General features: G+C 43.3%; 2 protein-coding genes across 2 annotated transcripts; both read right to left on the reverse strand.

The window, feature by feature from the left end:
- Positions 1–9,998: 9,998 nt before the first annotated feature.
- Positions 9,999–85,265, reverse strand: LOC147620166 (uncharacterized). Its single transcript, XM_086772361.1, has 15 exons — positions 84,991–85,265; positions 84,863–84,914; positions 84,437–84,588; positions 83,719–84,007; positions 64,333–64,445; positions 64,089–64,170; positions 63,856–63,962; positions 63,568–63,768; positions 57,940–58,046; positions 57,810–57,857; positions 57,336–57,499; positions 56,500–56,861; positions 16,321–16,433; positions 16,061–16,224; positions 9,999–10,766 (listed from the first exon to the last, which is right to left on the reverse strand). The coding sequence occupies exons 1-15, from the start codon at positions 85,148–85,150 to the stop codon at positions 10,514–10,516; spliced, it is 2,367 nt and encodes a 788-aa protein (XP_086628487.1). The 5' UTR covers positions 85,151–85,265; the 3' UTR covers positions 9,999–10,513.
- Positions 85,266–129,198: 43,933 nt separating this feature from the next.
- Positions 129,199–132,291, reverse strand: LOC147620167 (uncharacterized). Its single transcript, XM_086772362.1, has 2 exons — positions 131,254–132,291; positions 129,199–130,862 (listed from the first exon to the last, which is right to left on the reverse strand). Exons 1-2 carry the CDS (start codon positions 131,335–131,337, stop codon positions 129,630–129,632), a joined length of 1,317 nt encoding a protein of 438 aa, XP_086628488.1. The 5' UTR covers positions 131,338–132,291; the 3' UTR covers positions 129,199–129,629.
- Positions 132,292–144,179: the final 11,888 nt, after the last annotated feature.

Raw genomic sequence — 144,179 nt, forward strand, 5'->3', positions numbered from 1 at the left:
TGGAGTGTGCTTTGTCCAGGATGCATAGAGTTTTTTTAGCCAATCTATTCATAAAGTTCCATGTTGGGATATGGTCCACAACTTTGCATAGAAATGTGGTGCATATGGTGGAAACTTTAGAATTATATATAGGGAGACAATTACCATTTTTTGTTGTTTGCGGACAGAAAGAGTTATGTGTATGCTCGTGAGAAAATATTTAGGCCAGAAAAGATGGGTGTGGAGGCCATGTTCAAACCACTCAAAAAGGTTTAGCACCAATGTAAAACACAATGCTATGTAACAAGGACATTCCTCATTGATGATAGTCCATACAAAGAAGGTGTAATCCATTGCAGTATATCAAAAACATGGTATATACTTAAATGAGATAACACAAGACTCCGGGAGTGATACACAAGAACAGGATTGCCTAGATGGTATGTACAATTATAAGAGTGCCTAGTGGTATGCACAATTATAAGAGTGCCTATGGATGCGTGTTTTTCCCTTATGAATAAGAACCCCCAAAAGATTTTATAAGATTGAATTCGTAAAAAAAAAAGGTGTATGCAAAAGAAAGCCTCATAATACATGTACCTCTGTGAACAAGATGCAAATGCCACTGTGAGTTGATGCACTTCTTATTCTCTCTTTCCCTCAAAAGTACAAGATACACACCAAGAAGCCCCTTCAATGATGACTTGATATAGCGAGAAGCCTTTGAATGATGACGTAAGAGAGCTTGGGCAGCAGAGGCTATCTCAGAGCTATGGATGAAGTAGTCAGCAGCATAGGGGCGGTCTTAGAGCCGTTGGAAATTGGCTAAGCAGTGTTCCTTGGACCAAGGTAGAGCGTCGATGGAGGTGGCGTGTGTAGGTGGACACAAGCGCCAGTTGAGGTGGTTCATAGGTGGATAGTGGGCACATGTGGTGTAGTCATTCAGGGGTGGTGGTGCTCGTTATAGTAGCACCGCCCGTCTCTGGCCGCTATTGATGATAGCAGTGGTCGCCGTCCGTCTGGTTGGCATGGGCACAGGCTCTGAACAGTGGCAACACGGTAGCATGACAGGCTCTGGATTGGTGATGCCTGCAGAGGCTCGTTCTGTGCACGTGGAGCCCAATTATTGGTGAGGGGTGCCTAGGGTAAGTGTGCAAGCACATAGGTAGTGGGGGGAGAAGGGAGAGAGAGAGACAGATGATGACCAACAATTCATTATACAAATAGGTCCTTTCTATAGGAGAGACCCCCTTTACAAAGGTGAAGCATATGCTACCACCACATATGCCATATGCCTAATATGACGCTAAGTTTCCCTAATAGGCGTCACTTTGTCACACATCACTACTCTACATTATATCCTTCTAAGAGGATGTTCTCACATAAAAGATCCCTAATAGGCGTCACTTTGTCACACATCACTACTCTACATTATATCCTTCTAAGAGGAAAGCAAGGTGGGAGTTGTGAAAAGAGCTATGCAAGCGAACTACTGATTGTGACAAGAATGCAAGTCTTCATAATACGCATGCAAAGGTTTGAGCATATTGTTTATGCTTGTACATCATATTACTTGAAAAAATATGGTTCCTTTGACATGTAGAGCACCCAAGGCATAGACAAGTCACATTATAGGGAAAATGGAATATACTTCAAGAACACTCGTCGTGGTGGGGGGGTGACACAAACCAATTACCTAATTAAAATATTTGATTGGCTTTTTTAGTACACATTAGGTAGAAGCCTATCAAAGGAGAAAGCTAGGGCATCATAGATTACAAAAGTTGTGCAACTCCATAATAAGGATATAAATAAGGGTAAATGGAACCAAAATAGTGGGCCAACACGCCATGTTACATGGTGTGCCACAATGATTAGAGATGGTAAACGTTGGGTGAAAGAACATTAATTTATAATGGACATTGTACTTTTTTGGTTTCACTATAAAAGGCTATTTTTTTAAAATTTCACTATAACTTAAGTGTCTATAAAAAGTTAATATGGTCTCATTTTTGTCAATTCACTTTCACTCTCCTCACTCTCACACCCACGGCTTGAACTAAGAATACTACACACAAACTACTCCCACCCCATTAATACTAGCACTAGTAGTGTGGGAAGTGGCATTGTGACCTTGACAACACAAGCTCCTTGATCGAGAGCAAGCAAGAGCATGAACAAGAGATTATACATACTACTCCACCATGGATGGGAAATAATATTCCACTTATACCAGGGAAATGTTGAATGAAGGCCTTCACTCGCGATATGGGTCCCCTTCCAACTTTAGAGGAATGCCAATAGGGGATGAGAAGACATGGGGGCTCCGCAGTTTAGGAGAATACACCTCCACCTCCATCTCCACTTCTACTTGTACAATCTCCATCCTTGGCTCAACTTGCACATGTACATGCACATGCACCTCCACCTATACAACCTCTACCACAACATCGTTGTGGTCGTCCCGCTGAAGAAGGGAGTTGAGTGCAGGTAGACACCTCGTCCCCCTAGGCCTTAGAACCCAATGGTGTTGTCTCCACATACACCTCGTCTCCCTAGGCCTTAGAACCCAATGGTGTTGTCTTCACATACACCTCGTTCCCCTAGGCCTTAGAACCCAATGGTGTTGTCTCCACATACACCAAGGGGAGGAGGTACAAAAATGGGATAAAGGCACTCCATGAGATATGTTAATTTCAGAGAAGATGATTAAAGTCGTTATTTCCAAGCCCCTTTCTCATGCGTCAGGGAGATTTTGCTCAGGAGTTGCATCTTTAAAGTCTCGCCTTAGGAGCTCTACAAGAAGCTACGGAGGCCTTCTTAGTATCCTTCTTTGAGGATGCAAATCTCTATGCTATCCATGTAAAGAGGGTTACGATAATGACAAAGGATTTAAAATTAGCATAACTTCTATGTCGTGATGACTTGTAATGATCATAGACAGTGTTTTCGACATGTAAAACTTGCTCTTGATTAATAGAACGATCATATATTTTTGTTGTTTGGTCTATTTACACATGAATAATCATGATGTGAGCCATTTTGAAATGAATATGTTTGAAATATATTTTTTTTAAGAGAGGAAATAATATCTTGTTGGCATCTATGATTTTTTTCTTAGACCTTGGCATGCACTTTAGAGCCTCCCTTGTCCTAAAAGTCTTTCAAGTATTTTTTTGACACTAAAATGTTTAATTAAGAGAAAAATTAGGGAAAAAACTTTTTAGGCCTTCAAGTATTCTTTTGGACATATTGCTGGCCACCAAGCCCTCCCTAAGGCCTTAGGGGGGTTGGATGGGCTTAGAAGAGCCCATGCCAACACAGGGTAACCTAGGCCCAGACAAGAAGCCTTATCTAGGCCTAAGATGCCCTATACTGGCCCGGGCCCTTCTTGTCTAGGCCTAGCTCCCCCCTATGGGTTGGCCTCGGCCCTTCTTGTCTGGGCCTAGGCCCCCCATGTTGGCTTTGGGCCCTTCTGAGCCCATCCACCCCCCTTAGGCCTTAGGGAGGGATTGGAGGCCCAACAACAATATGTCTTTAAAAAATGCTTGAAGGCCTTGAAAGTATTTTCCTCTAATTTTTCTCTGAATTTAATTTTTAGTGCCTAAAAAATAATTGAAGGGCATTTAAGACAAGGGAGGCTCTGAGGTGCTTGCCGGCCAAGGCCCGACATTGATCTCACCATTGCAAGGTTAAGACATTGGAAGATTAATTTAAACAAAAATAGCTGGAATTATCTTTATTTAAAGAACTCAATATAACATCAGTTTGGATTGAAAATTAAACCTACTCTCTACTTTTAAGAGGCCTTTTATGGAACCTTATCAATGTAAATGTTGTTAAGAGAGAAATTGGGCATCACTCATAAGAGGCCTCCTGAGGAACTTCTGGAACTTCATCATTGTAAATGTTGTTAAGAGAGCAATTGGGCACTAAAATATTTAATTAAGAAAAAATCTAGGGATGGATAGATAACAGGCCTTGTGTAGCACTTGATCAATGTATTTGTTATTGAATTTAGAGAGAGATTGGGCACTAAAATGTTTGATTAAGAGAAAAATTAGGTTGAAATAGTTGTGAATACAAACTAGAATATAAAAAAATTTACCCAATTTTTAGGCCTCTTGAATTTTTTTGCACACATTGATCAGCCACCAAGCCCTCCCCAAGGCCTCAGGGGGGGTTGGATGAGCTAAGAAGGGCCAGCGCTAGAATAAGGGAGACCTAGGCCCAGACAAGAAGCATGTTAGGAGGCCTAACAATATACCAAAAAAAATAGGAGGCTTGAAAAATGGTTCTTATTTTTGAAATTAGATTTTGTTCATCATTGCAAGAAAATAAAAAATGGATCAATTTTTTCTTAAAACGTTATTTTTGGAATACATGACAAGATTAAGACACTAGAAGATTATTTTAAGAAAAAACAACTCGTATTATATTTCTATAAAGAAGTGATTACATTGGCTTGGATTGAAAAGTACAACTACACTCTGATGAGTTTTAGCCTTTTAATGATATCTTTTGTAGCCTTGTGCCTTCTCTTATTAAGGAATAGAGTCAACGATGTATGGTGCATCTCTCTCCCCTACACTTTTTGCAAATGGTTGTATATTGACAAGGACCTTGGAAGCATAGCCCATTGGAATGTGGCATAGATTGCTACCTTGCTAATGAGAATTATTCTTTTTTGCATTTTTGGAGGTGCTAGAGAGGCAATTTGGAAGGGCAAGGAGTTGAAATCCTACAAAGGGTCCCTTGAGCCGCCCTTTTGTAGTGTGCCCAAGCATTAAGCTCTATGACATGCTACACATAAAACATATTTTAGTAATCATTTATGCCATTAATAATAATTGGAAAGGAGGGTAAGGATTTATAACTTATCAAGTGTAGTATCAGATGCTATCACATCTGGTTTCTCAATGTTGATGGAGGACTTATGCTCCTCGTCAAGTTCTTGAGGGGGTGTGTGGGCCAATTTGACCATGAGCAAGCTAGCTTGCACTTCTTTAAACTCATCCTCGGGAACATTGACCCGCTCGGCCTCTTCTATCTCACCTTGGATAAATTTCACTCTTTAATATGGTACCTTCAATTGGTACAAGTTGCTATGTCATATGCTAAGAGCCTGTGTTGTCCAAAGGAAAATCTAATCTGATGGCAAGGAGGGATAAGCATTCATCTTGCTTCACTTTGAGCATTCTCTCCAACTCTTGTAATAAGAAGAGAAACTCCTCTCCATCCACCACTACGGAGCTAAGTGTATTGAGTGCACCAACTCAGGTATATCTAGTCATAACCATGCATCCTCGGGCCTCAAGTTCCTCTATAGTGTTTCTTGCCCCCTTAGTCATCACTGATGACCCTTCTCCAACAATCTGTGAGGTTGTTGCCTCAACTTGTTCCCATTCCCCATCTCTTCCTTCTGTTGAAGGAGCACCAAGGACAAAGCTCAGCCACTTGATCAAGAAGCTCGAGCTTGGGATCTACCTCCTTTCCCTTTAACAAAATCAATGAGGGAAGTAATTTCACCAACCTCAACCTCATCACCAAACTCCTGATCATTCAATAAAATGATACGTGTGGAGGTCCATGATAAAAATTGAGTGCCCAATTGTTCCCTTACCAAGGGCATCCATTTCCTTTATGGTGAGCACTTGGAGTGGTCAGCTTGTTGCATTGCTTGCTAGTACCAATGCATCCTCTTGGGATAGTTTAGATCTAGCTTGTTGATATATGGAAGCCTATTAAGTAATGCCTCATCCATGTAACATAGTTAAGAAGAAGTTATGATAGCCTTTTAAGTAATGCCTTGCCATGAAAAATGTTAAAAGAAAGTAGTGAGGAGCTAGAGAAATGTTGAAGAAAGTGGCATGATAGGGTGCATCTAGATCAAAAACAAAATAAAAATGTCAAGGAAAGTAAAAGGACATGGAGAAATGTCAAAGGAAGTAGTTGAGTTGGTGAAAAATGTCAAAGTACATTCCAATCCCACTTTACCAAAATTTGTGCAAAATTTCAACAGTAGGAAATTTCCAAGCCCTCATAGCATGATTTTTTACCAATATTCTTCAACTTCATGCACTCATTTCCAACCCTCTTCTCCGTCTACATTCATATCGTTGTCTAGGCATCATTATATACATATAACTACTAAATCACTATGAGGGAGGGAGAAAGGCTAAAATTTGAAGACCTACCCTAACCTTCAACCCATAAACTAGATTGACCTTCAAAATATATATGTTTGTGTCAAATTTAGAGAAATTTTCAAAATAGTGGCCGTCTTTTGCAACCCTATTTTCTAAGAGGTCTTCTCTAGAAGGTTTGAAGGGCTTTAAAGCCCTCTGAAGGGTTCAAATTTCAGCACTAGGAGGGAGTGTATTACTTGACACTATTTATAAAGTATAAGAAATTAAAAGGAAGTACAAGCTATTACCATGGCTTCCTCAATTAGCCATACAATAGAGGACGAGCAAATGCCCAAGAAGAAGCACAATTATCAATACATGGTACCGTACAAGTTTTAGGCCTAGGTGGACTATAACTTGTATGGTACCATGTATTGATGACTGTGCTAGGTCTAGGTGGCCTAGCATAGATAGAGCCTTGGGGTGTTTCCAATGCATTTAATATGTCAACACTTATAACAAGACTATCAACACACACGGAAGCTCTCTAATGGCCCAGGCCAATAGTGCTACCTCACCTTGGACATTGACAAGGTGAGAAACAACTAAGGTTACCTATCATTAATGACAAGTGGAGTCAGATGAAGACCATCCTTGCCAAGCCCGTAGCTCCTCTGGATTTTAAAAGGAGGGCATCAAAGGGTAGAAAATATTAGATGCTACTTAGACGGGGTTGATTTTTGGAGAGCACCTTGTCCTTCAAAACTGACGTGTTTAATGAAATATAGCAAGTTTTTTTTTTGTATTTTAGCGCTGGAATTGTAAAACTCTACAAGTATTTTATAGCCAAAATGCTCAAAAACATGATGCCTGTTAAAAAGCAACTATGGATGCCAGCTTAGTTACTCCCACCCGTGCATGATGATGGTCACAAAGATGTCTAGGGCTGACAAATACATAAATGCAAATGCTAATTTGATGGCAATGCACAAGAGCCATCATGCATATAATTGGGCAGAGTATTTCTATAAAAAATTCACAAAGTGTGTGGATATCCTCAAAGGAAAATCTACAAACAATGAGTGGATCCTTACCAAAGGTACTCTATTACATGACTGGTTGGACAAAGAGGCCTAAACCCATCATGTACGTGAAAGACACGATCAAAGATATCTATAGCTCGGGCCAAAGTGCTGCACATAGCACTGAAGGAGAGAGCAATGGGGCATGTGCAACTATAGAGGACATACCCACATCCCATGGGGTTCTTTCCCTAAGACTCCTCCATTGATCACCACTCAAGTGCAGACCCCTCGACCACAGCAAAGATGGCTCTAGTAATGCTTCTCTAACCTTGGAGTTAGAGCTCAAGGCTCACGAGTGTGCATTGGTTTAAAGCACAAAGTTGATTTAGAGCATGCCATGCAGAGTTTGAGGCAGTAGATGATGCTATTGCAAAGAAAGAGTAAGAACGGTTGGAAGGCCAGCTCTTGGTGGGGCCACACGTGTTGCATGAGAGCTTTGTGCAAAGCTGCAAGATGCGCAAAAGGAATCAAGCCAACATGTATTAACTGAAGATATGTATGACCATCTACATGATGTATTTTGATGGGATGTCCAGACCATGATTTACAACCTACCTTTGCACTCAAAAGTGTACAATTTTCAGGCATGGGTAAGTCTATTATTATGCATTACAGAGAAGTATAACCCTCAACGAGAACTTCATTCTCCTTGAGAAGTTTTTCAACCTCACCAGCTATGCTAGCAACTATAGAAGAGAGCATGCGGTTGGATGGAGTACAAGGGCTAGTACATGCTGCACTCTTAGAACTCAACTATGAGTTTGATGATAAACATGATAAAGATAAGGGTAGGGTGCAAGAAACCTTATAAATCCACCAAGAACAATAGCAACATGTACCAAGCTCAAAAGAGCCAATAACTTCTCCTGTCTCATTTGTAGAGTTCTTTGTAGATTTGCCGATGAATATGGATGCTTAGGACCTTGTTAACAATGTACATGGAGAAGACTTGGTGATAGAGTGGGATGGAGCTAAGCTTACGGAGCTCCTTACCATCCTAACACTGTGGCTCTAATAAAATTAAAGAAGAAGAAAGAAGGCAAAGCTAGGGCCAACAAAGCGCGTAGGGATGTAAGATCATCATGATGACACCCCACCAGATGAGGAAAGGGGATAGACCCTCTATACAAGGAGTGGATCTTGAAGTGTGGATAGATTGCAAGGAGACAAGCTAAAAAAGCAAGGTCCAAGGTGCAGCCCAATGAAAGTAAGAGCGAGCATACCATAAGCCTAACATTAGAGTTGAGCACCCAACTAAAAGAGCACTATGGTAAGGTATTACTATTAACTCCCCTTATTTTCACAACCCAAAAGAGACCCAAGAACACTAAAAAAGCTTATGCCAGATCCTGTAGTACATGCTACCATAAGGTTCTTTAAGCTTATCCGCATCCTGCTCAACACTATTCCCAACACAGACAAGCTTAGAACTTTGGAGGGACATTGTTTGATCATATTTGAAGACATTTTTGGCTACCAATTCTTTACATACAACGCACACTCTACATCAAGTACTTCAATGTTGGATCTCATTCGATTCCAAGGATGGAAACCAAGTTAGGAAGAGGTGTATTATGAATCGCCATAGTTAACATTACTGTCTTTGGTCATCCGACATTTTTTATTTCAATGTGATGACACGTCGATGGCATGCTTATGTATTCTCTCACTAAATGCTTAATGTTTAAGAGAGAATGGGTGTCCAAGCCTAAAAGCATAAATCTATGAGCGGAACCACCTTGTAAATAGTTTGAATGAATGGCATCCTAGGCACATAACCGTCACCTGTGAAAAGGTGGTTATCTATTCTATATATGAAAAAGGCAAAAGACTCCTTTGACACGTGTCATCAAAGAATGCAAAGTGCGTAGAGGGAGAAAGAGAGAGAGGAGGGAGGGCCAAAAAGAGAGAGAGAGAGAGGTGTCAACCCCATCAAATACAATATGCTTTTGTTAATGAGAAAGGACAATTCTATTATCCAAACTCGAGTGTGTACACCTTTAGTCTCTTGTATGAGTGATGCACCTTTTATCTGTATCTTTGGCCTCGTTATTTGTGTTTTGTGCATTAGTCCTTTGATTAGTAGACAATGGTCATATGATTAATCTTTTTGTCAATGCTTTGCAACTTATATACATCAATTCCTTAGTTGCTATTTCTATCCATGGCTCTTATTAGAAACTGGTAGATTGCTCTTATCTAAAGTACCATTATATCACAAAATGAAGCACATGCCTACAATTTGACGCTCAATTAATTCCTATTGCACATAACCTCAAGAACTCAAGAGCCTCCCAACTACAACCTCTGGCAAACACCACTCTCCACGAGCAAGAGATACAACCACATTGATTCACACCAAATCCCACCATCTTGAGAATGCAGCTAGAGGTTGAAAAGAAGCGACAAAAGAGAATAGAGTATGCGCTGTTTGCTCAACTAATACAAACATCAGATATAAGTATAAGTTTCCATACACTGTGGAAGGGTTTCTTGCCCTAATCTCAGTGTGCATTTGGCTCCAGTTTTCTTTGGAAAAATGTCCACAGTTGCCAGAATATGCATCCAATTCTCAGAGTCTTCTAGTTTTAGGAGTGGGACAAATTCCAATCACGGAGAAAGATTGCAATGCATGAGCAAGACGTCGTAGATCCTACTTCCCTCCTTTCCACACGTTGGGTACTGACAATATTATATCCACTGTCAAAGATCAATAAAAACTTACAAAAAACTAATTTTGCACAAGAACGGACATTCTAACTTTGAATTGCACAACCTTCTTATTTAGAAGTGTACAAAGCACTTCAGCATGCAAACAAACTTCAAGCTTAGATGCAAGAACAAACACAAATTGACAATTGAGTCTCTAGCACTACCCATGCATTGGGCAGTCTCCCCTAGCCAATGGGAAACCTATGGTTCCATTCTTGAAGTCGTTCCGGTTTACACATTCCTGCTTCCGGTATGAGCAATGTACAGGAAATGGATGCTCAGCTTGTGATGTTCAATGACGGCACTGAAGTTACATCATGCTGGGATGTCATATATGAGCATTCCATGTCTATTTTCTCACTTGTTTACTTACGTATATAATTTACATGAAGCTTCAGTTAAGTAGCTACTTCAACTAGAATTTTCTACGCAACTAATTTCAAAAAAAAAAAATCTTGTGAAATGAAAGTTACAAATACCTGCAAAAATCTGAATGTAAGGTTCACATTTTGCCTAACAGAATCACTTATGCATTATCATTGCCACAGCACAAGTTGACTGTTATATACACAGGTCCATCTTTTAAATGAACCTTTGTGTTCAAGGTTTTCACGTAGGCTGGCTGCTAGTTGCTCCAGCAAGAAAAGTAGAGAAATGTCTATCTGTGGACATCTGCAGCTCACACTCATGCAATATTGAAGTGTTGAAGTCATCCATCTCCTCCTCTCTCTCACACAGCATTGCATGATTCGTCTCCTTTAATAAGCACTTCTTATGCATTAACTCTTCCTTGAACACATTTGAAAAACAGAGCGCAGCCTTCAAGATTTCTGGGTAGGCAGCAGTGATATGAAAATGGAGCTGTAACATACTGTTAAGGTTTCTCCCCGTGCAAAACAAGGGTCGTAATTTTAAATACAAGCTATGGGTGGACTGCGAAAAAATAATTTTACCTTTGACAATGACACCATGGAGATAGATACTAGTCCCGACAAACCCAACCCACAGAAATTTGCTATTGATATGAAAATATGAAAGTACAACCTGGAAAGGCTGAAAACTACGCAAATCAATCATGTCTAACAACAAGCAAAGAACCTAGCAACTCCATTGATCTCCTCTCCAAGTCTGCAAGAACTTTGCTGTTTCAGCAGGCTTTGAAGATGCTATTTTTACTGCAGATTTCCGGCTTGTTCAAGACTCTCAACAGCTGCACTAGTGCATCCCTACCTGTCTATACACTTAATACCCTTGTCCTTGTCCTATCAAAGAGCTCTCACAAGAGCGCGCGCACACGCACACACACAAACACAGGGACACATAAAATATGCATACATACTTACATATGCTGCTGTAACCCATTCTGTAGTATAAGTGGCATAGTTGCATGAAACAGAAATGGCTGTCTATGCAATGAAAATGGCCGTCTACAAGCGGCTTTTAACGAGGTCATGCAGGACAGGTGCTCGTCCTGAGAGACTTGCAGAGGCCCTCGTCCATCTGATCCCCAAGAAGAAGGGTTACAAATGTGAGATGCTACAATGGCACCCCATAACCCTCCTTGGTACTACTTATAAAATCCTCACCAAGGCCCTTAGTCTTCAGCTCCAGTCTCACCTCCTCGACCATATCCATGGCACCCAGCCAAGTTTTATCCGGGATAGGAGCACCCTTGACAGTCACTTTTTGGAGGCAACCACCTCGGCACGGATGCAATAGGAGGCTCTAGCAGTTCTCTTTCTTGGAATTGCATCCATAATTTACAACAGCTCATAGCATCTGCTCTTGCCACTGAGCAATTGCATGGCAAAGATCGACAAATGACCTGATTTCTTCAGTAGTCTTGGGAATGTCCCAATCCAGTATGGCTTGCACCTTTTCAAAGTCAAGGCAACCGGAAGCACTAATAACATATCCTAGGTAATGAATTTCTAATTAGCGCTCTTCTTCTTATTGATGCAAAGCTCATTGTTCCTTAAACATCGCAAGACTTTCTCCACATCGTGCACATGCTCTCCAGTGGCAAGAAAAATAAGGATCATCATTCAAAAAGATGAATACGCATTTTTCAATGAGCTCCATGAACACCCGAGACATCATCTTATTGAACGTCGCTAGTGCATTGGTGAGTCCGAATGCGAGCCGTGACCCGTCTTTGGGATGTTAGCCTAAAAGATCCGCACTTGATGGTAGCCACTCTTGAGATCTATCTTGGAAAAATACTTTGCACCATTGAGATGCTCCAGAATGTACTCAATCCTGGACATTGGGAACTTATTTTTATCGTAAGCTTATTAAGTGCCATGTAGTCCACACCATGTAGTCCACATAAACTTGCGGTCTTATCTTTCTTATGGACAACTAATATGGGCGCAAGGACGATGGCTGGATAAATCTAGCCCAGAGTAACACGGACAACTATTGTTCTAACTCTCCCTCCAATGCCTTGGACAGGTGATAGGGGAACTTACTTGGAGGCTCTACACTTGGACTAATTCAATCCGATGATCCTCAGGATGAATGGGTGGGAGTTTGGGTCCCTCAACATGATGTCTTGAAATTGTGGAAGGAGACCTACCATTCGTTGCTCTAAAGGTTTTGTTGTCTGAACAACGGACTGTTGACTACGGACATAGATCAATGCACTCACAGCTCTTTTTTTGATTGCTTGTCAGGCCTAGAGATGAGAAATGAGTGGAATTCCAAGAATGCTCCTATCCCCATGAATTATGGCACACTCATACAAAGGTGTTCCAATTCACCGCAAGGCAGTTGACATCATGCCAATGAGTTCACGCGGGCAGAACGGACATGCCCATGAGTTCACATGAGCAGGATGGAAGGGCCTCTGAGCTCATGTGAGCGAACGGATGAGCCTATGAGTTTGCGTGAGCCTGGACAGAAAGCACCTATTGGAGACCTTTTGCGGGGCATAACTATTTTGAGAGAACACACATGCAGGGCACGTGATCTATTGAAAACCTTCTCCAGGGAAGAGGTATTTGTGACATGGTGCGTGCAGAGAGGAGTTGGTCGGAGAGTCTTTAATTTCTTCAACACTTACTAGATGGCACCACAAAAGGACATGTCAATGGATGTGTCTTCAGCACCACAGGAGTCCATGTTAGTGGATGAGGATTCAGCAGAGCCAGATTTATCAGCAGCTGATTGGACAAAGGACAGAGTGTTTTCTCTAGTGTATCACAGGGTGTACCATTTCGAGTATGTTGCAGGTGTCCATAGGGAAGACCAAGTATTGGCACCCAAACGTTGGTCTAAGCTTACTGTTGGAGAAATCATAGTCAAAGAGTGTGTTCTAGTGTGTACTAGGAACTAGTCTTTGTGTGAGAGTGCCATGTGGCATATTGGGATTTATCCCATATACATTTGGTACTTTGGTGTGTGAATCCACTCTTATATGTGGATAAGATAAAGGTGCCACATGGCAACTTATCTCTGTGTGTGTGTGTGTGATTGTGTGGGTCAAAAGATAAGGCCTTCAAGCCTACAAAAGCATGTACTCGGTGTACAATACATCAATCTAATCGAGCTATCATTGAGTTCGTGCAGCACCGTCTCTCTCCTCTACAGTCGCACTCTCTCTCTCTCTCTTATCTCTCCACGTAACCATGGAGGCCCTGTTCGAGCCCCCCTAGAATCAACAAGATCCATGTTTCCAACATGGTATCAGAGCCTGATGTGCTGATAGAAGACCTGGCTGCCTGCACCTCCATCGTGATTCACCATGCTCAGCTGAGTGCTGCCAACACGCCGTCCAGGAGCCACCTCTCCCTGTGCAACTGCTCGACAACAGCTCAGGCCAGGCAGCCCACCGTGCCCTACGCCTAAGTCCGCCAGAGTCTCTCCTTCTCCACGCTCATCACCATCGACGCTGCTTAACCCTCACCTTCCAACCACCGCTTCCTTTCTTTCCTCACCGCTCACAGGCTTGCCTGCCCGCCAGTGCACCACCTGGGATATTAAGCCTTGTTTAAGGCTTATGAAAGCCTTAATATAAGGATGATCGAGCCTTACTCAAAGGCCCCGTCACAGGTTCCACAATCGAACTCGCGGCCTCTCGCAACCAAAGCGAGAATCGAACTCCTTGTGTCACCATTTGCAGCCCGTGACCGAGACCAGTGACATTATCAACAATCTTCTACAAAGGTCTACATCAACATTCAGTTCAGTATCAAATTTGGGGGTTTTCAAAATCAGGGCAAAAATTGCCTAATTAAGCCCTCCTGCATCCATAATATTTGGGGTTTTTGTAAAATTGAGCCATTAACATTAAATTAAGCCTCTGCAGTCAAGAAAATTTAGGGCTTTTTCATTTTGTGGCCAAAATCAACAAATTAAAGACCCCAGATCTGCAGTTTTGAGAGTCATGGGCTAAACGCCCTGAGTAGCTGGTCCCATGGACTTCACCGACACTATCTTCTTTGGGGCATTCTTGCCATATGCTTCTCTCCAAAGATGCAAGGATGTGCACTATTTTGTGCAGCAGCTATTTGGGAGCATCTCCCAACTTGGGGGGTTTATCTCTTTCCTATATGTTTATGTTTTTTATGTATTTGAGGTGGGTGCTCTGCCCTTGCATTATGCAAGAATGAAATAAAATGTGTTGTGTGATGGTCAATAAGGGTCCTTTGCCCTGGGTTGTCCCCCAAAAATGTGTAATGTTTTTTTACTTTGATATGATGTATTGACACCCAGTTCAAGAGTACGGGGGGTGACGGGTTATGATCAGCCCTTGCCGGTCGCAAGCTGACTGAGTAGTCACTGACACATGGGAGGTGTTGGTCAGTTGGACTGGCTCTTTGCAGTATTGCGGTGGAGGGGGGATCGGTTTACTCCTTGCGTATTGGGTCTCACACTCTTTGCTCTGAGGGGGGATGTTGGAGAAATCATAGTCAAAGAGTGTGTTCTAGTGTGTACTAGGAACTAGTCTTTGTGTGAGAGTGCCATGTGGGATATTGGGATTTATCCCATATACATTTGGTACTTTGGTGTGTGAATCCACTCTTATATGTGGATAAGTGTGCCACATGGCAACTTATCTTATATGTGGATAAGATAAGTGTGCCACATGGCAACTTATCTCTGTGTGTGTGTGATTGTGTGGGTCAAAAGATAAGGCCTTCAAGCCTACAAAAGCATGTACTTGGTGTACTTCAATACATCAATCTAATCGAGCTATCATTGAGTTCGTGCAGCACTGTCTCTCTCCTCTACAGTCCCACTCTCTCCCCCTCTCTCTCTCCCCCTCTCTCTTATCTCTCCACGTAACCATGGAGGCCCTGTTTGAGCCCCCCTGGAATCAACAAGATCCATGTTTCCAACACTTACAAGTTCCAAGAGGTATTCGTGGAGACAAGGTTGATGCAACAGTTCTGAGGAGTCTTGTGTTTCCTTTTGCTTTCTTCTTCGGCAGTCATTTGTGGGGTTTGCAAAGCCAAGGTTGCTCATCCGTAAGCAGAGATTCACATGCAGCTAGGAGTTTTTTTGGGAATGTTCTCAACAAGAGGCAGTTCTGCCAGTGCTTGCTCGTACACGAGGATGCTTTTCAAGGGTCAGCAGCTTGTTAGGAGGAGGGTGCATGATTGGCAGATTCGAACTTCCTTAGGGGGATCTGAAACTGGCGTTTTGGGGCTGAGCCCTAAGGCCAAGTGTTTAGTATTAAATGAATACCTCGGTCCTCTCCCTTGGCTTTCCTGTTTTACACTGACCACTTCAGCGCCTGCCTCAGTGCCCTAGTCCCTATTACACACACTCGCCTATGGGAGATTCCCATGATGCACGACATGTAACCTGTCATATGAAAAACGTGCATTGTTTACATTTGACTAACTCTTGTGATTATTTGATTAGACCTCTAGCCTCCAGCAAACAAATAGAGGACTCTATCGTAGTCTCTCCATTAGACCTTCTCCTTGCTCCTTTATGGAACGTAAAAAGGGCTTAAAGTCACAGATCCCAGTTATTCAAAAAACGGCAAAACCCCTGCTTGAAAGGCTTCTGCTACAACATCATACAACAACACAGTGAAATCGTAAAAAAACACTTGCCACAGCATGTTATTTCTGATGTTACTAGCTAAAGCCCAGAAAGTACACTATAAGAAAAACTAATACAACAGCTGCAGTGAAAAGGATATCATTCTCCAGCTTCATCATCAGACAGGCTTTTAGGGCTGACAAATGTTTGGAATCCTCCGCCCTTAAGATGACCATGGGAGTCTTTCCAACTGAAATGATTGTTGCGTCTGCCCACAACGCACCTTGACTGGCAACCAGCTCATGTACTGCATCATGTTTGAGCTGCCAAAGAGACCAATGTACTGATTCACACTTATATTTTACTGCTTGAGATGGATAATGAAAGGGTTGCCCCAGGGTTCAAAGCCAAGGGCCTACCTTATGCATGTCCACACGGTATTCCATCTTTAGAGTGGCCTTGATTGCATTCAAAACCTCCATATACTGCTCCTTTGAGCTTCCCTGAATCATAAAAGTGTGCTGCGGTGCCACTGCATTTTAGTATAAACATGTCAATATCAAAACTTTTTGAGAGGAAAAATATCATAATATACCATAGGAAATAGAGAAGTTACAACTTAAGGTAAAAGGCTACCATTGCCATGAGTGCATCAAGAAAACACGCAGTCACATTAAACCTTCCATTTTTGTAGGACTTCTCTTCTTACAACCCTTCAGGAAGAAACCATAAAGCAATTCATTTCTTGGAAGATTGCAGATGGCAAGAATCATAGCTTCATCCAAAGCACACCCATTGTCAAAATGAAGCTGGCAATCTATCAACTTGGCAGACACTTCAAACCTACAAGAGCTGGTTTGGAGCCCTTGGAAGCAGGCAACATCTCGCATTCTGAACAGGGCTCAAGAGTGATTTTACTTGGGATTGAGGAGCACATGTCCCATGGTTTGATGCCTTTGGAAGAAGGCTTGGGGTATGGACGAAGCGGATGGTTTGGAAGCACCGTTTGGGGGCTTGCTTGGTGATCCATTGCCTACTTCCAGTGCAGAAGAAGTATGTATGGAATGCGATACTACGGGGGCTCCACATGAGGCTCGTGAGGGGTTCAAGGATTCTGATGTGGAGTCTACAAGCTCTTTGCTCCAGGTCGAGTACCTACATAAGGATCTTGTTCACACATGTTCCTCATCCAGTATGAATTTTTTTTGTTTTTCGAGCCGGGGTCAGAGACGAACACGTTCGTTTCTGAGACTCGAACAGAGAAACCATCCAGTATGAAATCTAGCTATGATAACAAGAAACTGACGAGGACAAGGCAGCTGGTGGGTTGGTGGCACTGGTTGAACACCAATCTCCTCCAGAAGAAGAGGTTGCACCATCAAGAAGACTGACAGCATCGCTAAATAACAGACTGCCAGATCACGCACCATCATTGCCCATCCCATCACTCAACAGAAAAGAAAGCTTCTGGCCCTGCAGCTGAACAGATCCGAACTGTACATCCAAAGGGTCCTAGACATTGCACACCTTTCTAACAGCAGCCAGCTGCCCTCTTTGCAGGCTGCTCTTCCATCTAAGAGATAGAATCCAGGGGCATGATCTTGAGAGAAGGAAGGACAACTTTCTTGCTTTTAAGGAGAGTAATATTCTGTACTCAGGAGGAGATGGATGTATGTCAAAATCAAAACCTTTTTTCTTTTTGAATGAATTATGTTATACATATCTACAAGAAATCAAGAGAAGTCTTCCAAGACTTCACCTTGTTATGATACAGATGACTCCTCTAAAGTTTAATTATGATCAAGGAGCATAACTTCCTTAATCACAATGCCATTGTCAAAATGTGGCATTTTTGCATACTGCTGATCCACCAATTTTGACACAACACATTCTCCAGGATAAGATCACGTTGAAGGAAGAAAGACATGTGTTGGCCTAGCGACCTGTCCTGAAGAGCCCAGAAGCGGCCACCAGCCCAATAAAGCATCTGAAGGATTGATAGCAATAGAATAATCCTGGCCCACATGCCCCTCTACAAGTGAATCAAGGTCAATGACCTTGGCCTCACCCTCCAAGTGAGAACCCTTGGTAGAGGTACCCAATTTTTTCCCTTCCACACCCTCCATCTCAATAGACATTCCATATGACCCGCTGCTACAGTTGTTGGTGCTGACCCCCTTCGAGGTCTGAAACAGCATTCCAATTTCATCCTCTAGCATACATGATTCCTCTGCAACTGCTTGAATTACTGGTGTGCCCATCTCACAAAAAGAGTCAGTGTCTACCACGTCAAAAGGCAAAAGATACTTATCCAGATTCCAATACCTGCACCGCCTCACCAAGCAATACCAATGATGCATCTACTGGCTGATCCAATGGTGGGGTAAACCAAAAACACTCACAACATGCAACACAGCTCAAGCACAATAGAAGACAATGCTGGAGAGAACAACAGTATTTTGCACTAGGCTAAGATACAAGGATGGTTGCATTCCACACCATGCACTTGTGCAAAGGGAGCTTAGATAGCTGTTAGAACTGCTACGCGCGTGCATGTGGCTGTAACGTAAGGGATAAACACAGTCGTGATTGATGAACTGTGTAGAGATGGGCCTTATAGACCTAAAGATGCACGGAAACCATGACTAGAGCACGTAGGCCCATGGTCATAGTCAGTGCCATGTAGACTCCACCCATAAAGAACTATTAAAATTGCTACACAATAACCCCACCTCCCACAATCATCCGGGCTCATCTTGGGCCCCACAATGTCAAGACACGGTGTCCAAGAGTTGACTCTGCTTACCGTGTTGTGTCCCATTTTCTGGCTAATGGTCCACACCTGCTTGCATCCTATCTGGCAATTGCCACACGTACCAATACCATCGGATCAGTAAAGGTGTTTAAACCAAGCTTATGTGTCTAATTGCTGGTGACTCCTCATAATGGAGGCCTTACAAAGCATGAGCTAACTAAACCCATTACAAAATAGAGTGAGGGTAGACGTTCATATCTAACATCCACTACTAACACCTTGAGAGCAGCAGTGTCAATGTCCTCCATCAGAACTACTAACTGCTCAATAATTTTATAACCTACTAGCTCTCTCATCATTCATGCCTACCCCCCCCCCCCCCCCCCCCAAAAAAAAGACCTCTAAACCCAGAAATCCGCCTTGACTATGGATCATCCTGCATCAAGAGCACTTCATGCCATTTCAAACCCTGCAAACTGGGTAGAGCATGTTATGCATAGGTTAGGCCTACAAGCCCATACTGCATCTATGTTCAAAGTTAAGATGTCGAGAAGAGAACAAACAGATAAGCAAGCTTATCAAGCCACTGGGTTAAAATCACACAAATCTGAAATTTCCATTCCTTTGAGGACCTCTTTAGTTCTTAGAAGTTTCTTCAGAAAAAAGGAGAGCATCCAAAATTGCCCGCCACCATGGGTGGACAGAATCTTATAGAGTGATGTTGGCACTTTGGAGGGTGCTAGGGGCAGCTGCATGGAGAGAGAGAAAGAAAGAAAGAAAGAAAGTTATATTAACGTCTATGGAAGACCCCAAGGGCCTATGAGACCAAAAGTAATACAATGGTACCATGGATATACTGAGCCATGGAAAACTGAAAGAAAAAGTAAAATGAAAACATCTGACAGTACATATGATCAGCAGATGATCCTGTGTAGAGTGAGATATTCTGTGATCAGCTAATGACGATACCCGCCTCAATCTAATGGTGGAGTGAATGTCAAGCCTCTATGATGGGATCATGACATGTCGGCGGAGAACCTCACGAATCTGTCTCTGTGTGGTGGAGGGTCCTGATGCTCTGGGTCGCGGACGTCTAGCTCGCAGAATGGATCGAGCTCTCGCACTAAGAACTCCTCTAGGGCGTGGAGCTGGAGCATGGGTACGGGTGGTGGGCTCTGATGTCGTAGTAGAGGAACTGTTGTGGGCAGTGGATTTTGATGTGGATGTATGTACCACAAAGAAATCTGTGAAGGCTCTCTGTGAGGTGTCCTGTCGGAGCCGGGGTTGTCTCTCAGCATGCTGTCTCAACACTACATCCATGTGTCGTCTGAGCTCCATCAAGTACATGCCCAAGCACCTCTGATCCTCAAACTGTATCACGCATGTGAGTGGGCTGAATCCCTCTCAGAAAAGGCAGTGGAATCTCCCCTGTATCTCATAGTAAGCCGAGCAACTGAGCATATAATGGGCCTCATCCTCTACTGCTCATGTGATGCATACTGTGCATGTCCTCTCCTCATGTGGGATATCCTTAGCTCTGCCAGTCTCTACTCTGAGGCGGTGGGAGGATACCCTAAGCTAGCGGTGTATCTGTATGTATCCCGAGATCTCAAAGAATCCATCCTCGGAGAGTCTCAAGAAGTGATCTCTGTAGAACTCACACTTCTTACCAGTCTCTGACGGAGACACCCATGTCTGGTGTATGTGTAGCCCGAGTAGATCTAACTGGATAATCCGGTTGATCTCTTGACGTGAGAGATCAAGGTATGGGGAATCCAAGATATACTGAAACGGGGGGAGACGGTCCATCTGTACGCCATGTGCATGAAACCACTCAACTACCTCAGAGTACCATGCATGTGTCGGTAATGGTGGTGGCCGTGTCACTAAGGAGGAGGGCAATCCAGCTCGTCTCACTCGCACTCTCTCCCTCTCGCCGTATAATTGCACAGAGGACTCTAGTGCTAGCTGTGGGAGGCGATCTTTGTCAAGCGTGTATACATGCTGAATATAAGTGACAGTCTGAAAAAGGGCATCTATAACCAGTGGGACCACCCCAAACTCTGCATGTAGAATGTCATGTGGTACAGATGGGTTATTCTTGATCATGCGTGACAACATCATCACCTATAGCCTCTCTATGCTCCTCCAGTGATCCTTCCCTAGGCCTGGCCCCCAAAGGGCTACACCATACAGAGCTGCTGGTCATACTAGAGTATCAAAGAGCCAGCACTTAGTGCGGGGTTCTTGGAAATGTGCCTAGAAACACTGTCTCTCCATACGGGCTAGCGAGGCGTGCCCCCTCGCAAGTCAGTCAGTGGCAACTATCTCATCAATGTATAGGCCAAAGAGTGTAGGTGAGAGAAGGCAGCCTTGCTTAACCCCAATAGTGCTACATATATCTCCCGAGGTCCCACCGGGTGCACGTACTCAGCTGAGTACTGCCTCATATAGTGCCATCACACCCCATATCATCTATCATCTCATGTGAGAACTAGAGCTCTTGTAAGCACCCTATCAGACGAGATCGAGGGACGGAGTCAAAGGCTTTGCGGAAATCCACAAAGCAGCAATACACATGTCTCTTTGAGGACCTTGCCTCCTCTATGATAGCCCGTAAAGTAAAGATATAGTCCAACGTGGAGAAGTTTCTCTTGAAGCCTGCCTGGCCTAATGCTCAATTTCCCATCCTCTCTACCATAGAGCTCATCATGTCCTCTACTACTGTCTCATAGATTTTGGCCATTGTGTTACCAATCATGATAGTCCTGTAGTTATCTCGGTCCGTGGGATCTCCTGCGTTGTGGATGGGGACAATCGTGTTGGTAGTCCAATAGGGTGGGAAGCCTTCACAGAGTGCTCTGTTAAAAAGACCGGCAAGAATGGGAGCCAATACGTGGTGCCCATGGGCAAAATGTTCCACGCGTAGATCCTCATGATCTTTTGCTCTCCCATTATGCAGCTTTTTAAGAGCCCTAGTGACATTGGGGGAATCAAAGAGATGAGATGATGTAGGCCTAGGGATGTGTGACATTTGTGGTATAGGCTGGTTTGGCACATCAAACATCTGTCGTGCATAGGCTTCCCAAAAGCTAGGATCTGTGATAGGTGTAGGTGCTCTTTTTTCTTTCAGAATGCGCCAAGCTTCTGAGTTGTTCTTGCTCAAAAAGAGCTGGTATAACTCATGTTCTCGTCTGGCGAGAAATGCCCGTTTCTTTCGGCGAGTGAATGTACGGAAGATGCGTTGCATCTTATGTGCTGAAATCAGCCCATGTTCCCTCTCGCCTAAGAGGCGAAGCTTGGTGGTTTTGCACTCTTCATCATACCATCCATTCTAGGGTTGGGATCCCAGTGTGGCAAACTTGTTGTGGAGCATGTGGTGTAGGGGAAGCTGGCGTGGACGGAGTCATGGATGATGGAGGAAAGTTGGGATGTGATGGTGGAGATCGAGAGGGATAAATCGAGAGCTGAAATGTGGCGGGAGAGGTGGTCCTCATAGATGTGGTCAAGATCATGATGGAAATGAATCGGGGTTAAGGTGGTGACAAGGGGTGTGGGTGTGGGCGGTAAGGTGGGGCATGAGATCATGAAAGAAAGTACTGCGTGGTCAGCTAGTATGGGGGGAGAAGGGATGGTGAAGTCTGAGATGTGTGGTATAAGAGCAGGAGATCCCATGAGGTAATCCACTGTACTAGTGCCTCCCCCATGCGGAAAAGATGTAAGGTTGTTCGACTGCGGCCATTTGGACAACCCATTATATATAACTAGCTCTTGCATAGCCCCCATTTCCAAGAAGTGTCTACCATATGATGTTGCATTCCCCATATCTTGCTTGGCCCTCTAGAGGCCCATCTCAGCCAAGTCAATTTCTGACAACATAATGGCATCTCCCTGGAAGTTATATGTCTGCACTTCTTCCCCTTTTCTCAGTGCATTATAGTCCCCTAATAGGAGGACCTCTCCTTGCTGGGAGAACTCTGCAATGTCTGCAAATAATGGCGCATAGGGGGTCTCCCCTTTCTTTGTCAACCTGCATGCATATTCTGATTTCTCTGGTGGGAAGTAGCATACTGCAATATGCATCACTCTCAAGCCGGGCCTGGCTAATCGCATCCACATATAATGAGCCTCCTCATCGTGTCTAACCATTGTGAGCATGCCTCTCACATGAGGGCGAAACAAGCATGCCACTCCTCCCGAGCCACGCACCCCCCCCCCCCAATGGTGCGTGTTCGTCCTCTGAAAGCTGATTCCCATGTATAACCCTCCACTTTGGGTAGCCCTTTCTCAGGACTTTGATGCATTTCTGTGTAGAAGATAATATCCCTATCTGTGTAAGTCTCTGTGAAGCCTCATGTGTCTGACCATAAGAGTTCCATTGCAATTCCATACTCCCATCCTCAATGCATCTATGGTCTCCTAGGCCCCACACCATCATGTGGGGCGTGGAGAGAGAAAATGAAATGAAATGATATATTAACGTCTCTAAGAGGCCATAATGGCCTATGAGACCAAAACTAAGAGTACACCTGAAGTTGGTGTCTCATCAAAGAGAACAACCAAATGAAACTGAAAAGTACAATAAAATGACTACCTTACAGTTATAAGAACTGTAAGTAAGACTCCGAGATGATACCGAGTAGAAAATACTGAAAAATGTATATCAAGTAGATCCATGTATGCTGATCAATTGAAGTGTTGCCCTCTCCTCAGATCAAATATCTCCACCTTGGGGCTGCCTAGAATGGAGAGGTCGTCGAAGCGAGGTAGGCGCCTCTGATGCCGAGTAATAATGGCTCTGATCTGGCGATGTTGAGGATGCCGTGGTCGGGATCCTGGTGGGCGTGGCCGATGAGCACGACATAAGACGACTGCTCTATCAATGGTGATTCTCTGGGAGCGTGGCTGGTATCTTAATGGCCCGATGGAGGAGGTAGCAGGAGGTGTGTGGGCTGGGCTGCTAGTGCTGGTGCTGAAGAAATCTGTCAAGATCCTCTGTCTAGGTACATCATGGCTCGGTCTCCTGACTGCCGAGAGTGCCTCTCTGTGTCTCTTGAGCTCAAGTAGGAACAATACCAGGCATCTCTGATCCTCAAACTCCATGACCCTGCGTAAGGCCCAAAACCCTCTTGGAAGAGGCAGTGATATCTCCCTTGGATCTCATAATAGACCGTACATCGGCAAATGGGTAGCATAGCTCACAAATGCAGTCATCAGAGATCTGATGCACATATCACCCTGTCTCAATCCGCAGCTTGTGTGATGAGGTCCAGATCTACCTGGAATAGGGCCTCGGTCACTACTGGTGTGACATCCAACTCAGCCCGAACAATCTCATGTCGTACCGATGATTTTCTCCAAATCATGCGGACAATCATATCATTAGTGGTCTCTCCATATGCCTCCATCCCTCATCCGTCCCTCTCTGAGATTTGTGATGTATGCTGGCCCCCCAAATTGTAGCTCCGTACAGGAGGGTCGGTGTGAAAAGTATACCAAGTAGCCACAATTTGGTGAGCGGTTCCTGAAACTGGATGTGTGCACACTGCCTCTCAAGTACCCACAAGGCTGCATGCCCTCAAGCTAATCCAGCTGTGCTGCTGCCTCCTTCAATGAGAAATGCGGTCCTGTGAAAGTAACTCCCAAATAGACATATGACCTGACGTACTCAATCGGCTCCCCTCAGAAAGTGAATTGATACTTTGATCTCGTTACCCATGCCTGTGCGGTGTTAAACACCATAACCTTGGTTTTCCCAAGGTTCACTATCATATCTCTATCTGCATAGAATGCCTGTAATGCATCCAAATGTCTCTGTAATCCCTCCAGAGAGTTTGAGATTAGAACAATATCATCTGCATATAACAAAATGGGTATCAACACCCCTGCCAGGCATGCCCCTGGGCCTCCCAATCTATCTACATAATCGGAGACCACATCCATGTACAGCCCAAAGAGGGTGGGTGATAGCGGGCATCCCTACTTCACCCCTATCATGATGGTCACCATATCAGATATCATATAGTCTGCCTAGAGCTCGGACTCTTCCTGTCACAGACTCATACAAAGCATATATGCCCCACTACATATCCTCAGGTACCCCAATGTCCTGCAATCTGTACATAAGCCTAGCACGTGGTACGGTATCGAAGGCTTTGTGTAAGTCCACAAAGCAACAATATATCCTTCTCTTCTGTGCCCTGCCCTCTTCAATAAGTGCCTGAAGTGTAAGTATGTGATCCAAGGTAGTAAATCTCTCCTGAAGCCGGCCAGTCCCTGTGCTCAGTGACCATGCCTCTTTGCCCAGCGGCTCAGCTCATAGAGCCATATAGTTTGGCCAAGTAATGACCAATCATGATCGTCCTATAGTTGCCTGGTACCATAGGGTCCCCACTCTTAAAGAGTGGTACAATGGTATGCTCTATCCAGCTTGCCGGGAAGCCCTCACAAATGGCACGATTAAACACATGTACAATTAGCGGAGCCAGAGTACCACACGCATATGAGAAGTGCTCTCCAACTAGCCCATCATGATCCTATGCCTTTCCATTCTGTAACCTATCTACCGCATCTAGCACCATCTGCATAGTAAAAAAAAGGTGCTGCTAGCCGGTCTAGCTCCTAGTCGAGGGGGGGTGGGGGGCTGTCCTTGTGCATCATACAACTCTCTAGCATAAGCATGCCATGCCTCAGGTGTAGTAATCGGAGTACCAAGCTGTCTCTCCTAAAACATCTTCCATGCCCTCTTGTTGTCCTTCCCCAGGAAGAGTTGGTAGATCTCCTCCTCACTAAGCCAGGTAGGCTTGTTTCTTCCTCCGCACAAGGCGCCGAAAGATCATCCTGGCATGTCTATGTGTGTGAGTCCCAATGGCAATCTCATGCTGTAGCTATGCCCGTGTCTTGCAACACTCATCATCATACCAACTAATCTGTGAGGCAGTGCTGCTGGGGGTGGGGGGGGGGTGGGGGAGCGATCATAGTGCAAGGAAACACATATGAGGCGGATGCATGTAGTACACTTGCCAATCCTCTCATAATCTCATCCAGAGGGCTATGTGGGTCTAAAGCAAACAAGCCATCAGATACTGCATCTCGGTAAACCCCAATTGTCTCACATGTAAACTGATATCTCGGGTACCTAGGTAGATGAGTGGCTGGCCCATCTCTCGGGGATCTACCTACTAGTGTGAAACTCAGGTATGCATGATCGTCTGCTATGCCAATGGGCCAACTAGAAATCGTGAAATCCCGCACGTCACGTATCAATGAAGGAGATCCCATCAAGTAGTCCACTGTGCTCGGTCCCCCTTTAGAATTCCAACATGTGAGAGCATTTGATCCCTGCCATCTCGATAGGCCATTGTATATGACCAACCCATGTGCACTCCCGAGTGTGAGAAAATGCCTGCCATAATCTGTAATCTCCCCCTCATCCTGTCCTGATCTCTGCAACCCTACATCCTCTGCCATGATCTCCCAGTACATAGCCTCATGAGTATCATACAGCTCTGTCTGCTCTGTGCCTGTACGTGCATCAAAGTCTCCCAATAGTAATATGTCTCCCATGCTGGCAAACCTCATGATATCATCATAATATCATAAAGTGGCGTATAGGGCGACTCTCTTTATGGTGCAAACCTGGAGTTGGCTGGGGGAAAGTAGCATACCGCCACATATAGCTCACGGAGCCCTTCTCTGCATACTCGGACCCACATGTACCTCGCATCTGCATATCTATGTACCACATGTATTTTGTCACGAAGCTCCTCCCTGAAAAGTACTGCCACTCCTCCAAATCCTCTGGTACCTCCCACTATGCGTGGCTGAGGGCGGAACACTAATTCCCATCTATAACCCCGCACATCAGGAAGTAATATCACTGATGGGTCTTCATATACATAGCAATATCACTGTGTCTGAGAGTATCCTCAAAGTATCCTGCATCTGTTCTAAGGGCACCATTGCAGTTCCACACCGTGAATCGCAAGGTCTCATAGGCCACGCACCGTCAGGCAGGCCGCCTCTCCATAATGACGACTCGACCATCTCTGTATACCGCCCGTTTCTCCTCTTTCCTTGTCTCAAGCATACGCAGCATGTGTTCCTTCCGGTGTGCTATCTGTGCCGGTGTAAGGTCCTCATCCAAATAAATATTTTCCCCCTTAAGGGCCATCCTTTTGGAGAGGAATGCCTTCTTCTTCTCCAAGTCACCAAACCTAATGATCAATATCTTCACCCTGGTTTCATCTCCGCCTACTCACCATGCTCCAGCAATGGGTACATCAGTGGCTCCAATTTTTGTTGCAAGAGCTTTTGCATCCTCTTGGGGATTCCCCTTATCTTCCCAACCAACTACGCGTACATGTAAGGCACGTGCCCGTCTCTTGGCTTCCTCTTCCAATCTAGCATTCATCACCTCTACTTTATTGACTGGTGTATCCTTATGCTTCTTATACTACTTCAATCCATGGGCTTACTTCCTCAATTTGTTTCTTTGTGGCGTGGCAATTTCAGCCCATGAATGCATTTCCTTCTCACCCGCAGCCACTTTTACCTTACATGATTCCAAAGTGTTTTGCATTTCTATGATGTCTTTTTCACGGTCAGCCATACATGTCTTCAAGGTGCCTTCGTACGACGCAACCGTTGTGCCAATCTCCCGGAGCACGTCATCCTTCCATTTCTGCATCTCTTTTTTCATTTTCACGTACATCAAAGCTTGGGCTAATTCCATCTCAACCCGTACTTGGGCTTGCATTTCTCCCTTCATTTGGGCCTATATCTCTTCCTTCAGCGTTTCGTATATCACTTTCTTTTGGGCATGCATCTGCTCAGTCCATTCCTTTTCAAGCTCCTGTTCCATGGTGCTCATCTATGTCCTTATGTGCAGCTGTATCTCCTCATAAAGGGCCTCATCTCGTCGGGCCATCTTTGCAAGCCTTTGTGAGCCAGGGGACATGATCCCTTCCCTCAGTCTTCTACGGTAGGCATTGGTGCCTTCGTGGGGGTGTGAAAGATGGTTTCACCATCCTGTTCTCCCTCCCGAGATTGAGACATGTTTCCCCCTAGTTGCTGCCTTGGGGGCCTGAGCAAGGAAGGGTGGGTGGGAAAAGGGGGGCGGACTGCCTACGCACAGAACAGGACACATGGCAAGCCGGCACGCTGCGCGCAGATGGGTGCGACAGGCGGGCAGAGGGCACGGGCAGAACAGGACACATGGCAAGCCGGCACGCTGCGCGCAGATGGGTGCGACAGGCGGGCAGAGGGCACGCGCAGAACAGGAAACATGGCAAGCCGGCACGCTGCGCGCAGATGGGTGCGACAGGCGGGCAGAGGGCACGCGCAGGTGCCAGGGCGGAGAGGCATGCTACATCACGAGCAGGGCAAAAAGAGAGACCACCAACGCGTAGCGCGAGCAGGGAGGAGGGGCCTGGAGAGAGAGAGAGAGAGAGAGAGAGAGAGAGAGAGAGAGAGAGAGAGAGAGAGAGAGGGTGGCGCGTAGGTGGGCGCTTTTTCAGGATATGTGTTTGCAGGAGCAACCTTGGGTATTCATGGCTCGTGACTTGATTGAGTTGGAGGGATTGTCACATGGACGGACACGTGTGCAGGCTTCATGGTGGGACATTGTGAATGCGGCTCATCCTGTCCGTATTCGCTCATCTCACATTTTATCGCATATTCTCCTTTCTTGGCATGAAGTTCTACTGTTGGCTCAGTGGGATCCTGGTCATGAAAGACTACTTTTGAACTCTTTGCAGTTCGAAACATTTGTGGAGTCACGTGTCATTGTTTGGCCAGACAGAGATGCTTCACGCATACGACTCAACCGCATGGTCAGGTTAGGCTTGGTTAGAATCCGAGATGCTGTGATACCTGGTCGTGACAGGCCATATTCTTTTCGTCATATTCGGCAGCACTTTAAGGTTCCTCGGACATTTCAGCCACTATGGGTTGACATCATGCATGCAGTTGAGCCTTTTACTCCATTGCCTCGGCCATCTGCAGATCAGCCTTGGCTAGATTGGGCACTATGTAAATCTAGTGACTTGATATCACTTTCAGCTAGCCAGGTCTATCATAAGCTCTAAGCTCGTATCAGAGAAAGATTGGGTTTCAGCCAAGGCCAATAAGGTGTGGGTATTGCACAAGTCTAAATCATGGTGGTAGAAAACTCTTATGCGTGATTGGCAATCTAAACTCCCTTACCAAGGTAACGTTTTCATTTGGAGGATGTTGGTGGGAGGGTTACCTACACGGGATCAACTCAGCCGTCGTAAAATTACATTGGTCTCTTGCTTCTTCTGCACGACATGCACTGAAACAGTTATGCATCTGTTCATGAGTTGTCCAGTGGCCCGTCAGATTTGGTCTTTTGTCTCTTCGCGTTTGGGAGGCAGTAGAGAGATCTACTGTTTCGGCTCATCAGTGGATATTTGGGATTTGTCCTCAAGTCATTACTTCGGACAGTCACCTTGTGATATTCCATTTCCTTAGATGGACAGGACTTTGGCATATTTGGACTACACGGAATGGGTTTATCTTTGATTCCTTGTCTGGAATACATGGGCACATTCTACGTATCCGCGGTTTGCTGCTTTGGCAGTTTTCTTCTCTTCTCTCAGCTCAGCTACTGGATGCAAATGTTATTTCGTTATGGTCTACGGTGGCTCGGCTGGCTCATCTTTGATGCTTTTATCTGGGATGCTTATTTGGCTAGGAGGCTTTCTTATTAGTGTACAGGTTTGCATGGTCATGATCCTTTAGAGGATCTTTTGTGGGGGTTTTTTTGGGGCCATAGGTTCTGTGTGAGCCATGTGGCTGATGTCCATTTTTACATATAATATAAAACACCATTTCACGAAAGAGAGAGAGAGAGAGAGAGAGAGAGAGAGAGAGAGAGCAACGTAGAGAGAAAGCAATAAGGGGAGCAGCGTGGAGAGAGAGCAACGAGAGGGGAGCAATGTGAAGAGAGAAAAGAGCACAGCGTGGAGAGAGAGAGAGAGAGAGAGAGAGGGAGAGTGGCTGCATGGAGAGAGAGAGAGAGAGAGAGAGAGAGAGAGAGGCAGCAGGAAGTCCCTTTGATATGTCCGTGAGTGTGCGGCAGGTGATGGTGAGGAGATCGTCATCTATCCTACCCCCGATTGGACTGTTGTTGGCGAAGGCCTTCACTCCATCGTAGCTCCAACGCAGTCGTCACCCCCAGCAGATAGTCGCCATCAACAGGCCGTTCAGCAGAGATACACTTGCCCTTTGTGTGATCGACATCCTTGCAGAGAAGACAACATACCGCCTTTCGTTATCAGTGGAGCTGCTTGCAACAAGAGGTATTACTGTAAATACAGCAGGTACACTAGGGTTTCTAGCAAGTACTGCAGGTTCAGTAGGGTTTCCAGCAGGTGCTGCAGTACAGTAGGGGTTCCTCGAGGTACAATAGTTTCCGCAAGTACTGCAGGTACAGAAGAGTTTCCAGCTGCCGGTACTGTAGGTACAGTAGGGTTTCTAGCAGGTGACTTGCAGGTACAGTAGGGTTTCAGCAGGTGGTACAGAAGAGTTTCCAGCCAGTACTGCAGGTACAGTAGGGTTTCAGCAGGTACTGCAGGTACAGAAGAGTTTCCAGCCAGCACTGTAGCAGGTGCTGAATTTGGGTTTGAGAGAACGAGTTTTCTTTGCTTTTGTACATGGATTTGGATGATCCGGCTGCTGCTGTTGGCGACATGGCTGCCAATAGCCTTAACATGGATCTTATTGAGGAGATGATCGAGAAGGATGTGGGTTATGCTTCAGATGCCTCAGAGCAACAAAAACGTCAAAGGCTTGATGTTGATGTAAGCTATACTCCGGTGAATGTTGGAAAGAATGCAGAGGAAAGTTCTCAGGCACCTTCTCCGGAGTTTGCACGTTTGCTGCAGATCACTGGTGAGCTTCTGCAAGAATATGTGAAGGCAAATAGCGTGCAAATGGCTGCAGTGGATAATAGTGGTGTGGCTGATGTATGCATGGAGACTCCTTTGTTGCTACAACAGCTAGCAGATTTTCATGATCGTGCTGCTATCTTTTTCTTTACAAGGCGTATTCCATTGTTGCCTCGTCTTAGAGCATGGCTGGGCCGCTTGGTGTCGCCTGAGGCACTTGAGGAGATTTACGATGGTCCGAGAGGCTTTTATGAAATACTTTTTCGCACTTCGGAAGCCCGTAGGGCAGTCTTGGAGCAGGTGCCACTTTTTTTGGATGGGCAGTTGGTTCATGTGGTTCCGTGGAAGCCTATGGCAGAGTACCAAGATATGTTGCGCCAGGCTTGCCCAGTTTGGGTTGAAGTGAAACAATTCCCACCAATATTTTGGCGTGTTTTACCAAGTCTCATGCGAGGTATCGGTGATGTCTTGGTGGTGCCTCGAATGACATCTAGAAACCGAAATCGTCTATGCATGTTGTGGAATACTGGGAGACCTAGGCCGACACATTTGCGTGTCAATATGGCTGGGCTGCAACCTTTAATGTATGAATTGAGGTGGGATACATTTGCTGGCCACTGTTTCAAATGTGGTGAGATGGGCCACTTTGTCTCCGAATGTCCTAAGAAAGAACAAGTTGCTGCTACAAAGGATATCCTTGATGGGCAGTTGCCCGTGGAAGATGAGCATGATGCTCCTTCACATGATGCCCAACACATGGATGTACATGTGGATGTTCAGAATGAGGTTGAGCAGCCATGGGTGGAAGTACGTGGTAAAAAGACACGATTTGTTGCCCCGCGGGGGGATTTCTCAGATGCTGTTTGGCGGGGGCCTTTGCGTGCTCATCAGGGGCCTTTACATACATATGCTCGTCGCCCTTTGGGTTCAGGTGCCCAGCAACAGACCAGGATTGAGAGGCCGGGAGGCCAACTTTCTCAGGGTACAGGGCCTCTTGGGGTGGATAGAGTAGAACGCTATCCTATTAGAAATCGCCTAACAAAAGAAGCACAACAACAATTGCCTCTTGTGTTTGGTTCGAAGGGTGAGGTCATCTCGCCATGGGATGGTCATTACCCTTTGACACGTGCTCGGGAACTCCAAGGGCAATCTGAGATCACAAATACCATGTCTAAAAATGCAATGCTTCAAAAGGTTCGTGATTTGGCAGATTGTCCTGGGCCTAGTACACGGCCTTGTTGATTCCTTTTCTGGGAAGGCTTATGAAAATTGTACAATGGAATGTAAAGGGTATTTCTTCGCGCCAAAAGCAGTTCAGGCTTTGGCGTACAACTTTTTGTCATGGTTGGGATGTTTTGTGTGCAGTTGAACATAAGCAGCATAAGTTGGCTGGCAAAGCCTATGTATATAAGGGATTTCATGTTTTCTACAGCGGACATCCTGCTTCGCAGTCAGGTGTTATGTTTGCTGTTCGTTCGCAGTTTCAGCCTTCTCTTGTGATTCAAGATGTTCATGGAAGATTTCTAGTGATACAGATTGTTTGGGATGATACGCATTTATGGTTGTTAGGGGTGTATGCTCCAAATAATGCTCGTGCACGCCGTTTGCTGTGGAATGACTTGTGTGCTCTTTCAATCTCTCATCCTGGCTTTGTGATGGGGGACTTTAATATGTGTGTCTCCAGGGAGCAAGCCACGTCGCCTCATTCTGTAATGGATGGCCCGGAGAGAAAGGCGTGGGAAGCTTTTGCAGCAAGGTCGCTAAAACAAGACATGTGGTCTTGGTTGCATTCAGATGAAAGGGGTTACACTTATGCCTCACAACAGTTTCGGGGCACTTATGCTAGATTGGATAGGATGTATATTTTACATCAAGATCTCTTTTTGCCAGAGGTTCTTACTATGATGGTTGATCAGCAACAGGTGTTGGCCGCTTGTGTTTGAAATGGTCTATCATCCTGTGGATGCATATAAAGGCTTGTTGGGACGCTTGCCTTTGCGCTTAAATCACACTTTTTTGGAGCATGAAGTTTTTGATGTTTATATGCGTCAGTTGATACGACATTTCTCCACAAGAGTGTCCATGGCTGATTATCATGCTTGGCCAGTGTTCCTTACCAACACTCGGAAATTAGCACGTCATTATGGTCTTGCTAATGCCTCTATACAAAAACAGCATGTGGCCCTCCTTGAGTCGCTTTTAAAGGGCTTGCAGGCATTCATGTTTACTGACTCTATGGATGCTGAAGTTGTGGATGCCATAGAATGGCTGAAAAAGGAGCTATCTAGGGTGCAGGAAGCACAATATGTTCGCTTTAAACTACTTGCACATCTTGATGCTTTGCGGGATGCTAACTGTCAATCTCATCGCTTCTATGATAAGTTGCATCAAAAACATATGTGTGAGAATATTGTTAGGCTGATGGATGCCAAAGGCAACCTTGTTACTCAACCTTCTGAGGTTATTCAGCATTGCATCAGGTTTTATGAAGATTTGCTTGCCCCTCGAGAGGATGTCTCACCGGCTGTCCTGGCTGCAAGGGAGTCATTGTTTGCTGAAGTACGATATCAAGTTGACCCTGATGTGGCGGTTCAGCTTGATGCTCCTGTTACTCAAGGGGAAGTGGAAGCTGTTCTCTCCAAACTTCCCATGGGAAAGAGCCCTGGTTGGGATGGTTTGACAAATGAGTTTTTCCGAAAATATGCTGATCAGCTTGCAGAGCCTTTGACGCTTATTTGTCAAAGGGTTTGGGATGAGGGATATATGCCTGCCGATTGGAAGTTGGGCATACTTCGTTTGTTGCCCAAAGTCCCTTCGCCTACTTCTTTGGCTCAATGGCGCCCGATCTCACTTATGGGTATTATGTATAAAATCTTTACAAAGATTTTTGCCAATCGCTTGCAGAAGGTGCTTCCTACTCTTGTTCATCCGTATCAATATGGATTTGTGCATGGCAAGAATATTTTGCATAATATTCTTAATGTTCAAATTGGAGTGGATTATGCCAAGGCAAAGAAGCAAGAGATTGTGATGGTGTAGCTGGATCTTGAAAAAGCTTTTGATCATGTCAGCTGGTCTTTCCTTTCTCAGTTAATGACAGCCATGGGCTTTGGTCCCAAAATGGCTAATTTGGTGCATTTACTTGGCTCTGGCTCTATCACGCAAATTATGCTCAATGGAGGACTTTCGGATGGTATTTCTCTCACCCGTTCTCTCCGGCAGGGCTGTCCTCTTAGCCCTCTTTTCTTTGCCATTGCCACTCATCCTATGTTATCTCGCCTAGATGCTATGGCATCGCATGGTGAAGTGGTTGGTTTGCATCTCCCTCATGGCAAGCAATTGGTTGCTCAAGCCCTTGCGGATGATACTTTTATGTTTCTCAGGGCCGAAAAAGCCAATATAGATCGAGCAATGGAAGCTTGGAATAATTTTGCATTGGCTTCTGGGCTGAAAATAAATTCATCAAAATCAGCCCTCATTGTATGCACGGAATTTGATCTTGAGGGATTAGGGTGGCAAGGCCGTGTGGTGCATACAGGAGACATTGTTCGTCATCTTGGATATCCGGTGGGTGTGGATGTGGACCCCCAAGCGCTTCTTGCTTGGATTTCTGCTCGGATCTCAGATAAATTTGTGTATTGGAAAGCTCAAGGGTGGCCTATGCATGTGAGGGTTAAGGTAGCTCAGGTTATTATGCTTAGCATGATTTCCTATTTTTTACCTTTGCTACCTTGGACGCACAAATCTCTCATCCGTTTGGTTGCTCCCATTCGGTTTATGCTATGGAAGAGGCAAGGAAATATTATGGGTCAAACATGGATAGCTTGGAATCACATTACGACGCCCAAAAGAATGGGTGGGGCTGCTTTACTGGATGTCCGCTTGCATATGGTGGCGCGTAGGTGGGCGCTTTTTCAGGATATGTGTTTGCAAGAGCAGCCTTGGGTTTTCATGGCTCGTGACTTGATTGAGTTGGAGGGATTGTCACATGGGCGGACACGTGTGCAGGCTTCATGGTGGGACATTGTGAATGCGGCTCATCCTGTCCGTATTCGCTCATCACACATTTTATCGCATATTCTCCTTTCTTGGCATGAAGTTCTACTGTTGGCTCGGTGGGATCCTGGTCATGAAAGACTACTTTTGAACTCTTTGCAGTTCGAAACATTTGTGGAGTCGCGTGTCATTGTTTGGCCAGACAGAGATGCTTCACGCATACGACTCAACCGCATGGTCAGGCTAGGCTTGGTTAGAATCCGAGATGCTGTGATACCTGGTCGTGACAGGCCATATTCATTTCGTCGTATTCGGCAGCACTTTAGGATTCCTCGGACATTTCAGCCACTATGGGCTGACATCATGCATGCAGTTGAGCCTTTTACTCCATTGCCTCGGCCATCTGCAGATCAGCCTTGGCTTGATTGGGCACTATGTAAATCTGGTGACTTGATATCACTCTCAGCTAACCAGGTCTATCATAAGCTTGTATCAGAGAAAGATTGGGTTTCAGCCAAGGCCAATAAAGTGTGGGGATTGCACAAGTCTAAATCATGGTGGCAGAAAACTCTTATGAGTGGTTGGCAGTCTAAACTCCCTTACCAAGGTAAGGTTTTCATTTGGAGGATGTTGGTGGGAGGGTTACCTACACGGGATCAGCTGAGCCGTCGTAAAATTACACTGGCCTCTTGCTTCTTCTGCACGACATGCACTAAAACAGTTATGCATCTGTTCATGAGTTGTCCAGTGGCCCGTCAGATTTGGTCTTTTGTCTCTCACGTTTGGGAGGCAGTAGAGAGGTCTACTGTTTCGGCTCATCAGTGGATATTTGGGATTTGTCCTCAAGTCATTACTTCAGACAGCCACCTTGTGATATTCCATTTCCTTAAATGGACAGGACTTTGGCATATTTGGACTACACGGAATGGGTTCATTTTTGATTCCTTGTCTGGAATACATGGGCACATTCTACGTATCCGCGGTTTGCTGCTTTGGCAGTTTTCTTCTCTTCTCTCAGCTCAGCTACTGGATGCAGATGTTATTTCCTTATGGTCTACGGCGGCTCGGCTGGCTCATTTTTGATGCTTCTATCTGGGATGCTTATTTGGCTAGGAGGCTTTCTTATTAGTGTACAGGTTTGCATGGTCATGATCCTTTAGAGGATCTTTTGTGGGGGTTTTGTTTGGGGCCATAGGTTCTGTGTGAGCCATGTGGCTGATGTACATTTTACATATAATATAAAACACCATTTCACGAAAAAAAAAGAGGCAGCAGGAAACACTTTGCCAACAGTGAAACCCTAAAACCAACAGACTAACTCTAAAATGTGCAACTGGCAGCATGGAAAACCCTAAAACGACCTGCTGTTGTAGGCTTGCTCGTTGCCAATAAGGCAGACAACAGGGTGGTGTGCAGAGAGAGAGAGAAAGCACAACCCTTGGCTTGGAATAGACAACACATGGGCTGCAATATTCCAGATTGTGGCAGGCAAGGAATGCAAGAAGAGCTCAAGCACAGCGGTTCCAAGTCGGCCTTTTTTCTAATCAGCCTCATGGATAATCAGAGTCTTCTTCCAAGTCGACTTTGATGATGAGGATTCAGCCGCTTTGGTACTGGAGGGCAGCCCGTTCTCTCTGGGCCTGAGGAAGATGTTCTTCCAACCTTATTCCAGCTACTTCGATCCCATGGCAAAAGACCGGAACAATGTCCCCATCACTCACAGATTCGCAGGTCTTCCTCGTGCATATTGGCCTGTGCTCGAAAGCGATCGGGTCATCGTTTGGGCATGTCCTTTAGGTGCCACCCTACCCTACCTTACCGACTTCATCAGCCCAGGTGGTCACTGCCTCAGCGGATGCTGTCCCCAGGGTTATGGTACTCGTTGGTTGTGATGAGCCTCTTGATGATTTTGTGTTGCTTCCGGGACCTAGTGTGGTCTCCTGAAGCAACGAATGGAGGTTGCTGACCAGTGCCAGGTTTGTCACCAGCAGGGGCATTTTGCCCGGGATTGCCCTAGAGATAGGGGCCGTAAGAGGCAGCGCAAACATGCATCCCCCTCGACACAACCTATGGCCCCAGCCCGTCCAGTGGTCCGTCAAGTGTGGCGGGTCATGTCACGTGCCCATCCTCCGCATGGGGACGCTGGGACCCCTCCCTCAGGTCATGCTTAACAGGATGGTGATGCTTTGTTGAGTCCTCCCTATTTGAGCAGGGCAGTTTGCAGGATGTACAGGGCTTCCAAGATTATGCAGATAAACAGAATGCACAACACGATGTATCAGGTCATGGTGCCTTGCATGGCAATCACGTATCTCGCACTTATGCAGACACTGTGCAGAGTCCCGGACATGGGAATGATAGTGGACTTTGTCCCAAAGATTACCCCCTCCTTTAGCATTATGAAAGGAGGGCTCCGACCCCGGCCCAACCTTTGCTACGGTCACAAGTCAAAACTCCATCTTGTCCATGACGATTGTCTCATGGAATGTGTAGGGGCCAGGGGGGCTTCCCACCCGTAGTAGGAAGCGCCTTGTGAAGGACCAGCTCCATCAAGCGGTCACAGGTGGAAATATGGATGTACTTTTGATGCAGGAGCACAAATTGGATAGGCTCCAATGCTGCAAAACTGGCAAGTTTCTTTCGGGCTTTACTTTTTGGTCTGGGGCTGTTGGAACCAAAGGAGGCGGTTGCATTTCAATTGCAGCTTCCCTCTTGCTTCATATTGTTGGATCTGGTGTTATTATACCTGCTAGGGCTCAGTGGATTATGATCATGCATGAGGGTCAGAAGTCAGGCATCCTGAATATCTATGCACCTAACTTGAGAGGTGAAAGGGTGGCCTTTTGGGACACCATCACAGGGCTCCTCCCCCAGGTTGATCATTGGATAGTTGGAGGAGATTCCAATATGGTTGAGTTTCCTTCTGACAAAAAGGGTGGCCGCCGTGAGGGCATAATTCACCCCTTGGAGCGTGCCTCGTGGGAGAGATTTACACTTTTCTTATATGGCAGGGATTGTTGGACAGAGAATGACTTCCAGAGGAGGCCTAACTCTCTCTCTTATTCTTGGCATAATCGCAGGAGGGCGAATGATTGCATTTTTGCACGGCTGGATAGATTCTGTGTGGATGATTGGGCCCTCGATAGGGTGGGCACTATCGCTATTATCAGATCACTGCCCAATTGTTCTGTCTCAAGGAGCCTGGGACTCAGAATGCCTCCCCTCGTGTTCGCATCCCTGATTCTCTTTATTTGGATGCAAAAACCTCACATGTGATCAGAGTGATTTGGAGGTCATGTGATGATCCTAACCCTCGCCACAGGATTACCATGGCTCTGGAAAGGACCAGCCAGCACTATCAGTCTGTTGCGTTGGCCAAGAAACACGAGATCTTGGAAAAGGAGAGAACTATCAGACGGAGGATTGCAGCGCTTCAGAGGGAACATGAGAAGCATCCTCATTCTCCTTCGATTTCAGATCTTTTATCTGCAGTCAAAGCTGAGCTGTAGGTGGTCTTGGATAGGTGTTTTGAGTTCTTGTTTCACGCTACCGAGGCATTCTCAGTACAGATGTGTGGCAGATGCAACACACAATTCTTCTCCTCACATAGACCTACCCATAGTAGCAGGGAATCTGTCATGTGTTTGCAGGACTCGGTGGGAGTGATTTAGACTGAACCGGATACGGTGAGGAGTATTGCCTCAGATTTTTGTCGGATTTTGTTGTCTGCAGAGGCACCCTCTCCGCAGAGAGATGTTGCACAGCAGAAAGTTTGGAAGTGCATGCCCAAACTCATTACAGATGATATGTGTTCCTCTCTGGATGCTCCTTTCTCGAAGGATGAGTTGAGGCTGGCTTTGCTGGCTCTCCCAAAAGGAAAATGCCCTTGGAATAATGGTCTCTCCCCATCTTTCTTTATTCAGTTTTGGGATCACATTGGGGATGAGATCACTCTTGCCTTGCAGGAGATGTGGTATACAGGTATGATGCCACCCCATCTTATGGAGGGCCTTATCCACCTTATCCCAAAAGACGGGGATAAGACCAACCTCATGCAATGGAGGCCGATTACGTTATTAGGTTCTGCATATAAAATCCTAGCTAAGGCTTTGAGCATGAGGTTGCAACCGGTCCTCCAAAGGATCATTCATGACACACAGAATGGCTTTCTCCAAGGAAGGAGTATTTTTTATAACATTTTTTTCATTTTGGGAAGCTGTTGAGTGGGCTAAAGCTAGCCACCAACCCCTTGCCATCCCTCTGTTGGATTTTGAAAAAGCATACGACAGACTGGATTGGGGTTTTTTGGAAGGCACAATGGCACATATGGGATTCTCCCAGGATTGGATCAGAGGGGTCTCTTGCCTTTATAGGGAGGCTCATAGAACGGTTTTTGGCCTGTGGAGGACGGGGTGAGCACTTTCAGATTTCTTGCTCGGTGCGGCAGGGTTGTCCCCTTGCTCCCCTACTTTTTTCTCATTCTGGCAGAGGCCATGAGAAGATTTCTTCAAGCCACCCCAGGTGTCACAGGTCTCAAATTTATATACCTAGATAAATCCAAGAACATGCCCAAATTCACCTTATAAGAATGTGCAATTTATAACCTCGTGGTAGTTATCCACAAGACAATAAACCATCAACTCCATCATGCATAGTATGGACTAGATACTACGGCATCCCCACTAACGTCATCAGTGCCCAATAGTAGGTGTAGAACGTGGTATCAATATATGCTCCCACACACACACAGCCCACTCGAGCGCACACTTTTTTTTTGGTAATATCCAGTGCACTATATTTATATGCTCATAAATTTACAAGATGGGAAGTCTTCGAAGCGGAGAATATCCCAAATGTCAGAAACATAAAGAGAAAAGCTCTAAACAAGAAGCATCCATATCACCCTCATGGCAGGCATCATATAAGGATTGCCGCAATGAGGCTCTGAAGGATTCATATGACTGGTGATTCTGCCGACCCAAGTATGCCAAATTATGCTCACTCCAAATTGTCCAAAGAGTCCAATATCTCACCCAAGAGAGAAATAGTGAGTATTGGGACAAAGACCGCATATATCTGCCAAAAAGCCAGAAATGTTTCCCAAATCTGTGACTAGGGAAACGGAGCCGAAGAAAATCTGAAATTCTCCTGAGGAGGATCCTGGAACAAGGGCAGTGCCAAAGCAGATGAAGAACAGTCTCTGAGGGAGCCTGACATCTTAGACATGTGGAAGGTGCAATGTGACGTTTAGCAAGTATGACCCCCACTGACAATGTGCCTGTCAAACATCTCCAAAGAAAAAGTCTTTGTTTCAATGGCATTTTACACTTCCACGACATCCGGAGATTCTTCCGCCACCATGAGAGGGGCTTCCTTATATGCCACAGAGAATTAGCATGTTGATGAATCCATGGGGTAGGCTGAAGAAGCCTATAGGCTTTGATGGAGGTTAAAGGCAGGAGGGGATGGCCTTACACCGGAATTTTATATTTCTTTTTGGGATGATCTGAAAGAGGTCCTTTTGCAAATGATCAATGTGGGCTGGGAAGAAAATCAGTTGCTGCACTCTTGGAAGCATGGTATAGTCAAGCTTGTCCCCAAAAAACATCTGTGTGATCATATATCAGATTGGAGGCCTATTACTTTGATGCCTGTACTTTAAAAACTTATTGCCAAAATGATTGTACATAGGCTTCACAGGATACTGCATGCAGGACTTCATTCATCCACGCGCGCGCACACACACACACACACACATAAGAGCATACATTCATACAAAGGTCTATGTATTGAGTTTCTGTCAGAGCTTCGGAGATACAGGACAGACTCAGCCATAACGAAGGCTAGCACTAAGGATCATAACAAATAGAAGAATTATTACAACAAAACGGTAGTTGATAGGACATATGCACCACTAAAGATAGAAAGAATTAACACAATATCAACTGGCTGCAACTTGGACGAAAACTTCACAATGTGAAATTTGCATGTCTCAGATTGCCTTTATGCACAGAGGATGAGCTTTTGGATTCAAAGTTAGCAGATGACACCGCGATGTTTTTGGAGGCTTCACATGCTTGTCTTTGTGCTTTTCGGACATCCTGGATATGTTTTGTTTGGCTGCAAGTGCCAACATTAATTGACACAAGTCTGTCGGATTTTGGGTCCCCGCAGATAGATTGGGGCTTAGATGTGGGTTTACTTGGATTGAGAGAGGATGTACCTTGGCTGTCAGGTTGGCATTGACATTTCTCCAACACAGCAGTTTGCACCTGTACTCATGAGCATTAAGAGCAAACTTCACAATTGGAGCAGCAGGAAGCTTGATCTGGCATCTAGAGTGTTGGTGGTTAACCAAGTGCTGTTTGCCATGGTGTGGTTCATCACCTTGTGTTGGGTTTTTCATAGAGGATGCATTGGCCAACTTCACCGCCTCATTAGTAACTTTTTGTGGTCAGGGTTGGATGACACTGCACACACTTGGGCTAGAGTTGCCTCTGGGAAACCATTATCATACCTAAGCATGAGGGGGGATTGAATATCATTGACCCAGAGGTGCAGTGTAAGGCGTTGCTTTGCAAGTTGATTGTCCAAGGATTTCTTCCTGGCACTGAGCCTTGGAAGGACTTTCTCATGCAACAAGTTATGAGATGCACTCCAGTCAGGTGTGGCGACTCACTCTACAGCTCACGGTTCATCTTTTCTAAGGCAGATCACCGCCCCCCCTCCTCCCCTTTGGTTAGGTCCCTTCTTCGAGCCTGGGAGTGCATTAGAAGTTTTCTAGTTCATATACCTCCTCGGTCAATTGAGGAGGCTTACAGACAGCCCATTTTGTAGAATGATTTGATCGTGGATGAGCATGGTAGATCCTTGGCACTGCCACACATATCCATTGGGCTGCTTGGGAGATGTTTTTTCCTTCTGTCCTGGAGTGGAAGAGGTTTAAGAGCCTCACGGACAATCAGAGGGTTGGCCTTACTCAGCACTTGAGGGGAGCTAGTCGAAGGATTATGCAAATTGATGCAGCCATACCCAACCATTGGGTTACTGGGGCTTTTCTGGATGGATCTCCTCACTTGTGATTTGGGGTTTTTTCAGGGACCGGCGTTCCTCTACAGATTATGGGTCTCCCCTCGCCAGGGAAGAGTGAGGTACCATTTTTCTTTTCTATTCACGATGGGTGGCAGTTGGAGAAATGTGTGGTGCAAGATATGGTTGAGGGCCCGGTGGTTTGGCCCGTGAGAGTAGTTGTTGGTATTACAGATTCAGGATTTGCTAGATTCAGGATATGCCCCACCCGCACAGAGATTGGACAGTGCATGGGAGATTATTGCTAGTATTACAGCCTGGCACATCTGGAAGGCTAGATGCACAGAGGCCATAGAGGGCACTATTGTCTTGGACACACAATGCCTTTGCAGGATTTGGAGTGGTATTATCCATACCCTTATGGCAACCTGGGCCAGAATCCAAGGATCTTCGAGGGCCGCAGAGAGAAAGCGCGGCCAGTTTATGAGAGAGTGGGATCATGGTCTATTCTTCATTTCCACTCATATGGGACCTTGTTGGCAACACAAGGCACCCGATTGGTTGAGATCTCCACCTAGTTTGGTTTGAAATCTCCCTTTTGTATATTTTTTATACTTAATAGAAGTCTCTTCTCCGGGACAGATGTACATCATTACAACTTGCAAGTGGGTTATATCTGCTGACTTGCACTGGACTTGCACAAAGATTTTAACACTGACTTGACCCTAAACCTAGATGGTGCTTGGCGACATGTCCTTGGACAAGGGCTCACAAAATGCACAATGCCCATCCCAAAATGAGTCCTTAGTGTATTCATTAAACACACTGTCCACGTGGCACCCTGGTATAGAAGGTGTGCACGTGATATCCCCACCGGCTTAACTTGTTGATGGGGCTATAATTGCTTCCAGACAAGCCATCAACAATGCTGGATCTTTCTTGTAAAACTTGTTAAGCAAAGATCCCCTTGTCATCAATATCCATCGGTAGACAATGGAATCCTTCTTCTTCTTGATCCGACTTGGTGGTGCACAAAGCTATATCGCAGTATCCAAATCCTGGACATCCCTATGTTGCTTGTGTCCAGCATTCTTTCTAGCTCATCTTCATCCTATGTTTTTCCTGCTTGTTGCAGACTTTAATGTCTTCAAAACACTCGTTCTCACAGCTAGCGACACGGTTAGCTACATAAAATGAGAACTAGCATTAATAGACACACTATTAGAACTATGAACAAACCATGATTGCAATGGACGATAAAACCTAGCACATGAGACTCTTAAGTGTTTCTTCCCCCTGTATACTAGAAATAAGTGTAACTCGCAGAGTGCCAACTAAGCCTTGGATAAGGACCGGATCCAGAACATTCTTTGTTAAGCTCGATAGATAATTGCACCAATCAGTGTAAGACTGGTACTAAAATCAAGTCTACACCTGTTAAGAGTGTGACAATGAAATTGTGTACAAAATCCACCTTCTCAATTACTCTAGCACTTCGTGCTACTAACTAAACTCTAAGACGCATGCCTAAAATCGAGTCTACACTTTTTAAGAGTGTGACTATGAAATCATGCACGAAATCCACCTTCTCGATTACTCTAGCACTGCGTGCTACTAGCTAACTCTAAGACGCATGCCTATGTCGAAACTGGCCATGGACCTATCTATTGGAATCAACTCTTAGTGAGTTTGTAACTTTGTCGGGCAACTCACTAGGAGATACCACCCTTTGTGCTATTGCACAGTCAAACAAGACTAACACTTGATGGTCATTTATAAGACCATGACACTTAAGTAGCTCAGGTGACTCCTTGTCTTGGAAAGAACTCTGATCTTGTTGAATCACAGAATCTCTAGTGGAGTTCCCTTCTATGTATTTGCAGGCAACCTCCTCATCCGCATCTTCCTCATTAATCTTGTGCTAGTATGCAAGTGTGTACCCTCACTCTTGCAAAGTTTGGGTAAAGAAACATAAACCAAACGCAAGCAAGATCATGGTGGACACTATTCAAGAAGACCAAAGAAGGCAGCACAAGGCCCTCAATGTGAGGGTCACGGGTCTCCCAGTGGGAGCATCAACTCAAGACATGGAAAAACTACGTGGAATGACGGGGCAAAGTGAGGATTCAACATACATAGATGCTTGTAGGGTGCGCAAGGAGACATCCAAAGAAAAGCCTCTTATCGTGAAGTTTAGGGATACATAAAAAAACAGAGATTTCATGCAGAAAAGGAGGGAGCTCAAGAAGGTAAGCGAACACAAGGTGTATCTTGAAGATGACCTTACACCAATCCACGCAACACATTAAAAGATAGGCATGATAGAGATGAAGAAAGCCTGGGATGAAGGTAAACCGTAAATGGACAGCCTACAAAGATGGGAGAGTGAATATCCGAGACCTATGCCCCAAATAGGGGTGCGGGGCCTATGGGACCAAAGGAATCTTGGACATGGCAGTATGAAATTGCAACAGCACCTTATGGTCTGAGATCCAGGAAGCTTCTGAGTCATTTACAGACAGGGATGTCATCTTCTACACACAGACACACCACATCCCAGAGAAGGGACTACCAGATGTAGCAGGGTATGTATGGGAGTCCTCCTGCAAAGGGGAGACACGAACTAGGATCGATACATCAATGAATACAAAAGCAAACTGTAACTCGCGGCGGGTGCCCGGGAGACTAGGGCCTTTGACACACTTGTCGATACCATCAATGCATATTAAAACATTTAAACATTTAAACATGGCCACAGCCTTAACATATATCCATCATCACATAAAAGCTGGACAAAACATCCACAAATGCTGAAAGTGGAGCTTGCACATATGACACCGCATAGAGGCCGGAATGGGCCTACCCCCCCCCCCCCCTTTGGAGTATTTTATTACCCAAGGAGAATAATATCATGTACAAGCTTTGAAGGCCTTACTCTCCCCACGGGAGATGCCGGATTATCCATATACAAATGCCATAACACAGCCCAACACGAGGCAACCAAGCCGGAACATAGGCTGTAGAAATGCCGAGCAAACAACATAATCCATATACCTCCGTGTGGGTACTGATTCTTTCCCAAAAACCACGGGTCTTCATGCAATAGAGCTACTACATCAAGTACAACTCTCCATTCAGCCGGTACAGCAAGTACAATGGTCGGTACAGTGGCTAGTACAACAGGTACAATGGTTGGTACAGTGGCTAGTACAACCGGTACAGCAAGTACAATGGTCGGTACAGTGGCTAGTACAACAGGTACAATGGTTGGTACAACCGATACGGTGGCAAGTATAATAAGTACAAATGCTGGTACAACATGTACAGTGGCTGGTATAGCAAGTACAGTGGCCAGTACAGCAGGTACAGAAGCTGGTACAATCGGTACAATGGGTGGTAGAGCAAGTACAATAAGTACAAGGACTGGTACAGCCAATACAATGGCTGGTACAACATGTACGAAGGCTGGTACAACAAGTACAATGGCTAGAAATCATAATAAATGATTAAATACCCTTGCCTTCAGTATTTCTTCGCGATGGAAGCCTCCAAAACAGTCCCCAACAGCCGGTATTCTTCATGGGCAGCCTTCAAGTGAGAGAGAAAGAGAGTAGCCACCATTAGGGCAGCCTGTAACGGTGGTAGAGGCTAGTGTGTAGCAAGAGAGCCTCTATTAATGAAGAGAGAGGGCTCCAATTTATAGATTTGGGCCTCCCATGAGCTAAAAATGGCAAGAGAAGGCTACAATGACAAGTTGAGAGCCACACAATAGCTGAAGTGACAAGTGTGAGGCCACTTGTCTCACTTTGATCCACTTTCTAACAAGTGTCAGGCCACTTGTCTCACTTTGGTCCACTTTCTTGCCACATGTCCCAATCTAAGAGATGGGTCCTTCCATAAACTTTATCTCTAAAAATATCCCAACTCGTAGACATTCTGTCATAGGCACTTTGCCAACTCTTGGTATCTGCTCAATTCCAGATGTAATGATGCAAACAGAATTTCCATCGGAGTCGGGCCAAAAATAGCAACTCTCCTAAAATTTAGGAGTGTGGTCCTTTGTATTCTAGGATAATCCCCCATTCCCAAAGCTTGTACTTTCCAAATATTTAGACATCCTGGAGTCCACCAGACTCCTTTCATACTGGGAAATGTCCAGGCTGGTGACATCCTCCCCAACTTCTTAAAAGTTGTCCGCAACTTTAAGCTTCAAGCCATATATTCAAGATATAATCATGTCCCATCAAGTGGGTGAGACGAGACACTCTCAAAAATCCAATATATCTGAAGAATCCATGTCCCAAAGAAATGGGTAAGACTAAATAAGTCTCCATAATAGCAATATCATGTCCCAAAATAAACGGGCGAGACAAATCAGTGCCATAAGTCCAGATATCATAATCCAAGCTCAAAGCACACAAACATGTGCCAATCCACATGACCCTTGGCGTACACATAAGTCGCTTGCCAACCAGGTATCATGTCCACTTTATCACTTGCACTCCGTGTTGGTACTCTGACCACACACCTTGGATGAGAGGTGGACTCAAGTAACAAGATAAAACAATCACTCGCAGGCATAGATAGCCTGGTGTTCCATAAGCATTTCTGCTACACATAGTTTATAGGCATTTCGGCCACCAACTCACACTACCCTCTCAAGTGCCCATGTTCCCTTCCATCTGCTCTCTATTGTTCCACCCAGATATGGTAGAAACAATCTTCAAGAGAGCACGTAGGACAAGAGAACACTACACACGGCATGTTGTGCTCGACACTACCCTCTGAAGTGCCCATGTTCCCTTCCATCTGCTCTCTATTGTTCCACCCACACATGGTAGAAACAATCTTCAAGAGAGCACGTAGGACAAGAGAACACTACACAGGGTATGTGAACCATGAGTTTCATAAGTCCAATGCATCCCAAATAAAGGGAGTTATAAAGAAGAATCCATCCTAGTAAAAGGGAGTCATAAACAAAATTCATAAACCTGAGGATGGATCCAAATCCCTAGAAAAGAAGTCCAGGAATCCATAGACCTGTATACCATAATCCTTGTATACCATAACTCTTACCACATACTCTGTGCTAACCACACACCTTGGAGTAGAGGTGGACTTTTATCCATAAAAGTATCATATCCATGAGAGATCCAAATATTTCTTCTCTATAAACTGGGACAGATTCATCCATAGAAATTGCTTGTTAAGCCCAATATCTATATAAATCTCGTCCAAGAAAGAAATCTCCATAGATATAATCCATCCCAATAAAGGAGCCATAAACAATGTTTCCCTGAAACCATGTCAAGGGAAACAACACCACCTTTCTCCTTGCATGGCTATACAAGGGTTAGTGAACATCAAAAATACTTCATAGTAAATAGCCAAAGCACCAACTTTGCAAACTCAAAGTATACTTAGCTTTTCTTTGCCAGGTTGGTCATGAAGGCAAAAGAAATATCTCGTCACCATATCCTTAAGATATCCTGAGATATATCTCCATACAGCTTGCATGTAAGCTTGATAATATAATCCACAATATCCATATGGAAAGAGTGCTAAACATATGCACATAAAGCCAACTCCATACTTCCAAGATAAATTTTGTGAATTCATAAATCCTTAGATCAACAAGCTGTCTACTGCTCATGCTCTTGCTTCATAAGCTATGAATTGGCTGGCCATGCAATGGCAAATCAACAGCCGAGTGATGTATTCACGTATTTGTCTAAGGAAGACAAATTGGACGGCACGAACTACTCCTTGTGGAGTTTTATGCTGAAAAATGTGCTTGTGGCAAAAGGTCTTTGGGATTTTGTTAGTGGTGATGAACCACGTCCAGGTCCATTGGCTCCAGAGACTCCTCCCCAAGGGGGTGCTCGTGGACGAGGACAACAGGTACAGGCTCCAGGGCAGCCATTGCCTGTTCAAAGAACAAATGCTCAGAAGACATGGGATGCGAGGATGCACAAGCTTTGTCACTCATTGCATTGTCAGTACAGAGGTCTATTATACCTCATATTCGTTCAGCTGGCTCTTCACAAAATGCATGGGCGACTTTGGAGCAGATGTATGCCGCTCGTAATGAGGTTCGGATCTCATTTTTGAAAACAGCAATGATGGTAAGTGTGGTCCCCACTTGAGATCTTTTCTCTTCCTTACTGATAGAAGGAAGCCTCCGGTACTCAAAGGCTCTGATACCAATGAAACTCGCGGCGGCGCCCGGGGGACTAGGACCTTTGACACACTTGTTGATATCATCAATGCATATTAAAACATTTAAACATTTAAACATGGCCACAGCCTTAACATATATCCATCATCACTTTGCATGAAACATAAAAGCTGGACAAAACATCCACATGCTGAAAGTGGAGCTTGCACGTATGACACCGCATAGAGGCCGGAATGGGCCGACCCCCCCCCCTCCCCCCCTTGGAGTATTTTATTACCCAAGAAGAATAATATCATGTACAAGGTTTGAGGGCCTTACTCTCCCCACGGGAGATGCCAAATTATCCATATACAAATGCCATAACACAGCCCAACACGAGGCAGCCAAGCCGGAACATATGCCGAGCCAACAACATAATCCATATACCTCCGTGTGGGTACTGATTCTTTCCAAAAACCATGGGTCTTCATGCAATAGAGCTGCTACAGCAAGTACAACTCTCCATTCAGCCAGTACAACAGGTACAATGGCTGATACAGTTGGTACAGTGGCTGATACAACAGGTACAGTGGTTGGTACAGCTGATACGGTGGCAAGTACAGCAAGTACAAATGCTGGTACAACATGTACAGTGACTAGTAGACATTTTGTCATAGGTACTTTGCCAACTCTTGGTATCTGCTCAATTCCAGATGTAATGACGCGAACAAAATTTCCATCGGAGTCGGGCCAAAAATAGCAACTCTCCTAAATTTTAGGAGTGTGGTCCTTTGTATTCTAGGATAATCTCCCATTCCCAAAGCTTGTACTTTCCAAATATTTAGACATCCTGGAGTCCACCAGACTCCTTTCATACTGGGAAATGTCCAAGCTGGTGACATCCAAACAACTATGCCGATGTAGAAATCCAAGTCGAAGTCAACGTCGAGGCACGATATCCTAATGCTGAGCACACCACCAAGATGACCCACAAGAATCTCTCACCGGGCTAGTACCAAATCCAAATCCAAATCCAAGTCCAAATCTGTAATTATTTGGCCGTCCTACCACTATTCACATGATGAAACCCTTGCCTGGACACTGGACAGTTGGAACAAGGCATGGGAACAAGGATCATAAAGTTTGCTCATGGAAAAGCACCAGTTTTGGTCAAAAAGCAGAGAAAAGCAAAAAGTCAAACTATGTTGACCGCGAGCCAAGAGCACCACTGACAAGAGTAGACTGAGCCAGACCAAAAAGCACCTCTAGGGCCAAAAAGCAAGGCCCTAAAGCCAAAAAAGCAAAGCACAAGAACTTTGGGAAAAGCTAGCCATATTTGAATAATATTTATTGAATGAAGTTTTAAAAAAAAAGACAAAAGAAACGTAAAAGAGGAAAGCAAAGCAAAAGCATAGCCTTTTGGTAAAAAACCTCTGCGAGCGCTAGTTGCTGCCAGCACCTCTGCCACCTTTGTCGCCAATATCACCACCAGCTGAACCACTGTTCTAAGCGCCATCTGATTACTACCATACAACTGTCATCTAACGTACTACCGCATGGATTAAACTCCGGTTCATACGCCTATGTGTGCTTCTTTTGTGGGCTGCTGCTTTTCAAATTTAAGGCTACAAACTCTGAGGTGATCCCCATAAGCTTCATCGTCCACACTTATGATGGTATATGGACCTTTTCCAAATTACCAAGAAGCATAGTTGTCTGTGAAACTCGTCCCACTCATGAATACGTACGTATGTCATCGATCGGACTTTCTAGATCATTGGAGAATACATAATAGCTTCCATGTTAGTTTATTGAAACCATATACGGGACCTTACCCAGAAACGCCTGTATTGGAGAAAATGGATACGAAATGGATGCCAAAGGACTATCGAGATATACTTCAAGCTTATGAGCAAGCGGTTGGTCCAAATGTATTTGAAGTACAGGCATAGACGTCTTGCGAACAAGACAAATTCAAGAGGAAGGGATTGTACCTCTAGCCCTCTTCATTGTATATATATTGGAATGGAATTGATCATTATCTTGCTTATACAATGGTTACTTGGACATGCTCTAGTTTGGGTGGCAACGATGCTAGATGACCCAAGGAGCAAGATTTGTATTTGGGTGGCAACGATGCAGATGACCCATTGGACGGTCTTTTGTGCAAGATATCTTGGATTTCATAGTCAGGCGGTCATTGCGACCGGGATGTCCTTGTTGCAAAACCGTGCCAATGGCATGGTTGCCCGCATCGGTAACTTACCTCAAAAGGATCATCCCAAGAGGCTAATTTCAAACAAGGCGCCTTGGTGAGGACCCACTTGAGTTTTTTGGAAGGTCTTTAAGGAAAATGGGGTCATCTGCACCTTCTGCCTTTGGGACTTGACATCTTTCAGTAAGTCCGTAAGGGTTAACAATGTATCGGCGCTCCAAGCCTAGGAGGAGATAAATATGATGATCCTCTGGACACGACGGTGGTAAATGAGGTGGTAAGTTGTCCGCTGGAACTTGGCATAGAATGTCATGTAGCTTTCCGATGTGCTAGCCTTCTCTTCCACCATAACCTGGATCAAAACAACAATACACTCGGCACCATTCCTAATCTCTCGTTTACCATGAATATGGGAAATGAGAGGGAGGTTAGGGATCCTTGGTTCTCCATTCAAAAGAAAAGGAACACACACATTGATTTCATTGGTTGTGGTGTCGATTGAACTGTTAGAAGTAAGGCTTTGAATCCTACTGACATTGATCTACCATGGCACTAAGGTGGTCGTCCTACTCTTGGTGACGCTGCTCTTTGTCCTCCTTGGCGTTCTTGATGGTCCGCTACAAGGCTAGCTCGCAACCTCTCCATCTCTAAGATACACCGACCTTTGGCCTCCTTTGCCTTGGCTGCAAGTGTACCTCGCAAGCGCTCGGCCTTGGCTGCAAGGAATGCTCGCAGGTGCTCCATCTCCATGGCACGTTGGTGCCGTTTGTCCTCTGGATCCACGTGAGGTTTGGTTTGCAATGTTGGAAATACTAACTGAAGTGAGGACAGAAGCATAGATTGCATCATAGCCATGTAGGTATCCATGGCAGCGCAAGGTTTGGATTGCAATGCTGGAAGTACTAACTGAAGTGAGGACTGAAGCATAGATTGCATCATATAGCCATGTAGGTATCCATGGGAGGTGGAACACTCAGAGTAGAATCTTGTTGTAGAGATACATGAGACTTTAGCTGCTTCCTCTCTACCTCTGAACTGTCTTCTTGGTTACTCATAGTGGGAGCGTTTGTGTTCGTGCCCAAACGGAATAAGACCATCCAATAGAGGTGTGGGAGATTCTTTCAGAGGCTTTCTGGAAGGCTAGTAAACCAACCACCTTTTGAGAGATGGGAGCCACTCCGGTACTTGGGGTGTGCTCCTTAGAGCCTAAAACCAACCACACAAATAACCCTTGTGAGAAAAACTTTCTATGCCTCTTGGTCAAGGCAATGGCAAGGGCTTCATCTCTACATGATGAGAAAGGGCAGCGAGAGCCGCAATACCCATAGACTTCCTTGACCAGGTGGAAAAAAAAATACCAACACCTTTTCTTATCAAAGCTTGAAGCTCTGATACCAATGTAGCATACACCTATGATGCGGAAGCATTTCTTAGATAAGATTAACGATGCAATTACACTTGCTGAAAAGTTAAAACTGAAAATGCACAGAGATTAAGATTTAGAAGATACACAAGGGGACAGTATTGTGCCCCAACTAACCTCTCAAGGGCCCCTGCCACTGGCTGCCGGTGGTTGTATTTGCTTTATTTATATCAAGAGAATGAAGAGGTAGAATGATGGAAAGTGCTGTCCATGGGACTGCACTGGATTGGAAACTTCTGGGACTGAATTAAGGCTGATTTAGGTGCCCTGGAGCTGTGTGTTTGGCTGCCTTGTAGCCGCCCTTGTCTGCACCTGCTGGTGGGAATGAAATACCCCTGGAAGGGTGCCTCTTTGATGCGTTATGCTGCTGTCCTGGCGGCCTATGATGCGTTAACCTAGCCCATGGACACATCATCATAAGGGGCTGCGTTTTGATGATGTGTGTTATTGGGCTGAAGCCCCTTCTGCACAAGCTTGACCTAGTTGCCCTCTTGCTACGGTGCGTTTTCCTCCCTTGCTTACCTTTGAATGCCCACAAGATGATGGATATCAAGATGATCTCTTAGGCCTCAGGTCAGCCCTATATATAGGCATCCAAAGGGCTAGGGTAGCCTCAAAAGGTGTGCCCTTAAGTCACTTTAGATAGGTGACCTTATTGCCCCTTCTTTTGGTCCATTGTCCCAATCTCGTCCACCTTGAAGGGTGCCCATGGGCTGTCCAGAACCATGGCCCCAAAAAAAAAAACGTTATTAGTAACCATATAAGTGCATGGCTTTCAAACATGGCCAAACCTAATTGCCCGAGACTTGGGCAAGAACTTGAGACTGGCTTAGCCTTCCCAAACACCCGACCAAGTGGTGTAATAAGTGTCCAATTGGGCTTGTATAACCATTACAGCTTGCAAAGAGGGTAGCAAAAGAACCAAACCTGCCCTCTGTGGCCTGCTGCTGCTGGAGCACCTCCACCGCTTCCCTTCAACCCAGCTGGAGCTGTTCCTCGGCCCCATCCTCTCATTTCAATCCAAGTGCTGCATTTTCAACCTTTTCCTGGCCTACTGATGCGCAGGCCTTGCAGCCTCTCCCAACTCCTCTCTACCCCTTCTCTACCATGCCTCCCCCACGAATGATTGGTTTTCAGCTTGACAAGAGCACCAGCACATAGAAGATGAAGAGAGGGGTCTTCAGACCAGCGAAACCCCCTTGGAAGTCTGGCTGCGGCGCCACTAGAGCGGCCAAATCTTGCGAGCAACGGATGGGGACAAGTATACTGATGGCAATGATGGTCAGCTGGACGGCCTGGTCCAAGATCCGGGCTACCCCGAGGACGCTCTGCCAGAGACCATTATCATACACCAGCCGGTTGGGGTCGGTGCTGCTGTAGATGCTAAAGACCTCGACAACACATAGCAACCTTCCCCTTCGACTAGGGCTCACAACATGCTCAAGACCCATCAGAAACAGGATCATCTATCCTAGATGAAGAAGGAATGTCCACGTAGCACCCTAGGACACATGGTGCATGTGGCGAAAGTCTCCATCTCCATGTCCCTCTGATGTAGTGCCTCCTCCTTGGGGTTTCTCAGGTCTGAAGGTTATGTTACAAGAAAACTTGCATCATCGTCATAAGAGAATCCACGGTAGGGTTATTGGGTATAGCTTGGGGGGAAATATTGCGATCAGAAACTTGGGGAATGCCAAGTTCGCTCTTAATGGTGGAGTGTTCCTCCAAGGAATGTTGCTCTTCCAAGGTATCCATAGCAGGAGGCTCAACGAGTCTACTGGAGCGCAATAAGACCATCCACTAAGCTTCAAGTGGGCTGCTCTTATGGGTTCTTGCCCAGAACACGATAAACTATCCACAAGGGAAAAAAATCAGCACCTCCTTTGTGGCTGCTCCTACTGGGGCAAGGAAAACCATCCACACAGAAAAATTCAGCACCACCTTTTGTCAAAGAATAGGCTATGATACCAATGTAACATAAAGCGTAGCGGAAGCTTTTAATTATGATCAAGGAGTGCATTAGCTTCCTGATTTGGGAAGAGAGAAAAGAAAAGCAAGTGTGCACAGTACAAGGTATTGGGTCCCAATCACCCACCTAAGGGCCCCCATCCCTTGCTGGTGTATTTGTTTATATTGTTGCAAGATAAAGATTACAAGGAATAGGACCAATAACTGTTTAAACACAGAACTGACCTGAATTAAGGTTTTCCTGCAAGGAACATCCTCCTGGTGGATGACGGGGACCAAATGGTAGAACCCTTGGCTGTAGGCAACCACAGATTTCATGAGAATCTTCATTTTCCAAGCCCACACTGTTGGCTGGAAAACCCACTGCACAAACAGACCCCCTTTTTTCCTCCTGTTAAAACTCCCCTTGCTTGCTAGAGGCTGGAATTCAACACACAAAAGCTGAGAATTGATGAATGAGGAATGGGTCCTGTGTGTGTGTCTCCTCTCCCTCTACTTGTTTTTCATCATGGTATCAGAGCCTGGTGCTCTCTATTAGGGTTTATGAGTGGCAAGGGAAACACCCATACATAGGCTCATGAGTGCTGGTTGGCCAGCCCTGCACAGGCCGAGTGTGCCTGTCGACAAATAAATGCAAAACCTCTCCGCCCTTGTTGGCCAACCTTTGCCCCTTTGCTTGGGCACCCAAATGGGTGCGCGTGGGCTGCCTTGCCCAATGACCCTGGCCCCTCTTATGTATACATTTGATCCTCGTTTTACCTTCATAATAACCTTAGACAAACCTGTCAAATCCCCACCGGATCTCCTCGTGATCGTTCGTGGTACGAGACTCGAATCCTGCAAACAAACAAACAAACAACAAGGGGGTGCAGGCCTGACTCACCTCCCAACCATGACAGCCGTGGGCAAGCCCACAGTCTTGGCTGTCCCCACCGAGCCACGAGCTGAGCTAACTAGGTTGACGTACCAACCAATCTCCTCCTCGCGACGTCCCATACCGCCACGAAGCTACCCTTGTGGGCCTCGAGATTGCTACCGGCCTTGGCTGCATAAAACAGGTGCACGTCTCCACTAGATCCAGGCTCCAAGACCATAGAGCTCTCACAAACTCGCGAGATTCTCTATATGACTAATGACTAACCTTGGCCACCCTTTTATAGGCTCTTGGCCGGTCATCATCGGCGGGCGTCCACACTTGGACGCCCGCCCGTCCATACTTGGGTGCCCGCCCGTTAGTCTATCCCTAACTCAGCTTGCCAATCAGCCTGCCTAGCTCCAAGCTTCCCCAAACCTCGAAGCTAGTCTTGTGTGCGTGTAGCACACGGTAGATATACACTATGCACATGACAAAACCCTTTCACACAAGTGGATATTTTACCCTCTACATGACCTGACTACTATTCCAAGCACCTGATGAAAGACCTAATAAATGTCTTGGACAGATTTATATCATTGCAGCTTGCAAGTGGGTTACATATTTTGGGACTTGCATTGAGACTTTGAAACTAAAGTGACCCTAGATCTAGATGGTGCCTGGTGACGTATCAGTCTTTAGTAAACAAAATGTCCACGTGGCACCTTAGTAGCGTACAAATTGGCAAGAATATATATACCTAGACGAATCTAGAAACATGCCCAAATTCACCTTATAAGAAAGTGCAATTTATAACCTCATGGTAGTCATCCACAAGAAAATAAACCATCAACTCTATCATGCATAGTATAGACTAGATACTACGACATCCCCACTAACGTCATCAGTGCCCAATAGTGGGTGTAGAACTTGGTATTAATATATGCTCCCACACACACACACTCCACGTGCACACACACACACACACACACATACAAGAGCATACATTTATACAAAGGTCTGTGTACTAAGTTTTTGTTAGAGCTCCGGAGATACAGGGCAGACTCAACCTTAATTAAGCCTAGCACTAAAGATTATAACAAATAGAAAGAATTATTACAACAAAAAGGTAGTTGATATATGCACCACTAAAGATAGAAAGAATTAACACAATATCAACTAGCTGCAACTTGGACAAAAACTTCACAATGTGAAATTTGCATATCCGCTAATACAACATAAACATATACCTAGATGAATCCAAGAACATGCCCAAATTCACCTTATAAGAAAGTGCAATTTATAACCTCATGGTAGTCATCCACAAGAAAATAAACCATCAACTCCATCATGCATAGTATAGACTAGATACTACGACATCCCCACTAACGTCATCAGTGCCCAATAGTGGGTGTAGAACTTGGTATCAATATATGCTCCCACACACACACACTCCACGTGCGTGCACACACACACAAACATACAAGAGCATACATTTATACAAAGGTTTGTGTACTTCGTTTCTATCAGAGCTCCAGAGATACAGGTCAGACTCAGCCATAATGAAGCCTAGCACTAAGGATCATAACAAATAGAAAGAATTATTACAACAAAAAGGTAGTTGATAGGGCATATGCACCACTAAAGATAGAAAGAATTAACACAATATCAAATTGGCAAGAATGTCCACATGGCCGCAGCCTAGGTCCCTAGTACAGCAAGTGTGCACATGACATTACCAGAGTATGTAGGGGTGAATTCTACATGAAATGAGAAGTACTGCCTTAAATATCTTGTCCTAAGCTATAGTTCTTTTATGATAAGAACATAGCTTTCAAATTGATTATCAGACAACAGCTGTGAAGCTTCTTTTACAGTGGCCCTTTCTCAGCTTCCACCCATCTACACTCTACTGAACAACTCAAAGGCAGTTGAATTTTGCTAGGCTCTAAGTTCACACTTTGAGAACTGCCATGTGTGTGCAACTTTTAACTCAATAAATCCTACAAGGCTAAGGTTGCAAACACCCGAAAAGAAAAAATATGCTACATAAAACATTTGGCAAATGCACTTGGAAAGATAGTCCACATACACTTGAGGAAACAAGCAAGCTCTTAAGCTGGCCACTTTAAAAAGACAAGATAGTGTGTTTGTTGTGATAATGGTTTAGGAAGAAAGGATTCATCACAGTTTGAGAGCTTCTAGTGTCTTATATTTTAGATAACAAAGCTGAAATAAGAAGGTTGAAATTACAGATTGTGCTTGAGAAAAAACAAAAGATAACTCACACCTTCCCTGAACTCAAGTGGAACAGCTGTTGGATCAAGGCACCCAGTATTAAGGATACTGTCCATATTAACTTGCCCAATCCACACTCTGTGCATATAACAGTTTCCTTTGCCATTCTCTAGATTGCCTGCAGCAGGCAGTGTAAGGCGTCCGCAGCAAGCATCACCTATGGATACTGTCACACCTAGCAATATATGTATTTTGGGAAAAGTTGAAGCATCAGGAAGGTCCATTAGAGAAACAGCAGCTACTAAGTGCTTCCCTTTGTCCATTGCACACAGCGACTGTACGACAGAAGAGCTTCCTGATATCAGCCCTCTGATAGTGGTCAATGACAAACTTAGATCATGTAGAACTATATCCCTGAAAAACAAAAGGAGTTTAACCCTATTTCTTCTCTTAACTATATGCAGAATAATGTGAGTTTCTTTCATTCCAAAACTTCATATTCTTGTTATCCTTTATTAATGCTCGATGAATGCCTTTGTGAATATATTTCTATGAAATTTCTGGATAAGCATACTTTTTTATATATGTGTGGTTATGGTCTTTGGCACATGGATATTATATCATTTCCATACAGAGGGTAGGATTCTTGGACATGGATATATACCAACATGTGCATGTGTGTGCATGCGCATGCGCACCTGTGTGTGTGGGAGAGAGAGACTAATATGTGATGTATGCATATGTCATGCATGTATGTATGTGATGTATAGATGCGATGAATGTATGTATGTATCTATCTATCTATATGTAAGTATGTATGTTACAATGTATGTATGTATGTATGTATGGCAACATCACATAAAACTGTTCAAAAAATCTTCTGCTTACTCTTGAGAAAGGTTCTGGATATCCACCAAAAGAAACCATGTCCTTCCACATGTTCCCTGTTGCCTTATTGAAGCTTGCACAACTTTTCCAAGAAAATCAGGCTTGGCAATGCGACCTGAAAATTCTCCCGGTGCTTGAAAATATTCATGTTTTATAGCCATCTCCTGCACACAGAAGCACCATATTGTGTTGCTTTAAGACATAGAACCTCGCTAATGAAGTTAAGCACAGTTTTTTCGCAAAGATCTGGTATTGGTAAATAGCATAGTGCAGAAAACAGCGGACTCTAACCCAAGTGGTTGTGAGTGACGGCAGGTCCCAGGCTTGAACCCGGGCACCAAACTCACAGCAAAAAAGGATTTTGATGGAAAAAGAGTACTTCTGGTAAAAATCTTGTTCCTCTTGATATCAACAGAATCAACAAAGAATCACAACGAAGCAGAATCAGCTATTTAAACCACAAACACAGCTTACTTGTAGCAATTTACAAGAAGATTGCACAAGTTCTGCTTTTGTTGCTCTCTGCAAATCCACAAAACAAACAATAATGAAAGCCCACTGAGTGAATTTTTTTTAGCACTGTTGGAAACTACAGATTTCTAACCTGTTCCTCCAAGTGTTTCATTTGCACCAATCCAGCTTCCACCCGAGACTGCAGGCATTGTGCTATTGCATTGAGACTGTGGATCTTGTGCGCTTCACTTGCCCTGACTAAACAAAACAAAAGATGCCTCCAATAAGGATTAGAAAGAATTAGCCCATAAGGCCAAAATTGACCTTCAATATAGAGCCTTCACTTGAACCAACAGCAAATCAATACTGCAGCAAGCATGCAGGAAGAAAGATTATGAATTTTTTGAATAACTGGTATTTAATATCATAAAGTTGTGTACTCTGACTTTGTTTATCAAAAATTTCCACCATTGAGAAAAGCAAGCGTTATTAAAGATGCAACACAATGAGCCAAGATTGAGTAGCCCCTCAGCCACAACGTCCTGGAGGAGCCTACGACCCATGGTACATGCACACATAGCATCTAAGCTCTTCCTTAGGCCCCTCACCCTCTCAAAGGTCTCGTTACCTCAACTAAGTGAACCGAAGGCCTTGTTGGGGCTACTAAAAAGATTCACAATGCCCTATCGCCTTACCAGGATGCCAACCATTGCTGACATCACCCACATGATCCCACTAGGCCTCCTGTTACATTGTGAATCCCTCCGAAGGCTGCAGCACTGTGTCAAACTACTCACAAGGCAACACCTTCTATAACATCCTTGCCTTTTTAAAACATCTTAAATAACCTGACGGGAGCATCCCATTACTAAGCTACCACACCTGCTCGTAAGTGACTAATGGGTGAATTCCCTTTTTTGAGATCCTTGCGGCAACGTATTCATCGCTTCTCCTTTTTTTTCCGAAGAAAAAGATTCTTCTGTTAGTTAAAAACAGCAGCCATAGGTTAAGTGTGCATGCTCAGAACCCTCATTAAGAGGAAAAAGAAAACAGGGAGGGTGGTTCACTCTATGGCTGGCCACTCTTGGAGGGAAACTACCTCATTAGAAGGGGGGATTTGGTGTGGGGTGGGGGGGCTTAATGGCCTGGCTACAACAGGCCCACCGTATATGCCATGCAGCTATGTTACTGATTATCTCCCATCGTTGACTAGTCCCTGAAGAGCCGGGCTCCGATGAGATCTATCAGGAGTGGGTACTCTATGAATCCTGCAGTAAGAGAGTTAGAGATACCCATGCCAGCTCTGGCACCCTGTGGTCGAATCCAAGAGGTTTGAGCGAGATTCTCACACACAGGGATGTCATTTTCTATACAAAGACTCATCAGAGCCTTGAGAGGGGCTTACCATACATAGCTAGGTATAAGTGGGAGTCAGCTTTCCGAGGCGAGACCCGCACATCACAACGAGTACGTGACTCAGGCGGGGTAGCTGTGCTTTTTAGATCCCATCTCTGACATATTCCAAGCATCGTCCAGAAGCAATGCATGGTATCTTTGAGTGTGGCTACAGCTTAGCCGTGGCAGAGTCATCCACACTGCTGTGTGTTAATTTGCACCGTGCTACTCCCCTTATCCCGCACAGCATGGCCAGTCACCGTACTTACAATTATATGGGGATATTATGGAGTTCTCACAGCTAGGGGAAGTCCTCCTGCTCGAGGACTTCAACGCCAAGACAGGGAGTCTCAAGTTTCAACAAGTCCCACTACTCGATCTGGACGACCCTATCAGACTACAAGAGCTGGACATCACTGACAAAGGGCTGCAAAGATCATCACAGGACTGTGAGGAGGTCACGGTGTATGGGAGATATTTCTTAGAGCAAGGAGCTACACAATTATATGGGGATATTATGGAGTTCTCACAGCTAGGGGAAGTCCTCCTACTCGAGGACTTCAACGCCAAGACAGGGAGTCTCAAGTTTCAACAAGTCCCACTACTCGATCTGGACGACCCTATCAGACTACAAGAGCTGGACATCACTGACAGAGGGCTGCAAAGATCATCACAGGACTGTGAGGAGGTCACGGTGTATGGGAGATATTTCTTAGAGCAGGGAGCTACACATGGTCTTGTTATCTATAACAGGATGTCTCGATAGCCCTCCTCTGACGCCCTCACCTCCTTCCCTCACTCAGGAGGTACTAGCACCGTGGACTACCTTATGGGATCTCCGGCTTTGGCACACCTCCTCCCCGACTTCTCCTTCCCACCACACCCCTTTGAAGCTGACCATGCCTACCTCTCTTTCACTCTTACCTACACACCACCCGTCCCTCCGCCACCCACCCCCCCCTCCCCCCCCAAAATCTCACATTACACCCAAGGTCCATTTTGATCATAAGCTTGACCTTGTTTATGTTAAATTTGCAACAATGTGATAAGCTATGGTGGATCAAATGCTAGAATCAACATCATTAGAAAAGAGATTAGATGATAATTAAGACATGATTAGTGAGCAATTAACTGATAGCTTAATGTAAGCATGGATAATCAAAAACCAGCAAATTCTCATTAGGCCAATGCCTCAATTTATAGAGTTTACATCCATCTAATCCCACTGATCTCTCCTTGATTCACTCCACCTCTTTTGCTTGATTCTCTCCACCTCTTCCCAGAATATCTCCACACATCCTAAATCTTCTCATGCTACATACACAAACAAAGTTTTTAAAAGTGGATGCATGGCATCAACTTTTCCACATAGACTTGATGCCATGCATCGAGTTGATACACAACATGTAGTTAGTGTGGAAAATTTGATGACATGCATCCACTTTTGAAAACTTTTTTGTGTATGCAAAGTTGGTGCATTGCATCAATAACAAAGTTGATGCACCGTATCAACTTTTTTGTGTATGCAAAGTTGGTGCATTGCGTCAACAACAAAGTTGATGCACCGTATCAACTTTTTCACACAAACTCCCATCCGACAGTGTAATTAGTACTCATATAGTGACCGCGAAACTGAGTGCGATAAGTCCTAATGCTTTCTCATTCCTACTCTTCCACTCATTTTTCCCACTCACCTCTGGGCATTCATCTCTTCCCTCAACTAGCCCCCATAGATTTCTCCTCATAAGCAAATACATGGTTTTTGTTTGCCATGTATAAAACTCCTCCCCATTAAATTTGGCTATCTCTTGTGCCGTACTCATGATGATGTGAAGGGGGTCTTACCTCTTAATCCAATTTCAAGATTCAAGGACAGTGTCTACCCTTTTACAACTCAATCTAGTGTTTAGGTGATGATTACAACAGATTTATCAGCATAAATTCACCAGAAATTACATTAAACCAAAGGTAACAAATCTGTACTAAATGATTGGAGTACCAAACCATCTCCGAATTGCAATTTGAAGTTATAGGGATCTGTATCAGATACCCAATGGTTAATATGAACCCTCAATTGCATCAAAATACAGTGATTAGTGTTGATTAATCACTGATTAGCAAAATAATCCTTTGTTTTGTGTGCAGAAAACAGAGTATGCGAAGAGTCCAGATCTGGGACCTTAGAGTTTAAATGAGCTCAACCCCAATAGCAATTAGTCTAGTAGAGGCTTAAGCCAAAAAACACAAGATTTGACCAAACATTGAATGCTTAATCTCTGTTTTACCAAAGTCACCTGCAGATTTGATGGAGAGCTTGGATCTCACTGTAGACGTGATGAAATCAAAAACTGTCTTCACCAGCTTGTAGAGCACCCTTGAAAACCCCTAGGGCAAAGAGGAATTAGAGCAATGTCTTCTGTGGAGGAGTAGATCTGCAATTCTCTTCAGAAAATTGGCACTGGCGAATTCGCGATTTGCCACTGCAACACTTGGCAGTTTTAACGAGTTGCGTTGATGGGTTGGAGCATAGGGCTTGTGGCTATGTGTGGCTAAAGGCTTGAAGCCTATTGTTAAGCCTGGAGGGAGATCAAGCCTCTTCACGAGCTGGGGGTACAAAAGCTCTTGAAAAAAAAGAGGTAAAAACTTGATTATCTACTAATCTTGATTAACTAGATGATTAGCAAGATAATGGGCTCATAAATTTGATGGATTCTAAGCTAGGCTCTGATACCATGTTAAATTTGCAGCAATGTGATGAGCTATGGTGGATCAAATGCTAGAATCAACATCATTAGAAAAGAGATTAGACGATAATTAAGACATGATTGGTGAGCAATTAACTGATAGCTTAATGTAGGCATGGATAATCAAAAACCAGCAAATTCTCAGTAGGCCAATGCCTCAATTTATAGAGTTTACATCCAAGCATCTAATCCCACAGATCTCTCCTTATTCACTCCACCTCTTTTGCTTGATTCTCTCCACCTCTTCCCAGAATATCTCCACAAATCCTAAATCTTCTCATGCTACCCTTTATTCTCTCCCAGTAGATACTTCTCACCTTTTCACAGCTTCTCACTCATTTACAGATTCTCTTTTACAGTCTCTTGCTAAGGGCTTGTTCCCGCACACACCCTATTCACTTGTATATTTCAACAGTTTACTCCAACCACATCCACCACCAACTCCAGGATGTGGAACCTACCGTCCCCCTACCCACCCTCACATCACAACTCACCACCATATTCCACACATTTACCACCATTTCTTTCATCTGCATACAGAGATCTATCGCCAAGCCACCTTGTTGTTCCATGCCCCAAAACTGTTGGTATGATGACGAATGCCAAGCCACACACTCCCATCTTAAGCATGAGGTACGGATTGGGCAAATCACAGAGCGCCAAGCATAACGGATTTCTCAACGGCTCACCAACACAAGAAACGGGAGTTCTACGCTCGGAAAGAGGATGAGCTATACCCAACTTTGTTTACAACTGAACTAGAAAGAGGTCTGGAGGAAACTCCCAAAACATCGCCCCCCACACCTATCACCTGCCTAGACACATGGCACGCCTATGCACCTCTATTATATCCCCCATCGACCACCTCTACCCCTACCACCACTAGATCCCCGCTCCACCACTCACAAAAGGCATGGTCCTTGAGGCCATTTCTAGACTACGTAATGGGAAAGCCCATTACGTAGCTCAAGTGGTGAAGGTGTTTGCCAAGGACCAAGAGGTCCAAGGTTCAAAACCCCCCTTGGTGATTCCTTGGCGGCATCGCCTACAAGCGGTGAAAAATCAGTCATCGAGAGGATCTTGGGCCTAAGGAAAGTCGGAAAGAAAAAAAAGGACTGAGTCCAAAATCACGAGGGACTCACTACCGAGTACATCTCACATGCCGATGATACCTAGCGCCCCTACTAGCCTACATGTTCAATAGATCCCTGTGTGAAGGATTTCCACCCTCTTGGTTCGCTAAAGCCATCACCCCCATCCTCAAAGCCGGAGATCCCCTTGATCCTAATAATTACAAAACGATCATGATTAGCCACACGTTGGCCAAACTCTATGGATCAGTGCTAGAGGCAGAGAGCATTCCACATGATAGTGTGCACAATGGTAACCATAAGCACTGGTGCCGCCAAGACCAGCTCGTTCAGATGATTATGTTCAAGCACTGGACCGACCCTTTATTTACAAAGATCATGATGTTATGACTCTATAGTCCTCTCAACTATGAAGCACGTGACATTGTCCCCCCAATTTGGTGAAAATACACCAATCCTATTACTCTTATGAATGCTGGCATGAGTACTTGAATAACGACTACACTTCACTTTTTAAGAGCATCTACCTCCATACAAAACATACCATACCTGAAGAATCAGGCTGTGAGGGCTGTTGAAGGCTTGAAAAGTAGCAATTTCTAAGATCAGTAAGTTGTTGAGGCATCAAATAGCTATCAACAGAAGGGGTCGATGGTGCCTCAGTCTCTGCTGACAAAGATAGTATAAGCAGCTGGTCGTGCCCGACCATCTGAAAATCTCCAACTAAAGCATTCCAGGATCCTGCCCAAGCTGGAAAAAATGGTATATCTTCATACCGTAAGACCTTTCATGATGCTGTTTTGCAATAATCAAACCACAACACAATCCATGGGTTACCTTTAAGTATGTTCAGGGTCTCTGCACACAGGGCAACAACCGCACTGAGTTCCCCATTGAGAGTACACAACACAATGCCCTGACCTCCTGCAACTATAGCGAACTGCCTGCAGCATACTGACAGTAGATCGGCTTCCAAACCCAAAAGTTGTGAATTAGAAGAAATCAATATTGGCAAGCATAGGCTTTCAAGCAGGCACGGATCTTGTCCAACAATAAAGCAGAGAGCTCACAGTGATATCGGAGCATCTTCAAGTTCACTTTCTGCGACAACTGTGCCTTTTCTATACTTTATAATCTTCCCATTCCAAAATCCTATAACAATGTCATGAAATAATGCTTCGTGGTCCTCAACATGATATGCTGAATTTGCAAATGATGAGACAGTTGTAATAGGATCTTTTGGGATGACCCCTACACATGAGATAAGATCAGGACACATATCGGAAGGGAACAAATGATTACAAACTCTCAAACCATTTTCTAGAGGTATTTGATGCCAACTCATATTTGGACTAAAGCATTCCGTAGTGTTTTCCCTGTCCAGGTAGCCAGCATGCACTCTCAGAAAATTCCATCCCGCTCTGAATCTGCCAAATCAGCAATGTGAAAGACTTGGTCAAAAAATGAGATGCAGGACTTGATTTATAACATACTCCACAGTCAGTTGTCCTTACACACATTGATTTGACAATATTTAGCAAAAAAAAATCCCATTTAGTTACCAAACTAAAAAATAACAAAACTTCATGAGATCTTCCTCAAAAAGCGTCAAACCATCCATCACGTGTTCTAATGGCAAGTAGAAACACAAAAGAAAGGTAGAACAGCCGGATAAATGGCAAAAGGTTTACAAATATACATAAATACGTGTGTGTGTGTGTGTGTGTGTGTGTGTGTGTCTCATAGGCTATCTGATATTACAGTTGCTGGTCTGTATAAACATTTGTTGCCATTACCTTGGGTTTTTGAACGGGCAAATCTCTTCTGGCATATGCATCGGTCGTCTTTGTGGTGGAAAAGACGATTGCGATCTCTTTGGCATTCGAAGCTTCCTCTTCGACAACAGCTTTTTTTGTGGCGCGTTCTTTTGGTTGTTATTCCCTCAGGACAGTTTCTGGCACGCAGACATATATCCTCATCTACTTGCCATAGATGCTCTGCTTCCAGGGAGACAGTCATTCATATTTTTTGGAACTGTCCTTCTTCTCGTCAGTTTTTTCTTCCTATCATCTAGCTTCTGCGGGCTAGATTTCCAAATATGAAATTTGGAAAGTTTTTGTGGCTATTTGGTCTTCATTTGCCCAGACCAGAATTCACTCTTTTCTTCTCATGGGTGCGCTACTGGGCTTTATGGACACTATGGAAAGTTCGCAACCATGGAGTTTTCGGTGATGCAGCTTTTTCTGCTTTTTCTTTCTTTCGGTACTCCCTGCATCAATCTTTCTTCGATTGCATGCAGGTTGACCAAATAGATCATGATGTATATTTGTCTTATATTGACATCTTCAGTTGATGTACTTTGAGACTATCTACTTTGGATAGTCATCTTGTAAATCTAATATACTTATGATTCCACCCAAAAAAAAAAAAAAGTGTGTATGTGTCTCATATCCGCTGCGTATTCCGACAGTTTTCCCCCATGTGCTTCCAGCCAAAGGAGGCTTGTGGGCGGGAGAGGGGGCTAGTAACAGCTCCATTTTTTGGTACATGAGTCGGCGTTCCAAGCATTAAAAATCTGGCATGACATGGTCATCTTTGGTGTGGCAGCGATTATGGACAAAATCTGTTCCAAGTTCATTGTTCGAGGCTTTTGGGACGTGATGTGTTCACAGTCCACTGTTGGGGATTATGGGCGCGGTGTGTCTAGCAGCTCATCATCTTATTCTTGGAGTTCACTACACACTGGTGTGGGAATTCGGAGCCAAGCAAAGTTCCTTGTTGTTCGTGGCATTTTATTTTGAGGAAACAGGCTGGCGGGTGCTCTCTCCGAGGTGATATCTACAATACTGGAGGGTCCCTAGTTGCATCTTCATCAAACTCTTGCACACTATGAGCTGCAGAGGGGGTGTTAGAAATCGTGCATCTCAGTGTTATGGGGCCATCTCTATTTTATGGGCTTTTACCTATTTCTCGTTGTTTAGTAAGTCGTGAAGCTGTCCGCCCGTTTCTAGGGGCAGTCGGCCAGTTCATATATTCACTATATAAGGCAGCTCCTCATTATCACTTGTTGTATCCAATCCAAGCACAGTGCAACACTTTCCCTTGCTGGCACCTATTGCCATTGCAAAGCTTCATGCTATTATAAATGTTGGATATCTTAGAGCTTGTGTGTGAATCCACTCTAGCCCGTGTGTGCACCTCATGGGAAACCACCCTTCGCACCTAACTTATAGCCATGCATTATGTGTGGACATGAGACTGGCTATGTGGCCCACTCAAGTCCACAACCCATCACATAATCTCTATCACAACTCTACCCCTCACCATCGACATAAAAACCCCCTTTGTACTCTCATATCGTATAATGCAATCTAGTCGTATCAATCAGTTGTGAATCTTGAGTTTCCTATCATTAGTTGACTCTCTCAAAGGGAAGAAAACCAAATCATTCACACCACCATTGAGGAGGAGAAGATGAGGCATGCCCGCCGCCTCAACATTCGAGTCACAGGTATAGCCGAGACACCCGACTCCACTCGAGAAAGATGGACAGCTTCTATGCATGAAGCTCGGCTACAAGGAAGAGCACCCTCTCCCCTTCACCAAAGCATGGAGAGCCGGGAAAGACTCAACACGCAAGCGAGCCCTCATCCTACAGTTTGCAGGAGAGACGGAGAGGGTCACATTCATGAGGAAGAGGGTCATACTACGGGGTTTAGAGGGAGCTCCTATTTTCTTGGATGATGATCTCACGAGGATGCAGCTTGAGCATAGGAGAACTTGCATGCCACGAGTCTTACACGCGAGGAGAGAAGGCAAGAAGGCCTTCTATCGAGATGGTCGGGTCATCATTGATGGCCGGCCCATGGATTAGCGGTTTGGGGCCTATGGGACACAGACCAGGCCACTGACAGAGATACACATAGCAGTATGGAACTGTAATGGTTCACTATGGGTGCAGCCTGGACGACTGGAGCATGTTATGGTGGGGAGAGACATCATACTTCTGACAGAGACACATCAGAGCCCAGAGAGAGGGCTACCTCGAGTAGAGGGATTCCAGTGGGAGTCAGCATACAGGAGGACCACACGCCAGGGTACCTCGAGAGGGTCGGGGGGAGTAGCAGTCCTATTCAGACGGGAGCTACAGGGGAGACTGAGAGTGGTAGCACAGGATCCAGAGGCCAGATACATGTGGATCAGCTTACAGCTCTCACAGGACAGGGTTATATACATAGCTCTATGTTACTTTTCTCCATCAGGATCCTCCTATGTCATTACGGAGGACATGCCACAGGAGGAGGAGATAGGAGCCTCGCCATACACTTGTCTGTCAGAGGAGATTATGCACTATTCTACACTAGGGGAAGTATTTCTTACGGCCGACTTCAATGCCCACACACAGAGCAGACAGTGTGAGGTGTATGACTATGATGACATGGAGATCCTCCACCCTGTGGATCCAGAGGAGATAGGGGCTAGTCGGGCATCAGAGGACACTGGACCAGACAGAGGACATTATGGGGACCACTTACTAGAGTTGGGAGCTAGGCATCGTCTCGTTATTTATAAACGGGATGCTACAGTGGCCGGGATCAGGAGGGCTGACATGCTTCCCACATGGGGGTCATACACGGACCGGAGGCACGGTAGTAGACTACATTATGGGGTCTTTGGAGGCATCACAGCTTGTCACCTCATTCTCCATTCCACCTCGTCCTATTGGGGCAGATCATACATACTTGGCATTTTCACTAGCCGGATCACCAGTATCACCAGCCCCTCACATACCGACGCCACACACTACCATCTACTTCACACATGACATGGCAGACATATACACTGGCAGAGTAGAGGATGGGCTCCTACTCATGGATCCCCTGGCATCTATGGATACCATTACAGCCCAGCTCGCATCACTCTTACACACAGCTGCATTACAGAGCTTCCCACATCGTGTACACTCAGGAGAGCCTGCGAGACCTGGGACTATGCCCCAGAACAGATGGTATGATGACGAGTGCAGAGCCCTATACTCACGACTCCGCATACAGAGAGCCTTGGGAGCCATCACAGAGCAGGAGTCGAGGAGAGAGATGAGGAGACTTACTCGCCGCAAAAGGCGGGCCTTTGCAGAGATACAGGAGCTAGAGATCTTTCATTTCTTCATGAGTAGAGATAGCCCTGTCTCATGGCGGCACTTCAGAGAGCCCCGGACCCCGACACCTATTGCAGACCCACAGACATGGCACACATATGCAGAGGGTCTATACCATGCCCCACAGCAGCCACCTATACCTCAGCCACAGGAGCCTCGACCTACCACAGCTAGCTTCTTTACCCACTCGATGGTACAGGAAGCTATCCACCGCCTACAGCATGGACGGGCCGCCGACCATATGGGCTTGCAGGGTGAGCATCTCATATATGCAGTAGATTCTTTAGCTCCTTTTCTTGCACACCTGTTTAACAGGGCACTAGCAGAGGGTTTGCCTGCGGAGTGGACGATGCACACCATTGTGCCGATTCACAAAACAAGGGATATGCTCGATCCGAGCAACTACAGGACGGTTATGGTTGGCCACGTGCTGGCCAAACTCTATGGTGCAGTGCTGGAGCAGGAGCTTAGCTTATATGCTGAGCGAGCAGGTTTACGCTCATCAGGGCAGGCACGCTTCAGGAGAGCTTTCTCTACCACTGACCATGTATTCACTTTGAGATGTATGATTGATCAGGCCAGAGTGAGGAAGAGAAAGCTCTATTGCTGCTTTGTGGATTTCCGCAAGGCATTTGACACAGTACCACGAGAGAGGCTCTTTCAGCGCCTGCAGTCTCTTGGCATACCAGCAGATATGACATGGGGCATCTATGCATTATATGAGCAGGTTTTTGGGCGAGTCAGATGTCCAGGAGGTATGTCCGAGACTATTGCTAGCACCATTGGTGTGAAGCAAGGATGCCCACTTTCCCCCACGCTATTTGGGTTATACATTGATGAGGTGGCTGACTTCATTACACGGGGAGGCGGAGATGGAGTTGATTTAGCAGGTACCTCAGTACATATTATGCTCTATGCTGATGATATTGTATTAGTGTCTGAGTCCCCAGGTGGTCTACAGCAGCATCTACATGCACTCCATGATTTCTGCACACAGAGGGGTCTTACAAACCAAGGTTATGGTCTCTCATACATCGAGACAGGGCAGGAGTCAGCTGACATTCACTCTCGCCGGATGCCAGGTGGAGGTGGTGACATCATACGTGTACCTAGGGGTTACCTTCTCTGCAACAGCCACACGCTTTACCATGGGTTCAGCAGCCAGAGCTAGATTGACACGGGGATATGCAGCATTGGCTATGCTAGAGAGACAGTGCCACCAGGCGCATTTTCAGGAGCCCCGGACGAAGGGGTGGCTATTTGACACATTAATCACACCGGCATTGATGTATGGAGCAGCAGTATGGGCGCCAGGCCTTGCTACCCATTGGTGGACACAGATAGAGAGACCACAGGCCCTCATGATGGCACGCATGATACGCAGCAAACCGTCAGTACCTCATGACATTATCCGAGCAGAGTTTGCTGCGCCTCCTATGATGGTAGAGGCCATATTTCAGACTATATGGCTGCTAGACAGATTCAGAGAGATGCCACAGGACAGATTATCATACAGAGCTTTTCAGGCATCTAGACAGTTGGCTGAGGCAGGAGACAGAGGATCATGGTATGCACAGGTCACACATTGGTTCTCACAGCATGGCCTAGACATGGATCATCTACCACCATTCCAGTATGACAGGGATGCACCACATATCCGTCTCTCTCATAGTGAGAGGAACAGAGTATTGAGACAGGATCTATGGCAGCTCTATACACGAGAGACATGGATATCACCTACACAGCCTCTTCCACCAAAGATGCTATACTACAGAGATCACTTCATGAGTATCACTGATGATGGATTTATAGAGAGGCCTAGATACATGGAGGGCTTTTTACCACACGGCTCCCGAGTGGCTATTGGTCAGCTCAGAGTTTCATCACACCGATTGGAGATTGAGACTGGCAGAGCAGCACGGATCCCCCGAGAGGAGAGGGTATGCAGATTGTGCAGAGAGGAGGTGGAGAGTGAGGAGCATTATGTATGCAGATGCAGAGCATATACAGCCATCAGAGAGAGATATCCCATTTTATTCAGAGAGCCACATTCCCTACGCCAGATCTTTGAGACAGCAGACCAGCGCATACTGGGGAGATACATTCTAGACATACAGCGCCACAGAGAGACATTATTACAGGCTCAAACAGCTCCAGAGGGGGGGCGACAGACACAGATTACTACATTTTTTCAGAGATCCATACCCCTCCCAGCCCCTACACGGCAGGGAATTACTCTCCAGAGAGCAGAGACACTTAGAACCCGCAGGAGACAGAGGACACCTGGCTTTCGGACACCACGCCTATACCAGAGAGAGATGACAGAGATCAGAGCTCAGTTTCACAGAGAGGGTGCGGAGCGACTAGCTCGCTTCAGAGCACACCCAGGCATGTTCTTCAGGGAGCTGTGGACACCCCCTTCACTGATGTATACCATTTTATACCCCCAGTATGGTACAGGATGGAGCTAGCTAGGTTGCATATCATGATTGTATACTCTATGCATATAGCTTTGCATTCTCCTAGTAATAGATCTCCATCCCCTGCACACCCAGATTCAGCTTTTTTATTCAGTACTTTTTCATTTTGTTGGGATGACAGAGGATACCCCATACAGGTACTCCGATTTGTCTGATAGGCCGAGTTCGGTCTTTTGGAAGACGTTAATAAAATCTCTCTCTCTCTCTCTCTCTCTCTCTCTCTCTCTCTCTCTCTCTCTCGATTCACAGTTGTATCCAGACACATGCACACTTTTTCTTTTGTTTCTTTTCTTCCGATGACCGGAAGAACACAGTTGTATTATTTTTTGTCTCATAGGCCGACTTTGGCCTCTCGTAGACGTTAATATATCTTTCTTTCTTTCTCTCTCTCTCTCTCTCTCTCTAGACAAAGGCTGCATTAGTTGTATCAGGACGAGGCTGCACGGTTTTTGTGGGTGAGGATCCAGACAGAGAGGGCCCGGGACATCTACCTTGCAGTGTGCTACTTTGCACCCTCCACTTCTAAATATGCCACCCATGGAGAATCCCCGTACCTGCCCCTTTATGAAGTTTTCCAGTCTAGGGACATCCTCCTGGCTGGAGACTTCAATGCCCGCACCACATGTGCACAGGTACCCTTCTTTCAGACAGATGATCCCATGTACCAAGAGATTGACACGGTGGGTACAGATCTGGAGCAGACATCACAAGATACAGCTGCCCACACAGACTATGGAGAGTATCTCTTAGCCCTCAACGGGGCTCATAGGCTAGCCATTTATAATGGCCTAGCCAAATGGCCTGGATCCAACTCCTTCACCTCCTACCCCTTCGGACATGGAGCTAGTATAGTGGACTATCTACTGGGATCCCTCTCTGATCCCACTCATTCCGGAGTTTGACATCTCCCCTCGCCCCATCGGTGTTGCAGCTGACCATGCATACCTGGCCTTCTCCCTCACATGCCAATACACCACCCAACCACCTGCTTTGCCCCATCACCGCCACCACCTGAGATACAACTTCACTAGAGAGACCTCTTCCATCTATTTTGATCACATCTACCGCATCCTCTCCGACCTCGACCCCCACATCCCACTTGATGAGCTTACCACACAGCTTGCAGCCACCCTCCATACGTCCACTGCAGCCGCCTTCCTGCACTCCAGAGGCACCCCTACATCACCAGGAGGGACTATCCCACAGAATGGCTGGTACAACGAGGAATGTCATGACACCCGAGCCCGTCTACATCGGAAGGTGGTGCTAGGATCCACCACTCACCAGTAGGCGCGAGTGATCTTCCGACGTCTCACACGGAGGAAGAAGAGAGGCTACCTAGCCAGGCTTGAGCAGGAGCTATACCAGATATTTCTTGGGAGGGACTGTAAGGAGGCCTAGAGGATCTTCCAAGATCATCATCTGCCGACTCTGATTACTTCACCTGGCACACCTATGCCACCTCTCTCTACCGTGCCCCCGAGCAGCCACCTCTCCCCCATCCCCCACACTCTTCCTTCTTTCACCTGAGCATGGTGAGAGATGTATTGATAGGATGCAGCCTGGGAGAGCACAGGATCATGATGGACTCCTCACCGAGCATTTCTCTCATGCTAGGGACACGCTAGCCCCTTTACCGGTTCACATGTTTAACAAGGCTCTATGTGATCTAGTCATCGAATACTATTGTACCTATCTTGAAAGCAGGTGACCCCATGGACCCCAACAACTACAGGACTATCATGATTGGTCACACCTTGGCCAAGATTTATGGTTCGATTTTGGAGCATGAGCTTACTAGATGGTCCGAGGAGTAGAGACTCAGAGCACCAAGGTAAGCAGGCTTCCAGAGAGGACACTCCACACTAGATCATATCTTTACACTATGGGGGATCATTGAGGAGGGGAGAGCTCACGCGGGCATTGGATATATTACTCGGGCATTGGATATATTACTGCTTTGTGGATTTCCGCAAGGCTTTTGATACCGTCCCACAGGCCAAACTGATGAGGAGACTGCAGGATATGGGAGTGCCAGCAGAAATGCTTTGGGGGATCATTACACTCTATGAGTTAGTCACAGGCAGAGTACGGGCTCCACGAGGTTACTTAGAGATCATACATAGCACTATTGGGGTGAAGCAGGGCTGCCCCTTATCGCCTACTCTATTTGGTCTATACATTGACGAGATCTTGGATTACATAGACAAACAAGGAGGACCAGGAGCACATTTAGTAGGAGTCTTGATACTGATCCTCTTGTATGCAGATGATATTGTTCTGATTTCTGATTCACCAAAGGGGTTGCAAAGGCATTTGGATGCATTACGGGCCTTTTGTGAGGACCGGGACCTCACTGTGAACCTTGGAAAGACCAAGGTCATGATCTTTAACACCTCCCCGCAATGGATAATGTCATGTGCAAGCATTGCCATGGACATTCTCTGGAGCTAGTCCAGAAGGGGCAGCCAGAAAAAGATCATTAAGACCAGAATTTAGGAGCATGCTACAGTTTTGGGCCAGTGTTGGACTTGGAGCAAGGCATGGAAGACTTGGAAGAGGCTGTCGGCTGCACACAGAGGCTGTTGGCTGAACCAGATAGGAGTCGGCTGGACCAGGGATGCTGTCAGCTGCAAGCGCATCACAAACATGGGATTTATGACCAATGGAGAGAGATAGCTGGAAATTCATATATTCATATAGTACAAAAAGGTACCCTAATCTACAGCCATAGGCTGCCTTCTTGAAAAGGAGTAGCACACCAAAACAGTCCTAGTTCTTAACCCACTCCACAAGGGAGAGAATGACTAACACAATGAGCATCTGTGCCTATTTACAGGCCCTTGGACCAATGGAGTGCTGGCCAACTGCTGGTCAGCCAGCCGACTGTTCATAAATCCATGTAGTGATGCGCTTGCAGCCGCCTTGCCCTCTAGTACAGCCGACAACTCATGTAAGCAGCCGACAGCACCCTGTCATGCAGCCGACAGAGCAACCAAGTCCTTCTCCAAGTCCAAACTTGCCACTTCTGCACCTTATGCTCCAAATCCTGGTCTTAATGATCTTTTTCTGGCTGCCCCCTTCTGGACTAGCTCTAGAGAATGTCCATGGCAATGTTTGCACATGACAGATAAGTAGATCTGCAGTACAGTTTACATACAGTAGAGAGCCTGTGGAGTATGTTACCTCATATGTATACCTTGGGATCACTTTTGCTGGACCTCAGTTCTCAATGTGGAAGACGGCCGAAGCTAGATTGATGAGGGGATATGCAGGCTGCAGCCCTTGGCTCGCTAGAGAGGCAATGTTCACAAATACAGTTTCAGGAGCCGAGGACGAAGCTTTGGCTATTTGATACTCTAGTTACACCTGCACTACTGTATGGGACCCCATCTGGGGTCCCAACTTACACCACAAGAGTCGTCAATTGTCATGTGCATGAAATGCCATGGACATTCTCTGGAGCTAGTCCAGAAGGGGCAGCCAGAAAAGATCAGAGTTTAGGAGCATGCTACAGTTTTGGGCCAAGGATGGACTTGGAACAAGGCATGGAAAAACAAGGAAAGGGTGCTGTCGGCTACATGACCAGGGAGTCGGCTGTACCAGATTTGGCGGCTGCAGCAAGCGCTTCAGCGTTTATGGAGAACAGGGCTTCCCGACCAGCTTTTATGGAGTATATGCCAAGTAGGCTGGCCAACCAGCAATCGGCCAGTTCTCCTTGTGTCCAAAGGGGCTATAAATAGCTTAGGGTGCTCATTGTATTATTCATTCAACTCCTTTGAGTTGGGTCTTAGACTAGGATTTGTTTTGGGTGTATACCACCTTTTCATGAAGGCAGCCTAGGGCTGTAGATGTAGGTACCTTTTTGTACCATCAGAAATATATTGAATTTCCAACATATCTCTCTCTCTACTCTCCCTTCTGTCTGCGTTTTTGCATCAGCATGTTCTCGGTGGTGTTTAGGGCTGAAAGAAGACTCTCAGAGCTTCCACGTGTTACATCAATGGAGAGAGCCGGCCGAGACAGATACAGAGGAGGTATATGATGGGTGGAAGCCAATGGAGAGGGCCCTAGTGGCGATGATCTCGCACATGATTAGGAGTAAGCCATCAGTGCCACATGAGATTGCGCGGACAGAGATGGGAACTGCACCTATAGTGACAGAGGCTCTATTCCAGACAGTGACATACTGGCACAGGCTATGGGAGCTTCCACTAGATAGATACCCCCAGCTAGCCCTGGAGTCCTCAAGACAGCTGACACTCCAAGGAGATACAAAGTGCTGGTATGCACAGGTAGGCACTTGGTTTGGCATGCACGGCATGCAGATGGAGGCACTCCCCCCATTCCAGTATAGCATAGAGGCCCCGTCTTTTGCTCTCAACCGCACAAAGCGGAACAGGGTTATCAAGAATGACATTGTCAAACTGGATCTCAGAGCACATGGAGTTCACCTAGTCGCCCACCGGGGACGAAGATGGCCTTCTACAGAGATCACCTCCTATGCCTGGCTTCATCATCCGCCCACGCTACATAGACACACACCTATCTTTTGGGGTGAGATGTGCAATCAGCCAGATCCGCACCTCGTCCCACCAGCTGAGAGTGGAGACTGCCAAATATGGGCCCAGGGCGGCCGCACCAGAGGATAGGATATGTCAACTCTGTCACACAGAGCCCGAGACAGAGGATCATTACATATGTCGATGCCCTGTATACTATGAGATTCAGGGGAGGTTCCACTGCGAGGACCAGCACAGAGAGCTCTCACTGACTTTCTAGACCAGCGGCCGATCCACCCACCATACCCGGACCACAGGCTAGTACAAGAGCTTGGCCGAGAGGTGTGACACTCAACAGAGCCACTAAGCTATGCAGAGCTCGACGCCCCAGACCCCATGGCCCTCACCCACGGCCACGCCACCCCAGGAGGATCCGAGCCATCATCTCCCATCATCGCAGGACCTTCTCGCGCCGGCTCAGTTTTACCACCTTGGGCACCATGTCACAGCGGCCGATGAGGGATGTATTAGGGTGATATGAGAGCTCTCTGCTCATGTACCTAGATCAGATTTTATAGTTCTAAATTTTTGTTATCTTTCTTTATTACTATTTTGTACCCAAGATGATGTACCTCATGGATATGATGTACTTCATGGATATGATGTAACCTTTTGGTCTCATAGGTCATTTTGGCCTTTTGAAGACGTTAATACAACTTTCTCTCTCTCTCTCTCTCTCTTGGATCATTATTGACTTCCCCCATTGCCTAGGCCTCTTCCTACTTGAGCTCCGCAGACACAAGGACACTTTCTTGAGAGAGCTTCGACCCTAGCCACCCCGCCCCCTCCCTCGCCAGCCAACCATCACCAGTTTTTTCCAAACCCAAGAGGTGGACACCAATACAGTGGATCTTGTGGACCCACCTCGAGCTACTCCGGACGCACCTCGCTCGAGAGGAGTTACCTCGGACACGGCCTCTGCACTCCTGTGTGCCCGACGCCCCCGGCCGTCGGCCACGACCCCTCATCAACTTCATATCGAGGACATGCTCCACCGCCATCAAGCTACCTTTCCACGTGACATCGCTAAGGAAGATCTCTCGGCCATACTCATTAGCCCCATGCTTGATATTTTGGAGAGTGGTATACCATCTATTGGGGGCTAATGCTACTCTCATGTTTCTATGTTTCTAGCATTCCATGATGAACTTCCATGGACAGTTTTGTATCTCCCCAGTGAGATAGATATGTTCATGTTTTGTTTCTGTTTTATTTTCCATTCCATGATGAGATATGCCATGGACATTATTGTATCACTTTGGTCTCATAGGCCCATTGGGTCTTTAGTAGACGCTTAATATATCTTTCTTTCTTTCTATTTCTCTTTCTCTCTCTCTCTTTCATCATGGCTGACATTGAGCTGCACCCGCCATAGCTCAATGAGTAAGAAGGTTTTCTCTGCCCCAACATTGGTATCAGAGCAAGTCGACAGCTTCTTCTAAATCTCAGAGCTACCCTCTCCAAATGCATTCTAACTACGCACCCTTTGTTAGTTTTGGATGGTTGTAATGGCTAGTGAACAACCGCCACCAACCATCTACTTCTTTTGCCTTGCTCAACCCCTGCTGTTCGTCCCCAGCAACGTTGCTAGTGCACTAGTGACCACCTGGCCTTCGCCGCCGCCAGTGTTCCACCCTCCTGTGCATGCCGGCTTCCACCTAACGTGAGTGCGACCTGCCTTCTATTCGCGCTTGCCACCTTCGCGATCCGTCTTCAACTACTACAGCCCTCTACACATCCTCTTCTGCTGCTGTTGCAGCACTCGCGACCTTCTACTGTAGCCTTTTGCCTCGCGTGCATTCCTCCTCTTGCCCCCCCTGTGCTACATCGCCTCAGTAGCCTCTTGAATTCCACAGGTTCTCCCAGCTCTACTGTCTGCTCTTGTTAGTGCGGCGAACGTGGACGATCCGCACCTGCACAACAACCGTGGATCAGCCTTGCCTTGCCTCATCGCTCACCACCATCGAAAAATCTAACGGCACCAATTTCACAACATGGAAGACAAAAATCCGTCTTATCTTCATGCAATACAACGTGCAGAGAGCAGTCAACGGCACTGAACCGAAACCGCGGAAGGCACCGACACATCTCCGATTGTCATAGCATGGAGTGAAAAAATGATCGAGCTCTCACCATCATGGGCCTCTCCGTCGAAAACAACTACATTCACCTCGTGGATCTCAACAAAGCCGCTGAGGAGGTATGGGACGATCTTAACCTCCTAGGTCTGGAAGAAACTAGTGATGGTTGGTTGGCAAGGGAGGGGTCAGGGTGGTTGGGGCCAAAGATCTCTCAAGAAAGTGTCCTTGTGTCTGCAGAGCTCCAATAGGAAGAGCCCTACACAACGCTAGTCCGAGAAGTCAATGATCCTAGAGAGTGGACCAAATCCCTCAAGAAACAAATAGTGAAACCTCCCACGGATCTCATAGTATACTAGGCAGCAACGGCATATGTAATGTTCCTCTATCTCAACCTCTGTGTGGCATAATCAATGGATCCTCTCCTCTCTAGGTCTCCATATGAGCTCAAGACGCACTCCGCTCTACCTGTCTCCACTCTCAAGTAGTGGGATGAAACCCGTATTTGGCCAATCGCAATCCGCAAGGCATGGGAGATGTGAACACTTCTCATCCTCAGTAAGTTTGCCCAATTGTCTTTTCTTTTGTAGAGTTTCTAATTGATCACTCCATCTTTTCCTCTCTTGCTTTCTCTCATAAGCTCTGAGTTTCCCCACCCTCCTAATAATGACCTGCATATCATTGGCAAAAGACCTCCAAGCTCCTTCGTTGTTGCCTCTCCTCCTTAGTTTACCAATGGTATCTTCAATATAGAAAATGAATAGCTCATCTTTGAGCAAAGAGTTGTTGACCCTCAATTTCCTAGTGGGAAATTGGTTCAATTTTTCCTCCTCCCAATCTTTCACATGCCATTCCCACTTTAAAGGCATGTGGTCAGAGAGGGCAGAGGAGCTGTCAATTTCCAGCTTTAAGGTGTGGGGAACCCAAGTTGCCTGTTGGCTAAAGACCCTATCAATTCTGGAAGAGGAACCAAAATATTGTACACTGAAGCAGGTATGGCCAGGGTCAACTCCCCAATCCCCCAAGCTCCACCCATCAACAAGTCCCATTTTACCCCTCAACTCTTCCCACTTCTTTTTTTCCTGGCCCGTCAAGATGGTACTCCCCCCACATCTATCAAAGAGTTTTTCAACCATGTTAAAGTCTCCCATCAGAATGCAAGGTCCTTGGATATTTAGAGCAGATAACGAATCCCACGGACCCCCCCTCTCTTTATGATTATGAGCTCCATAGATGTTCACAACCCAGACTCTCTCTCCCCTAATCTGGATCTCCACAACCAAGGCCCTACCCTTAAGGTGATTAGCAACTAAGCAAGGTTTCAAGGATTTCTTAATGATGGTCATCACACCACTATATCCACCTCCAACCCTCCTATATAACACTACCCAATCTTTGCAACTCTCTCCTAACCACCTTCAACCCAAAGATGTTATGTTCTTGGATAGCTAGGATGGAAAGCCCCCATTCTTTTACTAGACTCCAAAAGGTTTCATTTTTCTTCCTATCTTTGATACCTTTCACATTCCAAGTGCAGCCCATAACCTCCTCCTCATTATTCATGACAAGGTAGTTTCTCGGACTATCTCTACTTTCTCGTTACCTCCCTCATCAGGGGCTAATTTCCAGGAGTCTTTCCAGGCTTTTTCAACTTGCCAATTAAATCTTTCAATAGAAGATGTCTCACTATCAGCTCTTCCAAGGGGACTGAAAGGATTAGAGTAATCAAAGGACTAAGATCACTAGGGGATTTACTAGCACCCTTGTCATGTGCATGCTTGCCCATGTACATTCTCAGGGCTAATCCAGAAGGGGCAGCCAAGAAAAACATCATTAGAACCAGAAGTTGGAGCACACAGTGCTGTTTTGGCAGTAGTGTGGACTTGGAGCATGGAAGACATGGGAGATGTTGTCATAGGACCTGGTGGCTGCATTGGAAGAGGCTGTCAGCTGCAGTGATCTGTCGGCTGAGCCAGTTGGAGTCGGCTGAACCAGAGTTGCTGTCAGATGCAGGGCGCTTCAGTTTATGTGGAGGAATAACCAGTCGGACAGCGTTAGAAGCATTTAATGCACTGTAGGTTGGCCGACCAGCAGTCGGCCAGTATGCCATGTATTCAAGAAGACTATAAATAGGCAAGAGGTGCTCCTCAATGATTGATTCATTCCTTAAGGGAATGGGTCCAAGTAGGGACAGATTTTGGTGTCTATCACCTTTTGTATGAAGGCAACCTAGGGCTACAGAATTAGGTACCTTTTTGTACCATAGGAATATACTGAATTTCCAGCATATCTCTCTCTCTCTACCCTCTCTTCATGTCTGCGTTTTGCATCAGCATGTTTCCAGTAGTGTTTAGGGCTGAAAGAAGACCCCCAAAGCTTCCGCATGTTACATTGGTATCAGAGCATCAGGCTCAGCAAAGCTAAACACTGAATCAGTTCCATATGATGGTGTACAAGTCCAAGGTACAGGAAAGTACACGGATACGAAGCCCAAGGCAAGGAACACAGGATCGGGAAGAGCTCCCAGGAGGTTTGTTGGTGGTGTTCCACAAAGCCAGAGGGGATGGCAGTCCTGTGAGCCAGATAGGTTCTCGGGCAACAGTCCCAAGGGAGGATTATCCTCCAAGGGGTGATGTGAGAGTGCCAAATTCATTTCTCAGGAATGAAGACCAAGAGAGTGTTCAGAGTCAGGGCAAGAATGGATTGGGGACTGGAGGGAACAGATGCATAGATTTTATTCAGAGTCAGAGTGGTTTTGGAGACCGGGCCGGACTTTCAGAGAAAAGGGTTGCCAGAGATGGATGGATGACAGAGGGACTTCGGGAAAAGATTGGGATGATGACAGTCATCCAAGGAAAAGGTTGGAATCCCGTCATCAAGTTTAGCAAAGGCGGATGTCATGTGCATGCTTGCCCATGTACATTCTCGAGGCTAATCCAGAAGGGGCAGCCAAGAAAAACATCATTAGAACCAGAAGTTGGAGCACACATTGCTATTTTGGCAGTAGTGTGGACTTGGAGCATGGAAGACATGGGAGATGCTGTCATAGGACCTGGCGGCTACGTTGGAAGAGGTTTTCGGCTGCAGATGATCTGTCGGCTGAGCCAGTTGGAGTCGGCTGAACCAGAGTTGCTGTCGGATGCAAGGCGCTTCAGTTTATGTGGAGGAATAACCAATCGGACAGCGTTAGAAGCATTTAATGCACCGCAGGCTCGCCGAACAGCAATCGGCCAGTATGCCATGTATTCAAGAAGACTATAAATAGGCAAGAGGTGCTCCTCAATGATTGATTCATTCCTTAAGGGAATGGGTCCAAGTAGGGACAGATTTTGGTGTCTATCACCTTTTGTATGAAGGCAACCTAGGGCTGCAGGATTAGGTACCTTTTTGTCCCATAGGAATATACTGAATTTCCAGCATATCTCTCTCTCTACTCTCTCTTCATGTCTGCGTTTTGCATCAGCATGTTTCCAGTAGTGTTTAGGGCTGAAAGAAGACCCCAGAGCTTCCACGTGTTACAACCCTCATCTTTGATTACACGTCTATTCTGAGTCCTCCTAGATTCCTCCTTAGCTAGCCTAAGGCTAGATTTACTCTTGGTCTTATCAGTTACTTTGGTCCACCCACCTTTGGCTTGTCCACTTCCCTGAACATCCAATAAACCTTTACCTTTCTCTTCTTTCCTCAAATTCTCAACAGTCTCAACCTTATCCATTTTCATATCCCCCCCTGTGTCAACTACTTCTTTTTCCTATCCGCTGCTAACCTTATCCTGAGATCCGCTCCTTCAAAACCCAACTATGTGGCCGAAGCCCCCGCACTTAAAGCATGCCCCTAGAAAGGAGCCAAACTTCAAAGCCAATTCTATTTTTCCTAGTTCACCCAAATCCACTTCCATAGATTTCGGGGTCTCGATCCTAGTATTCCAGGTAATGCATACGTTGTTCGCTTGACGACTCGAGTCTTCCTCTTTCGGGATGTGCAAAGTCGGGCCCAAAGAATTGGCTAGATCACCAAGTGCCAGCCGGAGCCAGGGAGGGAGGCCGACTAGCTCAACCCACACAGGGCAAGCTTCTTTTAGGCTTTTGTTAACATCAAAGAGAGGGTCAAAAGGTAATGCGCGTACTAGCTTTTGGCCCATAAACAGAGGAGCTCTAGCAAAGAGTTCAAAGACAGCATGTCCCTTGGTGAAAAGGACATTAAAAAACCCTTTCCAAGGCAAAACATCTGTGACACCACCTTTTCATGAAAAATGTCCTCTTGTAACCATCTTTTGAGTTCTATTTTAGAAGGTGGTCTACCTGGACAGAAAACAATCACGCTGCACATTGAGAAAAGATTTATCTGCCTTCTTACCAAATCAGCAGAGACCCTTGCACATACCTTAGACCTAGCAAGCTGTCCTGACGGAAGCCTAGGGCTTAATCTGGCTGCGATCCAATCTGGATGCTTCCTCCTCGCATCCTTGGCTTCATCTTCAAGCTCACGGGGAACAACCCTTCATGGCATCGAGGTCGTCCTGCTCCCAATCACCCGAGTCGCGCACCTCCTCATGCGCCCAAGCCTCATTCCCCCCCAGACACCCAAGCGTCGTCCATTCCTAAGGCCCAAAGACCTGCATGCACGACATACACCAGCCACGCGCCCCACGTACTCGACCATGCAATCAGCACGAGTGGATTAACTCTCCAGGTTCCCACTCTCTTAAAGCACCCTTCTTTGAATGATGATTCTAATGAATGCCTAATGATCCTATTTATAGGAAAAAGGTATGAATTCGTAATCAAGACAGTTTTGCCTATGTGTCCAACAAAACATTGTCCAAAAAGTCATATTTCGTGTCCAAACTATGCCCAAAAGGTGTCCCAACCATTGGGCTATGTCTTGGGCACTTTTGGGAGATTGTAGGGCTGCAAAATCCGCGCTAAATCTGCCCGTATATTTGCTAATGAGATATGCATTTCTATGAGCATCAGGATTAGCAAATGCACATGAGTTGAGAATTATGAGATGCAAAGTACGACCTATGCGTTAATTCTTGTCCGAGGATGCCGCTTAACAAAGTTTTGTTTGATTCAAGGTCAAAATCAAGCAAGAAGCTGTTGATTGAGGCCTTGGAAAATGTCTTGGCACTGGATCACAGATTGATCTATGAGTATCACTCGGAAGTTACTATTTGCAAGTTGGTGCACTTTCTAACAGGAGCATTGGAATTGTCCATGAGCCTAGGCATGAGTGCAAAATTCTTGGAGGAATTAAAGAAAAAAAGAAGAGTTTTACTTTGGAAACTACAGAATGAGCAACCGCATGCACGTGATTATTGTGCATGCAATATTGAGAACAAGTTGCCACCATGAGGAGTGTACTTGGACAACGGTGCCTATGCAAGTTTTACATATCAGCATTACTTGTGTACTTGCCATGGTATCATCGACCAAAGGAGGTAGCACAACCTACGAGGAGAGGAAGTCGACTCCTTGTGGATCGTGATGCATGACATTGGTGACATCATGTGGAGGTCGCAAAGGCGGCCAGACATCTTGGTTTTATGGTTGCATACGAAGACTCGAGTAAGAGAAGAACTCGCATTCGTCCTCGAAGGAAGAGCCCTGTGAGGTGGGCTCTTGTTTCACCAGGCGGCAATAGAGGTGCCCGCAAGGGGCGGGGATATTGGAAGGTTGGCGATTTCGAGCGTGTGATCTATGGCTAGAAGGTGCCTTGGATTATCCCATAAGTGGAAGCATGGGAAGTCGAAGAGCCATATATAGATTAGAGTGGCACCTTGTCATAATCATCTCCTCCGGCCGGTGTTTTGGGAGGTAGCTCACCGGGAGATGGGAGCCCGGTGGAGGGATGCTGCAGTGCCCGTTGGGGGTGTTTGTGGAGCTCGATGGTGATGTGTCCGCTACATGCCTTAGTCTTCTGCTGCGCATTCTGACAGAGACGCATTCTGACATGGTATCAGAGCCCGGGCGTGTGTGATCCTGAGCGACCCCCTCGCGCCTCGGTGGCTTGCGGAGCTCAAATCGAGGGAGGGTGTTGGAAGGTTGGCGATTTCGAGCGTGTGATGTATGGCTAGAAGGTGCCTTGGATTATCCCATAAGTGGAAGCATGGGAAGTTGAAGAGCCATATATAGGCTAGAGTGGCACCTTGTCATAATCATCTCCTCCGGCCGGTGTTTTGGGAGGCTGCTCACCGGGAGATGGAAGCCCGGTGGAGGGATGCTGCAGTGCCCGCTGGGGGTGTTTGTGGAGCTCGATGGTGATGCATCTCCTACGTGCCTTAGTCTTCCGCTGTGCATTCTGACAAAGGAAGGCATGCAAGACAAAACCGAGGGGAGTTGGGGGTTACTTCTTGCAAGGTTGCAGGGAGAACCAGGAGCTTCAAAATTAAAAAAAAGGTAACATTCATAGCACTCAACCTGTGAGAAGGCATCAATTCAAAGTCAACCCCACAGGGAAATTGGATGCTTAGAAGCAAATCTGGTTCTGCAAAAGCCTTCAATTCACCACAGTAAATAGTTCTCACTCCCTTGTTGTTACCAATGCCTTCAAGGTTGAGCACATATCCATTCCAAAATCTGTCGTCAGGCTGATCTGTGTCTACAGAAGTATCTGAGCATAGTAATTTCTCGCAAACCAAAGTGTGAACAATCACAAACTTCCTGCCTTTTTGAGCCACGAATACAGGTCCATCTAACAACCAACACCCTGCAAACACAGTGCACCATCATCTGAAGATTAACAGAGAAATATTGCCATATTGCCCAATAATGTTTTTGACAAACATAAGCAAGCACACAATCCATCACTAAGATACCTTATCACACACGGCATGGGCTATGTGCAACAACATACATTCTAATGTTGTCGATGCATGAAAATGGGGACATGAGTATATATAAAAAACTATAATATAATGTGCCGAGCTCAGATCAATTCCTCGAACTAAGTAGTGACCGCGACTAGCACTAAAGAGGTCAGGCTTTGTTTACTTAACAAAAGTATATATAAAAAACTATAATATAATGTGCCAAGCTCAGATCAATTCCTCGAACTAAGTAGTGACCGCGACTAGCACTAAAGAGGTCAGGCTTTGTTTACTTAACAAGCAATGTTTCAAATGTTTGGAAGTCTAACCTTCAATTGCCCATTGGGATTTGATGCACTCATTTAGCTGCCCCTCAGCTGGCAACTCCACTTCCACCAGCACTTGGAAATCGAGCATGTCGACGTTGACGCATCCAATCAATAATGATGACCCTTTTCTTACAACTACATGGAGTTGAGACCTACAAAAATAAGTACGCAATCTGTCAATGCATGATTAGGCAATCAAAAAGGAGACTTGATCACTCCTGGAGTGGACCCTCAGGTTAAGGCCACCCAATGTAAAGCACCATTCATCAATACAAATGATAACCGTTGATATGATGTTAGAAGCATTCATCATTAGACACGCATACATATGTATGCCTGCATGCATACATAAGTACGTACATAACTCATCAATCTACATGATACCATTCCAGCAATATAAATGAATTTGGTTATCAATGTGCGTACTCTCCGAAGATATAGTTTTGTACGACACCCGCAGCAAGGAGCTCCACTTCACCTGTTCAAAAAAGCAAAGCTTGGTAAATTTGGTATAGAAGGTAAATACTGCCTGCCAGGGTTTCCTTCGGGGGTACCTGAGAGGGGCAAGCGCTGGTGTAAGGGTGGAGAGAAGCGGTGCGAGTGGGGATCCCACGCAGAGGTAGTGAGGGTGATGGTGGGGGACGCAGGATTGGGCTGGTGCAGCTCGCACACGGTGGATGCCAAGGCCATGGAGAACCTTGAAGGAGGCGCCATCGCCCACAACCGAAAGCTCCACAGTCGCGAACACCTCTACAGTTTCAAGGCAGTTCAAAAACCCATAAGGTTGATGTAAGGAGGTTAGTGTTGGTTTAAGGTTGAGAATAATAACCGGAGGTTAGAGAAGAGTCTCACTACTAAAAGTGTTTGTAATGAACAAATAGTGTATCAACAATAATGTTCTCTCTCTCTCTCTCTCTCTCTCTCTCTCTCTCTCATCATGAAGCATAGTAACCTATGCATCATACACAAACTGCTACCAAAGTCCATGTTCGGCGTATCTTCCTGCATCTTTGGCAAAGTGCTTGTGCTATTACCGATGTGACTCCTTAACTCTATCTTGTATGTTACCTTATCCAGACCCTCTGGTAATGTCAAGAAACATAGCTGCCAAACACTTCTCCAAATCTAGGGTAGGTTTAAGCGATGCAAGAGCAACCACTTGTCAAATTTATGAAAATATGCCAACTCTCTTTTGGATGAACATCATGCCGACCTCTTGATGGTTGTTGCCACTACTACGAAAATGTAAGCTTGTACAATTTGCAAATGCATACACCTTTTGTCATAATAACTGTGGGAGAGGTCAATGCCGAAACACCTGTGTTTTTGTGCTTGTCTCCTCTTTTTAGCCATGGTGCTCTACCCTCTGTGAGAAACCTCTATAATTTTTTATCTCTAATCCTTTGTTTCCTACAAAACTCTATGTGTTTTTTTCAATGATGGATGCTTATGCATTTGTGCTTTTAAGGATGTGTTTTAATGATGGAATCATACAATTTTGTTGTGTGTATCCTATGATAAATCCTTTGATTTAGTTGTGTAAGAATCCTCTTTTGCATAAGGAGCTCATGTAGAAAGCCTCTTTTGTTATGTGTATCCTATGATAAATCCTTCCATAAGTTTGCGTAGGAAGCCTCTTTTACATAAGGAGCTCATTAAACAAATACAATTGTGTGTGTCATGTCTTGCCCAAACTTACCCATTGCATCTTTAATATGCTTGAACTCAATTGTGGAGCATGCAACCTCTTCCTTATGCATAAGAGCTTATGCATCTATTAAATCTCTTATGCATAAGAGCTCTATCCACAAGCTTGTGAATAAGAGCTTTATGTACAAACAGGTCTATGCATAAGAGCTCTACACATAAGGTCTTATGCATAAGAACTATATGTGTAAACTTTAGTGCATAAGAGCTTATTATGTGAACCTCTTATACATAGGACCATATGTATAAAGGTATTACGCATACTCTCAATATTTGTTTCTATTTTTTCCTTGCATTTTGTATAAATTTTTCAAAACAATCAGTCCCTTATATTGATAAGTCCATGTTTAAGTCCCACACATAGTTTCACACTATTATCTACACTATTTTCTTTTTAGTGCTTTATTATTTCATCAAAATAGTCATCACTATGAAAAAATTTGTAAGTTAAACGTTCTTTAATTCCACTCACAAAAATATCATTCCTAAGCTCTTTGATTCATCTTCATCTTTACACTTGGCTAAAACAAGGTTTCACTTTGATCTTCTTTTATTGATTTGTAAATGTCATCATGGAGAGGCTTGTGGATAATATCATCAAGGATGAGAGAGCTTATTTTATGAGAATGTATTTAAAGCCGTCTTAAAAATATTATTCTACCGTCTTAATTTGGGGATACTTGGACTATCTTTATGTCGTGCTAAATTATATTAATATTGTGGGTGATGCCATTTTAAATATTAATACTTTTGGTGTACATTGATGTATGCTTGTGGCTTCCTATGTTTGTTGCAGTTGGTTTGTATGTCATGGTGAATCTTGGAGTACTTACACCTAGTGAGCATGTGTGTGGTGATGGTTTGTATGCCTATGGAATAATTGTCTACCAATTTATTGTTGGATATTTTATTAGTGAAGAGGACTCGGAAGATTGAGGCAAAGTGCACAAGTTATTATTTTTGGAAGGCATTCATTATTTTGGACAAGCTTTGTATTGTTGTGCTAGCTTATGCACATCTATTTATTTATTTCTTTAAGCTTAGACTTGAAGCATGGACTTGCAAATATTTATTTTGTAAAGCTTAAAAGCTTTCCCCTAGCCCCAAGTAATCTAAAGTTCAAGAGCTCTCTATTTTGGGTAAAGAGAGAGCACCGTGCAAGAAAAAGCACAAGTGTTGTATTTTTGGAGGCTATGGCCTATTTTAACAATTGAATGCCTAAAAATACTCATATGTGGGGAATAGGCCATACACGTGAGGGGGGGAGATTGCACCCAATGCTTGTGTCGTACGAGAGCTATGTATTTTGATTTCAAAGCTTGTTTTATGTTGAATTTATAGCAATAGCTTCTTAAGTTGAATAATTATTTTGCTTGAGAAATTATCTTTTTGAACACAAAACTTCTACTCTTAGAGATTCTAGAATGCAATATAATTATTATGCGAAGTCTTCTAAATCCTCTTTTTCTTTGAGTAGTTTTGATAAATCTAGGATATACAAGGGTAAAGATGTGGCTAAAGGAAATGTACAAAAAAATAATAACAACAAACTCTCAAATGGCAAGTCGAAGAATCATATCGTCAAGTGTTTCAAATGCCACAAGGAAGCACACATTATGCCAGCATGTCTAGAAAAGAAAAATAATTTGACACCTTCGGCTCATGTTAACATGGTTGAAGATGACGAACAATGATTCACTTAAGTAAGAGGGTAATTTTAATCTTAACTATTTGGATGAAGGTAATGTTCCTATTCATGCTTTATTCACAATTCAAGGAAAAATAGGAAAGATAATTTCTATTTTGCATGATGATGGTAGTTCTCATGATTTTATTTTGGAAAAGGCATTAAAAGCTCTTAACCTAGATGCATTTCACTCTACTTATAAAGTGAAAGCTCCATTTTAAGGAACTAAGTACAATCGCACTAAAGAGGTTAAAAACCTTGAATTGGAAATGAAATCATTGAAAGAAAAGAGAACATTTTTAGTTGCTCCTTTGCAAGGTGTTGATGTCATACATGGAGACATGAACATAACCCTCAAATTGATTTATAACACTTATATAATATGGTTAATGAAAGATAATAAAGAAAGGAATTTATCTTCAATGTTAGATTATTGTAAAGAAATTTATCTTTAATGTTAGATTATTGTAAAGAAATTTGTCTTCAGTGGTGCTAGATTATTGTGCTTTAAACAAGATTATTGTAAAGAACTGATATCCGATACCATGAGTGGATGACTTACTAAACAAGCTCAAGGGAGCACAAATCTTTAGCAAAATTGACCTCAAGTTTGGTTACCATGAGATTTGTATGGATGAAGGAGACATTTTCAACACTATTATGATGATTGGTTTGACTAATGCTCCAGGTACTTTTAATAGAATGATGAATCGAATATTTTTGAAACATCAAAATTTTATTGTAGTTCTTTTATATGATATCTTAGTTTTTCATAAGAATCGTCATCAAGAGAACAAACACCATTTAGAAAAAGTGTTCTCACTTCTTCGAGAGAATCAGCTCTATGTCAATCTTGATAAGAGCAGTTTCAAGAGGAAATGAAATACTTTTTAGGACGTATCGTATCTGTTAATGGTATTTAAGTAGACCCTAAAAATATCGAAAGAATTGTTAATTGGCCCTAATGTGTGAATACTTTTAGGACATATTATAAATGTTAATGGTATTTGAGTAGGACCTAAAAAGATTGAAAGCATTGTTAATTGGCCTAAGCCATGTGATATTCATGAAGTTAGATCTTTTCTTAGCTTGTGTAGCTACTATAGGAAGTTCGTTAGAAATTTCACATATATTACACATTCTTTAACCGAACTTCTTAAGAAAGCAGACACTTTATAAGTGGACTAGTAGTAGACACGACCATTCCTCTTATGAGCTTAAGACACTTTAAGTGGACTAGTAGTAGACACGACCATTCCTCTTATGAACTTCTTAAGAAAGCAGACACTTTAAGTGGACTAGTAGTAGACACGACCATTCCTCTTATGAGCTTAAGACACTTTAAGTGGACTAGTAGTAGACACGACCATTCCTCTTATGAACTTCTTAAGAAAGCAGACACTTTAAGTGGACTAGTAGTAGACACGACCATTCCTCTTATGAGCTTAAGAAAGCTTGACTCATGCACCAATTCTACACTATTGGATTTTCAACAACCAACTCATGCAAGTGGACAAGGTTTTGGTGTTGTTTTCATGTAGGATGGACATCCCATCGCCTACAAGAGTTGTAATCTTAAACCAGTAGAAAAAATATAAAGTACATATGACAAAGAATTAGCTACTATTGTACATGTTTTGAGACTTTGGAAACATTATTTAATGGGATCTGAATTTTCAATCAAAACTGACCAATAGAGCATTCGTCGTTTGTTGACCCAAACTTTGATTTATGATCGCCATATCAAATGGGCTTCATTTATCCAGAGTTTCCAACCCATGATCCAATATCAACCAGGGAAGGGAAACATTGTGGTAGATACTTTAAGTAGACGTCCTAGTGTCCAATGAACCCTTGAGTCCTATGAGAGAGTCCTATGAGCATAACCCTAATTTCTATAAAGTTTGGACCAATCTTAGAGACAATAATTGGAACCCTATTAGTGATTATTCGTGTCATGATGGTTAACTTTTCTTTCAAAAGAGATTGTGTGTTACACAACCGTTTAGACAGTTTACATTGGAGGAAATGCATCAACTACCATACATGGGTCATCGAGGTGTTTTTGTTACTTTATAATTAGCGAGACGAGAGAATTCTTTTGGTCTTGTCTTAAACAAGATGTAGTAAAATTTGTGCCTGAATGTTCTATTTGTCATAAAATTAAAAGCTATAAAGGTAAGACCCAAGGACTTGTCACACCTCTACCATACATTTTCTTACCTTTATTTTACTTCTCAATGTCTATTTCTTACCTTCTCCTCTTGTTTTCAATGCTTGCCTTTTTTCAAGTGCTTCTTCTTGGCTTTGAGAAAATCCATTTCTTTCTTTCTTTCCTCTTCCCTCTTTTTTAAAGAGAGGCATTTAATAACAAAAGAAAAATAGTATTATGGTTTTTTTGGTGGGGCACTAGGCTGCCCTGCGGGGGGGGGGGGGGGGGGGGGAGTCTATTAGGGGTGTTTAGGGGAGGAAGGCATAAATAAAAAGAAAGGGGTGTGAAATTGAACAAAAAGAGGGGTTTTTTGGATTAGAGGGAGGGGTTAGTGAAACATTAGGAGAGGGCCGGGGGCGTTGAAATTAAAGGGGGGGTATTAAAATTTTGAGAGGTAGGGGGTTTGGGAAATTAAAGGGAGGTATTAAGAATTTTAGGGGGCAGGGGGGTTTGGGAAACCAAACGGGGGGTTTTAAAAATTAAAAATTAAAGGGGGTGTATTAAAAATTTTGGGGGTGGGGGGTTTGGGAAATTAAAGAGGGGATATTAAAAAAGAGGGGGTGTGTTTCCTAAAGTTGTGTGTCTGTGTTTATAAGGGGGAGTGAAACATTAGGAGGGGGGAGGGTTGGAAAATTAACGGGGGGGTATTAAAAATTAGGGAGGGGGTGTGTTTCCTAAGATTGTGTGTGTGTGTGTGTGTGTGTGTGCATGCACGTATTGGTTTTTATAAGGAGGGAATTAGGGGTTATTTCAAAATGTGTGTGTGTGTGTGTGTGTGTGCGTGCGTGTGCACGTACGCGCGTATTGGTTTTTACAAGGAGGGGATTAGGGGTTGTTTCAAAATGTGTGTGTGTTAAAAAAGAATGTCTATCAACTTTGAGAGGTTAAAAAAGAATCATTCAATCCAAAAATTATCTCTACAAGTATGAAGTTACATTCCAAGTATATAAAATGAGCTTAGCCAGCTAGCCCTTAAAGACCTTCTTCTATATATATAATCAAATTGTGTTCTATGGTTATAAAACCATAGTTTATCCAAGATAAATATCTTATATACCTTGGAGATAACATATAGAATGAGTTCATCTAGCAAGCATGTAAAGTAAAAAGAGATCATACCTATAAACCAACAGGCTCTATTGGAAGAAAATACTCAGACTCAATTCCATAAAGCTCCAAGGCTTAGTATGCCAAATTGAAACATGCAAGATCCTAGTCAGCTAGAAAACAAATCAAAAAACTTTTGTTTGCTTCAGAGTTAGTAACAAGAGTAAGCATATATGGTAGCAGTTAAAGCCCATGCTCCATAATCAAATGGCTATAGGCTCTTCCTAAACCCTAGGAAAAAGGCTACATAATTCAGACCCAGGGCTATCATAGGTAGGGAAGGAGACAAAATAGCCTATATCAATGTTGTGTAACCATCTGTACAAAGAACTGAAGAGGAGGCAGCCCTATAGAGCAGTAGAAAGACATATATTTATGTCTCCCAAACTTGAGATATAAAATCAAGGCTAAGGGAACAATCATATAGTGTTCATTAGAAAAATGCTCAATTTGCTGCAGGGTTTAGACCTAAGCTAATACTTACAGTAAGTTAGAGGTACGGTCAAGAATGCCTATGTCACCATGTAGGCTGTAACGCCTATGATGATCGACGGGCAGACCGGATGGCCAGACGTGGCTTTAGCGTCAACGCCTCAGTCGGAGCACCGAGGACGTGGCCATCCAGGGTTCAGTGGGAGAGGACGCCCATGCGGAGCCATGGGCGGCCAGGCTAGTGTAGACGGCAGGCCACACACTATATAGCCTGGGGGATGAGGGGCAATCCTCATTCTTCCTCTATGGATGGGTGGTGAGCCAGAGGTCGTCCCCTCCTGTGGTAACGCCCGTAGTGGTGTTACGGTGATCTAACATTTCTGGGGGGTGAGGGGCAATCCTCATTCTTCCTCTATGGCTGGGTGGTGAGCCCATAAGTGTCCAGCCAGGCCAGCGCGCAGCGGCGGCCAGCCCACAAGAGGCCAGCCAGACCAGCGCTGGCGACGGCCAACCCATAGGCGGCCAGCCATGTCAGCGCAGCGACGACGGTCGGCCAGGCCAGACCAGCGCCGACGGCGCCAACCCATAGGCGGCCACCCAAGCCAGTAGAGCCGGCGGCGGCCAGCCCACAAGCCAATTTTAATTTTTAAAATTTTTAATTTATTTATTATTTTTATTTAAAAAAATTAAAAAAAAAATCAAATGAACACCTCTCTCCCGACAGTGGAGGGATAATCCCGGAGGTAAAGGGATAATCTAGGGTGGTTCGAAACAAGTTCCCGCACGGGGATTAATTTTTGTTATGAGTTGCAAGCACCTTTCTCTCGGATTGGAGCATCCCGGAGTAGCGATGCTTGTAGAGGCTTGCAGCGCAACACAAATCAACAGTCGACGACAGTCGTCGTCGCAGGCGACCGTAAGGGGGGTGACTTCTCTCTCTCCACCACTGCTCATTTTATTAGCGTTTTTTTTATAATTTTCGAGTTCTCGCATTTTTATTTGTGCAAGAATTAAAATATGTCTGCTAGGTGTAGTGTGTCCCCACCGCCTTCTACTTCTCTAAGGTTTTCAGGTCTCTTGTCCTTGGTCGCGGGTTTGACCCCGATCGAATTGTCAGGCCGTATACGCTCGACCGTTGTCCGGTTCGGAGTGCGCTTGTCGATCACGTGTGATCTCCAACGCCTTTCTCGTATATTGACCCCGCCTTAAGACGACCCAGCGAGCCCGCAGCGGCTGTAGTAGCAGATGACCCCTTTCTGGCCGATGAGCTAGATGACATGAACACTGACGACGTCGCCGAGGGGACCAAGGAGGACCTCTTGGAATATGACGACGATAATTATGACCTATTGGACCTTGCCGATGTCCTGACAGAGACGGAGCTCTCTAGTGGACTTTTTAAATATCTTAATGCAAAACTGAACAATATGGGTAAAGTCGAGGCTGACTTAGTCACGATGCTACATAGCATCTCCACACGGTTAGATGCACTGACAACCGCCTCGGCTAGTACTCCGACTCCTCGTGGTAGCCGAGCTCCTCCGGCACGGGTGAGCGTAGCCTCGCCAGTGGTTGCAGGAGTACAGGCCGATGCGCCTGTGGGGCCATCCGAAGAGACAGCTTTGTCGTTATTGAAAGACTTAAAGCCGCCTAGTTTTGGTGGCGAGGAGAAGGAGAGAAACAAGGACTCGGTCAACATGTTTCTAGCGAAGTGGTCAGATTTGCACGCGCTGCGACAGCAGCCTAGCCGGATACAGCTCGTAGAGGCTAGCCTCTCATTAACCGGCAAAGCGTACAAGTGGTGAATGAGTTTGACAACTCGTCCTGCCACTTGGATGGAGTTTGAAACGATGTTTCGAAAAGAGTTTTTGCGTGTTAATGAGGTGGAGAGAAGTTGGGAGTTATGGGACAAGTGCTCGATGGAGAACAAATCCCTGACTTAGTACATCTCAGACTATAGGGAGATAGTACTCAAGCTAAAAGGGATCGATGCATTTCAGACATTGCTAGGCTTTAAAAGAGGCCTCAAAGATGATTACCAGACATTGCCAGGCTTTTGCATTCCAGACATTGCTAGGCTTTAAAAGAGGCCTCAAAGATGATTACCTTGAGTACGTAGAGCCCTTACAGCCTAAAGACTTAGCAGAGGCAATTAAGTATGCGCAGATATTTGATGACATCAAGCGCCGTAGTGCGCATGGTGGTTCGAGCAGGACCGAGGGTAGTGAGAAGAGGAGGTTAGGCCTTAAAAGAAAAGGATTCCGCAGTGATAAGCAGGGGGATAGGATGGACCAGGAAGGACAGGGTGGTCATTGGTCTAAAAAATCGCGACCATCCAAGAAGAAAAGAGACAACGAAATCCAAAAGAAAGAGCAGTATATTACAGCGTGAAAGAAAAATTGTTGCTTTAATTGCAACAATGTAGGGCACACGAAGGCTGAGTGTCCAAAGCCTAAAGCTAGCACGAGTGGCAACGAGCCCAAAAGTGATGGTAAATCCTCTAGGTAGTTACATACAATGCAGAGACTCCCTCTCTCAGTTTCGCAGAGTTCACAGAGGTGATAGTGTGTCATTGTGATGAACATCACGCTTGTTCAGTGACACCAGCGATGTGGCAGCCTACTATAGGTCTGTATGACATGGTGCGCATGTATGGCACCATAGGTGGCCGTAGGGTCAGAGTTTTTATCGATGATGGTGCTAGCCACAACTTCTTGAACTACTCATTAGTCAAGAAGTTGGGGTTGATTGAGGCCCAGAGCGAACATGAGTATACTCTTGGCCTAGCCAACGGGTATGACAAAACGGTATAGAATACCGTAGTATTGGGGGTCCCATTATCTATGCAGGACTACGAGGCTCCACTTGACTTTCAGGTCATGCACTTAGCTAGAGCAGACGTATATCTAGGCAGGGAGTGGCTGTATAGCTCGGAATTACCTACATAATACGCTACGTTTTGAGCATGGAGGTAGAGTCATTACCCTCCTATAGGGCGACTGTACTGTCCCCGCCACACCACTTATTTCCTCCATGGAGCTGTGCACAGCGGTCCACAGAGACCAGATAGCAGAGGTATATGCTTGTTACCCTCTTTTAAATTCTGTTTTTGTAGATGAAACTGTAAATGATGTTTGCGTAGACAAACAAGGAAAACAAAATAACCTTGGACGAGACCCACTGTTTGAAAACCCTGTTTGGCATGCATGTGATTCAAACAAGAAAAAATCCAAGGTGAAAGAGACATTGAAGAAAAAGTACGTAGATACTTTAATGAATTTATTAGAGAAATTTTAGGATGTTTTTCCTAATGATTTGCCAGATGGCTTACCACCATCTAGAGAAGTAGACCATGGCATTAAAGTTATGCCAGGATCAAAACCTATAAGCAAACCTGCTTGCCCAAGTACGCTCCGTTTATGCATATGGGGGGGAGGACAAAGCAGTGCGCTCTTATGCCCAGGCTGTCATGGATGATCCGCAGAAAACCCTCCGTGCCACATGACATTGTCCGGACGGAGTTTGCTGCACCTCCTATGCTAGAAGTGGAAAAACAATTGACGGAATATTTGAACAAAAGCTTCATTCAGCCTAGTTCAAGTCCGTGGGCATCGCCTATTCTTCTGGTAAAGAAAAAAGACGGATCTATGCGGATGTGCATAGACTATAGGGCTCTTAATCAGATAACGATTAAGAACAAGTATCCGATGCCACGCATGGATGAGTTGTTTGATCAACTCTATGGATCGACATACTTTACAAAAGTAGACCTGAGATCAAGGTATCATCAGGTTAGAATTAAAGCAGAAGATGTTGCGAAAGACAGCATTTAGGACCCGTTTCGGGCATTTTGAGTTTTTGGTTATGACATTTGGGCTACCAATGCTCCAGCGATGTTTATGACGCTGATGACAGCATTTTACGTCCATATCTAGGAAAATTCGTAGTAATTTTCCTAGATGATATTCTTGTGTACAGTAAGACACAAAAAGAACACATAGAGCATTTGCGTCTAGTGTTCGAGTTGTTGCGAGAGCACAAACTATTTGCAAAGAAGAGCAAATGTGAATTTTTTGAAACAGAACTTGTCCACGTTATATCCACCGATGACATGGATGGAGCCAGAAAAAGTAGAGGCTATTCTTAAATGGCCAGCGCCGAAGAATCTCGAGGAACTGCAGATTTTTCTTAACATGTCGGGGTTCTACCGACAGTATGTGAAGGACTACGTGAAGATCGTAGTCCCGTTGATTATGGTCAAAAACTAAAAACATTCATTGGCAATAGAAAAGCTTTGATAAGCTCAAGGTGACCGTAGGCAGCTGCACCTGTTTTGACTATTGTTGATCCAAATGAGCCGTTTGTCTTGGAAACAGACGCTAGTAATGAGGCCATTGGGGCCGTACTTATGCAAAGGGGACGCCCAATTGCATTTGAGAGTAAAAAGTTAGATCGTGCGCAGCGTAACTAGTCGGCTTATGAGCGAGAGTTACTAGCAATAGTTCATGCACTGAAAAAGTGGAGACACTATTTATATAGTGCTTCTTTTGAGGTCCGGACGGACCATGAAAGTTTGAAATGGCTTTCAAGTCAAAATGAACTGAAGGGTAGAAAAGCTCAGTGGGCAGAGATTCTATAGGAGTTTGACCTTCAGATACGTTACCAGAAAGGTAAGTATAACGTGGTGGCAGATGCACTTAGTCGCATGCCACAAATTAATGAACTTAGTTTCACAGTCTTCAAGAACGTTTTCTTGGAGTCAGTACGTGGTTTATGTGCGCACGATCCATCTTTTACAGAGGTCTGGCGCACTGTACGCGTACGCACTTCTTCACAGACCCGATCACCTCCCTCGTTGGCATGGATTGCTAGTCCGGAGAGACTCGCCGAAGGTGCAATGGGAAGGGAAGCGAGAGTTAGTCCTGAGAGATTGGCCGTGTCTTCTGGGTATAGTTTGGAGCTGGAGAGCTCTGACGTAGGCCCTTCATCACCTTTGACTGCCACTGCTTCAAAGGGGAGTGTTCAAAGGGGAGTGATAAACTTCGTTGGGGGGAGAAATATGCTAATTACTCCATTAACGACGGGTACTTACTCTACAAGGGTATAGTATGTGTACCAACTACTGGTGACTTTCGGGCCCAAATTCTTAAAGAAAGTCATGATAGTCCAAGTGCGGGTCATCCCGGGATTCAGAAGACCTATGCACTAGTAAAAAGATAGTTTTATTGGCCTAGTTTATTTGAGGACGTCCAGGCTTATGTGCTGAAATGCAATAAGTGCTAGGTCAATAAACACGAACGTCTTAAGGTTGGAGAACTACTCCATCTGCTGGAGATTCCTCAAGGGAAATGGGAAAGCATTTCCATGGATTTTATTACCGGTTTACCCACCAAGACGAGGGCATGACTAGGTATGGGTGGTAGTGGACAGGTTAACTAAAATGGCAAAGTTTATCGCCACGAAGAAAATTGTTAAAACGCCAGAGTTAGCAAAACTCTTTATTGAACATCTCTATAGGCTATATGGCCTGCCTACAGATATAGTGTCGGATAGAGATAGAAAGTTCAACAGTCATTTTTGGAGGGAAGTCTTCAAAAAGTTGGATACTAATCTGAGTATGAATACGGCAGATCATCCGGAGTCTGATGGTCAAGCTGAAAGAGTTAACCAAATTCTAGAGGATATGTTGCGTTCTTATGTTAGTAAGAAGTAATCTAATTGGGAAGAGTACTTGCCCTTATTGGAGTTTGCCTATAACAGCTCCAAACACTCAGCGACTGGATTTACGCCATTCATGTTAATGTATGGATTCCAGCCAAGATCTTTGATGGCTGTAGGCCTAGAAAAGGAGAAGATTCAATCTGTCAAGGATTTCCTTGAAGATATGAATGATATGCTCAGAGCCGCACGTGAGAGCATTCGTAGCGCTCAGGATCGCGCTAAAACTTATGTGGATAAAGGACGTAGAAAGGTGACCTTTGCAGATAGAGTCACCAAAGATACCACATGAACCTAAAAAGATTCTAGAGTATCGTGATAGACAAACCCGACATAAAGTGTCCTAGGAGGTACTTATTAAATGGACAGACAGGGATCAGGAGGCAACTACTTGTTGGGAACACCGTAGTGCAATTTCCAAGAGGTTTCCCCAGTTTGTTTTTGAGGACGAAAACTCTTCTTAAGGGGGGGTAATGTCACGTAGGCTGTAACGCCTGTGATGACCGATGGTAGACCGGATGGCCAAACAGGGCTTTAGCGTCAACGCCTTGCTTGGAGCGCCGAGGACGTGGCCATCTGGGGTTCAGTGGGAGAGGATGCCCATGCGGAGCCATGGGCAGTTAGGCTAGTGTGGATGGCAGGCCACACACTATATAGCTTGGGGGATGAGGGGCAATCCTCATTCTTCCTCTATGGCTGGGTGGTGAGCTAGAGGCTGTCCCCTCCTATGGTAACGCCCGTAGTGGTGTTACGGTGATCTAACATTTCTGGGGGATGAGGGGCAATCCTCATTCTTCCTCTATGGCTAGGTGGTGACCCAGAGGCCGTCCCCTCCTGTGGTAACGCCCGTAGTGGCGTTACAGTGATCTAACAACCTAGAACAGAGTTGTGTAAACATCTGAAAACCAAAAGTGTGCAAAAAGAGATGATGAGAAGCCAACTCCTCAGCAAATACATGAAATCAACTATAAACCTCTAAAACCAGATTACCTCTAATTCTTACATGTATGTATATCACTACATAAGACCAACATGTCTGAGCAGAGTCTTGATAGGCAATTAGATAGTGTCATGTGAGCCCTGCACTATAGCATGCAAAAGCCCCAAAGTAGTGAAGCATACCCAAGTCCACAAACTTACACAGGATGACAAGTGTACCAAAGAAATGTGGTGGGAAACACTCAGGTACAGTAAACAATAACAGTAGGCAGCATGAAAGCTTTTAAAAGAATTTTTGCACGGTTAAAGAATCAACAGTCAAGCATTCGTGAGAGCCATTGATTAATTGTTTTAGTCACATCACATGTAGGCAGAAACAATTGTATGGAAGCATTGATAAACAAAAACCAACCGCACATGTGTAGAAGGCACCCCAGAAGAAGCAAGTAATAGAGCTATAAGCACCAATCAATATGAATTTGGGCTAAGTGAGATGTTACACTTACCTCAAGCTTGAGCCTTTAAATAGGAAAACCTCTCCAAGTGTGGAGTGTGAAAGTGTCGCATTATCCTGATGTGCCCCATCTCCTCCACCACTCAGACGAGCGTTAAGCAACCACCCGAAACAAAAAATATGCAGAGGAAGTTGTAAATGGCAGATAGTTCTCAGGAATAGGGTTGTCGCATGCTCGGCCTAGTTCTCCTCATTAAATGAATGAGAAAAAAGTATCCAATAAAAGCGTGACACTAGGCATTAACCTTTTTTTAATAATTATGATTGAAAATGATGTAGTTAAATGTGTGTGTGTAAAACAACATTATCTCTTTTAAAGATAATGTTGTTTTACACACACATTGAAAATGATGTAGTTAAGTGTGTGTGTGTGTAAAACAACATTATCTCTTTTAAAGATAATTTTGTGTGTGTGTGGAGAGAGGGTGTGCATGTGTAGGTGTATGTGTGTGGAGAGAGGGTGTGCATGTGCAGGTGTATGTGTTTAGATAGAGGGGGGTATCCTTTGTTTTGTTGTTTTACTTTTGTTTTTGATTAAAGGCCATTGATGACTTTGTTGGTGCGCTTGATTGAACTTTCGCCTTCCAGCTCATAAGAGTTGGGCTGCCATGTGGTGCACGGGGGTGTTGTGGGATTGTAATGATCCCCTTCAGCCTTTGGGTTGTTTTTTCATGGTTCCAAGGTAGGGTATGCATGACTCTCTTGTGGTTTTGGCACCATAGGTGGCTCTAATTGAAGGGGGTATAGCCACTGCACATAGACTTAATAATATATCTAGCTGGTTGGTGTCCCACAAACTCTTCGGGCTCCTTGGGAGAGGTGATGTGAACACGTGAGTCAAGGTGGTAAGCCATTGCTAGACCTAGTAGACAATATGCAAGATAGGGATGTAGAAGTCCTCTGCCCAACCCAAGAGATAATGGATGCATCATCCAAAGCGTCTACATTAGCAAAGGGAGCCCAACCAGAACCAACAAGACTCCTAGTGAAGAACATGAGCATGGATGAGTTGGTAAACACTCTCCTCAATCAATTAGGCTAGCAGTGGTAACGCTAGCCCCAAGGTCAACCTCAATCAATTAGTTTAGCTAGTGGGCAAGGCTCACACTTATTCCCAAGAAGAGATATGGTTGGTGCACAATTTGTCATTGAAACCATACAAGCATGGAGTGTCCACCATTGCTCTCCCACTCAAACCAGCTCTTCCTAAAGAAAAGAAGTTCATTGACTATGGAAACCATCCTAAGAATCTTAAAGAGTACCCCAATCTTGTGTTGGAGAAGGAGCAAATGAAACAAGCCCAAAATCTTGTAAGGAAGGTGCAAGCTGAATTAAAGCGTATTCTTGATGAGCAACTAGTCAAGTACAAACCATCGACCCTGTCTCCTGAGCGCTTAAGTGTATCCAAGACCCTATCCAAGAGCCAATCATAAAACCCTTGTAACCATTCTTAAGTGGCCACATACATAGCTAATTTTGGAGTCTCTATCTCTAGCACCAATCCACTTAGACCCCCCATTGCTACATGTAGTAGAAGGAGAACTCAGTGTGGCGAGGCAAAAGTTGGCCTTTCATAGGTCATCATAGAGTCACCATAATATTCTCTTTGAGGTGATTGGCTATGACTTTATTTTGACCCCTTTAGAGGTTGCCTCCTATGGAAGATTCAATGCATGTTCCTTACATGATTGCATCCCACCTCCAAAGTGATCCCACCTCCAAAGCGAGTCGTAATATAGCCCACGATACATAGCATGCCTTACATCCTTCTTTTTCTTAGAAGTCCAATAAGTTCTCCTTTGCAAGGAAATTATCAACTACTAAAATGAATCTAAATCTAAGAGCCCACATCACTAAACTTAAAGAGGAGGAGAATAAACTATCACATTGAGCACTCTCCTTACATACACCCACAACCAAAGGATAGTTGAAGGTGCCCATGAACAAGCTGTGAGGACTATTTTGAAAGTGATGAAATAAATGTTTGTGTTATCTATCATTTACAAGGGAATTTATAAGAGTACAACGGTCTTCGTGATCTTGGATGGTGGTGTTGGTGTCAACCTAATCAATTGCTAGGAGGCCTAGGGATTATATACTGGTGTTAGCATAATCACCAAGGATTTCTAGGACTCCTAGGGGGAATCCCACCACTCATACGCATAAGCCTCTTGGTCAAGCTTTGATGGGAACACATCTAAACCATTGGGCATCTTCAAGATGTAAAGATTAAGGCCTTCAAGCTAAGATTCCATGACTCATTCATGTTGTTCAATTTCCAGGGAAGAGGGTCATACAATATGATCCTGGAAAGGCCTTAGATGAGAGATCCAAGGCTGGTTCACAATTGGGAAACCTATCACATTTACATATGCAAGGGTTACTAGTCCAATGATTTGAAAAACAAGGAAGACATACTATGGGTTGAGGAATTCTCACCAATGAGTCTAACACAATTGTCTGAATTGCTTTGGTCATCATTTATAAATGTTGCAATAGGTTGTTAGATAGTGAAGATGAGAATCAAGATTATGAGCCTCTTCCAGATATCTTCGAGAGTCTAATGACTCTGGAGGAAGAGGAATCCAAATCTCAGAGTAGCCTAATGACTCTGAGGATTGGATTCATAACTTGGCAACAACCATGGACACTCTTCCATACAAGCTTGGAACAAAGTTTACAAGACTAGATGAGATGGAGATAACCTCCTATTCATGCTTAGTGTAGCATCCCTTTTAATAGTGACTTTAACCAAGGGTAGCTAATGATTCATCTAGCTATGTCTCCTCTTTGCAGGAAGCCACTCTTACATTCCCCACAATCACCTACCCAAGAAGGAGAAAACCACATATAAGAGAAAGCGTGCAAATGTTCTCCCCATGGAGATGGACCTTCGTTGGCTTTTTTATGTTGAGGCCATGGATTCACATGAGAGACCTACTCTAGACTTCCTAAACAAGACGATTACCCTTTAGGACAAGATAGGTAGAGAAGGAAGCCAAACTCAAAGAACTTGTGCCACTAGGTCTCAAGAGAAAGATTTGAGGCAAGTGTTGTCTACCTAAATACTTTAACTCCTACAACATTGCGTACAGAGTGGTACACAGCTGAGAAGTTCAAAGAAGCTCGGGAAATGAGCCTCATGCCTCTTATCTACCCAAATTAAGGTCAAAGAGAAATAAACCCTACTAGCCGAGGTGAAGAACCTAAGCCAATATTCATTTCCAAATACATCATCCCTAAGCAAGAGGGAGAATTGGTAGCCTTGCTCAAGGAAGTCCAATATGTTTTTTCCTAGAAGCTCTCTAACATGAAGAAAATTCTTTTAGAGGTGGTAAAACGCACTATCCATCTCTGTGAAGGTGCTAACCCATTCCTAGGGTTAACAAGAACTAACACCATTATCTTACATCAAGGAGTCAAGGTAGATACACCAAAGGGTCCTACATTCAAGATATGAAGCAATGGTATCCAAAGCTACAACTTGGACGGGTGCCCGTAATGGTGTGACGGAGTATTTATGGCAATTCCCGCTTCAAGAGCATGTGGTAGTATGTAGGATGAAGTACCAAGTGATGTACTTTATGTTATGAGAGTAGTCATTGTAATAGCATTAGGCCTCTTATGAGCCTAAAGTACCCGACTGGCCAGAGTTTGAGTGTGAACACTTATGGCTATGTATATAAGTGAATTTCTCTCATAATACAACATACTCTCCCATTGTGCAATTGAGTCTTGCTCTTGCTAATCTCTCTCCCTAATTCTATGTAAGTGTGTGTGAGTGAAGTGAGGTGAGAGGAGGGACAAGTACATGTAGTGCAACGTGGCGGTGTGACAACGCTCCCTAATCCTCTTGCTAATCTCTCTCTCTCTAATGCATGCTAGTAAGTGTGTGTGAGTGAAGTGATATGAGAGGAGGGACAAGTACACATAGTGCAACGCGGCGGTGTGACAACGCTCGCGAGAGGCACGGTGGAATTGCTTCTTAAGGAGTTATAGAGCCTGGAGACCTCAAGGGTTATGAGCTCGGCCATTGGAAAGGTACTCATCACGACAGTTGCGGTTTACCAGGTAATCTCTTGGTGGATGTGTTTCAAGGGGGGTTAGGGTGAGCCATAACATTTTTGGCACCGTTGCTGGGGAGCCATCCCTTGGCTTTTTCCATCGTTTTTCCTCTAATCTACGCATTACCCATTGCCCATTATCTTGATTAATGGTTTCCCATAAAAAAGATGTGGATTTTATAGTGATTTGTGTGTGATTTGGTGTAGAATAGCTCTCTTTTTTATTTTTGGAAAGAATGCTTTTTGCTTAATTTGTTGTTTTTGTTGTTGTTAATGTGGTTTTTAATGTTCTTAGGCCTTGCACATAGTTTGTATTAGGTTTAGTTTGTATCCATTGCATCAAACAACGTAATAGAATGCATTTTTTAGTGAATGTTAGCTCTCTTTAGTGTTAAACATAGAACTAAAATCATTAATTTTAGCTTGATTTGTGTGTTTTTTATTGAAATTGTTTGCATTAGAGTGTTAGCAACAAGCATGAGGAGTAGCTTAATTTTTCAAAAAACTTCTCAAATAAAAAAACCCTTGAATTCGACTAATTTTTCTTAATGGACTGGTTTTTATCATTAAGGGTGATTAATCTTGTTCAAGAAATAAATTTTTTAGAAAATGTGTTAAATTAGCCCATTATCTTGATTAATGGTTTCCCATGAAAAAGATGTGGATTTTATAGTGATTTGTGTGTGATTTGGTGTAGAATAGCTCTCTTTTTTATTTTTGAAAAGAATGCTTTTGCTTAATTTGTTGTTTTTGTTGTTGTTAATGTGGTTTTTAATGTTCTTAGGCCTTGCACATAGTTTGTATTAGGTTTAGTTTGCATCCATTGTATCAAACAACGTAATAGAATGCATTTTTTAGTGAATGTTAGCTCTCTTTAGTGTTAAACATAGAACTATAATCATTAATTTTAGCTTGATTTGTGTGTTTTTTATTGAAATTGTTTGCATTAGAGTGTTAGCAACAAGCATGAGGAGTAGCTTAATCTTTCAAAAAACTTCTCAAATAAAAAAACCCTTGAATTTGACTAATTTTTCTTAATGGACTGGTTTTTATCATTAAGGGTGATTAATCTTGTTCAAGGGGTAAATTTTTTAGAAAATATGTTAATTAGCCCATTATCTTGATTAATGGTTTCCCATGAAAAAGATGTAGATTTTATGGTGATTTGTGTGTGATTTGGTGTAGAATAGCTCTCTTTTTTATTTTTGGAAAGAATGCTTTTTGCTTAATTTGTTATTTTTGTTGTTGTTAATGTGGGTTTTAATGTTTTTAGGCCTTGCACATAGTTTGTATTAGGTTTAGTTTGCATCCATTGTATCAAACAACGTAATAGAATGCATTTTTTAGTGAATGTTAGCTCTCGTTAGTGTTAAACATAGTAAAATCATTAATTTTAGCTTGATTTGTGTGTTTTTTATTGAAATTGTATGCATTAGAGTGTTAGCAAGCATTAGGAGTAGCTTAATCTTTCAAAAAACTTCTCAAATAAAAAAACCCTTGAATTCGGCTAATTTTTCTTAATGGATTGGTTTTTATCATTAAGGGTGATTAATCTTGTTCAAGGGGTAATTTTTTTAGAAAATGTGTTAATTAGGGTTATTATTGATCATACGAGTAGTTGAAATTAGTGTTTTTGAGTGTTTTGAGAGCATCTAGATGCATCAAAACGCCTAATTACATCAATTGGAGAAATTTGACTCTCTTTGCTTAATTTTGCCTTAAAAGAAGAGACCAAAATTAAGAGCCTAATTAATCTCTTATTGTAGATTAATTTACACATTTATTGATACACATAGCTTAGTATTCCCTTGCTCTATCCAATGATGTGCTCAATTGTGTGAATTAATTAAGGATTAGTGGTTAATTAGAGCCCTAGAGATTAGTGTAAAAGAAAAAAAGATTAGTGAAAGAATTAATCCTTGATTAGTTCTTAATCACCTTTTTACATAACTCATTAAGGCTAATGAGTACCCATGAGCATTCAGATTATCCATTTTGGGGGTCATTTATGAAGGGTGTAAGGGGTGTCATAAAAAGGTTGACTTTTTTTATTCGCACTTACCTTTTTGGAAAAATTTCCATATCTCCTTAATTTTAAATTAAAAAAATATTCCCCTCCCAACAAGGAAATTCGTATTTCCCACTAAATGGTTCACGCTTAAACCATTTTCTACACTTTCACACCTTAAGGTTTCACGGCCTAAAGGTTCACGCCAAAAAAAAAATTCGAAAAAATAGTTCACGCGTGAACCATTTTCTGCACTTTCACACCTTAAGGTTTCATGGCCTAAAGGTTCACGCCCTTTTTTTTTTTGAAAAAATGATTCACACGTGAATGATTTTCCACACTTTCACGCCTTAAGATTTCACGGCCTAAAGGTTCACGCCTACAAAAAAAAATATCAAAAATCGGTTCACGTCTTAAGTGGTTCACAACGTGAACCAGTAAGTGTTTCACGTCGTGAAACAATCCCTGCGCAAAAAAAAAAGAAAAAAAATCTCGTGAAGTTCCGGTTCACAGTGTGAAAAAGTCCCAAAAAAATCAAATTTGATAAAATGCATGAAGTCTGCTTCACGCCGTGAATTGCACCCTGCTAGTTCACAACGTGAAAGGGGGTCTGTCTCGGTAAAAATAAAAATAAAAAAGAGGGTCTGTCGGTAAAAATCTAGAAAACACCTCTGTTTGGAGGCTTGTATCTCCTAAATCGCGAATCCGATGAAGGTGCTTAGGGCACATCGAAAAGCTGTCATTGACCTCTTCAAATTTGGTCTTGGCTATCCGAAGTCAAAATTGATTATTTTGGCCTCTGACCAGTAGCCTCAAAATTCGGCCCGAAAATCGAGGCAGAAAAAACCCGAAAAGCATGAAAAATACAAAAAACAGTGCGAAAATGATATTGAACTATATTTGGGCTACTTTTTGAGGATCTAAATGACAAAACGACAAACGACGCAGAGAGACAAAGTTGTAGTACTCCAAAAATACAACAACTCTCTCATACAGACTTTTTCCAAATTCCTTTTGGAACACCCTAAAAAATGTGCTGCAAAACAGAAAAAAAGTTCCTGATTTTTTTTTTCATCTTGAGACAGTGATGGAAAATTGGTTTTAGAACTTGCTCTTTCATCTAGAAAGTTACTAGCATTATGCACTTGGAAAAATATCTCTAAGAGGTCGTTCATGTGTGTATAGCGCCTAAGCTAATTAGGACAAATGGACACTCGTTTGACCCAACAACGAAGAGTACGCCATGCCTCTTGAGAATGTAACGGGCTGCGAGAATATCGAGCTGTGAGAATATATATATATATATATATATATATATATAAACCATGTGTGCTTGCTCATTAAGGAGCAATTAGGCAATCAATCATAGCAACAATAGAGGGACTACGTGGGCCGACACCCTCACTGAACCTAATGGCTGACATCTTCGAGCCATTGAGATCTATGCCCCAAATACACCACCCAATACCATTGGCCAGACCTACAACAAGCATGTCATTAGGTTTTACACCCCCTGTCACTTCAATCCCACCAGGCTTTGGTTCTTTACCTAACGTTCCCACGAATCTTATAGGTACCAACCCATTTCAACCCCTGGGATGACCACACCTTAGATATATTGACTAGTCTAGGAAGGGGGGTTGCTCAAGGACTCAGTGAGTCCCTACCCCCACAAGAGCACTCATATACGGCCTCAATGACTCATACAAAAATACGGCCATACAGATTTTCACAATTATGGGCAAATACGTCGGCACAACAGATCCTGTTCAATTCATTCAAATGTTTGAACAGCGATGTGAGGCCTTTGGAAATCCCAACCGCCCCACCAAGGTACATGTGTTGAACCTATGCTTAGAGGGAAAAGCTAGTCGATGGTTCACCACATTGATGTCAACGACGATCAAGACCAACTTCAAAATCTTAAAGTCATCCTTTATCCATGGCTTTTCAAGACAAGGTGATCAGTGTGGAGTGCAGTGAAAGAAATCTATTCAATTGAGCATAAACCAAATGAATCCATTAGAGAATTTATCCTTCGGATAAATCTCTTGGACTCACGATGTGTCATGGGAAAAATTAAATGATTTTCACTTGAAAAGATGTTTCATGATGGGCTTAAACAAAAAAAGCTTACACAACTTGATCATTGTTTCCAATCCGAAAACATTCAATCAATGTTGTAAAGAAGAAGTACGTTTAGATGACAACATGTTGGAAGATGATCATGTTACGAGGTGCTACTCATCTAAACCAAGTGAAGCAATGGCAAAAGAAAGATTGATCTCGGAATTGTCATTACCCAAATTCTATGCAGCCTTGCTTACAAGCTTTCAATCGACATCTCTAAGAGAGGATGGGCTCCTTCAAAATCAGCCATCCTTAATGCCTCTACAAGGGAGGAGCGAAATGCCTTGTGTTCAATGCAATCACTATGACCATCCCAATCCACATTGTGCATACAAGGCACCTGTCTTTCTGTACTGCTTATATTGTAAATCCTTTTATCATGATACTACAAAGTGTCCCAATTCATCAATAATTGAATCAAAACCCCCATCTCCTGTACACCAAATAGAAATAGTCCAAAGGGTAGAAACTGCTCACGAAGGAGTTCAGTGTTTCTATTGTCGTGGACCTCATAAAGTGGCAGACTGCATAGTTTGGAATACTTCCATGCCCATAGTCACTAACACTTTGTAACCCATGTGTGAACGATGTGGCATTGATCACATGTTCCAAGATTGCCCAAGACGAGTTGCTTTAATGCAACTTGTGTCATAAAATACAACTCTTAATATCTTAAGTGTACAAAACGGGCAATTGTCCATGGTACCCTTAAATGTACTTACATGCTTTACAAGCAAGGCACTAGAGAGGGTAAAAAAGAATATAAAAGATAACACTTTTAAATGTGTAGAAGAACATGCCTTAGTGCAGGAACCAAAAAGAAAAAGCAAAACCTTCTAAACCCAAGAAAAACGAGGGATAATAAACTATCGACCACAAGGTTGAAAAAGAGGACAGGTAAAAGGAGCCTGTGGGAGGATATAAACCCAAAAGAGCCAAAAGCTACACATGATGCAGGTGCATCCACCTCAAAGGCTACCACATAAAACACAACACCCATATGTGCGACACATGATACAAAAGCCCAAAATAAAATTTGAGCTTGTCGCATGGGCAAACATAATGAAAACCTAACAATCCAAAGGAAGCCAGAAGATGAAACATGTTCTAGTATGTCGCTAAGTGAGGATGAAACAAGCTCTGACTCTTCACTCATCAGTGCACTTCCTAGACCAATCCAGAAACTAGAACCCAACCAACCACCCTAAATTGAAAATCATAATCATATGACATATGCGGAATGCTAAAAGCAAGATCAGGAGAGCATGCTTAGCATGGTTGAGTGTCTTATAGGATCATCGGTTGTGATTGAGTCTCATAATGCCAATCCTAAAAAAGTAACCAAAATACAAAACCCGGAGGAGTATCGCTTCTCCTTTCAAGAGGAAGACATACTCTATACAGAAGAGTCATTAGAGACAGATTGCACGAATTATGCAGTTGAGAAAGTATGTGAGGAATTCGATAATTCCCTTACAAAATTAAAGCAGTCTCTCAAAACCTCATTTGGACGAATGCTCTTCTCTTGGTGAAACTAGCATAGCATTAGCACTTGCACCTTTAAGGGCTCAACATGAGTTATACCAAGACATAAAGAACTCCATAGAATAGGACTGCGAGGATTTACAAGTTTCCAAACAGATCTCATTTAGAATTGTCCGAGGACCAAGTGTGCCAGTGTACACATTGGGTACTCTTGAAAAAGCTGAGAGCTAAAAAGAGGACGAAAGTGAATGGGAATGCGAAACAGAAACGGGATCTGAAGCTAAAACAAAAATTGAAATATCCAAGGTTCCTCTTGAAGATTCTATCATGATATGGTTGGATTTCCTTACAGGCAATGATGTTAAGCGTAAACGCACGTTGATTAGCCCTTGAACTAGTCATAACATCATGACAATAGACACTTGGGTGTCATTGTTGGGACAACCTAAACTCATCTCTACAGATAATGGTCTTGCAAGAGGAGCCAATGAACAAAACATTGAAGTTCCTGGTTATTTTAGCTATGCTACTCAAATAATCAGTGGAGATGTGGAATTTACATTCCATGTTACCCTAGATTCCCTTGAGTATGATGTCGTCCTTAGTGGAACTTGGATAAATGACTCGTTGTGTTCAATTGATGAATCCATGTAAACAATCACCTTGAACACTCCTGCAGGCATTGTACAATTGCTATTATGTAGGAGGAAGAGACCTTGGAGAAGCTAGAACTTCCAACTTATCTTACTGAAAAGATCCCTACGATTTTGGTTGAATTGAGACTTTCCAATAAAATCACCACAGCTCAAGCACAACTTTATCCAACACAAGAATACAATCTCATGACCCTCGAGTTATGGGATTTGTTAGGTCAACCAACACTCATGGCTCATCCTGAAAGAATTCCCTTTATACAAGACTTGAACATGCCATGTTTGGAGTACATTGAACATAAAATGTATATTGAAACTAATCCCCTTGCAAGTTTTTTGTGGTTGAGTATGTGTTGGAAGCAGATTTGATCCTAGGACATAAATGGACTATTGCTGCCCAAGCACCATTGTGCTTTGCTAGGTGATAGGGTCATCATAATGGTTAATGACACAAAATTGACAATACCATACTGCAAGGAAGAGGATCCAACCTTAATGGATTTCTATGATGTTAAATGCAAAAGGTTATAAGCCTCTTCCATAGAAGCCCCTCTACACAATGACCTACCATCAGCGTCAACGATCGACTCCAATAAAGCATCTACTTCTTCAACCCCATCCTCACCAATGAAGTTCGAGGCCAAAATTGCATAATCAACAGCTATTCCTGAAGAATTTTCCCACACGCAACCATCTATCTCTAACAAGGAACTCAAAGGAAAAGCCCCGGAGCCTATGCCTCTTCAGCAAAAAACCTCACCAAAGGAGACAACTGCATGCTCGAAAGCCGCATCTCATCGATAGCCACTCCACAAGAGACTCTAGCCTTATCATCGTAAAAAATAGCCATGAGTCTCAAACCTGTAACCTCAGTGCCGCAACCAATGTCAAGGAGGGCCCCAAACCTTCCACATCAACCAAAAAGAAAACTCCACCAAGACAACCCAAATCAAGGTATCTTAATGGTGTTAAGATGTGGGTGGAGAAGTAGCTACTTGTAGCTCAAGGCTACTATGAAGGTGCCAATCAAATTTGGGTGCCATGACAGTCAAAGCCTCTTTCTCAACGCAACACTCAGAGACAAAGGAAAAATAAAAGTACTCCACAACACCATCCACAAAAGCCTATGCAAGCTCCTCAAAGAACTCCACTAAGTTAACAAGTGTGGGTACCAAAAAGATTACTGTAAGCACAAGGATACTACCAAAGTAATACCAATGCTTGGATTTCTAAGCACATTAAAAAGTCTCCTAAGCCTACACAAAAAAAGAAACCTCAGCGCACCAAAGGCATCAACCCCACCAGTTTATAATGTACATCAAAGATGGGTGCATGTACACATGCTTCAAACAACAAGGATACTATGAAGGTAATACCATCATATGGTTGCCAAAGTCAAACAACGTGAAGAAAGCCTCACCAATGACTTCAACCCCAATAGCTTCACCTAAAGTTTGACAAGAATGGAGGCCCAAGCAACACCAAGCAAGTCACCCAACCACTCTCGTGCATTTAGCACCTACACAAGAGCTTGTGTGTTCAAGAAACCCCAATGGTAACCAACCACCAGTCTTATCTATCGCCTCGATAACATTTGAGCCAAAAATTCTAGAATCAATTCCCATGTTTGTAAGACGGAGACTTATGAGCACATCAAAGACAAGCTCATAATACTCTTTTCACCCCTCTGGGATGTGAAGCGTAAGTGTAGAAGCTACACGGCAGACATAAGAACCTATTCTCTCAAAAAGGAGAGTAGCCACAGGAACCTATTGTTCACAAGGTGGTAGTAAAAAAAACAAAAAACAAAAACCACACAAAAACAAGGGAGTAATGCATATGGCAACTCCCTAGGATCTTCAATAGCCATTATATCTTATTAAGCTTATCGTTTACTATTCTTTTGGCTATAATAATGTAGCAGTTACTCTATGAGTACATATCCATACTCATGCATTAGAGAAAATTGCACCAGATTCTTACCATCGACAACTTCCAAGTACATCTTTGGATAGGGGGCCATGGTGGGCGAAAGCCTGGTCAATGGTACAACCCATTGCCTAGAATTTTTCTTCAAATTACAAACCTCTCCAAACTACGCTACCATATTCACAAATCAATGATCTTTAATCATTAGTGAAGATATCTATATTAGCCTCGTAAGTCGACATAATTCTTTTAATCCTTGCCAAAACAACAAGTGGCTACTTCAACAAAAAGCGGCAACTTAATAAGAGTCTATTTGACTTAATTCTTATCTCATGTATATCTACTTCATAAGAGCAATTAAATAAACATAAAAACGTAAAAAGCACATGGAAAGAAGCATGGAGGAACAAGTCCTACTCAATAACATTTGATAAGAATCCTACCACATAAAGGGATATCATCAAAGGCCAATTTCTTTAAATGATGAATGTCGCTTCAATGAATCAAATGAGGAACTAAGAATCACCATCTCGTTGTTTGTGATGATTGTCTACGTTCCTCCGGATCCTTCCCTCTCTTCTCTTCCATTATTAACATCTCTTAGCATCCCCACTAACACAAATCACATGTAACCTTGCCTATGATTGCCAAAAACAAAGTGAGCAAAAAACCCTTAAAAAAAATACTCACACAAATATAAAACCATAATCCCTCCAAAAAAACCCACCTCCCCACCCCGTTAGGAATTCCCACTAAATCACTAACCTTTTCATTCACTAACTAGTTGTTCTTATTCCTTCCGGAGGAACAATACCAATTGAACATCACTCAACATCAAAGCTATCAATAAAGCTTGTCCATCCCCTCCACACAAAGGTCTTCAATGCGATCACGAGGATGTGATCGCCATCAAGAAGGGGAGGGATGTTAACCCATTCCTAAGGTTAATAAGAACTACCACCATTATCTTACATCAAGGAGTCAAGGTAGATACACCAAAGGGTTATACATTTAAGATATGAAGCAATGGTGTCCAAAGCTATAACTTGGACGGGCGCCCGTAATGGTGTGATGGAGTATTTATGGCAATTCCCACTTCAAGAGCATGTGGTAGCATGTAGAATGAAGTCTCAAGTGATGTACTTCATGGATATATTATGAGAGTAGTCATTGTAATAGCATTAGGCCTCTTATGAGCCTAAAGTGCCCGGCTGGCCACAGTTTAAGTGAGTGTAGACACTTATGGCCATGTATATAAGTGAATTTCTCTCATAATACAACATACTCTCCCATTGTGCAATTGAGTCTTACTTTTGCTAATCCTCTTGCTAATCTCTCTCCCTAATACATGATAGTGAGTGTGTGTGAGTGAAGTGAGGTGAGAGGAGGGACGAGTACATGTAGTGCAACGCGACAGTGTAACAACGCTCGCGGGAGGCACGGTGGAATTGCTTCTCAAGGAGTTTTAGAGCTTGGAGACCTCAAGGGTTACAAGGTCGGCCATTAGAAATATCAACACGACAGTTGCGGTTTACTAGGTAATCTCTTGTTGGATGTGTTTTGTTGGATGTGTTTTAAGGGGAGTTAGGGTGAGCCGCAAAACAGAGAGCTTATGAATCCTAAGTATAGACAAGTGGTCGAAGAGAGTTAGACAAGCTCATAGATGCAGGACTTATGGATGATATTGAGTATATCGAGTGTTTGTTGTCCTTGATAGTGATTATTTCCAAGAAGAACAAAAATGTTCAAGTGTGTTTAACCTTAAAAAGGTTTATGCTTCCATAGTTCATAATCACTCCTTGCCATACATTGACCACATATTGAAGCAAGTCACTAGAGTACAAACTTATAGCTTCTTGGATGGCTTCTTAGGCTACAACCAAAGTGACAACCAATCCAACAGATCAATACAAGGCAACATTTTCTATGGAGTAGGGAGTCTATGTTGCGTCATGTCACTTAGCTTCACACAATACCTCCACCACCTTCCAATGCTTGAGACACGCATAACCTTCAAGGATCTCTTGAGAATAATGAAGGAGAGCTTGAGCTCCTTGTAAGTAAACTTTTTTACACACACATACACACACACACACGAGTAGACAAGCATACACAAGAGAGATAGATGGGTGAGTCTTCCTTTTTTACACCTACACACACACACACACAAGAAGACAAGCACACAAGAGAGATAGATGGGTGAGTCTTCCTTCTTCCTTCTTACTTCTCTACAACTATAACATAAAGATAAGGGTATATACGATAAGGGGAAGTACTCTATTACTAAAACATAAAGACAGGAGTATATATTGCAAATGGAAAGTACTCTACTAAAACATACAAGGTCTATATTATGAGCCCGATTATATGAGCTAACACTATAACTATGTCATAACTCTAGTAACCAAAGTGATCTCTAAAACATACAAGGTCTATATTATGAACCTAGATATATGAGCTGATACTATGACTATGCCATAACTCTAGTAACCAAAGTGGTTGTCCTATAGCCTATAAAATGCGGCATATAAACCATAATCTTTGACACTATAACTATGTCATAACTATAGTTACCAAAGTGGTTGTCCTATAGCCATAATCTCACTAACCATGCCAATGGCATAATTGAGGAGGTGTCCTCCTAGCACGTCATCTATAGCTACACTAGTTGAGCTCAATATCTCAATACTCTTCCTTGAGCCAACTCCATACCTTGCACTCTAAATAAGCTTCTACACGTGTTATCCATAGTTGTACTAATTGAGCTCAATATCTCAGTACTCTTCCTTGAGCCAAATCCATTCCTTGCACTCCAAATAAGCTTCTAAACGTGTGAAGCTTCTCTGTACTCAATGCCTTTGTGAACATTTTAGCCATTTGATCCTCTATGTTGTTGTAAACAAAATCCACATCACTTGCTAAAACCTTCTATCTCATAAAATGGTAATCTATCTCAATGTGCTTTGTCCTAGCATGATACACTATGTTGTGGCCGTGTGCACTTACTCTCCATCTATTAGCTCATGGGAAACCCATTATTTATTAGCTATGTACACACACACACTCTCTTACCCATGTGCGCATGTGAATATAGGCAAAGGCATAGTGGGAACGTGGAAGGTCAAAGGTTAGCAAGGTAGTTAAAGGTTCTCATTCATGAGTATAACTACCTTTGTATCATGTGTGTGAGTAGGAGGAGTTCTTAGAAATGAATGAATGAAGCTTAAATGGTAATCTCTATCTTTTCTATGTCTCTTTGTTTTTGTTCTATATGTGTACAAGTGTTCCTTGTAATGTGCTTTAGTTGTTAAAGCTTCCCATTAACACTTGGCGACAATGATCTAAGAATCCCCGTATGGTGAAGAGGCTAGTGTTTTTCTCTAAAGGTGGATTGGGAAAGGACATAAGGGATGGTGAAGAGGGTGGTTGATTTTTTTTTGGGTCGAGGAGGGGAGAAGGTGCTGCCTTTCATGGAGGGGCCAATGTAGAGATGATCATGGCTTTGACTTTTGCTTCTGGACAAATGGAATGGGCTGATTCATCATAGAGATGGCATGCGTGTGCTTCTTGTTGCGAGGCATTGCGCTGGCAGGGATGATTTTTTTTTGGCAAGCACAGTTATTGTAGTGAAACGGGGTCTAGGCTAATGTACAACACCAGTTAAGCGACTATGTCCAACGTCCTAGCCAAGTCTAAAATCTGAGTGCGAGCAACAACAATCTTCAAGGTTAAAATTTCATATTTTCTTTGAAGTTTAATCACACCAAAAGGATAGTTTCCATGGCGTAGTTTTGATTTATGAAGTAATGAAGAAGAAGAAAAAGTGTCACATTTGCCTAGAGGGGGATCATAAGACTGATGTATGCTCCTATTTATGTGAATCTTGTCAAAAAGGGGAGAAATGTAGGTGGATTTAGTAGAGGAATTCTATGGGATACATGAATATTTTGGCAAAGCATCTGCATCTAGAAAGCTAGATAAGGCTAGAGATAAATTGTTAGATTTTTTCGATACATTAGATATTGGCATCATGAGCATGAGAGTGGTACACACAAATCGTGTTCTAGTCACAAGAAGATAGCTTTATTACAATCCGTTGTAGAGGAACTAAAGGAGACCTATGAGATTGACTCACAGTCAAACGATGATAATGATGATGACATTGATCTTGCCATTGTGTTGGGATGGATATGGTGGGGATTGTGGGATCACGGGAGAACCAAGAGGGTCAGAGTTCCAGGAGGTGTTCTTGAATGACCCCATTCTCTCATCAATGGTCAAGATTCTCGTGATATTATGCATTTTGGGCATGGTAGTGATTATGTGATTCTTGATGTTCCCAAGGATGTGTCTTGTGATGAGGCAACATCACGTGGGGGATCTCTTGCCGATATTCTTGTGAATAGATGCAGATTTTGTGATTCATTTTCAGTGAAGTGTCTACTTCACTTTGGTTGATGATAGCCAGGTTTCTTCTCAAGTTTATGATGATATGTTTACACATGCTATGGTGATGCATGGTGATATGCTTCTCATGGTTCACGAGGATGATATTTCTCACATGGATACTCTAGTTCTTGATGAGAATGATGATCTAGATATGGAGGCTCCTTTTATTGAGCCTACTATGCATGCTCGTGGTGATTATAGTGATGTGATTTCCTTTGATGATTCTCTAGGTTCTCAGGATAGTGATTTTAATGGCTGGTCTTTTATGTGATAATGCTTCACATGTTGCTGATTTTTATGATAATATTCTTGATGATGCCATTGTGATCCATGATGATCTTCATGATGTTTTTATGCATGACAGGGCTTTGCCTATCCATGCTATGGTTTCTTATTCTTGTCATGATAGGGTTTCTTTATCTTTCCATGCTCATATTGATGGATGTTCAGGCCTGTGCTTATGGATTATATGTTGCTAGTGGGATAGCATGGATTTTCCTTTGCTATTAGAGTGGTGGTTTGCTCCACATGTGGTTCTATGTTTTCATTTTCTTTAATGAGAATGTTCTCATGCTTTGAGTATGTGTATGTATCGAAGACATTCTTTATGCTTACCACTGCATAGGGAGGAAGGAGGAGATTTATTTCGTTGTGATATTGATGCTATTAACTTGATTTGGTGATACACATGCTCTTGATGGTCATGGGGTTTAGTTTTTAGATGATGTTCTAGAGGAGGAGCATACTCTTACTCTTGTACCTATGGGCAGATCATTCTAATTTGATGGTGTTATCTTTGGAGGATGATCCAATCATCCATGCTTTCTTGATGCAGTTCCTAGAATCCTATTTGGCATTATTTTATCATTAATTTCCTTATCGTACATCTTAGGTACGCTCTCTCATTTCACACTTGCCATAGTTTTAGGGTTTTTGCCTCCTTCTATACATTGGTGTCATTCATTTATGCTGTTGTATATTCTAGGCATGCCCTCACACTACTTGACATCCCTTCTCATTCTCTCATTGGTCTTATGGCCTTGGGCTGTTTGGCTCCTTCCAATGACTCTCCTATAAACTTTGTGTGCTTTTGTTTAGCCATTCCTATAGTTGGAAGGTCTATTAGGCTTAATCCACACAATGTTGATCTGGTATACTCTATTGTGAAGGATTTCTAATCTATTTCTTGTAGTTGGAAGCTCTATTAGGCTTAAGCCACACAACCTTGGTTTGGTATACTTTGTTGTGAAGGATTTCTAGTCAGCTTTTCAAAGTGGAATTTGGAACTACTAGGGTGGCTGGATTGACTTCTTGGTCATGTCCCAACTACCTAGTGTTGGTGTATATGATAACATTTCATGCTCAAATGTTGGTTCGACTTGAACGTAAATGCATAAGCACTTGGCTCAATGCCTAAATTACTTGCTAAGATCTTTTCAATGGCTTTTTTTGGGTAATTTTATGATTTTTAAAAGTACTTTTCTTAAATTTTCAATGTTTTTTTGGTATTTTTAGAAGGTTATATATATATATTTTTTATAGTTTTTGTTTAGGATTTAGTAGGTCAAAGTCTGAGGTTATGATCAAATTCCTTGCATTAACTTGTTTCCTTTGGAGGTTTGTTCTAGTAGGATCGACAATCCTACTTGAGTGATTCTCCTCTAAAAGATCCTTCTCGAAAAGATTTCAAATAATTCCACTTTTAATGATTTAAGTCAAAACGATTCTAGACATACGATACTTGTTGAAATAATTCCATTGAAAACAATTCTATTGAAAGCGATTTCGATTCTAGTCAGAATGATTCAAGAACTAGGCGATCCTACTTCTAGGATTAGAATGAATAGATTGACAATTCTAGGTTTTGGACGATTTAACCCTTGAATTGTGTTGACCTATGATCGTTTTGGCCCATGATTTGAGACTTGGGATTGAGTGATTAATGATTATTAGGGATGAATTGAGAGAATGGGCCAACTTTTACCCTTTGGACATAGTGGAATTTTTTAAAATTTAGCCTAATTAGTCTATTTAGCCTAATCTAATGCTCACAATGTCAATGGAAAAGCCTAACAAGAGAGATTTCTACCCTTAATCTTGCAAGGGGAAACTCAACTCAACCATCCAACTTCACCAATGAGGCAAAAACAACAAAAAACACACAAGAAGGATTATTGGTTAGGAAAAGCTCAATCTCATCACACATACTTCACTCGCAAGTCACTTAATCAAACCCTAAACTCAACACACAATCACTCTACCATAAGTTTTGTAACTCATGGGCAAGAAAAAACAATGGATTATTATCTATTCCTCCACTCTAGCACTAGTTGTATTCCCCGACAAAGCAGTGCTTGTTGTGTGGTCTCACAACTTAGGGAGGTCACTATACAAAAACCATATACATCGCATGCGTTTAAACCCTATATATAAAATCCATTATCTGTGAATTTGGTAAAATAAAATGTACCCTTTTTCTTTATAAACGTACAACTTTTTTTTAAAAAAATCCTTCAAAAATATGCTTATGTAAATATATTTCTAAAAATTTATCTTAAAAAAAGAAAAAACTCCTTATGTTGAACTCTCGTGCTATTTCACATATTCTTAAAGTGAATCCCCTGAGTCCCATAACAAGCATATCAACAGCAAGGTGTACAACCGTCTAGAGTCATGAAAGCACACTACTAGCGAGAATGAAAACCTTAAAGGTGGACAACAAGCCCTCAAGCTCTATTGATCTAATGCTTGGACCTCCGTAATCCAATCACACAAGAGGGAGAAGGTAGGAAGCTTCCTCTCTACTCCCTCCATCTCTCTCTCTCTCTCTCTCTCTCTCTCTCTCTCTCTCTCTCTCTCACTCCATATCTAGCTATTCTTAAGCAAGAATCAAGAAAGCATGCACCATGTAAGTTGTATCGAGGACTAGGAAACAAGAGTAACCTATAAACATACCATGTAGTGTGTAATGTTGGTGTCATTCCAAGCAGCTCTGAATGCTTTTTTGAATGCTTGTAAGTTGTCTTGAAAGCTCTTTTTCTCTTGCTATGGGAGTGTTGAGATAACGAGCTCATCTAGTGAGGTGGTGGACACTGATGACCCGCCTGGGGGATAGGCCCCACACTTACACCACTGGCATGGTTTGTGAGATCATGGGTGATATGCAGCCAGTGGGATGAGAGGCTGTGTGACAGCCATTTTAGAGACTGGCACGCGCGCGCGCGCACACACACACACACACACACGTGTAAGTAAACTCTACAGGACTCCATTGTAGCAAGACTGGTTGCCTGGCACACTACGTGGTGGCTTCTCTTTGGACAATATGTCTGGAGTCATCGATGCTCACGATGTAACACAGAAGACACTATGTAGCAAGACACAACACACAAGGAGAGACAGACTGTGGGGAAGGAACAAAAACACTTGCACTACTCAGAGAACATTGATACATGTCCTTCATTGTACCATGCACACTCAGCATAGGTCACATTGAAGAGGATGACACAACTCAAGCTGATGATAGAGCAAGGGGTACAAAGTGGTATGAAGGATAAGCATAAGGATGCCCTCCAAGTGAGATAGGGTTGCCGGATCAGGATCCCCTCCAAGATGGAATGAGAGTCGTATATGCCCGAGGTCAAGTTGGTGGCATCTCCTATCTTTGGTGGATGCCGTGGGTGGCACTGCAGCCTTTGGTGGAATCTCCTATCTCTGGAGATCCAGTGTGTGTCACTGCAGCCTTTGGTGGCATCTCCTATCTTTGGTGGATGCCGTGGGTGGCACTGCAGCCTTTGGTGGAATCTCCTATCTCTGGAGATGCAGTGTGTGTCACTACTTAAATTTGAAATTTTACCCTAAAACCTTGAATAGAGGTCTAAATATGGATGTCTTTAGCTTGTTGAAAAGCTATTGAATAGGACTATCACCTCTCCGAGCCGTTTCACTTCAATCCAAGCCTAAGTACTCCTTGTTTTGACTTTTGGTTAAAGTCAACCATGTAGAGTTGACCTAGTGGGCTGGTGTCGGATTGAGTGGTTTTTGACTCAAATGAAATCCCTAAAGGAGTGCTTTGAGACTGTGTACTTGCCTTGACAAGATCTTGAATGTGCCCAGATTGAATTAGGGTTTGTATTTTCTAAAAAACCCTAACTTTGCCACCATTCATAAGTCCGATCAAGGATGTCTTTAGCTCTTCTTGAAGCTTGAATTGAGCTCTCTCCAATGGTGTATAGCTATCAATTGACCTCCAAAACACTTGTGACTAAATTTATATTTTTGGTTGCAGCCCCATGCATAGATTTTGGAGAAATTTCGTCAACACCTCCTTTGGAATTTGTGCCAAATCTCAAATATCTAGATGCATCAAATAAGTGTACAACTAATGGCTAAACCTTGACCTTTAGGAGTGGTGCTATGACATGGAGCAGCAAGAAGCAACCAACAGTTGCCTTGTCTAGTATGGAGGCAGAGTATAGGGGTGCTTGCAATGGCAACATGTGAGGTAGCTTGCTTGCAATAGCAACATGTGAGGTAGCTTGGTTGCACAAGCTACTTGGTGATTTTGGGCTGCAGATCAACAAACAAGTTGTCATCCATTGCGACAACCTTAGCAGTATATAGTTGGCGACGAGGAACCCAATTTTTCATGCGCGGACCAAACACATAGAGGTCCACTATCACTTCATCAGAGAGAGGGTCTTAGCAAGAGACATTGATCTTATGTATGTTAGTACAAAGGAGCAGGTAGCTGACATTTTCACGAAAGCCCTGGGAGCACACAAACTTTGTAGATTCCGGACTATGCTTGGAGTCCTAGAGATGGAGTTGAGATTGAGGGGGAGTGTTGAGATGTCAAGCTCAACGTGAGATGAAATTTATGATATGCACGGGTGATCGTTTTTGCCACTTACATCACTAGCGTGTTTGGTAGGATGCTGATATGATAGATCTTTGTAGTGATTCTACAGCTAGACTACTCCAGCTACTAGTCCACCATTGAGTCATGGCATACTTATCTTGCCAGCTCACTCACTTAGCATGTTCACATTATGGACTGCATGTACATAGTACTTTAGTACTTATGTTGTATGTCCCTTATCTTGTTGGTAGAACTCTATTGTTGAGAAGAAGAAGAAGAACAAATTTTTAGCCTCTCATCTTGTGTGTTCTGTTCTAGGGTTTGTGTGAGTGTGTGTGCTTGTAAGAGCTCAAGCTCTCTTCCTCCCTGCATCTTTTCAATACATGCGTTTATTCCATCTCTTAGTATCTCATAAAGCATTCATAGGTCATTCCATAGCATGTAGATGGCTATGAATAGCAACTAGGGCATCCAAATGACATGAAATCAAGCATATGTCATCTCTAATAGTATTTATGTAGCCATAGAAGCTCTCACATGCATGAAATTGATTAACATTGATCAAAATACCCAAGATATTGGTAGCCAATGACTCATGTGAGAGTAAGGACTTGCATAATGCTATCAATGTTTTATGGATGGCTCCAATAGCATGAAAATAGATCAATGCTTGCTTAAATGGAAGCATAAGAGTGGTATGGGACAACATTCAACTAAAATGACATAGTTTTTGTTAGTAGGTAAGTCAATGATGCTAATGGTAGCAATAAACCATTAATTAGGCTTATGAAACCTAATTTTATGGTTTATTTTGCTTGTAGCCAAAAACCCCCAAATATGTGTGCACACATCATTTCTAAGCACCATTGAAGCCAAAAATAGCATAGCAATTGATGAATCTCACCCCTTGTTGCTTGAATTCTTTGATGTTTGCTTGAATGAAGAACTCTATGTCTAAGCTTAGCCATGTTTTTGCTCAAGACATGAAGAGGAGGTCCTATTGAGGGTCATAGAAGCTTGCAAACACCATAATATGAGTAAGGAAGGCCTTAGCAAGCTACAATGTGAGCTACGGTGGACTATGCAAGTTACTTGGCCATGGAGGGTTTCAAATTTTCACCGCCAGGGTGCTGTTTTCATCGCCTACTTTACTAGGGTTTCATGAGCTTAATGTGATGTCAAGTGTGGTCTAGATCAAGAATATGTTGCCCTAAGTATCTCATGTAAAGAGGTTCAAGAATTTGTGATGGATTTCTAGGGTTTGGAATGATCACATGAAGGGCTAAAAATCATTGAAAATGTGTAGTTTTTTTTTATAAAGATTGGGAAAAATGGGATAAAAAGCAAGCTCTGATACCATTGCCTTCACCCCCTCTGAGATGTCCATGGTCTCTGCCAGGCCAATATGGTCTTCATCGCTCGTATTGAAAGGGGGCCAAGGTGGTGCAAAGATGCAAAGTTAGGGTTCTGCCAAGAAAACTAGGGTTTCTCTTGCCCCCCTTTTGATTCTCTCTCTCTCAACAACAACGGTGCCTCGCTAAGCATGTGTCACTGGGTTTTACTTTAGAGCTGCAAATGCAACTTTCCATGTGATATGCTAGCTTGTCCGTCGTATCCTCACTCTATTGTCACACCAGAACACTCTTTGCCACAAAGGAGCTACCAATACCTAGATAGAGGTAAGAAGTGTTGGTCCTTCGTGATGGTTCTCTCTTGCAAAGAAAGGAGGAGAAGAAAAAATCATTGCCACAAGAAGAAAACCTATAATTGAACATCCATCAAGCAAGCAAGATTCAAAGGACGACATCAAATCTGTAACTTCCTTGGTGACAAGAAGAAAACCTATAATCAAACATCCATCAAGCAAGCAAGGTTCAAAAGCACACACGCAAATAAGAAGAGGGAAGAAGGAGAGCTCACAAGTAAACTATTATAAGGGGGCGATTATCCATTGCTTATTGTTAAAAATGACTTACATACAAGTCACTAGTGACTTACATACAAGTCATAGTTTTCACACTAGGCCAACCAAACTTAAAAATGATATGGCCTCTATTACCAGTCTTAAGCAATTGTGTACACTCAGTCCATAGACTTTCTCTATTTGACATTAAGCTCATGGTAAGGCTGCTTTATGCGTTCCAATGTTGTCTTACAAAAATTATGTATCCATTTGACGTGGGTAAAATGACAAAGTGCCTTACGGTAGGTCGGCTAGACAAAACCATTTTAACCTACAGAGTGGTTAGCACACTAGAAGCATTAACATAAGCATGTAAAGCACCAAGTAAGGAAGATGGTAAGAGTGAGTATAAGAGAAAAGAAGAAACCTTTACACAAGTGAGAATAGCTATTCTATTCACTTTATCAAAAATTATATATATACATGGGGCTTTGCCCAGCTGCCCAACTCAAGTGGGTGTCCATAGCCAATATCTACTAACATATCAAACCTTATGGCTGGGCATTTGCTACATTACTAGGGCCCATGGTCATATATAATGTGAAGAATCGATACAAAGCTAGAGGCATGGATTTCAAGTGTATAGAAACTATAAACATGGCTATGACAAAGAAAGAGAGAGAATGAGGGATGAGAGAAAGACGTTGCAAGAGAGGAAGAACAAGAGAGAGTTGTGGCTATGAGATGCTAAGGGTGGAAGGGGGCACCGATGCATTTATATGTAACACCAATCAGTACAAGTTTTTTGGGGTGGTCCATTTTAGGGTTGTGATGTGAGTTGGCATTGATGACTATTCGTGCTTGATGAGGGTTGTGAATTAATTCATGGAATCTTCCTACTTTTTGTGGGTGTTGAAATGGTTGATTTATCGTACTAGCTATAATCTAAATTTTTAAAATTTTCCTCCTCGCAAAGTCTTGTAAAAGGGTTTCTAAGAAGCTTTGAGTTTTGCTAAACAATACCTAGCTATTAATCTAAAAATTTCACAGTGGAAGGCCATTTATGTGAGCAAGGGGGTGATGTTAAGACCACCCCCTCCCCCTTTTCCCTTTTGCCCTTATCTTGTAATGAATTAAGAAATGATATAAGTGACGAATGAAGAATACAATTTGGAATTTGGATTGAAATGTTGGGTTGCTTGTTTGATGACCATTGACCACATGTGAAAGTGTGATCATAGATTTGGTGTATTTTTGCTATTAAGTATGAATCGTTTTTGTTAGGTTAACCTAGAGTAGAAGCTATGTAATACTTAGTACTACTTTTTGGGCTAACTTGTGTCTTCCCTCCTTCTATTCAACTCCCTCTGTCCCCTCCCCTCCCCCAACCTCCAAGACCTCCTCATTCCGTTTCCCTCCCGGGTCCTTTTCTCTTTTGGGTACTGGGCACCTTTGCACACCTTCTCCAAACTTTTGCATGCCTCTACACAACCTCTACACTCCTTTGCACACTTTTGTGCCTTAAGTTATATGTGCAAAGGTTTACCCTTTCTGTAGTTAATGTATTTCAATTACTTATGTATTCCCTATTTGTAGAATGTTTTAAGGTTGGTCGTGGAGATGGAGAGTCCTATGCAAAAGAGAAACTTTCCTATTATAAAGAAAAACCATTGTCTTTAGTGCTTTACCTAATTTTATAATCATTTTTTTCATAATTATCACCACTCTAATGTGAGAATGCTACTGAGTGCTTATGAAGCATTCGGTAGACAGATTTGGAAAGGGTAGGTGTAGGGCATCAAATAAAGATCAAGCAAAAATTTCTCCACTACAAGGATTTTGTGGAACGGCTAGCTAAGGGTCATATACATCTATTACATATTAACCATGGACAACCAAGGAACAAGGAGAGGAGACAAAAGAGAAGTTCAACTGTTCTCCAGAATCCAGCACAACAAGTGGGTGTTGCGAGTGCCCAGTGGTGTCCATAGCTACAAGGGCCTCTCCTACACAGCGGACACACCCCCTTCGTGGTGCTGGATCTCATGAACATAAGGTCCATTCATGTCGACGTAGAATCTCAGACTGCCTGGGTGCAAGGCGGACCAACCGTCGGCGAGCTCTATTACGCCATCTTAAAAGCCTCGCCATTGCACAGCTTGCGTGCCGGCACCTACCCGACCATTGGCATAGGTGGCCACTTCAGTGGAGGCCCTGTCCAGAGAGTACGGTGTGGCAGGGAAAAATGTGATAGAAGTGAGAATTTATCTATCGAGCTAATTTAAATAAAAAAATCTTTCTTTTTAATGGGAGATTAGTCTTATATATGTGTGTAGATATACATATACATATATGTGTGTGTGGATTAGTCTTTTATATATGTGTGTAAATATAGATATACATCTATCTATTCTATTACATATTATTTTATTAATGTTATTGAGAGACTATTTTTGTAATGTGACAAGCTGGAGGATGAGAAAGCTAAAATGGAACAAGGAGGTGGTGCTGCCACATGGACTGCAATGCTTCATTTGCTCAATATATATTCGTTTCGTTTGCTCAATATATATCATAAAGCAAGCATGGATATGAGTCTAAAAATCTCGCAAGCTATTTAGCACGAGAAGGGGTGGGTCTAACGACATGAGAGAGAGAGAGAGAGAGAGAGAGAGAGAGTGCTTTGCGATCTCTCTGAGACACAACATATGGGTCACATTTCATTTTCACTCGGTTTTTGATCAACAAGCACCACGACTGAGAAGAAGAGGGGATAGAGTCTCTGCTCTGTGTTCTCACTTTTACCGCCTGTGGTGGCAGAGTCAACCGCAGTTGGTGTAGTGGTATCATAATACCCTCCCACGGTACTGATCGGGGTTTGCGTAGCTTTTTGTGACCTTTCCTTTGAAGCTCATGGTATGGCACAAATTTTTCCAAGCTTTCTTTCAAGCTTATGGTCGGTCGCTAATGAACCTAGCACATCAGAGAGAGAGAGAGATGGGGGCATGCCTAGAGAGAGAGAGAGAGAGAGAGAGAGAGAGAGAGAGAGAGAGATGGGGGCAGGCCTAGGAGTGAGAGAGCGTGAAGAGAGAGAGAGAGAGAGAGAGAGAGAGAGAGAGAGAGAGAGAGAGAGAGATGTCTATAGAGACAGAACCGGTTCTTTTCTGGAACCGTGGTTGTCACCATCGCAGCAACGTCCGGGTTCAATACTAGTTGGTTTTAATAGCAATGGTTGAATGACTCTTCATGAGCACATAGAAGTAGAGCTCTTTGGAACCAATAAATAGTACGCTTGCTAAGGTTCCAAACATAAATTATTGGCAGTAATTTCAAGGCATCATTCAAGCCTTGTGGTAATCCGCGAACAAAATAACATCAAAAAGCAATCAATGTGTGTGTGTGTGTGTGTGTGTGTGTGTGTGTGTGTGAGAGAGAGAGAGAGAGAGAGAGAGAGAGAGAGAGAGGGACGGAGGGAGGGAGGGAGGGAGGGGAGGAAGGCAAAATCAAAGGGAAATGTAAATGCAATATTTGTGATCTCATCTATGCCCAAGTGCAAGCCCGTTGCCCCTTGAACATATACCAATGGAAAGTTTAGGTCATTTCCTAGACAAAACAAAAACCAAAGTACAATAGTCTACTCACTAAGCTTCAAATCAAATGTTGGAAAGCATGGTGCCAAGATCACAGGGTGAGAGTGGCGAGAGTGGAGATGGAGAGGTTCAACCCATGGTGTGTGAGTGCATAGACATGGAAGGGTGAAGGAGAGAGAAAGAGAGAGATGTAGTCGAACTCAAGAGAGCAAGAGATTGCACCACTCAAATGATACTTTCATGTAATGAAAAGAACCACCCAAGAATATGCTTTTATAGGCACCTAGGCCTATCTTTGACCCTTAGATAGAGGTGGTTCACACCACTGAGACTCAAATAATTCCAACAACCCCTCGGAGTGAAGGTGGTGAGATCCAATCACAAAAGAAGCAACCAAACTTCAATTCCATCACATCACTGCAAAGACAAGACCCGTGCCATAACTATTCCCTCAATGAGCTTATGACCGAACCTAAGATTATTACTTCTCCCCCCTGGCCCCCCGACTCCTAACTGGGATAAGAATACATCTTTGCCTTTTTTATAGCATCGAGGCTTTATAACAACTCCAAAAGACATCTAAAATATTCAAATTTTGGGAGACAACCTGACCAGAGAACCCTTGACTCGTGCAAAAAATAAACTAGAAAAATCCTTAGAAAGCCCAACTGTCATCAACCTCCTCTTGAAGAGTGAGGCCTTTGACCTGATCTGTCGTAGCATGAATCTTCGGAAGAGTCTCAAACATCAACTTCAATAAGATTAGCGTGGTATTTTGCTTGTTCTTGCTCTTTCTTTTTGAAGCAGTCTACTTATTTGTGTCCTAGCCACTTACAGAATCTGCATACAATCTTCTTGCTAGACTTCCATTTATTCCCTGTGCTGATAAAGGCTTCATTAGGACCAATGCTTATTGGCTCATCTTTATTTCTCCTATCTTTCTCAATCAAAAGAGATACTAGATCATCATATTATGTTGCTGACATAAAACCTCTAAAGTTTCTTGGAATCGAGTGATTCCCTGCATGCTTTTAAAAAGCACGACCATTTTATCCTCGTTGTCGAGCTCACACTTCAAGCTAGTTAGCTCTTGTATTAATGATCCAAACTTGACCAAATGATCACTTAGCTCTTCATTTTCATGCATCTTTAGATCATAGAATTTGAGCTTGAGAAAAACTCTTGAGATAGTGATACGATTACCAAATATAGCTTCTAACTTGTCCCAGATTTTCTAAGACATTGATTGGAAGTCAATGTGGTGTACAAGGGAATCTACAAGGCTAAGTCCAATAAGAGCAATAGCTTTCGTTGTCGCCATAGCTTTGCCTGATTTGGATCTCTGGATCTTGGATCCGTATCATTACCGGACACTGTTCCCTATGCTCCTTCCCGTACGAGAAGCAGTTGAACCTTACTTTGCCATGTTGGAAAACCGGTTCCAGAGAATTTCAAGGTGGAGGGTGCTAACATCATGATGGTGGATGAAGAAAATGAGAAAGTAACCTTTAGAGTATGAGTATCACCTTAACCTCCAAAAATGCACATGCTGATGATGTTGCTCTTGTATACCTCCATGGAGTAGAAAGCCCTTTGCTCATGATGACTTAGAAAGCACCCGGCTGACTGCTTCTTGAGATTCATAAAGGTATGGAATGCTCATTAAGGTTGCAGGTGTATGTCACCGTTTGCAAGCTTTGAAGTATGTACTCCTTGATGAAGAAAAACACAATCTGTATGCTGGTTAGTTCATGGAGGGAAACTTCATGCGATCAAAACGCAGACTTTAGGACCTATTGTATGCTGATTTTATGCTTGGTTGCAGCATGCGTGTGCTTTACTGGCCGCCACGGACATGTGTGTTGACAATTTGCCTTGTGTATCTGATCTGCAGCTTGTAGTCACCCTAAATACCTTTTGCTTGCAGTTATCATGAAGTAACAGATGAGAGTAGAGAACGCGGGCATCAGATGAACTAGCTTGTGCAAAGTATGGCGGTTGTATGCAGCATGTGGTAAGCGGCTATGATCATGAGACGCCGGCAAGCAGAAACGCAGATCATGAGCAGCTTATAGCAAGGAAAACGTATGGTTGATGGCAACCATGGGGACTGAAAAGCGCACCATAATGATGGGGGAAGAAAATGCAGCAGAGAGAGGCAACTACATGATGTGGTAGAAAAAACGCAGCAGGAGGAGGGCGATGAAAAGAGAGCTACCCTAGCTCTTATACCATGTTGGAAAGCATGGTGCTAGGATCACAAGGTGAGAGTGGAGATGGAGAGGTTCAGCCCATGGTGGCTGAGTGCATAGACATGGAAGGGTGAGAGAGAGAGATGTAGTGGAACTCAAGAGAGCCAAAGATTACACCACTCAAATGATACTTTCATGTAATGAACAAGAGCCACCCAAGTACATGCTTTTATAGGCACCTAGGTCTTATCTTTGACCCTTGGATAGAGCCGGTTCACACCTAATGTGTTCACACCAAAGATAGAAAAGACCTTTCACACCGCTGAGACTCAGATAATTCCAACAATACATGGCATGAACAACGTGCATCCCCACTTACATCATCAGCACGCAAGAGGAGGTGCAGGTCCATGCACAAAGATATATCCATGTTAGTGGGCATATCTTCATGGATTAACAATTGTATTGAAATCGCTTCTCTAAATACTCGGCTATGACGAAGGCCATCAATAAAAGTGCGCACACACAAACTCACACAGAGGGTAGCTGGTGAATTGCACTGCTTTGGATTGAAAGAATTAAACCCGCAAGACACAACTTGGACAAAGACTTCAAAATAAGTCTGCATGCCTGCTAATAGTGCAGAACGGTCTACACATGCAAACTTTAGGTTATTTGCCAAACTTAACCAACACTGCACAAAGATCTACCCATGCAAAGATAAGGTTATTTTCCAAACTTAACAAAAACTGAAGTGTGATCTTAACTCCATGAGAATCTACTCACAAAGGTTCCCATAAACTCCACCATGGCATACTACATGCTATCACATCCCTGCTCATATTATCAACACCCAAGAGCTGGTGAAAGCTCATGCATAAAGACATGAGCATAAAGATAAAGATACACAAACACTAATACACCAAAGACAAAACCTTGTGATGAGGCAAAAACAAACTCTTGCTACATATTACATTAAAAAAACCTAGCCTTTATTATCTCAGCTATCCATGCCAAAATTTGAAAAGAAAAGAAAACATAAAATAATTTTTAACCTCTCCAACTTTCAAGCACAACCTGGTAGAAACACAGCTAATAAGCAATAAAAGTAAATTTGATGATTGTGTGCCTGGGTCACAGTAGTAAGTCATGGCTGTAATGCAAACCTTCCAAGGAGCCAACTTGCAAAGGACATAGCTATATTTCAAGAAGAGTTTGGGCCACGATACCAAAGTATCTGGTAGCAATGCTTAGACTGCTAGTAACAAAGAGTAATTATTTGCAAATGAGAGCATGCAATATTGGAAAAACTGTGTGATCATAAAGCTAACCTTTATCCTCCAGGTCTTGATATAAAGAATCCATTAAGGAGGGCTAATTGCTTGACATCATCTTCCTTGAATTTTATGTTTCCTACCTGTTTTTCTAAATCGGACTTAAGGCTGCAGTAAATCACCATCACTTTGCTGACACATCTGGACAAACACAATGCTTGGTAAGGCCTTTAAATAATACAGTTCAGCCTGTGTACATAAAATCTTCTTGCAAACCTTTATGTTAAACAGCACTTGCCCTGCCCTTGCATGTGGATTCAAGATAATACAGCTTTGAGCTCAGGACAACTTGTCTAACTCAAAGGTTATACGCCTCTTATCATGCTCCTGCGAAAGGTCCACTGTAGCAGCAGGACTTTGGCCCAGCTTTTCTGTTCCAGCATCCTCCATTTTTGCTGTAACATTCAAAGGATCACTTTTTGCAGAAACATCCCAATATCCGTGTTTTGCATCTGACAAAAGGATACGATCATCATTTTTATCAGGTTCATAAGATGAAATTTCCTGGAACCTCTGCTCTCGATCATTTGCACTTGATGTACGATATGCACCATCACTTTGATGAGCGGCACCAACAGTGTTGAGATGATAAGTGTCACACCGCTCCGACGGCATGCTTCCAGTGATTCCCCTCTGTACATGTCTGAGATCCAGCTCCACTTCTGATTTCAGAATTATGTCACCAGCTCCATTCAACATTGATGAATCTTCATGCTTGTGATTTGAATCAGGGTGTAAAATAACAGATGTCAGTGGATCTTCAGACTTAGAATTTGTATCACAAGGTAGAATAAGAGCCGCAAAAGGAACTCCATCAAAAGTCCGGGAAGCAAACGGATCAAATGTGGGAAAAGATGAAACTGTATGACCCAAAGATGCACTTGAATGTGCAGGAAATTTTTCATCAGACGTAACCTCTCTGCCAGAATATCCCAACTTTGGTGAAATCAAGCGGCCAACTGGACTTCCTAAGTAAAGATGGCGTGACGTTGGTGTATAACTTGCAGGAGTATCACAAGGGGATGCAAGGGTAGAGGTAGAAAGTGGAGAAATTATACCTCTGGCTGTGGTTTTTGCCTCCAAGGAAGATGCAATATACTGTGCGAAAGGGACATCAGGAGATGAGGGTGTCGTGAGGTGTGCAAGCTCGGGGGGAGGGGTAAATGGTGCAGTAGAAGGCTCAGTTGTGAATGTGGAAAAGACAGGGGGCGAGACTAGCTGCGTTTCATGTGCATAAGGCCCAATCGTGAACATGGTATTTGGAGGGCCTGGGGAACACATACTGGCAGATGCAGCGGACAGTGATAAGGTGAAACTTGCTGGGGATTGAACCGACGAGTTGATAAAAGATGCAGGCGAGGATGGGGGTGCTAGGGCAAGCCCAGCTTGTGCAGGAGGCCATCCCCGGGCCGATCCACTCGCTCCTTCTGACCTTGCGGCTGGTACGATCCGTTTATCCCTCTTCTGTGACCTAAAACACCAGTACCTTGTCCAGTACCCTTTCCACCTCCTCTGCAACAAACGAAATCCCTTGATGAGACAAAGCTCTTCTGCATTTTTCTTCGACTCCCTCAAGGCTAACAAAAACATCAAGCAGCAGAGCTCAAGAAAGAAAGCTCTGCTGCTAGAGTTCACAACTTAGCGACGAGGAGAAACCCACCATTTGTGTACACATTTCCTTACTAAGGTTTTCCAGCATATTTATCAGAAAGGAGATAAGCCAAGCTTTGCTTTTTGTACTCTTTAAAGGTTTTGAGCATTAAAAATGCCGGTAACACGGGATTTTCTGCATTTTGTACGAGGGTTTCATGCATGCCGGAACCGAAATTGCAGATCCGAGCTAGAAAGGAGAGGATTGGCATGTGAAATGTATCAATAGCTTTGGGTTTCTCAGAAAGCATACCTGTTCAGGGGCTGGGTAACGATGATCTGCTGAGGAGATGGCTGCGTTGATCGCTGCAGCAGTATTCCTAGCATCACTTGCCATAGCGGAGCATTCTCTTTCTCCCCCTTCTTCACAGTAGAATCTGTAAGAGGTAAAACTCAAGATTTAGGGTTAATTGCATATACGCCAGCACATTTGGGGTTTCGCCTGCATTTGACCTTGAAGAACTACGGTTCCTGCTAATTCATGATCCTCCATAGCTGGAAAAAAACCGATCTTCTCTGTGTAATCTGCACGACTCTTCAAAAACAGGTTTAGGGTATCTGATCCGCCATAACTGAAGAAGAGAGCTGCTGTAGACAAGGAAGAAGCAGCCTGCTCTAGTTCGGCGAAGTTCAGTGGGAAACATAGATGAAGGCAAGCTTTGCAGATTCTAGGGTTTCCGCTGTAGCAGGTGAATCGCCATAGCCAGAGCAGACATGGGAGGGAGAAAAAAATAGAAGAACCTCGATCAATGATGACTAAACTCCGCTGACGTGTCCACCTTGTCGGAAGAAAGCCCTCAAGGCCAAGAGTCCTCCTCACTGCCAACCTGGCTTTACTTTAAGGACTTCCTTTCTATTGGACCAATTCACACACATTTGAGTGTGTTTTCGATGATGGACGGGCAAGATTGCCTCGATAAATTTATCATGGATGCACAAGATTGCCTCGATAAATCTATCCTGGATGAGGCAAATCTATCCTGGACGCACAAGATTGCCCGATAAATCTATCATGGATGCACAAGATTTCCCGATACAGTCCTTGCGTTGATAATTCCACCATTGACACATAAACTTGCCCCCATAATCTATCATGGATGCACAAGATGGCCCGATAAATCTATCATGGACGCACAAGATTTCCCGATACAATCCTTGCGTCAATAATTCCACCATTGATGCATAAACTTGCCCCCATAATCTATCATGGATGCACAAGATTACCCGATAAATCTATCATGGACGCACAAGATGGCCCAATATGATCCTTATGTCGATAATTCCACCATTAAAACATAAGCTTGCCCCCATAATCTATCAGGATTGTCTTTTGTTGTTCTACACTTAACCTTCTCCTCCTTAGGCCCACATGGGGATTAGAATCCCCACATGATGCACTAGGTGCAGGGCACAATTTCTCATCTTATATCCACAATGCCCCTAGTGATCGACAAATCCCTTTCTCACAGAGATCTAATGTCGACAAAGCACTTTCTCACAGAGATCTAATGTCGGCAAAGCACTTTGCACAATTTAACAAAAATTTCTAAGCTTCGTGATCACTTTCAAAACATGATCATATACTATACTTGTGTATTACTTTGGAAAATCCCTTTATACTTTTATTGCATGATTATATACTCGTGTAATATATTAAAAAAGACCCTTTATACTTTTGGATGTGTGTGAAAAAGACCCTTCATACTTTTGGATGTGTGTGAAAAAGATGGTCAGCTAGGTGTTAAATATGAGTGTTTAAACACTCTAAAGCCTACTATGTAATGTGGAGAATCTTAATAATGATTGAGTTTGCTTTACCATCACGATTGAGTGTTTCAACACCTACAACCTATTATGTAATGTGGAGACCTTAATGATGGTGAGTTTGCTTTTTACGATCATGAAATGTATGAATTCTGAATGGCATCTCTTCAAATCAAATTACGATTTCATATCATGAAATATATGTATATCACTTATGTCATGCCTAAGACTACTACCATCATGCAATGGGTAAATTGTCCTTAGAAACTCGATAAATCTATCCTAGATGAGGCAAATCTATCCTGGATGCACAAGATTACCCGATAAATCTACCATGGATGCACAAGATTTCCCGATACAATCCTTGCGTTGATAATTCCACCATTGACACATAAACTTGCCCCCATAATCTATCACGGATGCACAAGATGGCCCGATAAATCTATCATGGACGCACAAGATTTCCCGATACAATCCTTGCGTCAATAATTCCACCATTGATGCATAAACTTCCCCCCATAATCTATCATGGATGCACGAGATTGCCCGATAAATCTATCATGGACGCACAAGATGGCCCAATATGATCCTTATGTCGATAATTCCACCATTGACACATAAGCTTGCCCCCATAATCTATCAGGATTGTCTTTTGTTGTTCTACACTTAACCTTCTCCTCCTTAGGCCCACATGGGGATTAGAATCCCCACATGATGCACTAGGTGTAGGGCACAATTTCTCATCTTATATCCACAATGCCCCTAGTGATCGACAAATCCCTTTCTCACAGAGATCTAATGTCGACAAAGCACTTTGCACAATTTAACAAAAATTTCTAAGCTTCGTGATCACTTTCAAAACATGATCATATACTATACTTGTGTATTACTTTGGAAAATCCCTTTATACTTTTATTGCATGATTATATACTCGTGTAATATATTAAAAAAGACCCTTTATACTTTTGGATGTGTGTGAAAAAGACCCTTCATACTTTTGGATGTGTGTGAAAAAGATGGTCAGCTAGGTGTTAAATATGAGTGTTTAAACACTCTAAAGCCTACTATGTAATGTGGAGAATCTTAATAATGATTGAGTTTGCTTTACCATCATGATTGAGTGTTTCAACACCTACAACCTATTATGTAATGTGGAGACCTTAATGATGGTGAGTTTGCTTTTTACGATCATGAAATGTATGAATTCTGAATGGCATCTCTTCAAATCAAATTACGTTTTCATATCATGAAATATATGTATATCACTTATGTCATGCCTAAGACTACTACCATCATGTAATGGGTAAATTGTCCTTAGAAACTCGATGTTATGGACTTTAATAACAATTCAAACTATCCACATGTGTGTTACAAAAATCATACCACAATTGAGAAGGTCAAGTGTCATGCACACATATGTGTGTATGTGTGTTTGCGTACATTTGTATGTTTGTGCTCGTGCTTGCACACACATGTGTTGAAAGAGTATGCGTGCTAGTATGTGTGTTTGCATACATTTGTGTGCTTGTGCTCATGCATGCGCGGACATGTGTTTGCATACATTTGTGTGCTTGTGCTCACGCATGCGCGGACATGTGTTGAAGGAGTATGCATGCTAGCATGCACCCTTGAGGGTATTATTTTTCTAATGCTTAGCTTTTCTTTTCTTTTTCGTACTAGTTTGTTAGGATGGGGTACATGATTTGTCTCTTCCACTAAAGGGGCACACTCGTGCGCTAGATGGGATGGGAATCATAGTCACCATCATGAAAGGATGATGTTTAAACTAAGTCATTTAAGGGCAAAAGTCAATAATTTTGTTATTGGATCTTTCTCTTTCCTCTATTACATCTTACATCTACATAAGATATGAGGCAATGAGTTCATTTTAGACATTCTTCTACATCTATTCATTTTAGACATGCTTTATATGTCTCATGATAGGATAGACAACCATCAAGAATAAATATAAATTTCATTGATCTTGGACACCAATTATTACATTGACCTTATTTTGTTAAATTTAACAATAGTAGTTTAACACATATTGAGGTCAGATTACACACCAAGGGCAATATTTTTAAGCAAGTCCTACTCTTTTCATCAAGAAAGAGTGAGTTGTTTTAAGATGTCATAGATCATTGGTCATCTTTAAACTCATTTGGCCCCTAATGAGATTAATAAGGAAATCTGTAAGATTGCATAATTTACAGTATTTGAGTGTTAAATATCACTTCCATCCTAATCTTGGGTACACTAACCACTAGATCCATTGTAAAAAATCAATTCCTTCAACAAGTTTGGGTGCCATACTTCTAAATATCATCATGAAAGGCATATAGTGTGGCCTTGCATGCAGTTACATTGAGAAGAAAATGAAGGTGCCATTGACCTATCATGGCAAAGAAAATTAAGGTGACATTAATCTATCATAGAAAAGAGATTTAAAAATCTTTAAATACAAAAAAGTCACGAGCCATTATTGCGACACACAAGATTACATTACTAACCATTGTTCTCTTAAAATAAGCACTATGGTAATGTGGTGGTATAATCCTTACAAGACTTGATGGGATTATTTTCTCCCAAAAGAAAAAAAGGGAAAAAGGATCTACGTGGCATTCAAGACATAGAATGCTCGTATAGTTCTATATTTTGTTTGTTTAATGAGTAAAACTACAGACTAAGCAAAGGTAGTCGTGACTACCATATAGACGACACTAGGTCATCTATATGGCCAATATAACAAACAACAAGTGTGTTGTTTAGTTTTTAGTATTTTGGAATTAAGGTAAGCTATGGTTTGTTGTGCTTTGCACTAGACAAAACATGTATAGTATTTACAATGCCATGGTATCAATAGACTAAAAGTGTCATGCATGCCCCACTTGCATCATCATATCCTGACAAGTTTTTTGAAGATTGGGCAGTATTGAAATTTTATACTAATATTCCTAGAATGCATGCATAAATATATGGGGAATCTACCTTTTTATCTCATCCTAGAACACATTCATAGACTTGGGTTCAAGGGTCTGTATCGATCAAATTAGAAATGAACTAGTAACCACACTCATTATTGTAATGTAGCCTTTGTATAGTTATAAAGGATGCATTAACTAAAAGATAAATAGATTCATTAAATTTCTTCGTATTTTAATAGTAAAGGTTTCCATGTGGCTTAAAGTGGTATAAAGGCGAGTTATATTGATTTTCTCCCTCTACTTTATGTACAAAGGCGAGTTATATTGATTTTCTCCCTCTACTTTATGTATAATCATTAACATCCATCATATGTTTTCTTCTTTTGCTTTATAGCATCGATTTCTTGCCTTACACATCTCTCTCTCTCTCTCTCTCTACATGTGTGTGTGTATACACATCCTCACCCACCAATCCTCACTCTTTTGCCTTAGCACCACTCTACCTTCATTCTACACTAACCCCCCTACTTCATCTCAACCCTAGATTACTACTCCATTATCCCTTTCCTTCTTTGTCCAATGCTCCATACATCCCACCCATATCACATAGAGGAAAATATGTGTGTGTGTGTGTGTGTGTGTGTGTGTGTGAGAGAGAGAGAGAGAGAGAGAGAGAGAGAGAGAGAGAGAGAGAGAGAGAGAGAGAGAGAGAGAGAGAGGGATCTTACCTTCATGTGAAGAAGAAGAAGAGACCTTGTGCGATAAGGAGGTTTGAGGCTACAATGTCCCAATTGTGATGTGTTAAGGGGGGGGGGTGGGGGCAGCAGAGGGGGCAGGTGGTGGAGGTTATAGTGGTAGCCCCTTTTCCACATGGACCCTATTCCACTTGTTATGCCAAGTTGCACTAACCTTATAATACTTTATACTAAGCTTAGAAGCATTAAACTTACATGAAAATGCTAATCACCATGTAAATGCATGTCACACATGCAAGTTCAATAAAATTCAAATCACACTGCTCCCACAAATCAATCAATCATGTCTTAACACATCATTATGATTCCACTCATGGGCATATAGATCGGAAATGTTATCATGCCACACAACTCCATGTGGCATGTCTCTATTTCATTTTAAGTAATATAATGCTCGCTCATGTTGAACCTTTAAAAGGATTTCAAATCACATGTTTTGTGCCTCACTAACACCTCACACCCTACAAAAACTTGTTAAAGATTTTCATATCTCCACTTTTTCTCAAGGTAGCAACCACTTTTTACTCCTTCCCCCACCACCTTGTATAATTTTCTCATAGTTTGTGTCATGGTCACAATGCATACTTCAAAGAAAGTTCCATGTTAATACTATTCAATTACAATACTAATAAAACTATAGAATATCCTATTATAATACTATTATAAGACTATAGAATATCTCCACCATATGAATGAGGTGATAGAGCCTTAAAAGAGGGGATATGGTACTATAGTATTGCCTTCCTTTGGTTTTATTAGCTACATAGTTACAATAATATATTGCCTTCCTTTGGTTTTATTAGCTACATAGTTACAATAATATATTTCATGTTGCCTTATGGGAGGAACACTTAAAACAACTATAAGTTGGTTCACTTCTAATGGGTGGTCCAACATTAGGGACATTGTAGAGGAGTATAAGTTACAGAATTTTGTCTAACAACCTCATGAAAAAAGCTAATAATACCTTGCACAGCTAAAATTAGCCCTAGTGCTTCTAGCACATGGTAGCCACCTCAATGCTCTTCAAGCCCATCAACTCCACGCAGCAAACCGCCCGACGGATGCAGCAGAATTACGAATTTAGCAGGCACTGTTTTTCTGAAGGAGATTGGAGATTTCTTCTTGCTCAGTTCAAATGCCTCCAATTCCTCTTAGCCCAAGGTGTTTTCAAGCATGCTCTACAAGCTGGTGAAGACAGAATTCAGTTTCATCAAGTCTACAGTGAGATCCAAGCTCTTCATCAAATCTGCAGGTGACTTTGGTAAAATAGAGATTAAGCTTTCAATATTTGGTCAAATCTTGTGTTTCTTGGCTTAATCCTAGACTCATTGCTATTGATGCCTTTGAAAGCATTTGAGCTCATTTGAAGTCTAAGGCACCAGATCTGGACTCCCGCATACTCTGTTTTCTGCACACAAATCAGAGGATTAATTTACTAATCAGTGATTAATCAGTACTAATCACTATATTTTGGTACAATTGAGGGTTCAAATTAACCATTAGGTATCTGATACAGATCCCTATAACTTCAGATTTCAATTCGGAGTTGGTTTGATACTCCAACCGTCCCGTACAAATTGGTTACCCTTGATTTAATGTAATTTCTGGTGATTTTATGCTGATAAAATTGTTGTAATCATCTCTTAAACACCAGACTGAGTTGTAAAAGGGTAGACACACTACCCTTGAATCTTGAAATTGGATCAAGAGGTAAGACCCCCTCCACATCACCATGAGTACAGCACAAGAAATAGCCAAATTTAATGGGGAGTAATTTTATACATGGCAGACAAAAACCATGTATTTGCTCATGAGGAAAAATCTGTGGGGGTTAGTTGAGGGAAGAGATCAATGCCCAGAGAGAGGAGAAAATGAGTGGAAGAGCAGGAATGAAAAAGCATTGGGACTTATTGCACTCAGTTTAAATGATGAAATCATTCATCACATCACAACGATACAATGGGCAAAAGATGCATGGGATGAAAATAAATTATTTGGCACACAAGCAAAAAATTCAAAGATAAATATGTTAATGCAATTCTACAAATTGGACATGAAGGAAAGTGAACCTTTAATCACACACTTGAACAAATATAAAAGCATTAAGCAATAGCTTGCAGCTATTGGCAAAAAGGTAGAAGATGATGAGGCACTAGCTGTACTTCTAAAGAGTGTGGACAAAGGTGAATATGAAAATATTGTAGCAACACTAAAGAATGTACCTGAATTAATGTACTTGAATTGAAGCTACACGAGATAGAAGTAGCTCTACTAGAGCAAGAGAGCAGAGGCAAAGAGAAGAAATGGCTCGACTCAACAGCAGGAGAAGAAAAAGCATTCTTCACCCAAGGAGGATTCTCTCAAGGACGAGGACGAGGAAGAGGCAGAGTAGGAGGAAGAGGCTTCACTTGCCACAAATGTGGAAAACCAGGACACATGGCGAGAGACTGCTACAGCAAACCCAATGGAGAAGGAACGACATCGGCAAACTTCATGGAGGCTCCAAAGGAAGTGGAGTCGGATCATCTTTTCTGAGAGAGAGAGAGAGAGAGAGAGACCCCACAACCCAATGTAACCTGCCCCAACAAAGTAAAACCACCTCTGAGCCACCGATGATGTAGGCCACGTGGTAGATGTATGTGTGAGCACTTTAGTCAAGGTCGCGATTATAGTAGCCTTGGACACATAGAGAGAGAGGATGTCAAGGACTATGGAGTTTAGGGACTTGAGGCACTGGTCGCAGACTATCAAGTAAGAGAGAAACTTGATATAGGGTCCAGGTATGCTAAGATAACTTGAAGGGAGGTGTGCTAGACACTAGTCGCGGACTATCAAGTAAGGGGAGGCAAACTTGGTATAGGGGGTCTAGGTGTACTAGGAGTATTCACTTGAGGGGAGGTGTTGAAAATACAAGTGAATAGGGTGTGTGCAGGAACAAGCCCTTGGTTAGAGGCTGTAAAAGAGGATGTGTAAATAGGAAAGAACCTGTGAAAAGGTGAGAAGAATCTACTGGGAGAGAATAAAGGGTAGCATGAGAAGATTTAGGAAGTGTGGAGATATTCTGGGAAGTATGGAGTTATTCAGGGAGATATTCTAGGAAAAGTGAAGAGGTGGAGAGAATCAGGGAAAAGAGGTGGAGTGAATCATGGAGAAATCAGTGGGATTTGATGCTTGATGTAAACCCTATAAATTGAGGCATTGCCCTAATGAGAATTTGTTGGTTTTTGAGTATCCATGTCTACATTAATCTATTTGTTAATTAGCCACTAATTATGTCTTAATTATTTGTTAATCACTTTGTTAATGATGTTGATTCTAGTGTTTGATCCACCATAGCTCATCACAATGCTCAAATTTCAACATGCCTTACTACACTTACCATTTTTAATATCATTCTTCTTTTTATAGTAGTCCTTTGCAATATGCCCTAGTTTGCCATAGTAATAGCATTGTATGCTATTTGCACTCTGATTTCTTTGCCAACCACGTTGGCCTCTTTAGCTCCCCCTACCTCTAGAGTTGCCTTTTCCACTTGTATGAGATTGATTTTCTTATTGTTGTTACTACTGGGTGGTTTTGATTTCCAAAGCTACCAACACCTTATCCTCTAGATGACAACTTGCCTCTACCTCTACATATATCTAAGTAGAAGGCTTATTCATGTGCATTTCTAAAGGATGAACTTTCCTCAATATTCATCTCCTCACAGATGAGGAGATGAACAATTCCTGAAAAATCAAGAAAGTTCTCTTAGACTCTAATGGAGGTGTTTGAAACTGGCTGTATTCTTTACTAACACTATTTAAAGTCACGGACACCATATCATCATCATCTATTTTTGGTGATATTATAATAGAAGCAAGGACATATGCAAGCCCTTTAACCTTTCGTGATGAGTAATCATTTATACTCAGCTTCAGTGATGAGTAATCGTTTATACTCAGCTTCTCTCTAGTCACATTATGTAGCTTCTACTTTAGTTTCATCTTTTGAGCTTGGGTATTTGTATTGTACATCTTCACCAAGGTGTCCTAAGCCTTCTTAGACATTTGTGCATCCTGTATTATATGCACAATCATAGAATCTATCACACTATGATAAACAACTAATATAGCACCTGGCTCTTTCATGTCATGCTTTATATGCCTACACCTGTTGTGGGGTTGAAATTAACCGGCTCCTTTCATCACATGTGTGATGAACTCCGGATACCAATTTCCTATAAAGAAATTGGTCATCCTGAATTTCCATGATTGGTAATAATTCTTGTCCAATTTCTCTCTCACAATCTATGAATCTATGATACATCTTTAAGCACTTTTAACAACTTCTTCACTTAAGTAACGTATAAACTTTGATAGTCACTGCTTGATGTAGCTACAAGTCACTGCCTAATGTAGTACTACAAACCTATTATAATGCCACTGTATGTGAAGAACCAGTCATATACATACTGCTACCACTTGTAACACTTAGGATATGTGCACAAATTGTCTGCGTACTAAATTTGTACCATCCCTCTGTAAAAACTAGTGTTCAAGCAAAAATAGTCCTGAAACACCACTTTCTTCTTGCACAAAAATCTTGCAATGTCCAAAACAAGGCCTGTAATATGCCCAAAATGCCATGTGTATTGCCTTGTTCTTGACTCTTACTTGCCTCCGCACCTCTCACACAAACCAGAACTATGATGCCATAAAGAGAATGTGTGGGAGAGAGAGCTTGAGTTCCTTGCAAGAAAACACGAGGAAAATGTGCGCACGCACATGCACACACACACACACACACATAAAAGAGAGGAGAAAGACATAAGAGAGAGAAATTTTCCTCTATCTTCTTCTTCTCTCAATCTAATATATCATAAAGAGACAAGAATATATACTATAAGGGAAATTACTCTCCTACTAAAACATACAAGGCCGGTCCATAGTGTGAACTCTATTATATGACCCGACGCTATAACTATGCCATACTCTAGTAATCCGAATGTGGTTCTCACACAAATTCATATCATGTCTGTTGTATATTAACCATAATGTCACCAATTGTCCTAGTAGCATAAGCATGGAAGCTATCACCCAGGCGAGTCATCAATGTCTATAACACAAGTTGAAGTCGAAGGATTAACTAGTATATAAGCAATCCCATCCTTAGTTTAGGATTTCTTACTCATTTGTACTTTCTCTTTGTACTTTGGAGAGCTTCATCTCTCTCCTTCTTTGAGCTTCGCCAATCTCTCTCACGCTCTACACCCTTGTGTTTTTGTCTTTGAGCATTGTGTGCGTGTGTCTGAGCATTGTGTGTATGTGTGAGTCCAACTCTCCATTCTATGTGAGCTAATAGTAATATCAGAGTAAATCTTTCCATAGCTTCGTTTTTGGTTTTCTCTACACTGTGTTCAAGCTTTCCATAGCTCAGCCTTTTGTTTTTTCACATGATGCTTAAGCTTTGGTATTGATTGCCTTGTCACTTAAAAGGTCTATTATTCTCATATTTGCTCTAGTTAAAACTTGCTTGGAATACCCTAGAAATTATGTATCAGGCTAAAAATGATGCAAGGATTTCCTATCTCAGAAGGTAACTTGATAATGAAAATATATAAGAAAAGGGATCCATGAACAAACATTAAAATTATAGGACTTGAGAGAGCAACTTCTCAATATTGATGGTCATTTCTAAAAAGGATTTGATTAACATCACCCCCTTAACTCGCTCTCCCTGAAGCTTATATGGGCTTTATGTTAAAATCCTAAGATATCTCTAGATAATTGTTATACATAAACATGCATAAATCAGGCATAAACTCATCCACCCGACCACCACCGAGCCCAAGGGATGCGCACATGAATTATAATGAAGTACATCATACCTTTACCTTGATGTCCCATACCATCAAGAGGTATAACTCCAATCCAGTAGCATGTAGCTATAGTGTGAAATGGTAGGTGAGTAGTTATGATCCTCTAGACAAGAGAGCATAACATAACCTAGCCTCAAGATAACATCCCTTAAGTGTGCCCCATGCCCCTATTATATAGGAGGGCCCTCAAGTGACTCTTGACTCTTGACTCTCCATTTCCCATGTGTGACCCTTGGATGCCTGACCCTAACCTTAATCCTTAAGGTTAGTCCTAACCCATGCTCCACTAATAGAGCTTGTTCCCATGCTCCCATGCTCACAAGCCTAATGTGGGTTAGCCTTCTAGTATATGCACACATAATGTGCATATAACATACTTTCCCTCTGTCAAAACATTGCACTCTTACAATGAAAAGAAGGAGAATTGCGCTGAACAATCTCAACCAACTCCCAAGTCGAAACCTTTATTTTTCTATCTTTCCACCTAATTTTAACCTTAGGGATAAGTCAACTAGAAAGTTTCCTTTCCCTGAATTCAAGTACCTTATCATCATAGGTTCATGTGGAACATAGGATAATTCTTCGACTTCAATGAGTTCTTGAGGAGTAACTGTGTTATCCTCACCTCCCAGTTTCCCTTTCAATCTATTGATATAAAAGACTGGATGAACTCTAACATGTGGAGGTAGTTTTTAGTTCATACGCAACCGTGCCAATCTGATGTATAACTCAAAATTGATATAAAAGACTGGATGAACTCTAACACGTGGAGGTAGTTTTTAGTTCATATGCAATCGTGCCAATCCGATGTATAACTCAAAATTGACCACAATATCTAGGAGATAAATTCAAGCATTTTCCTATTGACAAAGTCTGAGAATCTTTAGGAACATTTAAATAAACCAACACTCCTAGTTCAAAAGACCCAGATGAGTGCCCCTTATCAGCATAAAATCGTGCTCTATCCTGAGCTCTTGTAATAGAATCCTGAGCTTCGGTCAGCATTTCCTACATATCACGCAAGAAATACCTCAATACAGACCGACATCAATAGGTGCCCTGGGTTGATACCCATACATAAGCATGAACAAACTAAAACCAATAGCCGTATGTTTTTAGTTCATATGCAACCGTGCCAATCTGATGTATAACTCGAAATTGACCACAATATCTAGGGAATAAATTCAAGCATTTTCCTATTGACAAAGTCTGAGAATCTTTAAGAACATTTAAATAAACCAACACTCCTGGTTCAAAAGACCCAGATAAGCGCCCCTTATCAGCATAAAATCGTGCTCTATCCTGAGCACTCCTAATAGAATCCCAAGCTTTGGTCAGCATTTCCTACATATCACACAAGAAATACCTCAATACAGACTAACATCAATAGGTGCCCTGGGTTGATACCTCAATACAGACTGACATCAATAGGTGCCCTGGGTTGATACCCATACATAAGCATGAACGAACTAAAACCAATAGCCATATGTTTAGAACTGTTATAGGCAAATTCCATCATTGGAAGATACTTTTCCCAATTTGATGCTTTTCTAGAGACATATGCACGAAGCATATCCTCTACAATCTGATTCATACGCTCTCTATTTGCCCATTAGACTGCGGATGATCATAGGAATTCATACTCAAAGTAGTTTCCTTGTTGTAAACCATTAGGAATAAAGTAGGAAAACATGGTATTATAACACCAGGAACCAGGTATTCTTTGGCGGCCCGATGTATCCCACATCTGCTCATGGAATTATCAGCATCCCGAGTTACCCATATCAACATAGAGAGTTATCAACGTCTCAATGAGTCACATATGTCCATCTGTAAAACCATTAGGTTGACTTTATAAATTACCTAAAGTACG

The sequence above is a fragment of the Cibotium barometz genome, chromosome 32 (assembly GCF_041138505.1).
Source record: "Cibotium barometz isolate CiBa-2024 chromosome 32, ASM4113850v1, whole genome shotgun sequence".
NCBI lineage: Eukaryota > Viridiplantae > Streptophyta > Polypodiopsida > Cyatheales > Cibotiaceae > Cibotium > Cibotium barometz.

What these genes read in the sequence shown, in the direction of transcription:
- LOC147620167 (XM_086772362.1), bottom strand. Translation starts at nt 131,337, where the DNA reads ATGGCAAGTGATGCTAGGAATACTGCTGCAGCGATCAACGCAGCCATC. An exon ending in GTTACCCAGCCCCTGAACAG is followed by an intron (nt 130,863 to 131,253) that starts GTATGCTTTCTG and finishes CGTTTGTTGCAG; the next exon opens with AGGAGGTGGAAAGGGTACTG.
- LOC147620166 (XM_086772361.1), bottom strand. Translation starts at nt 85,150, where the DNA reads ATGGCGCCTCCTTCAAGGTTCTCCATGGCCTTGGCATCCACCGTGTGC. An exon ending in CAAAACTATATCTTCGGAGA is followed by an intron (nt 84,589 to 84,862) that starts GTACGCACATTG and finishes TTATTTTTGTAG; the next exon opens with GTCTCAACTCCATGTAGTTG. An exon ending in GACCCTGAACATACTTAAAG is followed by an intron (nt 63,769 to 63,855) that starts GTAACCCATGGA and finishes CATTTTTTCCAG; the next exon opens with CTTGGGCAGGATCCTGGAAT.